A 144179-nucleotide genomic window follows, 5' to 3' on the forward strand; every position below is an offset into this window, starting at 1 on the left:
TATGTATAAGTTGATGATATTAATTTCAAATGTATTCATTATAAATCGTCTCAAACATCAATGCACTGGGTTGCACTACAAAGGGCTCTGGAAACGGAGAGAAACAAAGTTAGATTACTGTTAAAACAACTTCATGTAACTAAGCAATCGCAGAAAATTAATTTTCCGGATTCGTAAACTCAAGACACTGACGAAATTGCAACATCAGCCCTTGTCTTTATGGCTGTGGCTATCAATGGAAAGTCCCCATAGGATACTTCCTTGTCTTGTAAATATAAGATTAAGAGAAATCAGGTGGTATATCAATGATAGTCAAAAGGAAGAAGCAGTTCGAAGAAAACTTACCACAGTAATCCTTTTCCAAGGACAATTTTGGATGCAATGCCAGTCTTTCACACTTTTTAGAACTTAATATATCAAAATTTAAACTAATTTATTAAAGAGAAATATCATAAACATATTCTTACGATTGATAGTTGTAATAAATCTTGAAATTAGAGGTAAATTTACCTTTTTTTCTCGAAATATCGACGTTCTTCCTTCCTTTGTTTACATTCTGCAATGACTGCTGGTTGACGCGTAAAGGGATTTTAGTTTCTTAGATGGCCGTTTGTGCCGCCACGTATTTTCTTCCCCATAACGCATAGCTCACGAAGGTGATAACACCGCGGAGCAAACCCTCAGATTTCATTGGGCCTCTACTTATTTTCTATCTCGATGGGCTGTCCGCTATTTCGTTGCCCGGGATTACGACGTTAGCCGGACACCAGAGCAAAGTTACGGAACTCAGATACTCATCTCATCGCAGAGGACACGGATTAATGTAACCATGGATGGGTAAGGGCACTTTTCGAATCAGAACAGATTCGTTCTTAGAGGTCTCGCGGCCCCGGGCGAAATGCATGGGCGAAACTAAGTGTAGCGGCACTCCGGCATATACATCCCTATGGTAAAATTTTAGCGGCCCTGGGTGACCGCCCTGCTCGCCACCCCCTAAGCACGACCCTGCGTTTAGATGGTTTGAAAGTGCCATTTGAATAGGGAACAACTCTATCCGGTTGATGGGGTGCCCGGAATCCACAAAAGACTTCGCCGCGCGCGACATTTAGAGCTGGAATAGAGAAGGCTGCACCCGCCACACCCGAATCCGGGGCAAGTGAGGCATCAGTATATAGATAATCACTAAGAAAAGTTTGGCAAAGTGCATTCGGATAGTGAGTCTCTTTTGGAGTAGAGAGCCAACGATGAACATTCGTCACTGTTGGTGGTTCTCATGGCCGAATCAACGTCAGAGTAATGTGCCACCTGGAGGTATGGAGAAGCCAGGTCAGATTGTGTATCTGGGCTAGACACCTCGCTGAGGCTGCCTACAAAAGGCTTAGACGCTTAATCGAGGAGGAAAGTGAAGTGGTTGATATTAGATTTCCATGAGAGAATATCGTCTATTATTCCCCAGAGGTACATGTAGGAAGGTACTGTAGTCAGGAGAACGCTACCAAGTTTGAGATTGATACCTGCCGGGATCGTTTTCGCTTTACTGGTATTTAAGTGACTAAAAGTTGAGGCCCCAAGTAACTTCGTAGGCGGAAATATTGTCCAGAGCGGTTCACATTTTCTCATACATAGTTTTAAGCCTCGACCGCAAGTTCAGGCTGCTATATCGGCCTCATGTGCTCCATGAACTACCACCCTAGAACATAGCTGGTGGATTCCGTTCAGCATGACGACCAAAAGAATGGGGCTGACAGAACTTCTTTGGGGGAACGCCTCTCGTAACAGGAAAAGGTGCCCAAAGCTCTCCATTAACGCGGACTTGAGACGTGCAGTCCACTAAGAAACTTTCCACACAACGGAGGAGGTTGCCTTCTAGGCCGTAGCTTAGTTACCTAAGACTATTTCCCTATAAACTGGTGTTTACACCGATGGCTCTCGTATTCTGTCTCCTGATGTTTCTGGGTTCGCGTTTCTTATTATGACTAATGACATGGCGAATTGGTTCAGTTACTACCTACGTAATTAGGTAGGTAGTGGTTCAGTTTATCAAAGATCATTAGCTGAGATACTCTAGCTATCAATCAGCATTTACACTTATTCAAAACGTTTCTCAGAATAAAACATTCCTCATGTAAACTAGGAGTTGCGATGAAAGATGTATAGGTGCTTAAATAAAACATCTTCAAGGAAATCGCCAAGAAGTAATATATCCGAGAGCCAGGACCTGAAAGTTACTGTTTATATAGTGCTTATGAAAATAATGGAAACTTTTCACCTGTAAACAAACGTCGTGTTTTTGCTAAGCCTTAATATGTCAAAAAAAGCTACCTGGTTAAATGGAAACACTTGTTGCACACGGTACAGGTGAAAAGTTTCCATTATTTTAACAAGCAGTATCTTGCAGGTCCTGGCTCTCGGAAATATTTCTTATTGGCGATTTCCTTGAAGATGTTTTATTGAAGCGTCTATTTGGCGTGGATCGAGTGTTTACCGAGCCAATTTCTTGTTTTACCTAAAAATGTTTGTCAATTGTACACGCTTGTACCATATTTTAAAACTTCTACCTTGACCATTCTGTATAAATGCCAGAGCCTTAGGTAGATTAGAACTACTTATAAAAAATAGCTGGTGAGGTAATCACAGGACCATTCTTTTACGTGTGATCGAGATCAGATAATTAGCTAGAAACTACTTTTAGACAATTCCATAATTTGTGTGCTCGTGTGAAATTGCGCTTTCTCAACTTATTTATTGATTTGTTTTATTCCTTGATTTATGTAAATCGCAAAATAAATAGCAAGTTAAAATTAACAGGAATTTCAACTATAATATGTTAGGCAACATTTGTGTGACACCTCCTCCTTCCTGTAACACTTTTACAAACTAATCTTCAGACTTACTGTAACTTAAGTGCGTGCGCGGGTAGGGGGAAGGAGCTTACTCTTTGAGCGTGAAGGAGATTGCAAGTAACGCTAAAAATGGTGCCAATATAGTCATTATACATAAGTATAAATAAATGTATTCGGGAATACAAGATTTCAAATAAAAACAGTGGGTCTCATTTACTAGAAATGAAAAACCAACCCAAACTTTCAGTCAAATCAAATAACAATTATGTATTTTCGTTAAAAGTAGATAATAAATTTGAAACTCGATTCACAACGATATTTCTAGTTTGATTAACGACATGTTTTAACAAAAATTGACGATCTGACCAGGTGCTGGTGCTATCGTTACAGATTTAAAGGCGTTGAACCGCGCGTGGGAGTTTGGCTTACTTACAGGAAAAACTAAGTAAAAGTGATGATATCGAACTCATTTTCCCGAAACGCGTAACTGTCCTTGGTCAAAAACTTTAAATATCACGTTAAGAAGGCTACTTTAATCGAATGACGTATTTTAAATGGACTTCAACCCCTCCACAGCTCTCCCTTGAAATATTGAATTAAGCAACTAGTATTCGTCAAAATGATTTGCTATTATTAGTCGGATTTAGTCCAGGGTAATTAGGCTTTGGAAGGGAACTAGTTATGACCAAGCTGAAAATTTCAGGATCGAAGAGGCTTATGGTCCTATATAACCTCCCAAAAGTCCCTAAGTGGTTCGCCGCCATCTTGGAAAATGGCCCCCGCACCGGATGTAACAATATCTCGAGATCTAATCGACCCCTTTTCGATGAAATTTGTGTCATACGATGTGTTTTGAAGACATAACACAAATTATCTACACCATATACTATAATTATACGGGGTAAAATATCTTTTAAGTAAGAAATAATCGAAAATATTTTAATTATATAAATTGTTTTTACAATATTATACATTTTTTATTCTTTTCAACACTACATCTATTTAGCGTAGCTCAGGACTAACCTAAAAATCTTTAGCGTTTTAAAATCGGTTTATTATTGGCCAAGCTACAACGAATGGTTTATAACCCCACACTTTTATCTTTCAAGTGTTTTTAATATTTTTTCGTCTAGGCCTATGGTTAGGAGTATATACTCACTCTACACATTGTATTTTTTATTATAATTATAATCTTAATCATTTTATAATTATAAAACATAATTATATATAATTAATTAAGAATTAATTATGTAATATAATATTTTTATATTATTAAATTATTATTATTATTCTCGCTCTTCGCACTATTAGATTTTTCTGGGATATCGAAAATATTTTCATTATACTAATATTTTTTAAATGTTATCCATATGTTAAAAAAATTATTCGTCGTCTTCGCGTGAAATATCTTCCACGTTGCTGCACGTATGTCCTCTGCAATGATAGCGGTACACAGGGCCGTCTTATCCATAAGGCAGACTAGGCAAAGTGCCTATAGGCCTACGAAAATTTTAGGAGACATTAGGGCCTACGATTCCACATAATAGGGCCTACGATTCCACATAATAGGGCCTACGATTCCACATAATAGGGCCTACGATTCCACATAATAGGGCCTACGATTCCACATAATAGGGCCTACGATTCCACATAATAGGGCCTACGATTCCACATAATAGGGCCTACGATTCCACATAATAGGGGCTACGATTCCACATAATAGGGGCTACGATTCCACATAATAGGGCCTACGATTCCACATAATAGGGCCTACGATTCTACATAATAGGGCCTACGATTCCACATAATAGGGCCTACGATTCCACATAATAGGGCCTACGAAGGTTCGAAAAGTCGGTAAATTAGAGATTTTTGCCTAAGGCCTACGGAAAGGTTAAAATGGCCCTGGCAATACAGGCCTGTAGTTTTACAAGAACATCTTCCTGTACATCCCGCTTTGCACTTGCAACTAATGATTTCCAAGAGGTCGTCAGGAGCGCATGGTTTCATCGCTAGATTTCTCCTACCTCCATTCTGTAGGCATTAAGTCTTTTCCAAGCCACTGTTGTACCTAAGAATAACTGACGATTAGCTTGGGGTTTTCGCGTGTTTATAAATGAACATCGATTCGCCTGCAAGTATACCCTCATGGAATGTTGTCTAGCACTGTCTGTAGTTGGTGGTAAGTCCGCGAGAGAAAACAACTACAATTCGGTTGTAGGAGTAGTATCTCGCTTGATCTAGCGATTCCATTTGATTTTGTCCGTACAGAGCCAATATAAAGGATTCTCCTGCTTCTGCGATTTGATCTTTTAAAGCCCCGTTGCTCGTTCTTCCTTAATTCTATTTCGTCCTGGACAATTTTTAGAGCCGATTTATTTCCTTTCTTAAGAAACGCAGGGGATATAGCGTGTAAAACCATTAAAGAATCCGCCATTTCACCTAAATTTTCTTTTATAGTTTTTGCATTTAATATTTTATGCGGTTTCCTTCCCACTCCTGTCATTTGAAGAAAAACGGAAGATTGACAGAGCTTCAGTGAAATGACAAGAATATCGGTGTCATTTGCAACAACTACAACGCTATTTGATTTTTTAGATAACTCGAGCGTGGTATAGGCGATTAATGTATCCGCATCCGAGGTGTCTTGACAAAACGTCGATAAATCTTGATTTGTTTTTCTTATTGGCTAAAAAGTCTTGTTGTTCAACGGTAGCGAATGCATTAGCTTGCACGATTATATCAGCTCAGAATTTTCTAATATTTATCCTGCTCTGTTCGACCTAAGACCATTTACACCTGAACTGCAATGAAGGTAGGCGTTGTTGTTAGGCTAGTGTCGCCGCTACCCCAACGCCACCATCGTTATTTAGAGGCAACTCTCGTCCACAAGAGAATTCGGGCTGAAAAAAACGCGTTCACTTCGCGCTGCTCTCCCGACATTTTACTCGGTCGCCCCGCGAGTCGTGACCAATTTTCGGCCCGTTATTTACGGCGTCAAGAGAAAAACAGCGGGAGAGAGTGCCAACCGTTCACCTCCTAAAGAAGGGGGGGGGTAAAAAAAGGGGGGATTGCTGCATGTTTGTGGATTACTATCGCGGATTTTCTCCACTTGGTGGTGTTTTGTAGCAGACACTCTGAAATTGGAGTTATAACGTTGGCATTGTAGTCCATTTGTAAATGGTCTTAGGTTCGACTACCTTTGTGCTTGACGCTGTGTCGTAACCATCAAAAACTACTATCGCATTACTACCAAAATGGCTGAAAACATATGAAAAGTAGGCGTCCCATATTTCCGCGTACGTTGCTGGTCTCTGCCATACCACTTTGTGTAACAAGTACCCACCATCAACAACGAACTCTGGGTTTAGTGGTAATGATTCTTTAGGCACTGACAGAGCTTCTGCTAGTTCTTGGTCTTGACGAATGGCCAAAAGACAGAAATACATGTATTTCTGCCAAAGATGATTCTTCGTGTTAAAAAAAATAAGTTTGCAAGGTCTGTGGTACTGGGCTTCAGCGGCCACTAAATAGACCACGGCATTCACAGGCGCGTGTACAATTTATCCTCGTTCATCTCAGCGTTCCTTTGCGCGTTTCTCTATCGCGTTGGTTATTTCTAATGTAGTGACTAACGAAACGGCCGTTTATACCCTTTCCGCAAAATAAACAATTAGATTTGAAATTGAATTTTTCAAGAGCTGATCTTAGTCTAATACCTCTATTAGGCGGCACTTCTAACGGGGTTTCATTTGAAATGGCTTTAAGGTGAGCCTGAATGCTCGATGGACGAGTATAGGTTTTCCGACAGGAAGAATGAACGATAATACTCGCGACATTTTTCATCTTGAGATATAGACCTATAGCAAAAATCGCCTAACTTGAATTATTTCCATTGCAAGGCAGCTCCAATTCAGACCTTTCGAACTACGTATTTAGCTTTTTCCGTTTTTGATTCCTTAGTGTCGAAAATTAATTTAAAAAAAACACAAAATTTCAGTATTTAAAAAAAGCCACTTATTTACGGTAACGAGCATCGTTTATCTTAAAGTAATTGTCGGCTCAACGTGTACTAGCTCTTTTTGTTCAACAGATGTCGCTATCGTTGACATAAAAATAAGATGCTTAAGCTACATTTTGACCCAAAAGTTGGGACATAAAAGTACCCTTCACGTTGATTGCCTCATTTGTAAACTTGACTATAACTTAAATTATTGTATTTTTTAACAATATATATTTTAGATGGGATATATAATTATGTTAAAGTCCACTAAGTAGAGTAGAAGTAGTCTAAATATAATATTCTACAATGCTTCTCTAAAATAAATAAATTTGTCAAATAAAAAAAGCAGGTTTATTGAAAAAAATAGTTGAAATTCAAGTTGAGCTTGGGGATCTACAAGGCTGGAGTCTTTGCAGATTCTTTTAAGCCTACGCCTAACTCTTCTAGGCTCGGTATGGGTGTTAATCACGCTGATGGAATATCCCACTTCGACGAATTGTTCCAGCATTTTCGGAAAGCTATCGCTGAACCGTATTGGTCATTTTCCCCAACCTTTTCGTTTTCTAAACTACTCATTTTTTAACTTCATCCGCACAAACCGAGCGAGTTTATAAATTTCAATAAAGCTACATTAGGCTGGCTAAAATTCCGACTCCAAAAATTCCTTCTCAATTATGATTACACGGGCGAGCTTCTTTATGGCCAAGTCAAGCCGAGCCAATAGGTATCGAGCCTTATTGGCTCACGAGCCGGCTCGCGAGCTTATTGTTTATAAGTGGGTATTACCTTACTTACACCAAGGATACACCCCCGCGTGAATAAAAAGGTCAGTCTGTAAACGGGAAACCAGCGCCTCTGTCGAGTGTGGGAGAAAGCTTATCCCCGCCCCAATACCGCGAGAGGTTATACCCCCCACTTTAAATCACTGTTTATTTTTGCTCCCTTCTCTCAGGTACTACTTTGCAATGGAAATTAAAAAATAATTCAAGTTAGGCGATTTTTACTATAACCTTGAAAGAGTATATCAGTTCAAAACCAGAACACAAACGTTTGAACGATATAGGAATGTACTATATTAAATATTTCAAAACGTTTGAAAATATTCACTGGTCTTATTTATGATCTGAGGCGGTGATATATGGTTCGGGTGGGTGCATTTGGTATATACAGAATAATGATAATAAAGTTTATTAAACAGGAAAAGAAAGTTTACACTTATTGCACCCTGCTTTAGTAGGGAATTGTTACGGATAAGAGTAACAAAACGTTTAAGGCTTATTATAGGGGTTAAAAATGTCTTATGAACCATGTTAAGATGATAAGATGATAAAAACATTATCGGATATCAAAAGATCATTAAGATTCGTGCAGAAGTATGCTCCGCCTGATTTTGGATTTATTAAATTCCAGCCTGAAAAAGTGAATCAATTGCCCAATTTCATCGTTTTACCCAACTGTTTTGCCAAAATTTTAATTTTTTAATTTTTTTTTAAAATGGTAAACCGTGATTTTTCCATGCTATTTTACGTAGATAAAGTTACCTAAACTTGAGTTGTGAAAAACAATTTTGGTTGTCATGGCAAAACGAATGGCCGTTGAAACTTTTCCGAATTGACATGCACTATCGCTTGAGCACTACAGAACTTTTTTCGCGCCAAAAAGTTGGCGCTGCCATTTGTGTTCGGAAAATAGGCTCGAAAAATCTCAGAATATGATTGGCCGAATCTTCGATCACGTGGTATGAAAAATGAGAACCTACTTGATTTTCACCAAGATATATTAAACGCCTTTTAAAATGGGGCCCACCTTTGATACTCAAAAGGAGGAAAACACTCTAATAGCTAGATAGATGTTTGTGACAATAATTCAAAAATAGTTCGTCTGAATAATCGATAAAAAATCACGAGAAATATTTCATTTATTTATTATTGACATTGAATTACCACAACGTTTCTCTTTTTAAGGTTATCAAAATCTTTTTAAACTTTCGATTATAATCAGTTTTGTTCGCCTCCTCGTGCATACGAAGAATGTAGAAATGTCTATATTAGGTAACGAAAAAGTTCGATTTAAAGGGGCCACACTGTCGTTAAAAGTTATGGCCGAGTCACGTGACGAAAGGGTAGGGCTACTTGAAATTCGTCTCGAATTTTTGAAAAGGTTCTGTGGACCTTTAACTCTAAATTTAGATCATTCAACTTTAATAAAAGATTAATTTAACGATTTAATTAAATCAATCATAAATAGCAAAATAACTGGTGTCAAAAATATTTTAAAACCAGCTCCGGTCAGATGGCGTTACTGATTCAATTAGATTAACGAATTTCAGTCTGCCTTAGATAGTACCTCTTCTTCCTTAAACGAGCCGACTTGTACTTTCTTAGTAACTGAAATACGTTCTTGTTAATCCGGTTGTACGAATAGAATATATACCGGTACTTCCGCCTATTATAATCCGAATTGGTCCTCAACGCGCACTTTCTAAAATTAACTGGCAAATTATTTATAGCATCTCTATCGCTCTTCCCAACAACCTTCAACTTCGCTAGGAAGTTACTCTTCCGTTTACAAGCGCGAACCGACGACAATTTTGCGATAATGATGAATATTAAACTGCCCGATATTGTCATTGAAACGAAATCTTCGGCTTTAAGTAAAATTAAAGATTTGACGAATTGGGTCAAGGGTAAGTATAGAAAACAAATGTCAAGTTGACACATTGATATTGTACCTTATTTCTACCTTATAGCTATACCAGATATCATAATAGAAACAAAAACATTGGTTTTACGTAAAATTAAAGAATTTACGAACGTGGTCAACGGTAAGTCAAGTTGACGTATCAATATTATAATCGTAAGGAACGTAACACCAATAAGTATGTCACGTTCTATTCTCGCGATACTATTGTTTTTAATGATTGTCTGTTTCGCCAATGACAACATAAATCATAACGCGGCTTGGGACTCACAATTATCCCTTTTAATTTCATAATTTTTAATTTAATTATTCTTTCTACTAGCTATTACTATAGCCATTAAAACTACCATTTAACGAGAAGCCAAGGCTTATTAAGAATGGCGGCTATAGTACGATGTTTCGTAAGAATACTTAACTTTTCAATTAAAACGTATATGTACTTAAACAATAATAATTTTATTAGTCAGGAAAAGAAAGTGAAATACTGTAGGTATAGTCATTTTATGTTTAAAAGAACAATCTTTGCGGAAGGTGATTATGAAAAATATCGGTGGTCACGTGATTTCTTTAAGTACTACCAAGTTGAAAGTATCAAAATTGCCCCTTTTTGTAAATTCGTCTGGCTAGTAAGTGTTGGGCAAGGGTTAGCGAGATTTCTATTATTTTATTGTTCAATCGAAAGGATTTTTCGTTTTTCGTTTTGAGAGAAGTTTGCAAAGTCGTTAAATTAAGGTAATTGATTTATTAAATTAAATATTTTTAAATTCTATCCAAATTGATTTTAATTCATTTTCAGGAATAATGGAAACATGTATGTAAATATAACCTTGTGTCTTCTATTAAAATTGGGCTTGTTTCTTTATCAATACTTGGTCTAGAACTATAAGAAATAAAAAATATATAATAAATTTGTTAACTTTATGTATTTTTAATAATTTTAGAAAAATACTAACTTTTCAAACAATCAATCCATGGTTGGTGCTTTTTACTAAACGCGGACGACCGTGGGCCTCGGTAGGTGCGGACGAATTTAAGCAGCCGACGCTTTGTCAAAAAATAACCAACTCCCGTGAGCCTCTGCGCGCAATTCTTTTTCATAATCACCTATTAAGCGTTTAACAAAATTTCAACGGTATTTACGTACTTAGGGGCATGACATATTACCTACATTTCTAACTTAAGAGCGCCATCTTGAATCAAAGATGACGGTTTTTCAAATTTCACACTACAGCTGAAATTAATTATTTTCATACTTACATTTTTTAAATCGAAAATCAAGTAAAGTTAATGTTAAAATAACATTGCAATTTCAAAATATGTTTTGGGTTTTTCACCATCCTGAATCCCATATTAAGCTTTGCTAAATCAAAAGGTGAAGTACTCTGTAACAAAGATAATTTAGAACTCCTGCCCCAAGGTTCGTATATACGTATGTTGCTACCCTAGATTCAAAATTACTGCTAAAAGTGGGTAATTGCTTCGTTACAAAACCGTCCATCGTAAATCTCCCCGTAAGAAATATTATCTTTGTCTGGAGGTATCCGCCCCACTATTTTGTCAAAAGACTATATCTTTAACCGATATCGTTCAGTGTCATACTTATCGATGTTGCTTTTGTTATAACTAAAATCATTTAAGTATTATTTCTAACTTACAGGTAAAATAAATGTGACGAAAACCGAAGATCAGAAATATTTAATAAATTCCGCTCTGGGTGTCATAATTATCGTCGGCGTTGCGATGTTAGTCCGGAAAAAGCTCAGGAAAAATAAGAAACGAGATCTCGAGCCGGATTTCGTGATGAAGGGGATTGTTGTCGTCAGCGACACGAACGAAAAATTGGTAAGCAAGAGGGAGGCAACCCAAAACGCTCTAGAGGTTTGACACACTTGATCATTTTTGATGGTTTTATTTCGATCAATGTTGCCGAATATGATTTTACTTGGGAATGGGAACTTCATCCGGTCTATCAGATTCTGGGATTTATCCAGCCCTATTTCCGGAGCTCTTGCGGTGGGTGTGGCCCAAAGAAAATAGTGAAGGGGAATAGCGACTCTAGATATGACAAGGCTTTAAAAAATAGTAAAAAGTTAATAATCACGTGATTCCGAAAAGCCAATCAACGCGAGAAGTTCCCAATTGGCCACACCTTTTAGGCTAGATTTTGATGCTTACTCAACTGGTTTTGACATCTAGCGCGAGCGAATGCAACTAGACAGGAGCCTCCACTTGCTTTAAATTGAATTGTAATATTCAGGAAATACACGTGTAAGTTTTGGTTTGGTTGAAAACTTGAATTTATAATTGCGCCAGGGAAAATATTTTAAAATGTATACCGCGGTGTTTCTTCTGGTTAATGTATTATGTCATGGCATAAGTGTATAATATTTTACATAAGTATGACACTTCCTATTCTTCACAAGCAAAAGTTTTACTGAGAGCTATTCATAAGACAGACTGCATTACGGGTTTCGTCGCCGTTTTGCGTGCGCTTTCTAACGCGTCACACGTACTTTCGACAGCGCCTCGCTAGGGGGAGATTTTGTTCTTGTGATGACGTCACTCCGTTAATAGCTCTCGGTAAAATATTCCCCAAAGTGACAAACTTATGGAACAATATTATAGACTTATGGTCATGGTTAATGTATTATGCATATTTGAATAGACAAGGCTGAAGTCATAACATCGCCGGACGTTATTAGGCCTATATAGACCACGCTGCTATTCCTCTTGTATATGTTCTTTGCGTGGAATTTTTTTTTAAGTAATCCCGACCTTTGCCTCGCTAATGATGTAAGCTAATGATATAAAAATGAAACATTTAATGTACGACGCATCGTTATTACGCATTTTGAAGGTACTTAAAATCGATAAGAAGTTAGTGAAACCGTCTAAATTGGAGAAGAACGAAGTGCTGATACGAGTCAAAGCTGTATCCGTCGACCCCGTAGATATCAGAATTCTACAGGGACACGGCAAAAGAATTCTAAGTCGCCTAGCGAAAACGACCAAGGTATGTACGGTTATGACAGATGTACGTAACAAAAGTGTATAACTTTTTAATTAATTTGTGTCTATTGAATTGAGTGAAGAGTTTGGACGACAATATCGTGGCGATCCCGGGGCGTGATTGCGCTGGTATTATCCAAACGGTGGGCGAGAACGTGTTGCAGTTCAAGACTGGCGATCAAGTATGACATTTCCACTCGAATTGTTATTTTAGGTCGCCTCTGGGGACCCCAGATTGTAGATAGTTTAAATCAACTACTTCCCATAGACGTAACGAGGATAAATTTTAGAATCCGGGTCGCTGTCCCATTGGTTAGCAATTGGTAATTTCGTCTTAAGTTAAAGGGACTTTCAAGAGACCCTCTAGTCAATTTAAAATACGTCATTCGGTCGCCGTTCGTTGTGAAGCCAAAGTTACGACCGAATAACGTATTTCAAATCGACTAGGTCTTTCTTGAAAGTCCCTTTAACTCATATCGAATGACCGAGGCTGAAAGCAAAAAGCGCGTAATTTCCCGGAGGGTATTTGGAAAAAAAAAAGAATTCATTTAAATATTTGAAAGAATATGGCACGTGCTTTATCAAAAAGTTTAAATCTTCGCGAATATTTGTGATTTTCTCCACTGGTAACATAGAATTCCAATAATTTTTAAAGCAAAACCACGTAATTCATGTTACGCGAGTTTTGAACCTATATTCACTTCACATCGTCAGTTTTGACTAAACATCAAATTTAACAAGTTGGCAAGCCAAAATATACCTCTCCTCGGAAGAGTTTTTAATTTTCAGTGTAGCGTAACTGTATCCGTGGTTATGCGGTAGAACGCTCACCTGTCGTTCAAGAGGGCTTGGGTTCGAATCCCGGCCGATTAAAAAATTATACTACACCCAATGGTGATTTTGGATAAACCTTTGCCCTGATTCTAAGAAACTGGGTACGCAGTGATTACGCTTTGCCCCGAAAGTGCGAACGCGTTCGCAGGACTGACAGACAGACCCACAGACACGGTGGTTGTATAACCCCTCCTAGGGTACAAAGTCCCCTCGGAGAGTTAAAAATGCATTTGGATGAATTTAAGTGGATCATCAACCCTCTAGCGAGAAAGGTAAGCGAAAAACGAACTAAGCTATGTCATTGGCCTTTTCATTCTTGGCTCACTTTTCACGAAGGCTCGCATTTTCTCACCAGCAGAGGGCTGCAAAAGTAGAGCCGAACCGTCTCGTTAGTAATTACTTCAAGTTTCTTGGTATGCCAAAAATTGAAATCTATTGACGTTAAATATTTTGAGGTTTTAAATTTGGTAACAAACCGGTTCCCTTTACTCGAATATTATTTCGATTATCTGAGATTTTCATAGACTAATTAGACGTGAGCTTTGACCTCAAATAGATCTGACCACAATTCGGGCTTTGTCGCCACGTTACAATTGGCCTGTTTTTGAGATTCCCGAAAGGTCATTCAATTTAATATTTTTTGTTTCCGCGAACAAGAACCAAAACGCTCCGCTTCAAAAAAGAAAATAGAACATACTCTAGAAGAATGTGGGCTGACAAAAAAAATGAGGGTCGAAATCGATTATTTTTTCCAGAATGATGGCGTTAAAGAAAAAGCACCTACAATAAAATATGAAACTTTGAGCCGGTTTCTTGTCAGCCCCATTTACCATAGGCAGACAATATGAGTACGACTTCAGAGCTTTCATAAGAACGAAAGATTCAATATTCAATTTGTTTAGGTGTGGGCGTATTCGGCGCCATGGCACAGTGGTTTGATGACCGAATTTTGTAAAGTTTCCGAAGACAACGTCGCCTTCAAACCAGCGAACGTCAGTTTTGAAAACGCCTGTAGCGTCGCGTACGCCGGTCTCATTACGTGGGACACTTTGGTCCAGCAGGTCGGCTTGACCGCCGAAACCGCCCAAAATAAGAGGGTCCTCGTACACCTGGGTAGTTGCGCCACCGGAGCTCTGGCTATTCAAATGGTCAAGCTTTGGGGTGCTCACGTCACTACCACGGTGCCGACGATTGGCTTACCACTGGTTCGATTTTTGGGTGCGGATGATGTCGTAGTCTATTCGGTTTCTAATTTCGAAGAAGAACTTCGGAGTCGAAAAAAGTGAGGCTAACGTCAAATAAATTGCAGCGGGAAATTATATACGTATACACTTGTAATGCCATAAGGAAGACTGACTGGTTCCGATGACCATCCATTGAATTGGGCCGGGTTTTCGCTCACGCCGTTTAAGTTCAAATACCCCACTAGACTTTTTAAACCATAGACGGGAATATTTTCGTTTCCAAATACGTCTTTATTTTTCGCGCTGGTGGCCAGCCAATAAATTTGAAAATACGAGCGATGTCTTTATATAGGAGCTTTAGACTTAGTCTTCAAAGACGAACAACTATAATTCTATAACTAGTGACGACAACCTAGTAATTTATTGATAAATTGACTATCAAGGTTCAAAACATGTATCTTCAGAAACGGAGCGAGTGTTATATTATGTTCCAATTTAATAATTTGTCATTATTTCGCCCAAGTAGGCCTTATTTTTACTTTTGAAAGCGCTTTAATTTTAGACTTAGACTGAAGCGCAAATAATCTGAGATTACTCTTCGTCGTCGTTTCCCGGAAGTTACGCGCAGCAAAAACATCGTTTGTGGCGGATATTTGAACTGAAAATACAAGTCTATAAGTTTTTTTTTTTTCTTTTTTGTGGTTACGTTTTATTTCCCCTTTAAGTCACGCCCGTTTCAACAGGTAATAGAGCCTTATACAATCCTAGTGTCTACATATATAATTTCCAAATTAAAGCTATAGTTTATTTGATTAATATCGCATTTCCGGCAGATTTGACGTCGTTTTCAACACAGCAGGCTCAATTTTGCACGAATTATCCAGGTCAATTTGCGCCACGGACGGTTGCGTAGTTTCGGCGGTGCCTCCATTCCCGTCGTGTTCCGAAAACCAAAGTTTTTTTTCCAAACTTATCAGAAGTACTTGTCTTAAAACGAAAACCGCGACTAAAAACGAATTTTCAAAGGTTTGGGCCAAGAACGCGTATAGTGTACTAAGAACGTGCGAGTCTAGCCGTTTACCGAATTGAATACAGTAACGCCATCTTGTTTTAAAATGTTTATATTTTGATGCAATAATTGAAAATCTATAAAATATTTGGATACTCGCGGTTAATTAAATCATTAGATTCAGTTTTTAAGGAGGTTTTCGAAATAAATTAAGAAATCCAACTTTTCCGTTTCTATTTATATGGATTTTATCGAAAGATAAAAGACAACGTTCCATACGATTGAGATTGAGGAACTCGGGTAGATGACTCTCGCGGACCCTAAAAGTAGATTCGTACGTTCTCAGCAAACTAAATACAATCTTGTTGAGACTTAGTTCTTCTCCAAATCGAAATTGAATGATTTATATTTGTAGGTTTTCGAGAATGGATTGCTTATTCAAAAATGGGAACGTTACAGTTTGGATAAAGCGATTTTAAATCAACTGAAAGATCTAATCGAGAGTGGAAAGGTAGCTACGATTTTGAATTATACAAGGCACTCCTAATACACTGCGGCTCTCACCTGCTTAGCCACTATTTGATAAAAGGGCTGAAGTTAGACGCGACTCGAAGCCACTGTCGAAAGACCGCCCAAATCAGTTCAACACTGAGTTTCAAACTAATTATTTCGATGCTAGTTTATTCAAAGTAGTTCACACGAGCCTTAAAGGGAATATAGCGGATTTTAGAGAAGATAAACCACTAAACAGCAGCCAATATTGGTACCCTTTGGGGCGGGGAGTTGAACGCCAACTGATCAGGTTATTCAGGTCGTAATTTTCAGATACCTAAGAATAATCGATTTGGGTACATTTGTTCGAATTTCATTCGTCCGAACGGTGGTACAAATGTCCGAATGCCGGAAAACAGGATCGTATGTCCGAAAACGTATTTCATTTGCCCGAAAAATTTATCACAACTTTTGTTGGTGATTTAGTCGTTCAATTTATGTTAACTTTACTGGCGAATTTCATTTGTTCGAATAATCGTTTATTTGTTTTACGAACATTAGGAATTGGTTGTTTTTTTAAAATATTGTTAATATAAGAAAATAGTAACATTAACGTGAACCTAACCTAACCTAAAATATCCATAACATTCAATGCAATTCCCACTTACTATATCGGCCAAAAAAATCCGGACCGAAAAAAAAAATAAGAAATACAGCGACAGAATTCGGACAAATGAAACTAACAAGTTGTCCAATTCGAACCATTGAATTTGTTATTTCGGCGGTTCAGACGATTTCAATTCGAACAAATGTACCTACCCCGAATAATCAGTTAGTCAGACCCGGTTAATATTTTTTATTCCACACATCCAGCAGTGTGATTTCAAATTGTACGTGATTCATTATTTCTAATTCCCGATCTGAACTGATCCGCTACTATTAAACTCATCATATTCAGTTAGTTGAACAATTATCTAACTTCCGCGTTTAGTATACATATAATTTTCTGGAAATAACATCAAAGTAAACAAATTAAAATTTCGGGAACCCTTACCCTTTGGGAAGTTCCGGGGTCTTAGGCTTAAGACGTAGGGACCCTCTTGCCTACACTGACACTTGTGAGCCCTACAAAAGCAAAGCTGTTAAAACAGTTCTATGATATTAATAATAATTTACAGATCCAACCTATTGTCGAGGAGGTTTTTAAATTCGAAAACGCTCTACACGCTTTTGAAAGGGTCGCTAGTGGAGATACTGTTGGACGAACGGTTATAAGTTTCGAATAACATCCAGAAGGAATTTCGTCATAATGCCAGAAGTATATAATCGGTCAAGTTTGGGCACAACTGACAGTCGAGCTCCTCCCATTGGCAGGCTCAAAAAGAAGAACACTCCGTCGTTTCCGTTGCTGTGTCGAGTTATATACTTCTGATAATAGCAATTACCGATGTTCACCCTTTTTAATCTAGAGATTCTTCGACCGTAGCCATTTCCGAATGAGTTTTCCAATGCTTCATTGTTGTACAACAATAAGAGTGATAAAAATTAGACGCTACCATAGACCAATAAAATAATCTTTTATTTGTCTATGATGCTGCCACGAATTAATTTATTTATACTTATCCACCATGGTAGAATTTTAAACCCGGCACGAGGGTGGGGGGAGGGAAAACGTCATCGGCAATGGCTGATTTAATTTTACTTAAGAGGAATAACAAGGCTAGTTGACGCCTAGGCCCCCAAATTTTTTACTGGCCCCCCCGGGGGGGGGGTGCAGAGCTTACCATTGTATTATTCAATATTCGGTCTACAGGGGGTACAAAACCGGCACCATGGTCACATTATGCTTATAGGGGCCTCAATAGGCGAAACTATAAAGTAAATTGGGTCTTAACCAACTTGTTAAAATGGGAAAACAAAATCACGTGACTACCTTTTCACAGTAAACTTCGATTCGGTAATTCGTGTTCATAGTTGGCCGTGTGACGTTAAAGGAAAAAAAAATCCTTCCAGATACTGCAGACAGATAATTAACTTTCACTTTTCTAATACAAAATGTTTTAAATAATAATAATAAATTGATAATTTAGACGAATCGATAAAAATTTAAAACACCATTAGCAAAATAAAATGAATAATAGTTCGTATTTCTTAGGATAGATGGCGCAAAGTCACGGTACTACCATCTTTTCAGCCCCCCTGGACTTTATAGTTTCGCCTAAAGCGCCCAAGGGGAAGGAGCTAGCTCTTCGTGCACGATGAGCATTGGCAGCAAAAATCGTCTCAACATAATCAACTGAACGACGAGCCGCGGCTCGAAACGTCTCTCAATTTTTTTAAATAAATTATTTTAACAATAATTTACGTTTATTCTTTTTTCACGGTTGCCCTTCTTCGCAAACAATTTACAAACTACTATATACCTTATCACCGTGATACGTAAAATTTGCTATGGATTTATTTGATAATCATTTTCCCTAATTAGTAGAATTAAGTACCCTAAATTAAACGGTGGGGTGAAGAAGTACTCCCGCCTCGCAGCAAGAGGAGCCTGGTTCGATCCCAGCTTGTGGCACTAGGTGAAATCTTCGGTTTCCCTTTCCATAAAAAAAACTTGCTGAGGTTGACGGTAATAGTAAGTGTCGGTAGCTGTTGGCTTTCCACCACCCTCCTACGAAATTACACCCGGCCACCGGTAATTCGTTTCGCAAGTCACTAGTTGACTCGCCTGTGTGGTTCCTAATATTAGCATAGCTGATTATTACATTAAATAGTGATTTTACACGAACTTACCTAGCGAAGTATGTTACACCCGTAAAGAACCATAGCTGTCGCGCGTTAAATTGTTTCTGAATGTTATTTTTAGAATGACCGCAAGTTTGTAAAAAAAAGTGTGCCAAAAATGGTAAGTTTTATTTAATATTTAATAAAATAATTCTATAACAATCAGTGCCGTAACTAGCCTTTTATGCGCCCGCTGCGAGCTTCTACAACTGCGCCCTTGTCCGGGTCTGGTCTTTCGGCGCCCCTCCAGGGTCTGCGCCCTGTGCCTGGGCACCGCTGGCACCGCCCTAGTTACGGCACTGATAGCAATAGATGAGTCCCAACGCTAGACTCTCTAATCATCATATAACTAGAGCATTTTTATTTGGGTCGGCGGCGGTGTTTCGCAAAAATAATTCGGCGCCAATTTTTCTAAAATCCTCGGTGGCGTTGAATTTTTTCGGCGGCGGCGGCTGTAAAGGGGCAAACGTTTCTCTCCCCTTTTTTAAAAATTTGGAAGGAAAATAAATAAAGTTACGGAGTAAATCTCAAAAACAAATCAGCGGCGGAATCAATATTTATCGGTGGCGCTCTGAAAAGTTAATGACTCGGCGGTGGAGGTTTATGCGCAGTAGCCCCGCCAAGTAGGCATTGCAAAATTTCGGGCCTACTTTATGGGTCTTCAAATTTTGAAATATGCCTATATGAGCTTCTAATATTTGAACCAACTACATGCAAATTAATGTACTAAACGGTTTTTGTATTTGCAAAGATGATAAATCTTTAAATTTGTATTATTTATTTGTTCAAAATTATCCCTCATTTTATTTAAGTTCTGGATTTGTTACACCTTAAAATCGTTTGAAAAATGGACACTTCTTAGGAGCGCCAACGTATCTTCAACTTTCAAAGCAATTCTGTTAATAGATGTGAATGTTTTAAAGAGTAAAAACACGCAAAAATTTTCTCCGATCTCGAAATCGGCAGATCGGTTTTGGGCGATCTTGGAGCATCAGTGAGCGGGAAATGAAACACGCGAAACTTGATCGGAGCAGATCCAAGCACGCAAATGGAGAGCAGTCAAATGGAAAACGCTTCAAGTTTAACAACATTTGGGGGAGACAAGCCCCAATTAGTAGTTGATGAATTTGGGTAAAGAGCTAATCGAAGGGTGGAATTCTTCGATTAAAAGTAAAGTCGGTAATATATAGTTATAATTAATTTATTTAATAATTAATTTTTTATTAATTTATTTAATAATTAATTTTTTATTAATTTATTTAATAATTAATTTTTTATTAATTTAATAATAATTAAATTGTTTAAATAATTAAATACAATAATTTTGTCAGTTAAATATCAACAAAAATTACAAAGAAGTTCTTGATGGGGGGCCTCTTAATCACGCCGTGCCTATTGTACAACCAAAAAAATTCTGGCGGGGCTATTTTGCACCAGATAAATTATCGGCGACGGCGGCGATATGTTCTACCATAAGCCTATCATAAGGTCAACATAAGTAAAAGTCTAGGCCAAATTTTTACGATCACCCGTTATTAAGAGGTAAGTATTGAAAATCTGCACCACATCCTCAACTAGGCATTTCCCCAAATGAACCAGGCCCGTACATGGGGGGGCGCCAGGGGATGCTCAGCGCCCCTAAATGAGTACTTGAGCATCCCCAATTTACTAATTTCATAGGTGGGGAGATAAAAATGACTCAAGGCATTGGCACCCCCAAAAAGAATTTGAGCGCCCCCGAGTTTTGGCGGCTGTGTACGGGCCTGAAATGAACTTAGCGCGTTGCATGATGAATGCGCAGAAGACGTGCGCGAACGTTTTTAAACTTAAAACCTCGCGGGATAAATCTTAAAATCTCCGGCGCGAGCCCTTGGCACCGTAGCCAAGGCTTATTTACAATTTTATCACTTTCAAACTTAAAATTAACACTTATCTTTGCAAAATGATTCATCAGAACCTAAAACTGGCTTTTAGAAATAAGATAATTTGTTTCTGAAGGTATTTATTTTTCAAATTTGAGATTTAGTAAATAGCGCCCCCGCAGACCCCGCGGCGCGGCGTGGGGGGGGGGCGAGAACTAGGGGGCCCCCAAACGTTTATGATTAAAATCGGTGCTATTTAAAAGGGTCCCGAGTCGTTTTTCGCGGGGGGGGGGCGGAGTTCCTAGTTACGCCACTGATTTAGACGCGTTTTGTGGCATTTATCAACCCGAGCGTGGCTGCTCTACCAACTTACCAAGTAAGAGAATATTTTAGATGTAGAAATTTTGAAAACGAAGATGGCGCTACTACCCTATCGTCGTACGTTAATTTTCTTATCTCCAGGACAACGCAGTTAACATGGGCCCCTATGGTAGACCTATGGGGACCTTATGATAGGCTTATGGCTCTACATGTAACACACAATGAAGGAATGAATGGTTTTATTTGGTTTTCGTATTAAAACGAACCCTTTTACAACAGGGTGGCTCCGCTAGGGGGAGCTCAACCAGCATTTAAAAAAAAATCAAATATATATGGAAATTACAGAGATTAAGATATTAAAATAGTAAATATTAAATAGCTACATTCAAATTGAGAAAATTATTTATCTTTTAATATTCATTGCTTCTGCCAGTACCACTTACCTCATAGGATATCACCTTTTTTGATTTTTGTCGGGGCGACTTGAATCGGGTGCCTATCGGATTGAAGTCAGACCATTTGATTTACAAAAATCAGGGATGCCAGATTGGGCTGTAAAGCAGCCAATTGGGCTTCTTTTCAAGAACATTGGCTGGAAATAGAAGGGTTGGCTGTTGGCGGAAAATTGGGCTTTTCGTGTTTTTATTTTGCGCTTTTAAAAAGAACAAAGAAACCGTATGGGACTGGAATGATTAGAAAGCCTTTTGTACTTGAGATTTGGTCTGGCAATTAAAAACATAAGAAGTTCGAAGTTACAGCCACCATTAAACTTGATTGAAAGCTACAACTCGTCAATTTACGATTAAGACATCTATGTATTATATGTCTCCCCACTTGTTCTGGACGCTTTGCATGCTCAGTACCGAGCGGCTCGTAATGCCTTTACCAACCATGTTCGTAAAGCCAGACGGCGATATGAGGCTGACCTAACTGCTCGGATCCGTGACAGCCCTAAATCGTTTTGGGGTCACATTAATAGGTTCCGTTTGGCCCGTGGGCCTATTTCTAAGCTTAATAAACCTGATGGTTCTCTTACTGGCACCTTATCCGAGGCGGCAATGGTTTTAAATGACTTCTTTGTCTCCCCTGTTAGAGCCAGCGGGGCTCCCTTAGTTTCTTCAGTTCCCTTAGTTTCTCCTACTACCTTGGCGTCTCCAGTTGCCTTACACTCTTAAAAGAAATTGTTCAAAGTTGAACAATTTAGTGTGCAAAGGCTCACCACACCAGTAGCACGTATTATTGTTCAAGTTTGAACGCGATTTGTTGCGTGCTACATCGCACACTAAGACGATGTTCAATGGTGATCACTTTTTGTGGAATGTAACACGTTTAAATGTTCAATAGTGAACGGTTAGCTTGACTCAAATAACCGATTTGGTTGGAAGATTTGGTCACCAGGTGTGCAAGAACAAACGAAATGGTTGGCATTATTAAACGTATTAGTTACCTAAATCAAACGCATTAGTTGGCATTATTAAACGTATTAGTTACCAAAATCAAACGCACTAATTGGCATTATTAAACGTATTAGTTACCAAAATCAAAAGCAGTAGTTGGCATTATTAAACGTACTAGTTACCAAAATCAAACGCATTAGTTTTCAAAATGACACGTATTAGTTGGCAGAATTACGCGCATTAGTTGGCAGTATTAAACGTATTAGTTACCAAAATCAAACGCATTAGTTGGCAGAATTATACGCATTAGTTGGCATTATTAAACGTATTAGTTCGCAGAATCGCACGCATTAGTTGGCAGAATCCAACGCATTAGTTAGCAGAATCCAACGCATTAGTTAGCAGAATCCAACGCATTAGTTAGCAGAATCATGCGATAAAATTGGCACAATAAAACGTTCTAACTGGCGCAATCGTACATTTTGTTTGCTGAAATAGGACGCTTATTTAGCAAAACCACACGTTGTGGTTAGCAAAACCAAACGTTGCTGTTAACATAATCGCACGCTGTGCTTAGCAAAATTAATTTTCATTGTTGACCAAATAGAACGCAATAGTTGGCGAAATAAAAATTTCAAGACATTTTAACCAATTCGTGAAAAAAACGAAAGTGCCTTTGACAGCCGAAGTCAGTTTCGTTATTTAACAAAAATTTTAAAATGTCTCTTGAACATGCCCGTAGATTGTAAAATTGTCTTGTTAATTTGAAATATGTTATTCGGACGCCGTTAGTTGTGAAGCCAAGTTACGACTGAATGACGTATTTCAAATCGACTAGGCCTCTCTTGAAAGTCCCTTTAAGTAATTTTAACGATAGGTTCCTTAGATTGAACTTTAGGGTAATAATTTATTTTGAATCTAAAATATTATAAATACATGATTAATTGATATTTTAATGTTTTGATATCGATTTACAAATTAAACAATATTTACTTATTCAATTTTAAGAAAGTTTGTTTATCGTATTTATGATAGGCGTTGACACATTTTTACAATGAATTTTAAATACAACTTTTTGCAAATATTCCATTGTCTTCGATAGTTTCTTTGAGTACTGCAATTGGAAGGTGTAGAACCCAGAAAAAAATGGAGGCTACTGCGCTTTCTATAGTAGTAACTTCACAGCTGGCCTTCTTAATTAAAATTTCAAATGATGATGAAAATAAATCGTGAATGCTTTCGCCATTTTGAGACCGTGTGACGTTTTACCACTTCAGTGCAAATAGTACAAGAACAAACCTTGTTAAATATGACCACTCTCTCCGTATTGTAATATATTTCTGAAAGTAAAGTAATTTCCTAGTCATCTGACAGTTATAAAAAAGAAAGTAATCGAGACTCGTGTTTTTTTCAGTTACTTATCTTTTCAAGTAACATCTAGAACTAATCGAAAGTTTTAAATAAAAAATAGACAATCAAACAAATTATATTAAGCTCCGATTGGGTGTTGGCGAAAGCCTTAATTAAAAAGGGGTGGAAACCTACGTTGCATATTTGAATTTCTAGGTCCTTAAATTATTAGCTAATGATTCCCTCTGCGTAGCTTCGCGCCTACTTCGTATTCCCACTATACCCAACTTTTCACAAATTTCTGCAATACAAGTTGTGGATAACTTTAATAAATTTAACTTTGTTAATAATCTACCTTACTATTTAATACTTTTTACTTTTAACAAAATAACAAATGCAATAAATGACTGTAGTTTACATCTGACCCAATACCAGTTTTGGGTGACGTAGGGTACGCGACGATTGTATTAATAGTTTTAGACTAAACTAAGATTTTAGTTTCTTATTATCTTAAAAAATGTTTTCTATTTGTCATTGTTAAGTTAGGTTAGGTTAGGTTAGGTTAGGTAAGTTTTAAGTTAGGTTAAGGTTAGGATAGGTTAAGTTAGGTTAGGTTAGCAATTTCTGGTTCTTTTGTAGCTGATTCGTAATTAATTACATTGTTATCCATTGAAACCAGTCATCTTTGGCTCTTTGTAGCTTCTCCGAATGTACATTCCCTGTTTTTCATTGAAATAAGAAATTTCTGTTTCTTTTGTAGTTATTCCGTATTTAATTACTCTGTTTTCTATTGAAACAAGCCATTTCTCGCTCTTTGGTAGCTGATCCGTATTTAAATACCCTGTTTCCTAATGAAACAAACATTAATTTAATCTACAACTATTAATACAATCGTCGCGTACCCTACGTTACCCAAAACTAGTATTGGGGCAGATGTAAACCAAGGTTGGTAAAAATACTGTGATGTTAACTATTTCCCAATAAATTACCTTCGATTTTAACTGGGTCTCCTAAAGTTAAATCGAGTTGTCTCTTGGACCGTAGATTTTTCTTTAAATCCCTTGCGTGGCTTTGCCGAAATTGCCGTTGACCGTCTCTTCGCGGAATTTTCCGAACATTCTGAATAAACCTTTAGACCCCGTAGAATATTTCGGGATGGGTGCCCAAAGAACCAGTATTAAAAATAATAATTAATAATTTAGTAATATCAATCTTTGAATAAATTAATTTTATATACATTACCTGTAGTTATATGACAAGGCCTAAAAACACAATTATCACCAGTTTCACCACGACTTACGGTACGAACCATAGATATAGGCAACGTATATAAAGATCTAGATAAAATATTTCAAATGGAGTGAATACGGAGGTGACAGCTAGCAGAAACGCGTAATTTCTGCAGGCTATCCTTATAAGGCGCTATCTATCGGTAAGAAAGCTCGTGCTATCGTCGCGAGAGCCATTGTCTCCAGCTTAAAAATTATACTAAAAGTCACCAACAGATGGTGTCTAAAGACAACGGCCTGCGGAAAGGTCAAGCTCTTAGTACTAAAATGATAAGAGAGCTCGCGCTCTTGGTCACGTGCCTTCCTCGGTGTCTGCTAGGTCAGACTTGGAAATAGTGATATTTTTTACGGGGGCCCTGCGGGCTCCCGACCCCCCTTAAGTTTATTTTTATTGAGAGCCACTGGCCCAAGCGGGGGAGGTGAAATTAGGGGGAAAAATTTAAAATTAGGTAGGGAAAATAGGAAAATAAAAAATAATTACGTTACTTACATAACATTTATTAACTTTAAAACCAGCAAGTATATTATAATATCACACATAATCATTTGTAACGCTAGATCCCGCTCTCGTATAGGGTAGGAAAACAGAGTTTCATAAACGGCGTACAAATCATGTTCCAGAAATTTCTGTAGAATGTTTAATAATTTTAATTAAATTGAGAGCCCTGGTGGCTCGCAACCCCCGTTCGAATGATTTATTTTAAGAGCCCACTGATTTTTATTAAGAGCCATTGGCCCCAAGTCTGTGCTAGGTGTCAATTCCGTATTTTATGTTAGGCTTAGACGCCCCGAAATTTATCTAGACCATTATATACATTTCTTATATCTATGGTACGAACGCACCTTGGAGGGCGACTTTATTTTTCCCTTTTTTTGGAGCGGATAAATAAATTTTTCCGTTTTCGAAAACAGTTTTTCCCCATAGAAATCTTATACTACTACCTAGAATGCTCCCGTCTGCGGGAGAACCAGACGCCAAGACATTTTTAGCAACGACTAATGATTATATAGCAATCTCAATCAGGTTCCTAAATTTTCTGAACACCTAGCCCATGACCAAATTACTTCTTTTCTGCACAGTACTAATTTTTTCTCCCCCTCACAACACGGTTTTCTTTCCAAGCGGTCTTACCTGACAAATATGCTACATGCCACTAATACTTGGTCTCGTTGGCTTGATGAGGGCTATAGTGTAGACATTATTTTCCTAGATTTTTCCAAGGCCTTCGATTCGATTCCGCAGAACATTCTACTCAAGGCACTTCAGGTGGCAGGTATTGAGGGGGCCGCCTTGTGTTGGTTAAAGAATTACCTCGTAGACCGTAAGCAAAGGGTTGTCCTGCAAGGTCAGGCTTCCGCTTGGAGTTCTGTGAACCAGGGTGTCCCTCAAGGGTCGGTCTTGGGTCCCCTGCTCCTTAACATTTTAATTAATTATCTGCCTGCTGTTGTGTGTGTTGCCTTGGTTTTACTATTCACTGATGACACAAAACTGTCTCACAAAATTAAACTACACTCCGACAATTTGGCACTCTAGGCTTAAAAACTCAAACTACTAATATTATGCAAATTAGAAATTTCTGTAAAAACAACCTTAACAATTTTGCTCTGAAAATCACTGAAATAGACTGGTCTCATTTATATAAAGAAGATAACATAAATGACGCGTATAATCTCTTTGAGTCTAAAATTAAAGAAGAATACGAAAAGTGTTTTAAATTTAAAAACTTCTTAAAAAAATCTGAGGTTTGAATAACCAAAGATATAAAACTATTGCTTAAAAAGAAACACAAACTACAGAAGAAAGCTATACGACAGCCATCGGATACTAACGTTAGTAATTATATAGCTTTTAGAAATGTAACTAATAACATACTTAGAAATACTAGAAATAATTATTTTTCCGAAAAGTTAAATAACTGTAAGAGCTCTAAAGAAAAATGGAATACGTTAAACAACCTAATGAACAGAAAGATTAAATCTCAGATAGAAATACCTATATCTCCCAACGAACTTAACAACTACTTTACTGAAGAAATTCCTAACAACGTAGCCAACGACAATAGCAATAACTCTAATAACTCAAATACAATGGCTCTCTACCCTATCTCCGACGATGAACTGTTAAATATAGCCAAGAATATTCCTAACAATTCTGCAGCGGGAATAGTCGATCTCCACTCCAGGCCTATGAAATTCATATTCCCATATCTACTTCTCCCGATAGCATTTCTAGTAAATCTTTCGTTTCATACTGGTAAATACCCCGACCAGCTAAAAAAAACCATTATCGTTCATATTCTTAAAAAAGGTGACCCAGACGATTGTAAAAATTATCCCATTCATGGCAAAAATTTTCGACAAAGCATTTAATGAAAGATTAAAATCGTTCTGTAAAAAATATAAACTCATATCACATTCACAATTCGGTTTCAGTGAAGGTTTGGGAACGATTAACGCGATCTGTGCTGCATACGATCGTATTATTAACTTTCTCGATAAAAGATAAATTTGTATCGGAGTTTTAATGGATTTACGAAAAGCGTTCGACTACATACCTCACAAAAATTTAATCAGGAAATTACGCACTATGGGTATCAGGGGAGTAGCGGGTGACTGGTTAGAGAGCTATATGACAAATCGTATTTGCGTCACAAGAGTAAACGGTGTTCTATCTGAAGAAAAATACCTACTCAATGGTGTAGCGCAAGGCTCCGTTATATCACCACTATTATTTAACCTATATATCAATGATATTACAAATATTATAAAAACAGGCCTTTTTTTTATACGCAGACGATACGCTATTAATATATGGAGGCAAAAGTATTGAATATGTTATGCAAAAAACTAATCAGATATTGGAAAAAATTAATCAATGGTTAAAAAATAATAACTTAAACTTAAACCTTAGTAAAACGGAATACGTAATTTTTAGTAACTTAGGAAAGGAAACCAACACCACTGTAAAGTTACATATCGAAAATTATAATTTGAAAAGGGCTCTTAAGGCTGTCGCACACTATAGAAAAAAAATCTTGAAATTGGTACTGGCATCAAAACTTCTTTTGGAGGGGAAATGTTTTCGTTATCGGCGTCGGGGAATTTTGCTGCCGATAGCGGTGAATTTGTTCATGCAGTCGCACACTAGGAGGAAGCACTGCTACAAAATACACGAGACCGGCAGTGCGCATCCGTTAGTTTTGGTTTCTATTATTACAATTTTGCTCTTTTCGTATTGTAGATATTACGTTTTAATTTGATTTTCTAGACGTATAACTGTTATATAATTTAGTGAAACATTTTTATTTGATTAAGCTGCGTAGCTAGAATTTACTAAGGTAAGAAAAAATACTTCATTATTTGCTATGGATATACGAATATTACGTCGAATCGGTCACATCACATCCCTACCTTCTTCTAATAAAATGGACATTATCATTTTCTGCCATGTTTTTATTGACTGAACAAATAAACCCTTTCGAAAGAAATATCCCAACACGCCGGTGTTTCAAAAGTTGTCTAATATTTTCTCGCTCCCAATTGGTTGAAGAGATAAGGAGTGCCGTGACGTCAGAGCGGTTCTCCGAGAGTAGCGACAAAAAGTTGAAGCTAGTTGAACTCGATACGGGTGACGGATTTCGTCCGAGCGCGTGATCGCCGGTATCAGCCTCATATTTTACTCGCATAGTGTGCGATATACATCGCCGATAGCAGCGCCGGTTTTGGTACCAGCAACTGTTGCCAGTACGGGAAACTACATAGTGTGCGACGGCCTTTAGCTATAAATATCTGGGAATATTCTTTGACCAGCATTTAAACGGGAACGTACAAGTTGACTACTTGTGTAACGCCTTAAGAAAAACCTGTGGTATGGTGTATACATGTAAAAACATCTTATCCCACAAAACGCTAATAGAGGTATATTACGCCCTTTTTTACTCGAAGATCAGTTACGGATTCTGTATTTGGGGCAATACATCAGAAAATAATTTATGCAGGTTAAATATTCTTCAAAAACGGATCATTCGCTCTATAAACAATGTCTCATTCTTAACTCATACAAGGGATTTATTCATTAATAATAAGATTTTAAACGTTTTTCAATTATACAACTTTTTAACAGTTATATTCTTATATAAAGATTTTCACGGTAGCAGCCAAATTTTAGTAAGAACGGAAAAATCTGTAAACACTAGATCAAAACAAATGTTTAAGCTTCCCAAATGTAACACCAGTAAAAAAATTACCTCCATAATGTATAATGGTATTAAATTGTTTAACTCCATAATTTTAAAAATCGATATTCACGAAAAAATTCATACTTTTAAAAAGAGACTTAAGTTACTTATGACGGAACAAACACGTACTGGATAGGAAATCTAACTTTAATTGTTAACTCTCTATTATAGTCTATATTAATAACTCAGCTGAATTGGTTATTTTTATTTTTATTTTTTTCTTTGTTTGTGTTCATACTGTACATTTATTTATTTTTTGTTTATATAGAGCAGCTATTGTCTTTTTTTTTCTTTCTTGGAATTTTTGTAATTTAAAATTGTCATAATTTAACAGGGCTTACAAGTCATTTATGACTTAGCCCACATACTTGTAGAATCCTCAATAAGAAAACGCAACCATAAAATTTGATTTGATTTGATTTGATTTGAGTTACCTGGGCTAACTCTCATGGCTTATCATTCCACACAGCGAAGTGTTCAGTGATCCACCTCGGTCGTAAAACCCAAACTATTTTTACACTATCATGGGCTTCGCTATTTCATCGACTCTTTCTGAACGTGACCTCGGTATCACAATGGATCCCAGTCTTAAATTTTCGACTCATACTCACAAAATTACTAAGCGCATATGCTCCATTGCTGGTCTTATTCGCCGCAACTTAAATTTTCGATCCCCACCCCTTATCAAACAATTATACAACTCCCTAGCTTTACCACTCATCGATTACTGTTCCCCAATTTGGACTCCACACCTAGTTACTGATCTCTCTTCTTTGCAAAAAGCTCAAAATAAATTTTCAAAATTAGTCACTTGTTTGGAAAAACCATCTGCCCCTTCCAGGTTGAAAACCCTAGGATTTCAGCCCATCTCCACAAGGCACAAATTATTGAATTTGTGCCTACTCCATAAAAGTGAAGAGAAGCACATTGTGAAAAACTAAATGAAAAGAGACTTAAAACGGTTAAACGTTGGATTTTTAAATAAATAAATTGTGAATTTTAAAACCGTTTTAAGTCTCTTTTCACCTACTCCATAAGTTTTTCTATAACGGCCTCGATCTCAATTTCTCTGACTTTTTCACCTTCAATTCTAATTCCACTACTCGAGGTCATACCATAAAGCTGTCCAAGCCTAGGGCCCGTGTAACAACCCGGCAAAACCATTTTTCCCACAGCATCATTAATGACTGGAATAGCCGGCCGGATTGCTGGAATGCACTCCCACAGTCCCACTCTGTTGTTAGTGACTGGAATGCTCTCCCACAATCTATTGTTTCGATTTCTGACTATAGAGTAGTAGCACTACGTAGCTTTCAGCCATGGCCGCCATTATGGGCGTTAATTTTTTATGAATAGGAAAAAGCATGGGTGACGTCGTGTGACGTCGTGTGACGTAGCACTGCCATTACTTTATTAGCAATTTGGTTCCTCTTTGTGTAACCATTTACAAACCTCTTCGTGACCCCCCCCCCCCCCTACCTTTTGACAATATTCGGTATTATTGTGTGTTTTTCTTTTCTTTTGTTCAATTTTTATTATTTCACTTGTTTTGTATCCTTATTTGTTAATTCAGTGTACTCAGTAAACATCCTTGTGCCTGCGTGTCTGTGCATATTAAGTCGTCACGGCTTGGCAGACCATGTCTTTCAAATAAATATATGAATAAACTAGGCACACAACTCCGAAAATATTAGCTCCATAATTACTAACAAAGATAATTTAAACTCGTACCCTAGATTCGAATACTGAGAGCTTTCCCAATTCCCATTGACGGTTTTGTTACGAAGCGTTTACCCTTTTCCGGCATGTGACCTCAGAAAAATCGGGCTCCATCGGTTGCGGTAAGGGGCAAACCATGGAGAGAATTTTTTCTGAGTTCCAGCGGGAAGTGGGTAAACGCTATCGGCAACGCGTGAGAGAGTGATTTCGAATCTAGGGCTACGTTCAGCGGGACTCAGCAGACTCAGCGCTGAGCTCAACGGTCAGTGGTTTTTTGCTGAACGGGTTTTTTGACTTCCGGTTTTGACGTCACGTTGATCATCGGAGACTCAGCGGAAACATCGGCTGGGCCGCGTCAAAATTCTGAGAAGGAATTCTTCTCTTGAGAAGAGTTCTTCGTGAGAATTTTTCTCCCCGTGAGAACTCACTAAAATGCGTCAAATGTAAAAAGCCTCTTCTAAAGATGGCGGCTTACGAAGTTACGATAATCCCACGAACGTAGTAAACTAAGCCTTTGACAATAAATATTATTTTTACACGATTTCACGACAATATATGAAGGAAGGAAAGATTTTATTTATAATTTAAAAGGAAAGGTTTCATAGGAAATTTAACTAACCATTCTATATTCTCTGAAATTAATTTTCGTCCACAAAAATATCATAATGTTTATTTTCTTCAGCATCAAGCAAACCAGGAACTCATACATCGAACTTGGAATGGTTATCTCGCCTGATTTCCGTCTCTATCTAGGGGACCGTTTTTTTCATCATTGTGACGTAGAGCATACGTGTTAATAAACAATCAGAGTGCCCTATTCGCCACCGAAAACTACAGCTGCGCCACCTAGTCACACTGCCTAGAACTATATTTGGGTGATACGGGTAATGGCGTTATGCGAAAATGCGCGTTTTATAACATCAATTAAAACATTTTACCAGAAATTTACTAACGATTTTAGCTTTTTTTTTAAAGCGTGTTCTAATGTTTTGTATTAACAAAGGTGTATATACGACATTTATTTATTAATTTTGTACTGTCAATAGGTATTGAATTCGTAAATATAAGTATAAATATTCGAGTTTAATAACACTATGAGTAGGCCTTGGAGAATTCATACAAGGGATCAGTTTGAAAGCTAGTTTTAAAGGTATGTAGGAAATTTATTATTATCTTCACATTAGAACAAGCCCAGATTGTTCTAATTTCATAGACTAGTAGCTTCAGCATTTTGTATAATGTATAATGTATTTTAAATAATTTTATTTGGTATATTAGTGAATCGCTCCATGCTTGAAATTTTTAAGTATATTGGAGAGTAGTCTACTCTTGATCCATAGAATAAGGTGTGCGGATGCTTAAAACAAAAGTTAAAATTTGAAGTTGGTGATGGAAAACACAGCATTGAAAGGTCCATTGTTCATGCAATAGTGGGTAAATATATTTTTTATTAAAACCCAATTCTTTAATGTAACCTGTTTTAATTATTATTCTAGAAATTCAGGCTTTTGCAAACATGCAGTAAATTGCTGGTCTATTTTATATATAAAGATACTGAGAGCTATCCCAACTTTCTGACTTTAGAAGTGGGGTAAAATGAAGGAAAAGAACTAACTGTGCCTTTGGTATTGTACGGTAATAAAATGGTTAGAGTTGCGAGGGTTAAATTTGCCTGGCTCAAAAAGGTTTATGTACTCTTATTTGGTCACTTAGTTAGTCTCAAAAATTTATTTCTAGCTTTTAGTCGGGATGAAATATTTGTGGAGAGTCCATTTGTAGCAAAGATAATATCAATTGAAGAGGCAGTGGCACAAAATAACTAAGTTGGAAAGGAAGGAATCTACTGGATAACGACTGTAGAGGCTACTATGGAAAAATTCAGCTAGGCCTTTTCATTTTTTTGTCTATTCTCTCAAGGGCTATTTTTAATTGATATTAAGAGAGACTGACAATATTTGAAGAAAACGTTGTCCAAATATATAATTTTTATTTTAGATTTTAGTTAAAGAAAAGTTATAATTAAATTTACACTTCTAGTCAAGGAAAGTTATATTTTTAATATGTTAAATTAGTTCCTATTTTAAATTTTGGCCAATTAGTATTTGTAGATAACAAATGAACTGAACTATTTATGTTATGAATTTTCTACTCAAAGCCATGTTAACTAAAATGGCAAAAACAAATGTATTATAGAATTAATTCAAAGTTAAAAGCAATTAAATTCATTGAAGAAACCACTTAATTAGAAATTACAATAGAAGTTAATAAAATGTTAAGATACGCAAAAAAGTATTAAAAATAAAAACCATTTGAATTTACAGTATTATTTTTAATCATATTGGGATCTGCGGCAATAGTTCGAAATGTTATTAATCAACTCGAAAACTCATACCGAACCATCAGGGTGGCAAAGATAGGAAAATTGGGGTCCAATACAAAATTGAAAAATATGCCCTTTTAACGCATAATTTTGTGGGCCTCAATGTAATATTTTCCAGCGATAATGACAATCGAACGGCTTGACCTAAAATTAATTTAATTCATTAGCATTTCCTTATTTTGCAGTATATAATAAAACAGATCACCTTTAAAACGATTCACAAAACATAGGGTCCTCTCTTTTCATTTAGTTACATTGGATTTGTAATAAGTCTACATGGTAAATTATTGCTTGGAATGGCACTGCATTTCATGCGTCTCTTGAATTATCTTCATCTAAATGACAGTTATTATCATATATATTTAATAATATTAACTTTAAAATCAGTAATAACAAGTAAAATTTGTGTCTCACCATCTCTTTCTAAAAAGTCTTTATCTTTAAAATGGGCGCTGCAAATCTGTGCCCACTAACTAGGCATCTTCCCTGATTTTATATTAGTTAACCACACATTAAAAAGATTTTTGCATTTCGGAAAATTGTGAAACGATAACTCCAACGTTCTTTTCTCACCATTTACTCGAATTGTAATATTTTTAAGGGCAGTATTACTACAGAAAGGTACTTCGTAATTTATGCCACCTCTGCGCCTACAATCCGCCATATTAATCGTTTGTTTTGATCAACAAAGTACGCAGACAAACCAAGCTGCAGGGGTAGCGACTGTGGCGCCGCCTATACCCGTTTCGCTAGCGAATATGATTTCCGAGGATAGCCAGAGATCCTACACAGTACTGATGAGCCCCAAAAGGGCGAAACCGGTCTACTGTTGGAATCTCTGGCTGTTATTTTGACTTTTGATATAGCATACGTGTTTTCTCATACGATTTTCAATGGTAGTTTCAGATAATTTCATCCACCTGTGTCGAAAAAGGGTTCAAACATCTTTTTGCTTTTCCCTTCGCTATCGCTCTATTGATAGCGACGGTCAACATTCGGACTTTGCGGTTCTCAAGGGCATTGTAACTGCTGCCAATTTGACAGCGCCGGACTTAATCCTTCCATATGGAGAGGTCGGGAGAGCGAGCTGACCCGTCGCTATCAATGGTGGGGTTTCAAACCCTAAATTTCGAAATGGCCGGGGAGTCGAACAACAAAAACTACAGTTGTAAAAACGGGAGGATGCGCGGGGTAGAAACTCCTAAAGAGGGGAGACGCGTGCGAGGGGGCGATTTTTATTTCATTGCCTCACATATATAGCACTGAAATATTAGAGAGGGTCACGCCTTCGCCGCTCCCAGCTTTAGAAACCGATTTTGGGACAGGAAGGGAAAAGGGTGACCAACAGGGTAGATCCCCTACCGGATTTAACCAGAAGAGGCAATTTATTAATATACCGCAGTCTCCGAGATTCGAACGCACGGCCCTCCGCTTCAAAAACCGACGCCTTTACGATCTACGCAATCCTTTAGCTCGTAAAACTTGATTTAAAACTTCTAGTCTTAAATTGTTATATGCCAAGATTGGAAGACATAATTGATGGGTGGCGCGAAATATCATCTTGACCGCGCGAAAATTTAAATACCATGTTATATTCTTAGTCTTGCGAAATACCATCCTGACCGCGAAATTTAAATACCATATAATATACTGCGTTATTTAACAAACTTCTAGTGTTAAATTGTTATAGATTGGAAGACCTAATTGATAGGTGGCGCGAAATGCCATCTTGACCGCGAAAATTTAAATACCATGAAATATTTCAAGTCTACGCATGGTCTACGTGATGCTTACAACGTATGACCTGAAGAAACAAATAAGTGTGACACTTATCGGAGTAATACGCGATGCTTACAACGTATGACCAAAGTAACAAAGAAGTGTCACACTTGACCGCGAAAATTTAAATACCATGAAATATTTTAAGTCTACGCGATGCTTACAACGTATGACCTGAAGTAACAAATAAGTGTGACACTTATCGGAGTAACACTTATCGGAGTAATACGCGATGCTTACAACGTATGACCTAAAGTAACATATAAGTGTGACACTTATCGGAATAAAACGCGCTGCTTACAACGTATGACCAAAAGTAACAAATAAGTGTGACACTTATCGGAGGCCGTTCTAATATGACCAAAAGTAACAAATAAGTGTGACACTTATCGGAGGCCGTTCTAATATGACCAAAAGTAACAAATAAGTGTGACACTTATCGGAGGCCGTTCTAATATGACCAAAAGTAACAAAGAAGTGTGATACTTATCGGAGTAAAACGCGATGCTTACAACGTATGACCTGAAGTAACAAATAAGTGTGACACTTATCGGAGTAATACGCAATGCTTACAACGTATGACCTGAAGTAACAAATAAGTGTGACAGTTGGATAGGTTAGGATTAAGTGGAACTATCCCATCGGTGCGATGCTTATAACGTATTACCTGAAGTAACGAATAAGTGTGTCACTTATCGGAGTAATACGCAATGCTTACAACGTAGGACCTGAAGTAACAAATAAGTGTGACAGTTGGATAGGTTAGGATTAAGGTGAACTATCCCTTCGGTGCGATCCTTACAACGTATGACCTGAAGTAACAAATAAGTGTGTCACTTAACGGAGGCCGTTCTAATATGACCGAAAGTAACAAATAAGTGTGAAACTTATCGGAGTAATAGGCGATGCTTACAACGTATGACCTGAAGTAACAAATAAGTGTGACACTTATCGGAGGCCGTTCTAGAATGACCAAAAGTAACTTATAAGTGTGTCACTTATCGGAGTAATAGGCGATGCTTACAACGTATGATCTGAAGTAACAAATAAGTGTGACAGTTGGATAGGTTAGGATTAAGTGGAACTATCCCTTCGGTGCGATGCTTACAACGTATGACCTGAAGTAACCAATAAGTGTGACATTTATCGGAGGTAGTGAATTTCTCTCTGACATTTTCCAAGGCCGTTCTAATATGACCTGAAGTTACAAATAAGTGTGACACTTATCGGAGTAATACGCGGTGCTTACAACGTTTGACCTGAAGTAACAAATAAGTATGACACTTATCGGAGTAGTAGGCGATGCTTACAACGTTTGACCTGAAGTAACAAATAAGTGTGACACTTATCGGAGTAATAGGCGATGCTAACAACGTACGACCTGAAGTTACAAATAAGTAAATAAGTGTGACACTTATCGGAGGCTGTGTAAACAAATAGTCATCCTCTTCTCTTTAAGTTTGTCTTAGATTTTTATAACGCACATCATCCTTTTGCCGATTGGAAATTCGTTAGTTTCAATGCGATCTAGGAGGATTTATACTCGATACAAGAGCAGGCCTTAGACTTCGCCATTATCCTCACCCCTTCTCTCCTTTAATGACATAATCAAATGGTTAAATAACCTACTCGCTATCGAAACGTAGATGAAAATTAAGTACAAAAATTATATTTACATTATTTTATTGATTAAAACCAATTTTTAATTTCATAAAATCCTCGCGTTGAACTTGCCAAAAGCATACGAAATTTTTCCTCGCGGCTTGTGCGTGGGGATTACGCAGCGTGGGCTTCTGACATTCAGAAGGTCGCGGGCTTTAATTTAAAAACACTTTATAGTAAAAACGTTTGTACAATAGAGTGTTGTAAAATTAAATTTTAATGAAACTAATTTAACACTGTTAAACTTGATATCATAGGTCGGGGGGCTCTGGGCTTCAAAGATCGCCAATGTCCTAGGTTAGGCTGGGGCTCGCGAGCGCAGTCGCTCTCTTTTGTATATTAGAATGCCGATCTTTGCTTGATATATAACGGTTCGATTGAGACCCGGCAATGAAATAATATCATCGCCTTCTTGGCGAACTTGTTTTTTCTCATACACGTCACTGAAAACGGTCCCCGTGATCTTACCATAGGGAATACGGCCGGATAACCATCAGGCTCCCCGCCAGCAATAGGCACAAGTAGGCACGTGCCTACGTTGAAAAAGTGTAGGCCTACTTGGGGGCCTCCAAATTTTTAAAAAGGTGCCTATGATTGGGCCTCCAAAATTGAAATAAACTTTCAGTTCGTAAGATTTTTACATTTGGGCCTTCTAAAAATGCTTATTTAGAAAGCAGGTTTCTTTGCCAATTTCAAGAGGGTTAGAATGAATTACCGCGATTCCAGATTTTTCCCTTAAAAACTTGATCTTTTGAATCGACTGAAATACTACATGCTAGGCAGAAAGGTGCACCTGACGCCTGTTTGCCGTGGTGTCAGTGAGAAGCTACAACACACTGTGTTACACCGATAAGCAACAAACACAGCACCCCACAAAAGGATAACGCAACCCGTCAAAAGTCGCGCATTTCCTTTTTCAAGACTACTAAGCTATTACAAACAGTCTTTTCCAAGACACATTGGATTTTGAGGTGTTGAAGGATAAACCGGAATTTTTTGCCAAGATTCAACTTTAGAGAGATCCTGTTGTAACTCGGCGTTAGATGTGTTTGTACTAAGAATTTTGATAAGTTTTTTGTCATCTGCAAAGAGACTGGGGAAAGAATGGTCGACAGCTGAAGGTAAACTATTGATGTATATTGCAAATAAGAATGGTTAAGATTAGGAGCGCACAGCTATGAAATTAGATATAAGAAAGGTATAAATCATTCTAACACCAGGGAATGGTGCAAACAAAGCGATTAGCCAGGAGCAAAGTTTGGTGGCCAGAATTGAACACCAACATTGAGGACAGAATTAGAGCACGTTCAAGTTGTCAGCAAAATGCAACCATGCCAAAGGCTGAATACTTGAAGTGGCCCGAGGAGATCCAACCGTGGACTCGTGTCCATATAGACTTTGCCGGACCGGTAAATCGGAAATATTTATTAATATTAGTGGACTCTACCTCGAAATGGATGGAAATCGGAGTCACTTCAACAACCAGTTCAGCCGAAGTCATCACATTCTTACGACAAAATTTGGCACGCTATGGAATTATGAAGACCCTGGTGAGTGATAATTCCACTTGTTTCACAAGTAACGAGTTCCAAATCTTCACGCAGAATAACGGCTTCAAGCATTTGACCATTGCACCGTATCACCCTGCTTCAAATGGTCAGGCTGAAAGGGTGGTGCGTACCGTGAAGACATCATTAAAAAAAAATAGATGGTACTTCTAACTCTGCCATTGATGTCATTGACGAAGGTTTAAAAAAATTCTCAAATGGATCTCTAGACGTAAGACTAGCAAGATTTCTCACAAACTATCGCCGCACTCCGCAAATTAGTGGTAAATCTCCAGCGGAAATAATTTTTGGAAGAGAAATCCGCACCAAACTTGACATGGTCCATCCAACAAAGAGGAGAGAGGTAATGAGAATATCAACATCGATAAACCTATAATTGAAATGCTAGAATTAAATAATAATAGCGATAAAACCATAAGTAAAAATTAGTGATGTTACCTATAAGTTTCATCCTAATCAAAAAGTCTTTGAAAAAAACTATGGTAAGGGAGAAAATTGGATAGAGGGAACTGTAAAAAATCTATCGGAAATATGATGTATGGGATTGATATTGGGAGAGGTATTATTAGAAAACATCAGAACCAATTGAGACTAAGGAGTGAGAAGTTATTAAAACCAACCGTGTCTGAGACATCAACAACTGGAGCCAGTAAAATGAATCCAAATCCAGATGCAGGGTACAGATCAGTATTACAACCACCGATCCAGAGTCATCAGCAACCACCAATCCTGAGTCCTGATAATGAATCTCCAAGCTGGAGTAGCAAATCATCACCAAGTCGATCACCGAGTCGCAATCCTATCTTATTACCACGACAGGACTCGAGACCAGAGCAACAGCCTACCACAAGCATCTCTATTCCTAGTGTAGCCACATCATCAGAAGGAGCCCGATCAGGGATACTTATTAGACAAGATTTCGACAAAGAGCCTCAGTCGAGTAGACACAGACCACACGTACGAAGATCCAGTCGAAGACGTAAATCAATTAAAAGACTTAATTTATGAACTGAAATGTTTAATCGTTAATGTAGTTAAAATACACTATAATCAGTCTATTTAAAAAAGGGGTGATGTTATGAACTATAATAGCCAGGGGGCGCCACTGGGTGGGGAAGCTGCGGGAGCTCTAGTTTTATGACCACCTAAACAGTGGTCTACCGGCTGCCGACATGTTCGGTACTCTTACTTCAAACTTCATATGTAAAAATCATCATCATCATGGAAATAAATCTTATAGCTTCAATATAGAGTGTTTAATTAACAAGAACAAACACATCAGATTGATTAAATCTAGATTAGATTTTTTAAGCTTGATTACCCTGATTTAATCTTGATTACCCTCATTTAATGACGATCACCCTGATTTAATCACGATTACCCTGATTTAATCATTTTACTATGATTAAGACGCAGCCAAAATGGAAGTGACCTGTCCCTCGGAAAAATCTAATCGACGAATGTCATTCCTTGATTAAAATGCCTTTAAAAAAATCCATTGCAGGGGAAACTTTTAGAAATCATGTCAAAATTTAAAAACAATCGTTAAAAGTCAGGAAATTTTTGAAATAAACATTATAGATGGGGCCTCTAAATCAGGCTGGGCCTATGTGCAGAAAATTCTTGGCGAGGCTACTGATAATCATTCCAAGTTCGAGGTATGAATTCCTGAGCAAACTTATTAGAATATTAGCTGCCATTTTTATTTGTAATTTGACCGAGTGAGAATGCTCGGAGGCATTCTCACTCTTCTCAAGAGAACTCGTGAAAAGAGATTACGTCATCTCCTGTGAGAAGGAAGAATTCTCAGAATTTTGACGCGCCACTGAGCGAGATGGTTTTTCCGTTGCTCATCGGTGTCGTGACGTCATTCGACAAAGTTAAAGGAGGGCTAGCAGACGATATTTTGTTCGTTAAGTCAGCGAACTATAAAATCGTACAACAACTTTAAATTTTTGTGACGTAGCGTTGAATAAAAGAACTCAACGATAACTCAGCGGTTTTTCTCCGTTGATAGTTGTTTAACGCAGCCCTAGACTATGTACGAGTTTAAATTATCTTTGTTACTACCATAGAAATCTCATAGGTAACTAGAATGCTGCCGCCTACAGCCGAGCTTGACGCCAGTTCGCCTTGAACCTTCAGCCAATGAGAGGCCGTAGAGTGGTTCCGCCAAGGAGGATAATAATCCTCCTTGGTTCCGCTACTATAGCGGGAGATAGGTGACGTCATTCTCTCCGGTGACATTAAATTCTTGGCAGAACCGCTCTTTGAGCTCTGATTGGCTGATATCTGGCTTCGTCTGCCACGGCGTTTGGGCCATTTGCCAGTTACACGGCAGCATTCTAGTTACCTATGAGATTTCTATGGTTACTACCACGGCCCCCTGCACGCGCTCAGTCCGCGTGCAATCTGCTCTATAGTCGCGAGCAGAGTGCACTCGGAGCGAGCGCGTGCAGGTGTTACTAAGGGCTACGTTCAGTGAAGCTTAACGGTCTTACGTTTGCGTTCAGTAGCGGCGCTAAGGGTGGGCTGAAGTGGGCTTTAGCCCCCCTGCATTTCTGAGAGGGGCCACATATTTATATTAAAAGGACCACATATTTATATTTAAGAGGCCACATATTTGAAATTTCTTTATGTTTTTATTGCCAAGTAAAGTTTTTCGGGGGGAAAAATCTTTAAAAATCAATTCGTTTACTCAAAAAGATAGTAGACCATAAACAGATAGATTCGGGAGGCGAAGGGAGCGGAAATGGAGAGAAAGTTTAATGAACAATTGAAAGAAAAGAAAGGGGCTTGAGGGAATTTCGGGAAATAACCCAGCGGGCATGCACGTCAATGCTCGGAATCCGACGCTCGGATACAAGCTCAGAAGGGGGTCCAGTAAACGCGACGATAGCCACAACAATAAAACGACCTTGCTCTTCTCGCTTCCTGGAAAATTCTGCGGTTTTTCGATTTCACCACTTTTGCGAAATATGGTCAATGCCAGGCTCGACCGCTAAGCTGCTTTTTTTTTTAAACATTTCTTTCTTGAGGTCCAGAACGAGTCAGGTCTATTTTGAAAGTCTTCCTCGAATTTTAAGTCTTTAGACTTACTGTTCTATTATTTTGGCAAGAGCGGACTTCTACCTCCTCGAGGTTTAAAGAAGCCCTAATGCGCTTGTTTAAAATATAAACACTTAGCTAAATGACTAGTTGATAGTTTAATTTTATTTCAAATTATTTCAACAGCCTTTTAAAGGCTAATTAACTATTAATAATTAATTTTTCCAAACAGCCTTTTTCAAGGCTAGCAAACTATTAGTAGATATATATTTTGAAAGTCTTTCTCGAATTATAAGTAGTTTAGTCTTTTCTGTTCTAATATTTTAGCAAGAGCGGACTTCTACCTCCTCGAGGTTTAAAGAAGCCCTAATGCGCTTGTTTAAAATATAAACACTTAGCTAAATGACTAGTTGATAGTTTGATTTTATTTCAAATTATTTCAACAGCCTTTTAAAGGCTAATTAACTATTAATAGTTAATTTTTCCAAAAAGCATTTTTCAGGGCTAGCTAACTATTAGTAGATATATATTTTCCAAACCGCCTTTGTCAAGGCAAATTACTATTATTAGTTATTTTTCTAATATCTTAGAAACGTAGTCTTACTATTTACTAAGATAAATATTCCTCGAGAATTAGAGGGATTTTAGAGATACATTTTAGATAATTATATCCGGTAAATTTAACTATTTAAGTATTGACAAATTAAAAAAAATTGTAGAAATGAGTGGGAGAAAATTTCCGTCCGGAAGCCAAAGTCGCGAAAAGCCAGTCAAGAATTTTTAAATTCTCAAAAAGGGGCTCTAAATAAGTACTTCAAAACATCAATTCCAGTCTTAGAACAAACTCAATTAAATGCAATTGCGAACAAACTTGACTTACCAACCACTACTGAATCTTTAAAAAATCAACTTTCCCACAACGAAAACAAATCGCTAGAATCCGAACCAAAACAAAATAGTACTGACAATAAAATAAGCTTATTGAAGGACGCTATAGGGGTTCATGTTGAAAGTAATCTTTCAACTAATAAATCGAACGATGTTATAAATAAACATTCTATGTTGCAAACGAGTCAAAATGTTTTCGATAAAGTTGTAGAAGGCATTGAAGAATCAGTTATTTATAATATCTTAATAGGAGCTCCTAGTGAAAGTGAATCAAACAATTCAAATGGCATTGCACTTTCATTTGTCGCTTCCAGGAATTCCCGAGAACTCCATGAGAATAGCAGTATCGTGCACCATTTAACTCCTGCTCTATCTGATTTAAATGCAACTCAAATTATTCCTGACATTAGTATCGACATGGATTCTCCACTCGCTCAACCAAGGCTCTTATCATTTCCCCAAACGATTATTAGGGGTCAAAAACGAAGTTTCAATAGTATTTATTATGTAAAATATCCCTTTTTGGAATATTCTGTAGAAAATGACATGGTATACTGTTTTTGCTGCCGTCATTTTCCAAGCAGTGGTAAAAAAACATATTTCACAACTGGTTTTAAAAATTGGAAAAATATGAATGAGAAATTTCACGAACATTTTACTTCCGAGAAATCGACCCACCAATTAGCGGAAACGAAGTACATACATTTTTTACAGTCTAAGAAACGAGGAGCTATAACTTCAAAAAATAAATAAGCAACACCGTTCAGATACTATTCGAAACAGAGAAGTTTTATCCGCCCATGTGCAAATTGTTTTAACATGCGCTCAACAGGATATCGCGTTAAGAGGGCATCGAGAGAACGACGATCAGCAAAATCGTGGAAATTTCATTGAAATCCTAGAATTGTTAAAGCGCATTTCACCTGACTTAAAGAAAAAAGTAGATAGCATGCCCAATGTAGCAAAATATACCCACGGATCAATACAAAACGAGCTTATTAACACTAGTGGTGCACTTGTTCAAAGAATGATTATTCAGGATATTAATGATTCAGGTGGTTTTTACGAAACTAGGGACAAAGGCGGTGTAGAACAACTAAGTGTTTGTGTTCGATTTACCACCACTAAGGGAGAGGTTCTTGAAAGGTTTTTGTCTTTTGTTGATTTACATAAATTTGACGCTGAATCTTTATCTTCCGCGATTATTAATATTCTTTTATCAAATGGGTTAAAAATATCAAACTGTGTTGCGCAAACATGTGACGGAGCGAGTGTAATGAGTGGAAGTAAGTCGGGAGTGAACATTAGGATTAAGGATGCTGTGGGTGGGATGTGTCCATATGTGCACTGTTACGCCCATCGCCTAAATTTAGTTTTGGTGGATACCTGTAAGAATGTACCAATAATTCGTGAAACACTTGGTTTGTTACAGGCAATTTATACATTTCAAAGTAATTCGTCACTTCGAAGTGAGTATTTTCAAGAGGCCCAAAAAGAGCTTGAATACGATGTAATATTAAAATTACCCCAGTGTTGTGACACTAGATGGTCCAGTAAAAAAAAATGTATACATTTTTTTAGAACTAGATATAATGCTGTAGTTTTAGCTTTAGAAAACGTAATTGTAAGTGGCAAATCTGAGGAAGCAGCCGAATGTAGAGGGTACCATTCCCAGCTTCAAAATTTCAGCATTTTATTAATGGTCGTAGCATTAGATGAGATTTTAGGCGTAACAAATGTGTTGTCTGAATATTTGCAAAATCCAAAAGTAGTTATAACTCAAGCCGTAGCAATTTGCGGTGCCACAATAAAAAAGTTAGAAACAGACCGAAATTCTGAAAGATTCGATCAAATTTGGGATGTTGCGAAACAATTAGCTCTCTCAGCCTCAATTCCAGTACCAAAAAAGAATAGTTCCGTCAAAGTACCCATGAAAAGAAAAATTATTCAAAACAAAAGGTTGAAAGGTACCATAATAACGGGTACTATAGGAAGTCGGGAAACGGAGTTCAAAACTATTGGCGACCAACTTAAAGCAACTTATTTTGAAATTTTAGATAGATTCGTATTAGAAATGAAAAAAAGATTGTTAGAAAATTGTTCTATTTATGAAGAACTTTGCGCATCAGACCCAAATGGACGCTTCAATAAAAGATACTCGGTTTCTACTCCCCTCTCCAAATTCTTCTGGGAAGGAGCTATTTCCGGTCGGTCGGTTAAACGGTTAGAATGGCTAGCCACAAAGTCATATTTAAGTCAATTGGAGACGCGTTTTTGCCCTCATGAGAATTTTGCGTCAGATAAGAAACGCGTCGGCTCACGTGTATAAGGAACATACTAATGTTTATTTTCGATAATATATTTTAAGGTAACATATATAATGTTTTTAAAACTAAGTATAAGAAGATAATATTATTATTATTATTATCATCCTCTTATGGTATAAATAATTAAAATTATATGTAATATTTTTATAATACCGGGCAATCTGCTTCTCATGGAGGCAGAGTTAATTCATTTCGTATAAAATTATCTTTTGGAAAAAGATGAAAACTCATTCCTTTAGAACTAAACATATTACTTTTGCGGTACGGTATGCAACAAGGGTTTCCTTTTAACTAGGTAACTTTTTTGGCATGTTAAGGCTTAGCATAAAACCGATGTTACGTTCGAGAAAGTTTCCAGCTTTCTAATATTTCACCAAGCACTATATAAATAATAACTTATGAGTCCTGGCTGTCGGAAATATTACTTCTTGGCAATTTCTGGGAAGATGTTTTATTTAAGCGCCTATTCGAGCGAGTTTTTGAACGTTGAAAAAATTACTGCGTTTTGTCAAAACTACGAATTATTTAATTTTGAAATGGAGTCTCTGAAAAATCAGGTCAACGTTGCTAAAATGTTATTTAGTACCAAAAGCGGTGAAAACATAAACACAGAAAGTTTGCAAACGCAGCTTGAAACCAATGAATATCTTGAACGTAGCCACGGTAAGCAACTAACGTGCCGGAAGTGGGTAATCGCTTCGTAACAAAACCCTTGAAACGGAAAATTATCTGTAGACTGAGTGTAGATGTCCACTCGGAGGATTGGTTAGGTCGTTAATATTTATTATTTAACTTATAAATTTAAAGTATTCTGTTTATTGTACAATATTATTCCAGTTGTAATTAAGGTATACTCAAAATTAATAATAAACACCTTAAAATATAGATAATTTTAGTTTTGAGTTTTCTTGCATTCCCGGGGCTAAGCCTTGTTAAAAAATGATATTAAATCAAAGAAAATCTATTAATATGCAAGAAAATGAGGGTTCTTACATTTCGCAGGCCCAAAGTCCTGCTGGTAAGCGAATTACGACCTGATTTATAAACGTTTTTGTTTTATATTCCATTTAGATTTAACCTTCGTGCCTGTTATTTTTTTTAACAAATGTCCGAATAAATAACTATAAAAAAATGCAACCTCAAAGACGAAGTAAACCTAGTAATACCCCTCCTCCACACCCACAACAAAATTACAATTACGGGGAGTCATATCCTTATAATTATGAACCAGGTTTTGCACCCCAAGCTAATCAACCTTATGGGATGGCCTACCCACAAGGTTAGTCTAGTCATTTTGCTTGTTTATTAGACTCACCATAATTTACATAACAATTAATAATAATCATGGCTCTACACAATCTAAAATATTTCTTAAATATAATACAGGTATGCCTCAATGGCCTCAACAGGGCCCTCCAGGGTACGCAGGTCCTCCAGTTGGACCTCAGGGTAATTTCATGGGTCAACAATTTGTAAACGAACAAATGGCCCAGATGGCCATGCAATATGGTCAAGTTTTAGCTGGTCAAGGCAAAGACATAGTTCAACAAAAAGTTAGCCCCTTGGTAGCATTTTTGTACCTTGTGGGTAATTTTTCTTAACTTTCATATGCATCTCTAGATGGAAAAATATGTATCATTTTTTGCAAGATTGAAATACTATTTTGCCGTGGATACAGCCTATGTTGCCAAAAAAATTGGGTTGCTTTTCTTTCCTTTTGCCCACAAAGTAAGTAAAAATTTAATCGACCCATGGCAACTTATGTGGGAGTGGTCCGAGAGCTGTTGGAAGGCTTGGATAAAATATTTATATTTTTATTGCCAAAATTTCAAAAATGATTTTCTGTTAAGGATTTTGCCGTTCATTTCAACCAAGATGAACCGATAGCACCTAGATATGAAATTAACGCCCCTGATCTTTACATACCAAGTATAAAACATAATTTATCACGCAAGTAGGGAGCAACTAAAAATATTATTTTCTTTTAGCTATGGCATTTGTTACCTACATACTAACGGCGGGGTATCTACTCGGACTACAAAATAAGTTGGGTTTCAAACTAAATTATATTAAAAACTTTGAAACTAAAAAACCATATCCTTTGAAAACAGATTCAGCCCTGAACAATTGGGAAAACAAGCTAGCACAGCCTTTGGTTGGGTAGCTTTAGAAATAATACTAGTTCTACTAACCCATTATCTATTGAGTGTTACCTCCTCTTCCTTGAAATTTTTGGACATCGTAGCATTTTGCAGCTATAAATTCACTTGGTATAAATCTTCAGCTCATGTTCTTTATATTTATTAATGAAAAAAAATTAACAAATATTTTTACCTTTTAGCATAATAGCGGCTTTGCTCACTAGTCTTCCGTTGGGTTCCTTGGGATATATTTGCGTTTTAGTCTATTCCGCCTGTTCACTGGGATTTTTCTTGGTAAAAAATAGCTTTATTATCGTTGTCCGATATTGTAATTTTATGATACCTTTTGTTTACTGATATGGCAAAGCAATACCAAAAGTGTTAGTTCCTATACTTTCAAATGCTATAGATTTACTGAATGGCCCCATCGAGACAGAGCACATAAAAGACTTGAATGTGATGGACAATTAAACAGCTGGTTTTTTCATTCGTTTCTTGAATTATAACTTGCATAGTTGGCGGGAACATAAAATACTTGAGTGCCAGGTGCAGCGTATGGCTAAAGGGAGATGCTTCTAATCTGCTGGATTTATTTGTTTTAGAAATAACAAATTGTCTGCTTAGCAGCCTAAAATCTAGCAATTTATGATCTTAAACACCTTGGCCGCTATGTGGCTCAATGCAAAATGAAAACCCATTAGCCTTCTGCAAAGCTTCTTAAGCTCTCGCTATTCTTTAACATTAATTTCAAAAATGAAAAAATTGACACACATTAATTAATGGTCACTTTGTTTAACATTTCACTGGTAATTGGTGGAAACTATTCGTAAGTCTGGAACTGTTCGATGAGTCCTTGCACAAACTATTTGCTGAAAAAAATTTATTGAACCATTCTAACGCCAACTATTCGCTCGTGGTAACTGGTTCTGGGACGTTTTGGAACTGTTCAAACAGTATTATCTGCTCGAGAGTCGGTACCAGCCAAAACCCAAGGCTGAGCTTTTAGTTTTTTAGACTAGTCAATACTGCATTTAAGATGGAATTTCAGACTATTCATACAAGTTCTGAACTATCTGGACGTTTTGGTCCCAGGTAGTTCAGGTAGGTTATTTGGTATCACACAAAAGCGCCATCTATCTCCCCTTTTTGAAAAAGTTTGCTTTTACATAATCGGTAAATAAATTGGAATCAATGGTTTCTCTGAATAATCAGTAATTTTAAAGCTGACTGATTAAACAAGAAATCATGACACTTATCTTTATTTATCAAGAAAACCTTTAATGTTCTACATTGCAGATGAGGACTTTGAGAGTGGCCATGTTGACGAAATCATCTGATTTTAGTGGGGGCAATAAACGAACTTTATATTTGGTTGGCTTAGTCTGTTTATGCCAGCCATTGATGATGTATTGGTTGAGCTATCATTTGGTATATTATGTAAAGGCCCAAGATTAAAAATTTACTATTCAGATGTTAAATATGAAATGGAAGTTTTATAAGATTTTCATACAGCATTGAGCATCAAAATATAATTTATTTTCAAAATTACAAAATATTTAACATCGCAATAAATCTTATTTTGCGTTTATATTTTTCATTCTGTGGGGGGGAATAGGAGGGCAATAGTATTTGTAATATAGCAGGAGAAAGTACACCAAACTTAGCTTTAAACAGCAATTAAATGTTGAAAATCTTCGCAAAAGTTACGCTACTTTCTATAAAATGGTTTTTTCCCCTGCACTTAGTAATCTTTATTTACATTTCCCATTTTCCCTTTGAAATGATTTAAATTAAACTTAGTGAGTTCTGGGCTTTTCCACAATACTAAAAAAGGAGTTTCTGAGAACACAAAGATCCAACTAAAAAGGGGGAAATTGACAGAAACCGTGCTTTGAAACATTAATGGGCTGTTCGACCTCTCCATTTTTCAACTGCATCTCTCCGTGCGTCTGGAACTAGTTGATTTCTGACTCCTCCCAAAACATTTGATGTAGCTTCAGTTGCAAGAATAATAGGTTTTACAACAATGGGTGGTATTTGTCTTAGCACACCACCAACTGCACCAGGCATTCCTTTGAGTTCGTGTTCTTCTGAAGCAACACGGACAATCGTACGTGCAGTATCTCCGATTCCCTACAAAAAATATAGAAATTTGACATCAATATAGGTACATTTATCGCAATTTTTTTAAGAAACCAAATTTTATCAGAGTAGGTTAAATGACACTTTTGTTGTAGCTAACCTTGAGCTTTGCCATAATTTCAGATAATAATAATAATCAACTAGGCTAATACCCAAGTTAGCTTGCAACTTTTAATGCCATTATTTCAGATGACTAGGTTAAACTGCGTAGGAGGGTGGTGGCAGGAGATTCATGCTACACAAGCCAATCAGAGCCCTACACTCACTATTACAATTAACCTCAGGTTTTTATGGAAAGGGGTAACCAAATAACTCAGGGGAAAACCCCTTAAACTAATGGGGTGAGAAATTAAAAATTAACGCAGGAGTTGTTCAAAGTGCTACAAGCTGGGATTTAACACTGCTCTTCTTAATACAAGGTAAAAGCAATAACCACTCTGCGTGGTTTCTTTTAGAAAAAAATCTGTAAAATATGGGAATCAGACATCAGTTGATTTCTGCAGCTGGTGTACCTGTGTAAAGGACATTGTCTGTGGACCATATCCTGGAGCTTCAGATCAGCGAACTTTGGGTTTACAAATCATTCATTGAAAACTTTGTATCGCCGCCCAAGGAGGATTTCCCGCCATTGGTAACATATATATCCCAAACTGATTTGGTTCATTTAAAACCCGACATGCACCTCTAACACTGAACTCAGTCACAACATCCTTGTGACAAGCGCTGCTAACCTCAGAAGGTTAACACTGAGAATAACCATATAAGACCAAGAACCAGCTCTAAATTACCTCTCTAACAACGTGGTAGGCGTAAGCAACCCCTTCTCTGATGTCTAAAGGCTCGGAACTCAAGTGCCATTTTTTCTGGACAGTCTGACTTCGGGATTTGACACTTGGGCCAGGGGATACCATATCATAAGCGAACTCAGCCGCTCCTTGTATTATTAAGACCATTCTGTTTGTCAATTCCAAAAAAGCCATAGCTGTTGAGGTTGTAAAAGAATTGGCCCCTCTTTGAATCCCTCTCATGATACGTCCATCTTTCCTATACTGCTCAATGGGCAGCCATATGAGGTCCCTGACTCCTTGAACTTGGGAAATTTAATAATCAGAAGTAATTTTTTACTGTACTATTTACACATAACACTTACAAAGTTGCACAAATGAATACATTGGACCTAGACCACCTAGTAGACTGGGCAATTGGTTTTTTTTAATGTCCTGCAACCACTCATTAATTACATAAGCCACAAGTCGATCAAAGCCTAAAAGACTACAGAAAACCAATTATAGATGGAAATCAGCAAAAAATCATTATAACATACCCATGTCTGAAAGATACTCTTTTGAGAATTATTTTGGATTTATTTAGTTGACCTAGGCCCATTAGAAGACCAGCTAAAGCGCCCTGATCCATGTCAAATCGTTTTCCGTGATAATCAAGTTGAATTGGCACATCTGGAGAAAACACGAAAGACCTTCAAGTAAAAAAATTACAAAATTAACCAAAAAAACAATAAAATAAACGAATGTACTAGGAAATAGTACTTGAAATATATTGGTGGAGCCATTCTACCACTAACAGAGGCATCAGATAAGTCGGTTTGAACTGAATTTGATAGTGGATCGATTTTGTTATGGCAGGATTGAATAATTGGGTCACAATCTGTAATTATATTAGTCTGAATGGGAACGGTTTCCTCGGATGGTTCTGGTAGATTTTCAGACCCATATAGTTTGCCAAAAAATCCACACAAAAAGAGAAGTGTGTCCTAAATAAATATAATTCAAATTAAACTTAATGAATGTTTAAGCTAGGAGCAACAAACACAGCACCACACACAAGGAGAACACAATCCGTCAAAAGTCGTGGATTTCCTTGTGTACAATTTTCATTGGTTAAACGCTTTAGCGCCTGCTGCTGTTGGAAGGGGAAAATTCTGAAATTGTCTTCCCCCGCCCCTAAAACGCTGAGCGTAAAGGTTCGTCCAATGAAATTTGTACACAACACAGCGTTAGCATGTTTAAAGGCTAGCTGCGTTCTCCTTGTGTTTATTGCTCCTAGGTTTAAGGTTATATTCACTTGGTCTATATTCAGCCTCAATGGTTTAAGTGAAATTTTTAAAGAACACTCTGATTTAGGAACATTTGGATCTGGTCTCTCATGTACAGCTTTGATTAGAAGCTACGAATAGTCATTTTTTAAACAAAATAAAACTATATTGCAATTATAATAAATTAACATTATACCATATTTGCATGTGTTTGCCTTGGTAGAGCCTCTGATGAAAATTGATAGAGAAATTTGTTAATTTCTGATGTTGCTAAACGATCTCTAATTTCCACATCTTGAATTAGCAGAACTTGCCGAGAATCGTAGTCACCTTTCTCCGGATAAACCTCATATTGAAATCTCATCTAATAAATGAAATTTTGAAAGTGACGCTAGCAAACTAAAATTATTTTTAATAATATTGTGCGGATTATACTTTGTTCATTTGTAGCTCCACAACAACGTCATATAAACGGCCAACTCCACCCAATCCAGGCTGTGGACTTCTACAGCGTGACTCTGGAGAAGAAGCACCATTTTGAATGGAGTTTATATTAGTCCAAATTGACTCGTGTGGTGAGAGCTTCTTATAACTAGTGCCTTGACTTTTTAGATTCAACGAAACCCCATATTTAGGAGAACTAGATGGACTATTTAAACTTCTAAAAAACAATTTTTTTTTAAGAAACACGCAAATAAACGTTATAAAATATTGTCATATATAACATAATCATAAGTATGAAGGTTGGGAAACTATTTTACTACATGCTTTCTTCACAGTGTAGGCAAAAAATTTCAAAATAGCGCCACTTTGTGAAATATGCTTCTCTGAATGTAATCATCTCAGCTCGCTTTTTAAATTGGAAGCCACAGCCTAACAAATCTAAAATGATTTTAAAATGAAAACTAATGCTTAATTTAGCAAATAATTAGGAATTATTCAAGTACCATACTTAATCTTAATATGTTACTTATGATACCATATATAGATATAAAAGCATACAAATCATCCCCATCGCCTGTAACTATCCTAGTCTTCTTTTGCACTTTTTCTTTTTCAGGTTTATTTTCTAAGGTTTGAAAATCACAGCCTCCGTAGAGATGCCACACAAGTGACATTTCCCTTAGTGTATATTTCTTTACAGGTTTTGGATACTGTGATGGAGCTTTAAGCTGATCCGAGCGGCCAATGGGTTTGGCAAAATGATTCTCAATGACACTAAATGGTTCGTGTGAGAGCAGCCTAACCTGAGGTTCCCCGCTTGGAGGCTGAAAAATGAATTTTTTTAAATAAAATATATTGCAAGCATTGCCTGCCCAAACTAAAAGTCTCTCTCCTCTGAGGCTGAAGAATTGTGTTTACATTCAAGGTTGAATACCAGACCCCTATGAGTGGTGGAAACCATAAACCAGACAGTCGTGGAAATAAGCTTTTAACTTTTTTAAGCTACCCCTTTTCTTCCACTTTTGTGATACTGAAAGATTCTAGAAAATAGTTTTGGTTTAAAGGGCCACAAAATCAATATAAAAGTTTGGCCCAAAATTCAGGTAGCTACTCCTCTTCTGTATCTCTTGATAGCAGATCCAGTTAATGACATTTTTCAAGCCCTATTTCCAAAATTTAAATGTTTCACTCACCCTTTAAAGGATTTTAAATAACTAAATCACTACTATATTACCAGTTCAATTTAGTTCACTACTACTATTGTAACTTTCAATAGAAAAATAAACCGGTCAATATTATCAGTGGACACCCATTTATCTAACTGGTCATGAACCAACAAGAACTTTATATTGACTGAAGAAACCAGACAGCTTCCAGAGGAGAGAGAAAACTGGAAACTAGATCTATAAGCGGAAGCCAGAGCCATAAGAGGGGAAAACTTACTATAATTCCAGTGCCTAAATCCTCTTCTAATATACAAAACTCATCTGAATCATTGCTGATATTTTGAGGAGAATCACCATCTGCAGCTAAATACGGAGGATTCGATTGCTTAATTACAGTTTCTTGCTCTTTACACTCTTCACTTTCTTCAACTTCAATTGAGCTTTCTGAAACAAAAGAAAAAAATTAGTGATAGATGTATAAATGTTTTTGATTTTAAAAACAGTACCTGAAATATTGTCAAGACTCTCTTGCATAGCTTCTTCCATTAATCGATTAACTAGAGTATCTGGTTCGGATTCATTTCCACTGTTATAAATTAGGGAATATGGCTCCTAAGTTAAAAAAGTTATTGTAAACTATTATAAAAAAAAAAAAAATTCTGTCCTACATCAGAGGCGTCAAAAAATGTATCATTAGTGTTCAGTAAGTCACCGTCTGAAGCAAAATAAGTTATCATTTCTTGCAAGGCACGACACGAATCTGAGCATGTATGAATGTGAACTGTATTGTTGGTGGCTCGAAGATCAGTTACAGGTTGCGCCTACAATTAAAAATAAATAATTAAAAATAAATAAATGTAGAAAATCTCAACTAACAGAATCTTTCCCATCAGACATCCTAAGTGAGATATCAAAAAGGCCAGTGTCCAAAACACAAACGTAATCTTCAAAAAAATGAACAAGTATTAATTTTCAATAATTAAAATTATGAAAGAAAAAAACTATACTTTTAAGATCAACCAATTCAGAATCAGTTTTATTTGAAATATATAGTAGCAACTCTTCAGATATTATTCTTTGGATAAAAATTAAAATGCTATTAACAGAAACGATCAAATTTATAAGATCTACAAATATCATTATACCGTAACAAAGAAGTGCTAGCTTGGGCAGCGAGATTACTAGAGATGCTAAAATTATCTACACATGCAAAAGCTCTAAGAGGTAAGTACAGTGGTCTGAAATAAAAGAAATATATTATTAATTGAAATTTTTAATTTCTTTATTTGATAGAGACACTCGTATGGGTGAGAGTCATATGACATGACACCAAATTATGGATTGTTAGAATAACCAGTGGTTGTCTTATCAAATCTAGAAAAACTTATTGGGAAGGATTTCAACACTTCATAAATAATATCACCTATAATCAACAGCGCAAGTATTCAGATGCAAATGTAATTCCGTAATAATCGGAGGCGGAGTATAACCCACAACTGGATGATTGCTCACGTCAAAAAAATTTATGAATTGACTGAGCCAGCTTTGAGACATTGTTGTCATCCGATGTCGGAGAGTGGCTTCTTGAAGACCAACAGCAACTTTAAAAGTCTTAAAAAAATGTATACTTCTTAGGTATTATTAAAATACCCAAACGCAACAAAAAAATTAATTCTTACTTTCAATCCCTGATTTGGATCAAGACCGGTTCTAATGACTAAAGATAGGAGATCGACTCGTTCACCAGGTGTATGAATGTTGCTTGCTTGAAGAACATTTGGATCGGACCTATATAATGTTTTCTTCAAATGTGCAGGTGAATAAAGAACTGCTGGTTTTAATTTTTTTAGTGAAGTTTTCAGTACAAAACCTAAATGAAAATATTATTAACCAAATTATAAAAAAAGGAAATCATGTTATTGAACTAACCATTATGAAAAAGCACCCCTTGATTCAAGTTAAGGCAAGAATAGTTAAGATTGGGATCTCCGTTATGAGAAGAAACAAAGAAAAATGATCCATTTTCAACATTAATTTGAAACTCTCCTTGATATTCATCAGAGTCACTTTCCTACAAATAGCATTTTATAAAGTTCGAGTCAAATAGTCTTCATTAGTTTTACTCACTTCCACTTGCGTACAAAAATTGAAAATTCCTTGTTCAATAGTAACATTTATGGCCATTTCACTTTGAGCTTTTACGTTGGGTGGAAAAACCTTTTTATTGGATTTGAAAACATTATGAGTAGTAGGGCCCATAACCGAGTAAAAATTACTTCCACCATCTTCGGAATCAGAGCTAGAATCTGAAAATAATAATCGAGGTGTCTAGGAAATTATTCAAAATAGGAAATTACCAATTTTATACATTACAAACCATATTGGGCACCGGATTTACAAAACGAAAAAGCTTCAAAAAACGTGCTTTCTTTTAGAAGATTGTTTTTCAAATTACGTCCATCAAAATAAATAGATTCGCTTGTTAAAACTGGTTTTGGCGCAGCTGGTTCCCACAATGCCAAGTCGTTAGATATTCTAGATGGCATTAAACACTTAAAAATAGTAACCGGCAAAAATAAGAAAAAAATTCACCTATTATACAAGATCTCGTAGAATTCTTTGCTCGGTAAAATAAGGTTTAGTGTTGGAAGACTTATGTCGAAAGTAATTTTACAATTTGTCATGGTTTTCTCAACAAATTCGGACATTCTTTCTTTATCAGCTGGCATCACAACCTATTATTTTTATGGGGAAAAAAATAGTGTTCTCTATATAGATGGGAAATATAAAAGTTTTTCATACCTGGTCCGTATCTCCAACTGTTGAAAACTTACTACCTTCAGGAGAAGACCTATCATAGACTATTTTTCGGGATGTGAAAGGTGATAGAGGATTCATGTGCATTTTATGTAAAAACATTGAATGCATGGAAGTGGCCATTTGGAAATCATCCAATTCATCCTCAATAATATTTGTTTCTAACACAGATGCCACTTTGGTCTGAGTAATTTTTAGCACCAGTCTAAGGCAATTACAGTACCGTTACTAATATACTTAAATAACTAACCAAAACAGAAAAAAAACACCAACCTAGGCCAATCAAATCCGTGTTCAGTGGAATTTTTATCAGCCCTGGGATCAACAGATATCCTAGCAAATGATATAGGAGTCTCAGAGGCATTCATTTGAAGGAGAGCTACAATTAAATATTTAAATATTTATGTTTAAAGTTTTTTCATTTTAATGATCCCACATCCTAACTTAAAATAACACATAATTTTAATTGGTTTAAAAACGAAAGTTTAGTTTTCAAACTGTGATTGAGATTATTCAACGTGTTTAGAGATAATTCACACGAGACACTTTGGCACTTCACTGTGAAAAATATATACGTATAGATAAAGAACATTTATACGTACCATGAGCATCTTTGCACTGTATCTCATATTTTGACTCTTTTGCTTCGTTATTCCATACATTGGAAAGAGTAAATTCTGTCATTTCAAGAATAAGAGTCTCATCCCTTAAATTTTTCTTCCACCAAGGCATTCTCTCCAGACTATGGAGAGGTCTTAAATCAGGAATAGGAAACTTAATGTTGAGCTCCACAAATGGACTAGAGATGTTTATATCCATTCTATTAACAGAGATACTCCTGTCCTCATCCAATAATTTATTGTGAAGAACAGATCGGCCTGAGTCCCATAAAGAATTAGTTGGCTTTGGTCTTAACAGGTAATGCAGTCTGTCTATTATAGTGACGTCTAATTCGCTTTGAAAAGGCCCCATTTGTAACGCAAGTGTCGATAAAGGTTCACGAAATGTCTGTTAGAAACTCAATTTAGATTAATACCAACTTACATGACATGAATTCAATACTTCTTACTTGGGCGGTATTGGTTCTTTGAATGTATTTCAACCTTAAAGATGGTTCGTTCCAAAATGGCAATGAACTGTCTTTCGAATAAGGCAAAGCACCAGAAAATTTCAAGAGCTCGGTATAAGTTGGCACTATAATATCGTCACTGACACTGCTGTTTAATTTATCCATTAAGCATTCAAACAACTCTAAATTGGCTATAGTTAAAGATGAAGAAAGAATGTTCCCAGAACTGGAACTTTTCCGGTTTCCTTCTAACACTATCGGGGCTGCCATTAACCTAGAAACATTAAAGATATTTTATTTAAAAACTATGAAACTTTTTCCAAAAGTAGCATAAACTACCGAATATGATTAGTTCCACATATTTTTGTGATTTTCTCTTTCATGTCTACAAAATCTTTCAGGGAATCTCCAGTTTCCAGCAACAAAGTAAGCTCATCAAAATACTTCTTGGACAATGAACTGACATTCGACCCTGAATTTTCCTGACTAGTTTTTAGAGATCCTTGAGTAGTAACTACTAGATCTTCATGTACTATAACCAAACAAAGACTGCTGCAGGTCACATGAAACTGCACTTCCCCAGTTGACGAATCATTTAACAATTCTTGCACTTTCGTTCGAACAGGGCGACTGCACAAACTAGATGGTTTTCCAGAAGAGGAAGCTTTTGGAAAAGATAATTGTAAATATGTTACATAAATGAATTTTGCATCAATAAGTTAGAAGTATACGCACCAGATTCATTCAAATCTTTGCTTTCAAATGAAGAATCTAAATCGCAACTGACAGATGTTTTACTAGCTGACATAGTTGTTCCTCGTGCTGGTTGAAATTCTTCTTCAGAATCATCTGGAAAACAATTATTTTTAAAACTCAAAGAGTGCCATAATTCTCAAATATTTACCTAAGGAATGGGAGGACCAGCCTTGGGGCTGTTGCAAAGACCTCCGACTAAAAACTGTTGGCTGTGTTAAATGTTTTTGAAGTTCTTGCTCAACTAAGGTAAAGTCAGCTAGACCCATTGGCTTATTTACACTTGGGTTTTGATATTTTTTACTCTGACCTTTTAAGAAAAACACAAACATTAAATTGTTTTTATTTATCGAAACTATTGGTCTTGGTTCCATGAGTGTATCAGTTAGTTGAAATAATTACTATTAGCTGGAACAATATAAATTTGGCATCATACCTAAAAAGATAAGCAAATCTAGCGAGAATTATCACTAAATGTTCCTACACATTAGCATGACTCTTTGCACATGATCACTATGATGATGTGGCAAAGACCACACATTGGGCCTAAAGACAGTTTGAAGTCACCCAAAATTGTGGGGCCATTCTAGAAATGACTTAGTAAAATTTTAACATGCAGAAGATGAAGAACTGACACACTTATGTGAAACATAATTAAAAACTTATGTTTATACTTGGTGAATGCAGGCTGTTGACAATTTCTAATATTAAATGTATTTGTTTTGGACAAAGGAATAGTGGAATTGGTCCAAAGTTTATTTCAACTTCAGCCTGAGGTCCAGGTATATTATCATCCTGTTTCAATTTTAGCCTTATTTCTTGGTTGTCAACAAGACGGGTAATTAAAACCAAGTCACCCAATTCATCGCTTTCCTCGTCAGAGGGGGGTTTCGAATCTTCTTTAGCGGAGGTACTAAATGATTCATTTTCCAAAATTCCCGGTGAAATGTCTCCACTTTTATCGGGGGTCTGTAAAAATTAAATCAATATTACAATTATGTTCTCACTGATCCTAGACAGATTTTGCCATATTTACTTTAGGATCTGAAGAAGACTGAGACCTCCACAAGTGATTTTTGCTAGAAAATTCATCTGTGTACAAAGAAACACCCTCCAAACGGAATTTCTTAGTAGCAAAAGCCACCGGATGGTAGACATGATCTTGAGACGATATTCCTTCTGGCACAGTTGTCTCTTCAATTCCAGCTTCATCAAAATATTCCAGGCTAAAATGGTGGAGATTATAAGATCAATTAGAAATTGAGTTTAATATTTATACCGTTTGATTCTAAATTCAATGGCTGTTCCTGTGTTGCCAGGTCTTGTAATATGATCCAAACGAATTACAGTGTCAGTAAAAGTCACTTTAATTCTACGAAAAACTTAAAATGGGAAGAAAAAAAATTACAACAGTTCTTAAGACATAAACAGTAGTTTATTATACTACCTGTGTCAATTGTCTGAGCAAATAACTCAAGTGCCTCAAATGGCTGCCCAGCATCTATCTCTTTTTCATCTTCTAATGGTCTTTCTTTCATAAAATCTTCAGCTAATTGAAGACTGCTCACCATACTACCCCATAATGAACCAGCAGATGATACTGAAAAAGGACAAAGGTAAATGCTAAACCGAAAAATAATTTTTGTAAAAATACCATTTTGCGATCTTGGTTTGGGTTGCAAAGTGAGCATCAAACCATTAACCTCTACAACACTGCTTTCACTGAGCAAACATGACCATGGAATAGAGACTGATATAGAAGCGATAAAACCATCAACAAATTCAAATGGTAACTGGAACTTTTCACCAGAGGTGTTTAAAGCCTGACAATGAAGAATATTTTATTCACAGTAATTATAAACCTCATATATCCATTTTTGTACCTGAACATCTAAATAGACATCGTTAATTTTACCAGTACCACTGTATAAATTAACACTAAGTTGATCTAGTGACAGTTTTTCTTGTAAAAAGTCTCCTAAATATCTTTGCAAAAGATAACGACATGCTCTTTTGTTCAAAGCGTCAGACCAAGGGAAATACCAAGGCATTATATTTGCAACATAAATTGCGTAATTCTTGGTATAAAATTATTTAACTGCTAATAACATTTGAATACGCAGTTACAACGGACTTTCAGGCAGTCCCAATTTAAATTTAACTTTAACAATTAAAACTTCATTTTTTTTAAGATAACTTATAGAATATCTTTGTTTGTAAACAAATTAAACCACGTTCTTGCAAAATCTCCGCAGTTCTTACAGCTGATATTCAAGCGGGAGCCAAAAAATTAGACAACCCATAAACACTTCACAAGTTATAAGCCATATTACAAAAAAAAAATAATAACAAGAACTCGATTCAATTTCAAAATACACTTTGAGCCCCCTGGATCTTGCTACTGTTAATCTTTTCGTCTTTCCTTAACTGGTCAGTTTTTTTTTTCTATTTGGCTTTGCTGGATTTTGTGTATATATTTTAATAGTTGTTAGTATTGTGTACTATTTCACTGCTCCTCATTTACCCCATATCAGTTACCTTTCATATTATTTTAGTAGCGGGGTCTCGCCTCCCTCTTTACAGTGTGTGTACATGTTTAATAAATATTGCTGTAATATTAGTTTTTTTTTGTTAGGGCACAGTAAAATCCCGTTTTTTACTACACTTTACTCCTTCACGCGCTGATTTTAAATTTTTTATAGATTCCAATACTTGGACTCGGACATTTCGTGAACGATATCGTACAACTTTATAGTCTGTGGCATGGTGCCTCCATAAGATTTCTATGGGTGCCTCATCAGTTCCGATTTGAAAGTCCCGTGGCTCTCTTCGCCATTGGATACAGGGGGTTTAAACGGGTACAGGGAGGTTTGGAACGATTGCGAGTTTGAGTTATTTTTGCGGGGAAAAGGGTACCACGGAAATTCTCGCGTTGGAAAGGGGGAGGGGAGTACTACGGAAATTTTCGCATGGAGAAAAGGGGGAGAGGGTACCACGGTAATTATCACATGGGAAAAGGGGGAGGAAGGGCCTTACTGGGGTGGTTTTACTATGGGGAAAAGAGTACCATGGTAATTATAACATGGGAAAAAAGGGGAGGAACGGTAATTATCACATGGAAAAAAGGGGAGGAAGGCCCTTACTGCGGTGGTCCGACTATGGGGAAAAGGGTGCCACGGAAATTATCCCATGGGAAAAAGGGGTTGGGGGGGCGTACTGGAGTGGAGCGCCTCGAAACACACAACTAGTTGAGGGCCCGCCTGTAAGGCGGGCTTCTCGGCTAGTAAAATAATAACCATGACTAGGCTTAATGACGAGTTTTCGTCGAATTAGGGTAGCGAGGTGCGAGAGTTTTTCCCGTGAGTTTTCCCGCTTTAAGACACGCCCGTTTCTACGAGCTTCATAACTATACACTTGTTCGTTATTAATTGGAAGAAGTATTCTACACGTAGAAATTAACAATAGTGACCAGGTCAATTGAAAGAAAGTTACTTTTTGATTTTCGTTTTTTTTCTTCAAATGCCATGAGTACAAATTTCACTGAATTACAAAAAATGTACAAAATTATCACCTGGGGCACACGAAAATCATTCTTGAACCCGTTCCATACTCTTTGATTCGAGGCGTGTTACGAATTCGCGACCAAAAACTATGATTGCGCTCCTTAACGGCGGCGGGCGGAACTACTCGTCGGAGGTCACATTTAATGCACAGTGGAAGCTAGCAAGTTTGAAACTTAAGCAAACGCTTGGCGTAATTACACCCCTTATACGGTTTGGCACCGTTGCGTCATCTAGACGCGTTTCGGTCGCTAATAGTTTCACAGCGATCAAAATTGCGTTGTCGTAGGTCGTCAATATTGCGGACTTCAGTCTTGTGTACCAATTTTTCAAGATGTCCCCAGAACTAAGAGTTGGATATGGGTAGAAATTCGTGTTCTTTGAGCAACAATAGGGGAGAAGGGCTAAAGATAGAGGTCGGCGTTTGGATAAGAATGAATCACTTTTTTTTTTATCCACAACCGACGATTATCCGAAAAATAAAATTATTTTTTGCGTGTTAAATCCCTTTCTATCCGTGGATAATATCTATAAATAACCGCAATTTTTATGGTTAATCAATATTTTGTCAGTTAATTTATCTGTTTTGCCCACCTCTAGCTAAAGATATGCCCATTCGCGCACTTCGGCCTGTGGTCCATTGTGCAACCCCTAACCTTATAACATAAAGATTCCGATATCAGACACAAAACGGATAATCCTTTTGGCCGGCATGTTATGGAAATCAGAGGTTTTCAACTGATGCATACCAAGATGCTCGAATCTTTGGGTCGCGTAATAATCGCACCTACAAAGCACGTGAGAGGCGGTTTCCTCCTCAACCTGACATGCCCTACAGATTGGATCATCATTGATTCCAATCAAGTAAAGATGTCTGTTAAGAAGGCAATGACCTGTTAGTAGGCTCACGACCAATCTAATATTAGATTTGGAGAGCGAGAGCAATTCCTTAGCTCTCTACCTAGAGGCGCCCGAGATAAACTCTTTAGCCTGCCTTTGGCCATCCATCTCAAGCCAAAGCTTGAGTTGACGGTCAGTCATAGAATTAGAGATAAGGCACTATGCCAGAGGGGATAGTAACGGCAGGTTCAGGACCAAAGAACCCAGCCTCTGCTCCCTTCTTGGCTAGGACATCGGCCTTCTCATTACCATAGAACCCCCGATGGCCAGGAACCCAATAGAGCTGAACTTTATTGTTGGTGCCTAGCTCCAAGAGGAGATTCAAACAGCTATAAACCATTTTTGAAAAGACCTGAAACTGGTTGAAAGCCTTGATGGCCGCTTGGCTATCCGAATAAATTTGGATAACCTTGCCATGAAGTTTCTTTTTAAAAGTCAACACAGAAGCAGATAGCGGCAATTTGAGCCTGAAAAACACTAGCATAAACACCAAGGCTTCCAAAGAAGCCGAGATTGCTAGTAAGACAATACATTCCCGAACCTGAGCCAGAGTGGGTCTTAGACCCATCGGTAAACCAGACAATTTATCCGTACGGCTTGGAAAATAGGTATTGAAAGGCTTACTAAAATGTAATTTAGTAGCCATAATATCAGAACCCATTAGGAAGACAGGTAACTGACTTGAAATTTCCCGGTAGATATTGGTGTGGCTATTATCCCAAATATTAGCCCTCCACCAACCATTCTGGTCGAGCCTATAGGCTCCCAAAGCAGCAGCTTCCTCTATGAAAAGATGAAGAGGAAGAATGTTCAGGAGAATTTCTAGAGAAGCACTTGGGGCGATTCTCACAGCTCCTGTGATGCTGACACAAGCCAGCCTTTGTAGAGTGCGCAGATCACTCTGCACAGTCTTAATTCGGACTCTAGGCCACTGCAGCATAAGAGAGAAATGGTCTAATGATCATGGTGTACAGCCAGTAAACCACTTTAGGGCTAAGCCCCCATGACCTACTGGCTGCACTTCTGGTTCTCCAAAGTAACATCTTAGCCTTCTTAACTATAGAGTCAAGGTGAGGCTTCCACGTTAGTTTGCTGTAGAGAATAACACCAACGTACTTCACCTCGGTGCTTTCGCTCAAGATACTCCCAAATAAAGAGATATCATTAAAGGTATTTTGAATCCATTTACGAGTAAAAGGAACAAGCACCGTCTTATTAGGATTATCCGTAAAATCGACTTCCCTGCACCAGCATTCCACTGATGCAAGAGCCCCTCTTACTAAATCACTAATAGTATTGAAGAGCTTTCCCGTGAAGATGATGGCGATATCGTCAAGTTTCGACAGTTTTTCTCTTTGCCTCTTATCCTCCTTGGTAAAATACTAGTAAATTTCCTAAAAACAGAGGGCTTTCTGCTCCATAGTAATAAATTTTCACGCTTAATCCTACACGAGCATATTTGTGATCAAAGAATGTGTCAATTATTTCAATTTCATCAACTAAATTCTCAGTTGGAATGATGTCTTGTAAAAGTTTGTGTTTGCTATTTAAAATCTGAATTATAACTACAAACAAAGTCACGATTCACAGCTTTTATCCACTTTGAAAGCGTTTCAAGTTTAGCGAAAGGAAACCTATAGAGTGTTGTCGTCTGAAACCCTGCGACGTCACCATTGTAATTTGCCTATTGATAAAAAAACGGTAACTGTCATGGCGGCCACTATTAACACTACAGCTGTGACGTTAGAAGTTATCAAAATCGTATCAGACGACAACACTCTATAGTTTAAAACAATTATAGGCCTACATTTAATATGAATAATTACAAACTGTTACAACCTATGGAAAGAAACATTTGTGCTCGGATTTGTGGTGGTTAATTTATAATTTTGGCAATCAATAAATGCACAACTTTTAACCATTTTGAAAAAAGAAATTAATTTCGCGTAAAAGTAACCATCAAACTTTTTGCGTCTAGTTAGGCTTAACTTGAACTTTGCCCTTGATATCAATTTTAGTAACCAATAGGTGGCGCAAAGCTCTTGATAATAATATTTTTTTCGACCGGCAGGTGGCGAATTTTCGGCCGTTTCCCCCGCGTCTGCTTTTTCTTACTGGCGTGTAAATAAAGGCTTGCCAACCCAAGGATTCTATATTTTTAGAGGTCTATTCTATTTATTATGTCTAAGAATAAAGTTGGGTCTTGTGACGTACGTAAGACCAACATTTTAACAAGTTGGGCAAGACCACTTTTTACTTTATAAAATCAACTAAAGAGACGTATATTATATATAATAATAACTAAGTAATATTACAACACACCTGACCAGTTATTTTCCCAATTTAATACTTCAACAACGGGTTTTAAATATCTAAGCCGCTTAGCCGTGGCAGTTCCAAGAAGATTGCTCATGGCGCTCGGCTCTTGGTCAGTTGGTCACTGAAAAACCAGGAATTCATACATCGAACTTGGAATGGTTATCTCGGCCGATTTCCGTCTCTATCTAGGGGACCGTTTTTTTTCATCATTTTGACGTCAGAGCATACGTGTTTTCTCATACGATTTTCAATGGTATTAAATCCTAGTTTCAGATAATTTCATTCCCCTGTGTCGAAAAAAGGTTCAAACATCTTTTTGCTTTTCCCTTCGCTATCGCTCTATTGATAGCGACGGTCACCTCGTCATTCGGACTTCGCGGTTCTCAAGGGCATTGTAACTGCTGCCAATTTGACAGCGCTATAACAATGCCGGACTTAATCCTTCCACATGGAGAGGTCGGGAGAGCGAGCTGACCCGTCGCTATCAATGGTGGGGTTTCAAACCCTAAATTTCGAAATGGCCGGGGAGTCGAACAACAAAAACTACAGTTGTAAAAACGGGAGGATGCGCGGGGTAAAAACTCCTAAAGAGGGGAGACGCGTGCGAGGGGACAATTTTTTTTTCTCAAACACGTCACTGAAAACGGTCCCCGAGATCTTACCATAGGGAATACGGCCAGATAACCATTCCAAGTTCGAGGTATGAATTCCTGGAAAAACTTAATTGTTGAAAAGTTATCTTTTTTTTTCGTGCTGCAGCAGTCTCTTGGAAGTTGGACCCATGTTGAAAGTTGGGGGGCCGAAAATTTACATTTTTACCTGGCAACTCAGCATTTGGACGGAACATCTGTTTCCTTACTTCCGCCTGTATATTTCAATGGCGGTCACGTGGTTCAAAACGTCACTTAAGCCTCGTCTGCGGCCCCTCTTTTGTTATGGGTCTATTCGATCACCGAAACCTCTAATGTCGGCCAGTTCAAATGCCTTTTGAGACAACATCTGTCAATATGAATTTAGTTCTTGTAATTGAAGGAGGCGATTTGCTGGCTTCTAACCGTTTTCCACTCTGTATCTTTCTTTTTTTTGCCGAATAAGACATTTGGAGCGGAAAAGCTTTAACTCCCTAGATTGACGGTGCTTGTTAAAATAATGGAAACTTTTCAGCTGTTAATAGAACGTCGTGTTTTTGCTAAACCTTAATAATATGTCATAAAAAGCTACCTGGTTAAAACAAAACTTGTTGCATACCGTACAAGCATATGTAACATAAGTATGCCACTAGCTCTATTTCATCACTAACGGTTTGTTTCACAGATATTGCGTCATCCGTACCCTACGTAATATTTGACGTCATATTTGATGTAATATTTGACGTCATCGAATATCAAATGCTGATTATGCCGTCGCTCATATAGCTCTACTTGTGATAAACCGACGGCTATTATTTTAGCAGGGTCTCTTAAGGAACAACCAAGGCTTAGGGGCTAAAATGAACTACAATATACTGTCAAGTGCTGTTAATACAATTAATGAAGTTTTCGAGTGGAACTTTTGCGCCTCTCGTTTTTAAAGAGAGACCGGGTTGTGGTAACCGTTTCCAGTTACTCTGATTTCCTTTGCCGGAAGTTTCTAGCTCAGCCAAAACACGCGGCCATAATATCAATCCTTCCATTCCTGGGGCATTATATTCTTTGATTGAGCTGACTAAAATTTCGACGCAAAAAATTCCTTCTCAATTTAGAGGTTTTCCTTTGGCTTAAATAAATATGTTAGTAGAGAATAGTGCGACTCTAAAAATTACGAGGATTAATAAAAAGGTTAAAATCTAACGTAGTCCACCTTTTTACTGGTTCGTGGTGAAACAAACCATTAGTGAAGGTTTTTGAATGGAATAAAGGTACAGTGGTATACTTATGAGTAATTATGTTAAATATGGTACAAGTAAAAAGTTTGTATTATTTCAGGTCCTGGCTCCGGAAATATTACTTCTTGGCGATGTTTTATTGAAGCGTCTATAGAATGTTGTACGTGGTGCTAAGGGCAGGCTAATTGAGTTTTAATTACCTCTCCGAGGGGACAAAGTCCCCTAGGAGGGGTTATACAACCACCGTGTCTGTCTGTGAGTCTGTGGGTCTGTCTGTCAGGCCTGCGAACGCATTTTCGGTGCAAAGTGGAATCACTGCGTACGCAGTTTCTCGAAGGGTTGGCAAAACCACCGTGTGACGGTGAGCGTTAACGCATTCATTTGCGGTTTGGTTTGGTGTATTACGTTTTTGTCATGTTTATGCGTAGGTTGTGAGTGTTGAATTTGTTGTGTTTGTGTTCTGATGGTTGTGCATGTTGAGTCTGTTGTGTTTATATGGGCGTTTTCTCTCCAACTTCTTCTTAATGACTTTGGGACGGACCGAGTGCAATGCTACCTCTCAACGTCCAATGGCAGGGTTTCCACCAGTTGTACACGGTATTCGTCTTAGTATCAATTTGCGATCGCATCGGGCGGGATTTGAACCCGAGACCTCCTGCTTGACAGGCGGACGTTCTACCACAGAACCACCGACACTTGTTACGCCTTATTGAAAATTAGACCTTCAGCTTTATCGGAAGCGTATTTAATAGAGTACGAAATTTTGGTTTAATTGAAATAGAATTGAAATTGAAATTATTGCATCGAAGAAATTCTAATTTAGCGTTTCTCTATTGATTAAAAACAAATGCGCCACCCAGGTTTCGAACCCAGACCATTCGGCTTGGCAGTCGAGCGCTCTACCACAGAACCACCGATAGCTGCTTAGGTTCACTGAAATTAAGACACGCATCGTAAGCATAATAGGTAATAAAGTCTTTTTTTATTAATGAATTTATGAAGGCCTAATCTGGTTTTTTTAAAGGTTAAAACTTGTTTTAGCGCAGTCAGCCGAGATAAGAGGGTTAAAGGGTAGACCCTGTGGGTGGTCCACTTTGTTAGTTTTTTGTTATTTATTTACGGGTATTATTAACGACCTATATATAGTTGTGTTAATTCAAAGACGATAATTTAACGTTTATTGCTTTAAGAGCTGGCGGTTAGTCAAGTGGCTCTCTGTGCTTTGTTGATGGTAAGGTTTTTGCTTCTTGTAAATATATTTGGTGTGGATATTTGGATATCTACGATTTCTAACGCAGTCAATGATTTCCTGGGTGTGCGAGTCATTATATGATATTGGAAATTGGACGGCATTGGTCTTTTTCATGCGGTATGTGTCACAACGTCAACTGGAAGTCTACGAGTGTTGAAATAAAATGAGCGTTAAAGATGCGGCAAGTATTTCGTAAGCGAGAAAAATACAATTACCATCTGTAGATATTCCTTTCATTAAAATTTGCTTAGTATTATATTCAACTGATAAACATGTACTGTAAAAAGGGTTAAATTCAATTGTGCATTGTTTTAGTAAAGGCCTTTTCACACGAGCCAACTTTTTGATCCAACTAGATGAGTCAACTTGAGTTGAGTAAACTAGTTGGTTCGTGTGAATAAAAGTTCGATGAGTTGATCCACCAAAAAAGTACGCCAGAAAAAAATGGATCACTGATCCATTTTTGCTGACTCAGCATTTTGATTTGAAAAGTTGGCTGGTGTGAAAAGACCTTAAGTCTAACTCGCTGTTGTAACTACTTAATTTATAATATTCTGGATAAATTAAACTCGATTGTTTCGTCTCAATTATTTAAATTAAAATTTTATACCGGGCAGGGTTTGAATAACTCTGAATTGCGGAGATATCTTTGGGGGTCGTGTCGAGAAATTAATACCACTAGGGACCATTCTTCCGAGGAGAGGTATATTTTGGCTTGCCAACTTGTTTTCCTTAGACCTTATACCGTTTTCCATTTGACTGCTCTCGAGCGCTCTAGATCGTTCTGATCAACATTTTATGTTCCATTTGCGTGCTCGGATCTGCTCCGACCAAGTTTCTCGTGTTTCATTTGCCGCTCTCTGGGGCTCCGAGATCGCCCAAAACCGATCTCCTGATTTCGACAGATCAACGGAACGAGATCAAGATCGGAGCAAATTTGTGCGTGTTCCTTTTAGATTTTTTTGGACAAATAGGCAGACCAAGACGCGAAAATTCAAATTACTATCAGACGAAATGTTCCATTTGCGGTTTTACTCTAGTCGATTGGGGCGAGATCTATGACGTCAGAGACAGATTTGGAGCGAATGTTGAGCAATCAAATGGAAAACGCTATTAGCCACGAGTAAAAATTGCCGTATTAAAAATTAACTAATGAATGAGATTCATCGCCATAGTTACTTGAAGTTTACCAAGGAGCCAAGTTCGCGTGCGGCGTATGTGTGAACATCGTAGTCCGTCGTCCGATCGATTAATTATTGCTATTCAATGAGGCTATAGCTCCTTTAAGGTGAATTTTACCTAAAAAAATCGCGCGTTTCTTGAATGATCGAATGGATGGTTTTATTTGGTTTTCGTATAAAAACGAACCCTTTTACAAGTTTACAACAGGGTGGCTCCGCTAGGGGCAGCTCAACCAGCATTTAAAATATCGTTTATATATATATGTATATATAGAGGGGGGGAGCATTGTTTTTTAATATCATTTGCATACAGTGTAATCAAAACACTCTTCTGACCATCGATAATTACCCATTAAACCAACTATATATACGTATACGTGTATACGTTGTTGGCTAATTTTAAGTATTGTTTTTTTTATATTTTAGTATATTATACTTGTAGCGGTTTGTCATAGCATAAGGGGATAATAAATGACACTTCCTATTCACCCCATGAAATTTATTTAATGATAGTCTGTTTCGCCAATGACCACGTAAACCATTACGTACCGACGGACTGACAATTATCCGCGAATTGCTCCTAGTGTTTAAGGAAGCCCGGAAAATCGCCGACGGTCCGCCGGCAGACTTTTCGACGGACCAGCCAAGGAATATTGAAAATTGAAATGCTTTCAAAAATGTAAATAACGGATTATAACGCTTACTTTTGGAAAATAATGATGAATTATTGAATCGGAAGATAAAACTAACTATTATAAGCACTTACTCCATTTCAGAAGTTAGTTTATTTTTTAATTTCAAGCCTAAATGCGTGTACGCTCGTATTTCTCGCCATCATGATCAAACTAACCAACTATTTTGCCAAGGGAAAGAGTAGGAAGGGACGAGCTTCCTGTTCCATACTTACGTTTATTATCCACTTATGGTCATAGTAAATGAATAAATACCAAGTTTTGAGTGAAATTGGTAGACTGGTTCACCCTAATAATACTATACAATAGAACCTCTTTGAAATTGGCATCTTCCTCCAAGCTCTGACCAGTAAAAAACATTAAAACTAATCAAAGATAATTTAAACTCGTACGAGTTTAAATTATCTTTGGACTAATTGACTTGTTTTATAGACATTTCCGTTTATGGGGTATGTCTAGGTACACACCAAAAACTATATAAGCTATACAGTCTTTGGTACACAGTCACCTTCCTTTCATTTTGAAGCTAACTAATACTAGCTAAGTGCGATTTCACAAGTCATCCCGGTTTCATGAAAATCGAGCGTTGCTTATGAACGGGCGTTGTCTTTTTATATAATTAGTAATATCGCAAATTTTGTTGTAACATCAGTTACAATAAATATGGAAAATAAAGAATTCGATCTTTGCATTTTTGGAGTGACAGGAGTAACAGGGAAGTACATTTTAAAAGAGTTACAGAAAACTGTTGGGGATGACAAGGCAATTAAATACGCAGTTTCTGGGAGGAGTGTGGAAAAAGTGAAAAACGTTTTAAGGGAATGCGGTAATTTGAGTTAGATACGCTAACAAAATCTTAATGACTCCTCCTAAATTAATTTATCCATTGTTATTTCTTGTGTCAGGGGATGAATATATTGATATTCCGATTATTGAGGCGGATGTAAAGGATGAAAAGTCTTTGGCAGATATGTGTAAAAGATGCAAAGTTATATTGAATGCTGTTGGACCTGTTAGTATATACACATTTATAAGGGGTAAAATTAGCCAAATACCTTACAGCCCATGAATTTACAGTACAGATTTTTTGGCGAGCAAGTGATAAAAGCGTGTGTTGAAAATGGCTCTCATCATTTAGATGTCAGTGGTGAACCCCAGGTATAAAAAATCTTAGGGGAGGGCTGTTATTTCATTAATTAATTAAACTGATGTGACCATTAGTTTTTGGAGACAATGCAAATAAAATACCATGATGCAGCTAAAAAGGCAGGTGTTTACATCGTGGGTGCTTGTGGCATGGACAGTATTCCTTGCGATATGGGTGTTCAGTTTCTAAAAGAGAAATTTCAGGGTAAAACTTGTGGGAAAATTAAAAAAATAGAACTCTTAAATATATTTAACAATTTTATAGGGGATTTGAACTCTGTTGAAACTTACATTTCATTGAAAACTGGACCTAAAGTATTACAACATTACCTTTTCTCTTATGATAAATGATTAAAAAATGTGTCTCAAAGGGATACAACGTAAACTTAGGAACATGGAATTCAGCTATTCATGGGGTGGCTCATTTCTCTGAGCTAAAAGATTTGCGTAAAGAATTAACCTCTAAAATCTACCCTAAAGGACTACTCAAGTTATCTCCAAAGCTAAAACACCGGTATGAAAGAAGTAGTATTTCCCACATATAGTAAACCAATGCCTCAATATTTTCCAATAATTTCCAGTGGTCTTATGTTTAAGAGCGAATCCGTCAATGCTTGGTGTTTTCCCTTTTTGGGCAGTGACAAGAGCATTTCTATAAGGTATGTTCTTGTTTACCTTCATGCCGAGTGAAACTGTGAATGCATTGCTATAGCTTCATCTTTTCCAGATCTCAGATGTCAAATTATGATATGTACAATGACAGACCAGTACAAAAACTTATATTAAATATAGCGTTGTCTGTTTATATTATAAAAAAATTTCCATTATAGGCGCAGATTCAAACTTACATGAAACTACCTTCATTTTTTGCTGGAATGGTCCTGGCTTTTATGGCTTCAATATTCGCACTCTTAACAAAGTTCAGTTTCGGGCGTTACCTCCTTGAAACTGTAAGTGTAATACATAGGGGGTTGTATGTTCATTGATAGCTTATTTAACTTAATTTTTAGTACCCTGGATTTTTCTCCTTGGGTTTATTCAAAGAAGGTGGACCCACTGAAGAACAAGTAAAAATGTTCTTTACATAATCTATTTTGGATATTTAGCTTGCTCCTTTTGTTAAACACAGATGAAGGATGCCAGATTTACATTAGAATTGTTTGCTGAAGGCTGGTCAGAGAAACTGGGCAATCCATCAGAAGAGCACACTGATAAACCAAATAAAAGTCTACGGGCTAAAGTTACAGGCCCTGGTAATGATGATTTTTGTAAAAATTAATTTGCCGAAAATATTTAATTTTTGTATTTCATTTAGATCCTGGCTATTTACTTACATCTATTGGCATTGTTCAAAGTGGGGTGACTGTTTTGAAGGAATCTGACAAAATGCCATTAACGTAAGAACTCTAATTTCCCAAGTTATCTGAAACTATAACTAAAGTTTTGATTCCAGGGGTGGGGTGTTTACTACAGCAACTGCTTTCAAAAATACCAACTTAATTTCGAACTTGCACAAATCAGGCATAGAGTTCAATATCCTTTCCAATTGATGCTGCGCAGGGATGATTGCTTAAGCTGCTAATGCATTCCTAACTTTTGGACCAATTTATAATAGAAATTTTGTTTAATTAAAAAAGTCTTACAAAAGCTTGATAAAAAAATATTTTTTGTATCTTATTTGTATAATCCTGAAGACATTATATAAATTTTACTAGTGTTTCTTTTATTAAAGAACTATACTATAATACCAATGCCATAACTCTTATTTACATTTTATTTCAAATAGCTTTGAAACACTTTTTTGATGGTGACAAAATTTTAATACCAGTTCCGTATTTATCTAAATGCTTCAGGTGGTATAACTCCTTGAGCCTAAAAACAGAAAAATTTATTAAAATCAGTGTGAAACCTTAATCAATTTCTGATTTATTTTATATTAACATATAATTGGTTAGTGTCTAAATTGTTTTTTTTTTATATCAACAAAATTTAAAGGAGGTTGAAAAATTCGTAATTTGTGAACACCCCAATTAGAGGTGAGCGGGCGCAACACTTTTAGCGGGCTCAAACACCCGTGGGCAGAGTTCCTATGGGCAAAATCCCTGTTAATGATGTTTGAAAAACGTGAAACGGGTCATATTTGACTACAGGCTCTTGCCCGTTTATAATATCAGGCTTCCTCCTGAAAGGAAGGTTTTTTTATCAAATGCAGGCGCCTGTAAGAATACATTTTGCAGGCAGATTGGCGTTATTGTGTTTGAAATGTTTTAAGTGAAACAACGGGCTAATTATGGGGAATTTTATTAAGTGCAGGCGGTTGTACAGTCATACATGTATAATTGTGTATATAAAATCAAATTTAAAAATTGAGGGCTGACGCCTGTGTTTCGTATTGCAGCATGGTTTGCATCCGCGATAATAAAATACTATTGCTGAAGCCCACGATTATAAAATACATATTACTGAGGCCCGCGATAGTAAAATACGCATTACCAAATACCGTTATACTAAAATACTATTACACAACCGCCAAAATTCATTACTTACACTGAAGATCTTTATAGTTAAATCGAAGTACTGAAGCCCCAGATAATTAAGTCATGTTACAGGAGCGCACAATAAACAACTATAATTTGCAAAACCTGTGATCTTGCAAGATAATGGCAAGACAAGTATAAAATTTGAACAGGTAATATTTGCAACGAAGCCCTCCTTAATGCGTAAAAGGTTGTAAACTGGTACAAAAACCGGTTTTGGCTCCTAATCCAAATATTTTAGGAGCCAGTTCTGCTGAGCACTAGTTTTTCAAGTCCAAAAACTTAAATTTTGAAGCCCCAATTTTGCCGCTAGGGGACGCAGCTTCAGAGTGGCGCACCCAGCCATTTTAAATGAAATAAATATGTAATTTTTAGTTTCATCTAACAATTATTTAATTTTAACGAAAAAATGTAATGCGCGTCATAACGTCGTCTGCATGGTCTGTCATCTTCCGTCCTCCCTCACCCGACGAAGGGAAAGTGAGTCTCCACTGACTTTCGAAATCGACGTATTCTAACTTTTATTCTCAAATGAAGTTAACAATAGGTGTTAAAGTGTAGCAATTTTCTTAACTTTTCATTTTTATAATTTTAAAGTGAGTATAACCCAAGCAAGGAAGGTCCGCTGATTTACAACTACTTCTACACTCGTGGGGAAAGATATAGTTTTACCCCCCAATTCCAAAAAAGGTTATACTCTCTTAAAGTTTGTAATTAAGTTATTTTCGGCAATAGTATCCTGCTAAGTAGGAAGATAAAAATTTCTCTCTAAAGACGTGTAGTTAATCTTTCACATCAACAAATCAAAATACTAGTTATTACATTACAGGTTAATTCTGGTATCTAGTCGCGTGACGCTGGAATCAAAACTCATTTAGAAATACCTAAAACAGAAATGTCTATAATGACAATTCAAGGATAGATATTAAATCTAAGTAAAATCGAGAAAAACCCGTGAAACTCCATAACTGCGGCGGACGGGTGCAATTGTTTACGCACTGTGCAAAAGTCTATTCGTAGCATATTCGTAGAACCAAGGTCATTACAGTATACCAACGCAACCCTTGTGGTTTTTTTTCGGTATTCATAGTATAGTAAAAATCAGTATAAATGCAATACAGAACAGACAGACTAATCGTTCAAGGTGAATTTGACTATAAGTATATGATAGCTGATGGGGCACAACATATTTTAACTTTCGTCTCAGACTAAAGACTTGCTAATTATTAATTTGAATGTCAATCAGTAAGAACCAACTTAGAAATTAACACCTCGGGGTGGCGCTAGAAACATCAGTTACATGTTTCTTATATACTTTAAGAGGTGAACTGGCCACGTGGGTAAGTGACGTGGACTGACGAAAAATGGTAAAACGTCCATCAAAAAAGGGGCAATACAGCTAAACCCTAACAAATGTGAAAACATTATAACACGATACTGGGACCAATAGGTGTTCCTGCTAAAAAGAAATACGCGACACTCGGACAACATAGACCTTGGAGTCAAAAATAAAAAATAAAACTTTAAATAGCCAGAAATTCCAACAGTATTTTTGACTCGAATGCTTATGTGGTTCAAAGTTAATGGAACGGCCTATTATATGCCAAACAAAGTCGGATTACAAGTTGTTTCTCTTCTCAAACTGGGTTCAATAAGCTCTACAATATGGTCGTCACCGTTACAATTACTTTTAGTCGGTTATGACATGAACATACCATTCACTCTATCAATTGAACTCACGGGACTAGTGGGTTCAGACCGTTCAGTGGGACAGAAAAGTTCACAAGAGACTAATCAGGGTCGAGAGATGTATAAAGATTTCACCCATCAGTGGGATACCAAAGGAAGTATGACCACCTCATGAGACCCTTGAATACCCTCCCTCCCTAAATGCATGGGATAAGTCGAGATTGCCTTCTACACAGTGCTCGCTACCTGATAGCAGGAATCAAGCATGTCGAGATACGTTACTTTTGAAAGAATTTCGAAATAAGAATCCTCAAATGATTTTACATTAGAATGACTCAATACGTCACTTTTAAAATCAATTTAAACCATCTTTTTGTTCAAATCCATTATTAGATTATCATTGTTATTATTCTAGATTTAAAACTCGTTTCTCTCAAAAAAAGGTATTTAGATTCGCTTGAGTCCCGCACTGCGTCTGCCTTTCCTATTACTATAGAAGACGGAACATCGACGTTAAAGTATTTAGTCAAATATTTCGAAAATTGCGCTGTTGCTAGTACAGCCAAGCCAGACTAGTATATTTGGACCGAGTAAATGACGTATAACAATATTATGAATTAATGTGTAATGGATATATATCGCGGGCAGTTACCGCCATGACAATGGAGGTTTCTGAACTGTTGTTATAATACTGTCTTGCAACTATTAAATTTGTACGTTACAAGCTCGCGCCCAACATATGTTGCTTATTCATAATCCACCCCGAAATAAGTGCGCGCGCCGTACCCAAAAACCTGCCCGTGGAGGTTTGTAAGGTTTTAGCCCACGCCTGAAATATCCCATATGCAAACATACGCTTGTTTCAATGAATTGGTGAACCTGCCCGTGACCGCTTTTATTTTGTGCGATAGGGAGTCCACCCGCCCGTTTTTTCAAAACGCAAGGCTTTTTAAATATCTGCCTGCGTAAGCAACGGGCCCACCTTATTCGACCCGCGGGCTTTGACGGATTTCGGGCGGCCCGCTCATCTCTAACCCCAATCAATTTACCATATCAGTAAAAAATTGGCATTAGTGTCATCACGATTTTGACCTACACTACTCGCATTGTTAAGAATAAATGACTTGCCTTTAAATCGCTGAAAATAGTAATTGCTTGTTGCAAATTCCAATCATTTTCTTCTAAACATCTGGTGGCATAAGGAAAATTCATCCCAGATGTTTGAACCATTTGTACAATCAGAGATTGTTTATCTTCATCAGAGCTTGTGGATGCTGAGGGAATGGCTGCCGGCGGAGCTGCAACTGTGTTTTTCTTGTGAGCCTTTTGAAATTAAAAAAAAAAAACAATTATGCATAAAAAAAAAAAGGGAAGAAATTATTAACTACCTTGAATTGCTCAAGAGTGGCTTGACCAATGGATAGCATATCATTGATTATTAGTATTCTGAAATGAAATTTAGAATTTAATATAAAAAACAAGGGTAAATGTAAAGTTTAACAACCTTTGGTCATTTGTAGGCACTACGATGAATGTTCTTGCAAAGTTTAACAACGATGGTTTTGACTGATTCAATTCTTGGAAAACCCCCATGACAGTGAAAGTCATTAAATTTCCCTAGTAAAATGGAAATTATTTTTATTAACTATATATATATTCAAGCAAAAACAGACTTACTGATGCATGTGATACGTCAACTGTCATTGAAACGGGATCATGCGCTGTTGGAGGCAAGTCATTTAAGGCGGCGACAATATTTACTTTGCCTTGTTTGATCAAAGTGTATTTGCTGTCAGGGTCCTTAGTCAATCGTAAGATATTTCTACTTTTGACCACATACTTTTGCAATGCGTTAGTATAAGAGTTTTGCCTGAAAAAAAGTTAAGTGAGATCGAAAAGTAATTACAGCTAAACCTTTTCAGACACCTTACTTCATAGTTTTAGTGACGCACATGGAGAAAAAGGCTTCATCATGATAGCCTGCCAACAAATTTTGTCGGTTGTTTGAATCGTAACACGAGTAGAAACTTTCTAAAAATGGTAATACAATAGCTTTCACATCCTCTGATGGAAAATAACTTGTCTACAGTAAAAAAATATACTTATTAGCATATATTAGAATCAGGTAATGTAATCTCCAATAAACTCACTTGAATTGGTGGGACAACTGCTGTCTGGCCTAAATCAAAAACTATCGGTGGTGGTAGATCATCTCCGTCCTAAAGAATTTATTACAATTAAAACAGAAATTATAATAATAGCCGAGCAACTTACCAGTTTCACAACATTGGGCATTAAGTCTCGAATTGCGCTGAAAATGATTTGTTTCAAAGAATGTACGTGAACTTTTAACTAGGTGAAGAAACTCTCAAAAAAAAGAAAGTTACACAAAAAATACACCTACTCCTACAAAACTATTCCAATGCAATAAAAGATATAGGAAAGAAAATGTTTCAAAACTACAAAAGAACACATGGAGATGATTTTTGAAGAGGGGCGAAAACCATTTTAATTAAGATATAACACGTGAAAACTGTTTAAAATGTCTAGCCATATTTAAATTTTAACTTGTTAACAGCATATAATTTTTAAAAAAGGGTCTAAGAAATGCTCAATGTAATTCCAATATCAAACTAGAGAACCCATTTTTGATTTAGTTTGTGTGAAATAGCAGAGTTTTCAAATTTCTTTTCAATCTTGGGTGGTCTTTTCAGTGATGACTGTGATAAAGTTTGGGGTGCAAATTTCCCTTTTTGAGGTTCCAAAAAAATCCATTTTCTCCTTAACATTCAAATAAAGGTGAACGCAGAAGTTGTTGTATAACCAACATCTGACCTGTATGGGCCTCTTAGTAACGACCCTCTGAGGGTTCAATTACCGTCAATGGCTACCAAAAACAGGTAAACAGATGGACAAACAACCCTGGGCTAAAGGTTGGCAAATGCAAGTGTTTGATCTTTGAGCCATAAATGTTATTTTGTATATCTTTCGCAGGTTTTACAATCTCTTCTTGTTTTGACTTCTTCAGGTAGCATTTTAGGTCCTTTTTTATGGAAATGAGTAGGATATGCAATTGTTTTCCAAAAGCAGGCATAGTTTGATGTGGAATTTTATAAACAATTTGACAAATATCAATATTTCAGGAAACTGAAAATTTAAATATGGCCAGCAATTTTTAAACATCTTTCAAGCATTATACATTAACAAATAAAAGCAGATCGAATTAGACAAGGGAAGAATCGAAATATGTTCTTACATTTTTGAAACTTTTAGTGGTATCAATAAAGTAATTTTTAACAATGATCTCTGATTTTACTTAAAAATTAAACCAAGTATAGTAAATATGAGAATTAATAAATTGTATCTTTCACATAACTTATGTGTATAAGAAAAATCCCTGATGAGGGAGTGTAGAGGTATCCGCATCTCGTCTGGCATACGCAATGTTTCGGTTTGAACAGCGAAGCCACGATCCAAAAGAAGCATCTCCCTCGAGAAGTTGTTACCCATTTACCTGATATAAGTCGCTTGATCTTTGAATTGGTCACACAGAGGATTGCCGTCTAATATCAATTCTACGATGCTGGAAAATCCTTTCAAAGAATCCAGTTCGGTAATATGTTTGAACTAAAAAACCATTAACTTTAAATATTTGATGTACTTCCCGTTAATAGAAAAAACGTACAGAGTTATTCTTCAAATTCAAAGATTTCAAAGCTTTACATTCAGTTTTCAAATCAGACAGAGCATTGATGTTATACAGACGATTGCTAGATAAGTCTAAGCCCTCAAGTTGAGGAATGTGTTCCCTGATGATTTTAACTGCCGTTTCAAAAACTCTGTGCCTATTTAATGGCAGAAAAAATCCACCACTCTTCAAATCTGAAGAAAAAAAAGGAAAATAACGTTAAGTAAATATTGTGGGATAATGGTTGTATCTTTCAATTCTGGGAAGTTATGTACATATACACCAATTTTGTGTGCATGATGAAAAAACTTCTTGTTCAGATATTAGATAGTTAATTTGATACAAATTGGAATTCTTATCTCATCAACCCAACACAAACTAAAGATATTTCTAACAAAAGTATTTATCACCATGTGCTGTTTTAAAAAAGAAAGAATTGGAGTACAAGAGAATCCAACTCACCAGGATCATTATGAAGGTTACTCAGATTCAACAGGTTCAATTCTACATTAAATCTTTTATCCATGCAAAGCTAAATTACAAAAAAAAAGGAAATTTAATGTGAGAATTAATATTTAATTATGTAAATAAAAATCCCTAAAAGTAATTGTTGAGAATATTCACCTTCATGTTTTCCACAGCTTCTCCGTCCAAAGCTAGAACGGGAGGTGGTGCATGAGATACAACAACCACCATTTTGGTTCCAGTTGGAGTGGTGATTCTTTTAGTTGCACCTTTAAGGGAATATTCGGCTTCTTTATTGTCGACGTAGAACGTAGCGCTATTTCCATCATATTGAAACTAAATGTAATGGGAGGAAAAAGATTTAATAACAACATAAAACTTCTAAGAAAAACAATTGAAAGCAGACTTACGTTAAATGGAATGAAAGGAACAGTAGAAATGGCTTGTAGGGAAGATAAAATGAAATCTTTCCCAATTTTCTTTCCAAATGGTATCTGAACTTTATACCATCTTCCGTCATTGAATCTTTCATTACGGTCATCTTTTCTATTGTTGTGTCCACCTTTGTTTTTTTGCCTATCATTTCTTCTTCTTACTCTGTTATCTCTGTTTCGAGCGCCTCTGTATGGATCACTAAAACATTTTAAGAAAGAAATGTCAAAATATAATGACCATTGATTATGTTATTAAATAAAATATATACACATACAATCTTCCGTGGCCCCTTGGTGATGGGGCTCTATTAGGAAAGTTACGAATACTGCCTCCACCACTACCTCCTCCGTAATTAACTTCCACTCTCCTTGAATTGCTATAAGAACTAAGAGCTTCATCTAAAATTTAACAATTTTTAATTTTAACAATACTGTAAAAATATCTTGCATATTGTGAAAGCATCCAGTTATACAGTAATATGGTAACACTAGCTTCCAAATTTAGGTATGTTGCTTCCAGGCCAAGCCAATACATATAAAAAGAGAAGTTAATCGCTTACTTACAAAGGGTTTTTTTTTGGTTACACCAAATTTTGGGGCAAATATTAACTAAATTGAGAGATTACTAATAATTTTGTGCCTCCACAACAAGAAAATGTACTGTAAGCAAAAACACAATTTTACCATAATCTGTAGGCGTGAAGTTACGAAAAGGTGGTACATAAAGATCTAAATGATAAAAGATTTTAAAGTTTATTGTAAAGAATATTTTGCAGTATTCATAATTACTTCTTGGATTTTTTCTATTGCCTAACATAAAAAAAAGGGAATTAGATTCTTAAACCACAAGGCTTACTAGAAACTTTCATGCAAAGGCTTAAGCGTATTTCACGCTTTAATTATCATCACAAATTTATCATACATTTCAGAAAAAGCTTACTTTTATTAAAACTAGCCATTATTGAATTGACTTCCTGGTATTTTTTAAGGAATCTCTCTTTGAAACAAGTATTTTTTTATATATATTGGAGAACTACAATGCAAATAATATCAACGTCGTAGAATTTTGTATTTTCCGAAAAGGCGAAAACAGGATGAAAAAGTAGCGGGCTACCTCCACGCGATTAAAATAAAATGCCTAAAAATAAATACACTGAGTGGTGCTAGGTGGTGCCAGGTGGTGCCTTTAGCAACTGGTAGCGCTAGACGCGGGAAAGGAACTATGTAAGTTGTAACTAGGAAGATGTATACATCCTCCTAGGTTGTATATAGTCTTTGGTTGTAAGTTCGTTAGGGGATTAACGAAGTTTACAGGAGAAACGCGGCTGAAAAAATAACTTCTGGGAGTCATCCTGGTCATATTTATTTATTTGAGCTAATAGGCGGTTAAATAAACCCCTCTCTGACTGTCTTGCCCCCTGTTGAAAAATGCTGCCAGATCTATGTATAGAAAATTCTCAGCTTTGGCAGTATAAAGAGAAACCATAGACAAACCTTTTATATGTCCAGTCGCAGCAGCACAAACTCTATAATCGGCTATGTATAATCTTTTATTTAAAGGACTATTACATACAGATCGCGAAGCCAGAGCCAGATGTGAATATTATATGGTAAAATAGATGCTTCTATAAAACATCTTCAAGGAAATTTGCCAAAAAGTAATATTTCCGAGAGTCAGGACCTGCAAGATACTTTTTATATAGTGCTTGTTGAAATAATGGAAACCTTTCACTTGTACGGCAGACTTGTAAATAGTGTAATGTCCCTTATATTTTATATAATATACGTTTGAATTACGCGCGCTCTTAAAAAATAACGCGAGATACCATGAGCGCGTGTTGAGAAATTATGTAGAGGTAGTCGTTATTAAATATTAAAACTAAACGGACGTTTTATTTCAAACCGCTAAAAATCTAATTAAGTTTAACCAGGAATCCATAACGCTACTTGGAATGAATAACGGCTTCGATTCCCCGCCGTTGTGGCGGAACATAGTAGGCTGAGCTTATAAGCCTTTGTTTGTCACTGAATTTGACGTCATTTAAGGCGGTGTAAGCGTTTTTAGCCCCTCCCACAATGTTCCGCCACAAAATACCACAGGCGATATGGGGAGATACTCATTCCAAGTAGCGTTATGGATTCCTGGTCTAGCGTATAGAAAACATTACAGTACCCCTCTAGCCCTCATGTGAAGCCATAGAAATCTCATAGGTAACTAGAATGCTGCCGTGTAACTGGCAAATGGACCAAACGCCGTGGGAGACGATAGCCATATCTCAGCCAATCAGAGCTCCAAGAATGGTTCTGCCAAGAATTTAGTGTCACCAGAGAGAATGACGTCACATAGCTCCCGCGATAGTAACGGAACCAAGTAGGATTATTATCCTCCTTGGCGGAACCACTCTACGGCCTCTCATTGGCTGAAGGTTCAAAACGAACTGGCGACAAGCTCGGCCGTAGGCGGCAGCATTCTAGTTACCTATGAGATTTCTATGTGTGAAGCGGTCTAAGCCAGCCTTGGAAATAAGGTTTTTTTTAAACTGGTCCTTATGACCAGTGACCCCCTAGCATATAAATTATTAAACTGGTCCTTATGACCAGTGACCCTTGGCTTATGAATTATTAAACTAGTCTTATATAAAATGTTCTAATGTCATTTATAAGCCTAAACAAACCTATACTACATCTTTAGAAGTTAGATTATGTTGGTAACATTAACTTTACACGTATTCAAAATAGTTAACTTTTATTTATGAGTACCACAAGAATAGTACTATCTCACGTAAGACTACTATCATAGCCTAGAAGACCCTCGTAATTTACCGGATTATCTCTCTTTCTCTAGGCCCCGTAACTCCAGAGTCCCCGGTTCGTTACCGCGTAGCCATGTAGCCTACCGTACCCGGGGGAAAGCGAGACTAGAGGATTGAGGGTTTGAGGCCAGAGGGGGGTTAGACAGTTCGACTCGTTCTAGGGATGCGAGTGAGGCTGGTCTAAGCCCGTCATGTTTTCGTTTAAGCAGACGACAAAGCTAGATTACTCCCTCTACACCTCCTTTCGAGGAGGAGTAAAAAGTGTAACCTTAGAGCTCTGGAACAAGCGAACAAAATTCGGGACAGGGTAAATCTTACCCCGAGAACAGGTGAATAAAACGTTTTAGGGTAAAAAGTTTACACTTTTTGTCCTCGGACAAGTGAAAAAAAAACACCTATTAGAGCATCGGTAACAATGACTGGGCAGGAACAGCTAGGTACATAAAGACATATAAAAAAATTATAGTAAATAGTAGGTGTACATGTCAATACTTCAAAAGAAACAATTTTGAACTACAGAAATAAAAATAAAAAATAAAATTCGAATTTAAACAGTGAACGTGGCATTTTGGTTTTTGTTTTTAACAACGGAGGTAACTAGCAACTTTATTGTGAAAAGTATTGTTATTAGATCCGGGGGCAACGAATTCCGGTCGTGGATAACATCATAGGCAAAATAGTTGAGATGGTGGGAAGTGAGAACACGCGGTTTATTTAATTTAAATGGAATATAACCTGCAAAGCAATCTTTATGGAAGACCCCTTCAATTTCTCAAATTTCGTTGTACAGTGGCGCCAAACATTTTTAAAGCGAAAGGCAAGAGCGGTCAGAGCTGCAAGCGTTGGTGTTCCACACCAAATACCTGAGGTTATATTCCCTTTAAGAGAATGGCCACGGCAGGGCCGTAGCCAGGCTTTAGATGTAGACCGGGTGAATTTAGGAGGGGCGAGTAGTATTCAGTGCCGTCTTTATAGATTTACTTCGAGGAACGCCAGATCGGGCGAAAAAAATCCCATTAAACAATAATGGACCAAGGACCGAACCTTGTGGTACACCACAATGCACATTAGACTAATCAGATGCCTCCCCATGCACTACCACACGTTGTTTACGGCCAGAGAGATAGTTAGCCAGACACGCAAGCGCATCTCCGGAAACGCCAGCATCGCGAAGGGCCGAAATGATGACAGCATGTGGAAGCCAGTCGAAGGCCTTAGCGAAGTCAAGAAAATGATAGAGGCTCGGATAGAGGTGTGCAAATACCATTTTTTGGGGATCAAATCGAATATAAAATATTTTTTTCCAAGCACGGCAAATACCAAATAGAATATTTATAACGTCAAATAATTTGGTCGAATATTTTTAGGGCAAAAATTTAGACCAGTTAACTGATCAAATACCAAATAGTATTTCGAATATCAAATTATTCGACGTATTCGTTTTCAAATAGCCAAATAGTTTGCATATTTGTCAAAAAAAGTAATTGAAATCACTGTTCGTTTTACTTGAAAATAGTAAAATATTAAACCAAATACAGTATAGCCTAGAACAAAGTTCCCTGGGCGAACTTGGTAAATCAGTGGTATATATAAACAAGAATTTTAAAGAGCTCCCAAAAATATCTATTCCAGAACAAAGCATATTTACATCTTCTAGAGTATGCCATGCAATTGATTGATTTTTGTAATTGTTATTTAGTTTCCCTATTTATCAGAGGTTATTTCAGAAAACTTACGGCAAAAGTGAACTACCGGAAACCACTCAATTTGACTTGACTAATACCAAAAGTAGCATAAGACCCAAAAGTGTGTCAGCTGTACCAAGGATTCTATATTGGCTGTACCTTCGCGCCTATTAAAATTTCTAGTGAGACCTAGTCACACTATAGCAGGGCCGTAACCAGGGGGGGGGGGGGCGGTCGGGCCGTACCCACCCTGGACCGTATGGTTGTATGTACAATTTTTTATTTTTTTTTATTTTTTCCATTGCGTGCCCACCCTGAAATCAAATCCTGGTTACGGTGCTGCACTATAGACTACATAATCTACTAGTTGGAATATACTAGCAACATTATATTTAGTCTGGCGCGATTATCTCTCTTCGATTTACTCGCCCCAAAGATAATATAACTACGTACCCTAGATTCGAAATTACGGCGTTTCTCGTGAGGCTTTTACTGAGCTCGCGCCGGAAGTCAGAAAAATCGGGCTCCATAGCAGGGTGAGAAATAAGGAATTTCAATAGATAACCCAAGATTATATTACTCACCTTTAGTTTTCTTTCGTTTAGAAAAATTTTTAGAGCTACAGGCAATGATCCATTATTGTTTTAAAACAATACAACGCAAAAATATCTGGTATCTTGAAAACCGCGAGTCAAAACCACGGCGCAATTTTCACTCCATGGAGGCAGTTTTTTCCGACTTCCGCCGGGAACTCAGTAAGAGCCTGCGTTTACGTGCAAGGAGATTGATTTCGAATCTAGGGTACGTAGTTATATTATCTTTGCTCGCCCGTAGACATACGTTCTAAAACGTCTCACTCGGCGGCGCTGGAGCACCTCGATTTTTATGACGTTTTTTCCGACCCCCTTCGTTTCCCTTTTTTACTTTGCGACAAACTCTCATTAACTACTATACCGTTCTGACACACTTTTGGGTCTTATGCTACTTTTGCTAATACTGATGATAGTTTAAAAGACCCTGAAACCAAGATTATGGAATCACACTGAAATAATTAAAATTTAGTTAAACTGTGATTATTTGTGGTATTTCAGACTTATAATGATTGCGCAAAGTTAACGTGTGACTTTAAGGGTGACACGGTAGATATAATAGATTCTTGAGATTTTTATGATGTCAGATAAATAAAAAAAAAGTTTTTAATTCGTTGCCTACGATCTGTTTTATGTTATTCCACGTGACCATATTTACTTATTTAGTTTAAATTGTTTCTATGAGATGGCGCGACTATCGCGATTCCACTCTGATGGCAGCCTTCTAGCTGGTACGTCCCCGCCCAATCCAATCGTGCTTCTAGTCTAATTTCTATTTCTATGGGCAGAGGCGGGCACAGTTAACCGTAAATTTCGCACTTTACTGACTACACACATTTTGCCACCGAACTTTGGTGGCAAAGTGTGTGTAAAGTCAGTAAAGTGCGAAATTTACGGTTGACTCTGCCCGCCTCTGCCAAGGCCGAGTGAGGGGTTGGGGGGGGGGGGGGGGGGGGAGAAAAGCATGCTCAATTTTCTTTTTTTTTGCCACCGAACTTTGGAGCCCCTTTAAGTTGCTCAGGGGATACAGTCCTTGGTTCTTTCGACTCAGGATTTCTCGTGGACGAAGCCCCAACAGGGCGGTTCAACGGGTCATACTCTAAGTCAGATATATATTCTTGTATACGCGCAATCATTGCTTGTTTCTCGTACAGTAGGACTCCATTTTTTCCACGAAAGCCCGTTTTCTTAGACGCCACAGAAGAAGCACTTTTCCGAAGCTTAGACAAATATTTCCAAAACTTTTTTCCCATTGATTTTCCCGACTTATCAAAATCGTTCTCGACGCGCTTATTGAATGTCTTTATTTTTCGAACAGCAACAACAAAACAAGAAAGCCAATGTTACTTTATAGCATGGTTTTCTCTTTAAACGGCGCCGCCACACATGCGCAACTGAATTTACTGATCTGAACACGTATCTTCTACACTCTGATGTAGTTTATATTAAGTGTATATTAGAACAAATAAGTGAAAAACTGAGCATGTTGGAACTCTTTCGATGTATATTCTCAAAATTATATATATTTCTAATTAATGCTTTTCGGTTTATCCAAGAATATATAACAAATGTAAGAGTTTAATAATACATTTTTATATCAAATACGTGGCTTTATGCAGGATGTTTTCGACATCTCTTCAACTTTTCAATATTATTAGAAGAGGTAATGTTCTTATTATAAATAGTTTTTTTTAAAGTACTATTTACTTTAATTTTAATATGTATTTCGTTTCAAAATATTTAGTGTTTATTTTGTGAAATTTAAACTCATTATGAAGATTTAAATCTACTATAGCCTTGGCATGTAATTAATATACGTAGCATTGACAGGACCAACCTTACATCTTAATTTTATAATATTATATTTAAAATATAACTTACGCCTATAGTATTAATCCATTGCTGGGTACTTGTTTTATTTCGATAATTAGTTTTTTTTCCATAAGTTACTTACACATAGTTTTAAAAGCTCTTCAATGATTGCACGAAGACGGAGAAGGAATGACTCAGTGACAGAAACTGTTGAAAATACAAATTCATACCACTCATCAAATCAATTTCAATTATCAAGTAACATTAAGCCAACCAATTATAAATCACCTAACCCAGCAACACAACTGGGCCAGGAAATGACTTGTCAAGATCGAACCAATGAATTTCTATCCACTGTCAAATTGATGCAAGGGCGTCAACTTGTAATATTTTAAATTTTGAGAAATATAACTGCTCAACTCTAGTATAAACACTAAATCACAAATTTCGTATTTAAAGGGTAACGGAGTTATACCACCTTCCAAAAATTCTAGAGGAAGGGATCTACAACAGTGGAACGAGTTTACCCATATTGCAAAGTAAACACACCATCAAGTTTTAATTATTATTTAAAAAATTTTGGTTTAACTAGATTAACCAAATTATTAATATGCTTTTAGAACTATTGGAAAGGACATCGCAAATACTTTTACCAAACTAGAAAAATTAACATACCTGGCCAAAAAGAAGGGTATATTTGACGATAAACCCATAGAGATTGAAGAACTAACCTACATAATTAAGCAAGACATCGGCAGCTTAAATAAACAAATTGCTCAGCTGCAACAGGTTAATAATGAACTTATTGAATGTTACAGTACACAAAAATATAAATAATACATTATTTCCAGTTAACTAGATCGAGAAGTTATCAGAATGGAAAGCATATGCAATCTCACTCAAATTCAGTTGTAGTGTCATTACAGGTACTGTAGTAATAAGTGTTTCAATAAAAACTCTAAATTTAGTACAGTCAATGCCATAACTGAAGGGGGACTAACCCAACCAGTCTACCTCACTGTAAAGCTGGTTAATTAGAGAAAAGATTTTCAGATGATCTGCATTCACTAGTCTTATAGACACCATTTTTTTCACAAGTCAGGTTGCCACTAGGCCAAAAACACTAATGGCGAGTAGAGTTGTAAAAATGTTTGTTAGGCTTAATACATCGCTGTTTTATGGTATTTTTGCCCTAGTGAACACCAGCCTTTATTTCTGGCACCGCTTTAATCTTGTATTATTACTTCCTTGAAAATTGCTAATTTATGCTCTTATTGGTGAATTTCCCATTACCATGTCTATATTTCTAATATGATGTTATTCTTACCTTCTAGTCTAAATTAGCATCCATCTCAAATGACTTTAAACAAGTATTAGAAGTCAGGACTGAAGTATGATTATTTTAGTAAAACTTTCTTTAGCAAATGCTCGATGCATAACTTAAACATGTGCTCCCTTAGAACTTAAAGCACCAAAAATGCAGACAAGAACAGTTCACACAAGGTAGTGTGTCGACAGCCCTTCCTCCTTCGGCCATGTCCGGAAGGCGAGCTGGTTCTGTCCTGCTAGCTGATGATAAAGCCAGTAGCAGTGCTGGATTTGGGGATTACGCTATTAACATGGATGAAATACACCAAGGACCAATGTATCAGCAACAACTTCAGTTAATCGACGAACAAGATAACTACATTCAAAGTCGCACTGATACAATGCAAAATATTGAAGCTACTATCGTAGAATTGGGCTCTATTTTCCAACAACTCGCTCACATGGTTAAAGAGCAAGAAGAAATGGTTCAAAGGTAACAAAATTTATCTCAGATGTCTCCAAAAAACATATTGAACCCAAATTGTATTTCCAGAATTGACAGTAATGTTGAGGATACACAGTTAAATGTTGAAGCCGCTCACAGCGAAATTCTGAAATACTTCCAATCCGTGACATCTAATCGATGGCTAATGATCAAGATATTTGGAATTCTGATAATATTCTTTATAGTGTTTGTCGTATTTGTAGCATAACTATTATACCTACATTATTTAAGAGGATGTATAAAGTTATTCTTGTTTCATACAAAGTTTAGTTGTTTTGTTTTGGCTTTTATTTATTCCAAAATACTGTTCTACCTAAAATACAACCATGCTGAATATTATACTTGGGTTAATGGTTATAGTTGCTTTCTACAGTAGAAAGTAACTTACAACCCAATTATAATAAGCTTGTATTTAAACTTTGTATAAAAACAAGTTTTATGTATTCAAAATTTACTATTTTTCCTAAAATAAGCAAAATTAAATGTATATAATATTTAATAGATGTAAATGACTAAATACATTTATGACTGTACAGAATTAAAAAAATGCTAAGGAATCTATTTTGGTTTTTCATCATCAGATGAATCGCTACTGCTGCTGCTACTTTGTTGTTTACTCTAAGAAATGAAATATATTAAAACCTTAAACCAACTGATATTTATGCTATTGAAAATCTAAGTTACGTTGGTCATTTTAGCAATTAAACCATAACATTATCTATCAAGAAGTTATTCAAAACATATTTATTCTTGACACAATCTTGCCATGTATGATTAAAGTTCAGCTTAATTTAATTTGTGCCAAATATTTGCGAAAAATTAAACATTCTAACAAGTGATACTAAATGGCGCTATACAATTTTGTTAAGGTAAGCCTAGAAGATAGACGCGTACATACTCTAACCTAAATAAGTTCTTGTTTACATACATACCTGTCTTAAATCTTGAGTTTTAAAAGGCACCATTTGACCTTCAATTTGTAAAGCTTGACTGAAATTCTCTAAAACTTTAGGGGGGAAATCAGAAACAGAAATAGAATGCTTTTCTCTAGCTTCCTTTAATGTTTCCAGAGCTGCATTGATTTCATTGGTTTTAACTATTTGATAAAATAGGATTTAATAAACGAACAAATCTTTCACCCAATTCAATAAAAGAAACTTACCTAATGCTTCTATTAGGCTACTATATACTAATCCTTTAGTGCCTGATGTAGTTTCGTTGTTACAGACTACGGAAACTAGTTTCTTAGCTAATGGCACTGAATTTTCTCCTTGTATTTGTTGCAAAACTGCTTTAAACATCAATTTACCTTCCAATTCAGGACAAGACTGAAATTTTAAATTAAATCCTATGAAAAAACTCAGCATAGCTTATAATTATCTTCAGGTTTCACAGACCTTGATCAGCTGATCAGCTTTATCATAATACCCTTTTATTAAATAATGTTGCCAAACCATGTTTATAAGGGCCACTTGGTTATTTTCTTTGTGACACCTTTCAGCAATTTTCAACACTGAAAGAATTTAATAGTTTTGAGATATAATAGTGATGAGCCGAAAGCAATGTTATAGTTTTAGCTTTATTTACTGATTAATCAGGAAACTATGTTTCAAATATAACATCAGAAATTTGTGAATAGGTAAGTGGAATTTTTAGCAATATCTTATTAAACTTTAAGTTGGTTTTCAGGATCTTTTTGCTGTTGCCCAAAGATAAAAGGTAAGTCATCTTGTAAGGCAATTTAAAAGTGCCACCATGATACCAGTGGGTGAAAGGGGGATGAAAAAAAAGTTGGTCAACACCCAGTCGTTTTACACATTAAGTGGCTTGATGAAGTCAAAGTCCCCTGCTTTTTTTGAGCCTCATACCAAGGCACAACCTAAGGCCGAGCTGGTATAACGCGGATTACTTGAAATTGCCTTATTACACAACTCCTTATATTTTCTCTCGACACCATACTCTTAAGCCTCTTCATTATTATGATACCCTATCTAGGCACCCTACAAATATGTACTTCATTATGAGTACCAAGTGCAGAAGGGATCCTCAGTGCACAACAGTGTTTCCACTCAAACGCCGGGAATTTCCCCTATTTTAGGCACAAAAATTTTAGTTTTCACCTCTCCAATCAACATTTTCCAAACAAAATTCCCCCATCCAAATATTATGTTTGTTAATATTTGTATCCATTTCCCCCAAACATCTACATGCCAAGAGCCCGTGAGAAAAATTAACAGCGACAAAGACTACCAATGCCACTGTTCAAAAATATATGGCCTAAATGAACATTCACCGTTTAAAAAAAAATTGGTCCAGAAACACTGGTGCACAATAAGACTATTATATTATTAGTTTTCTGGCACAGGTTTGATCTGTCTAATATTGGCCAAAACTTACTTCTAGGTTCCAGCTCTGGCCACTTGTTTAGAATGGCTAAAAATCCGCGTTTGGGAAATACATTCCTAAACTTTTCATCATTTTCCAATTGATTCATCAATGTTTCATGTTGACCACTAAAAAAACATTAAGAATTTTTTTTTATTTTAGTCAAATGAAATAAATTACGGGCAATAATTACCTGTTTATATTAGCATAGCATATATCATTCAATGATATCTTTCTCAAATCACTTTCAGACAATTTGCTGCATATTTTTTGTAATGATTCCACATCTCCTTTTTCACACAAATTTTTAACAAGGAGTTGTAAGAGAGAAAAATTTAGATTTTGACCTTGCAGCAGTAAATCTTCAGTTAATCGTACAGCCTCTGAAATTAGCAACAAATGCATAGGAGGATCACTGTATATTTTAATAAAACTTACCTCTATGCATGCCTTGTTGAATACTAATTTTTATTTTCCGCGATATTTCACTATTTTGTTTTACTGTGAGATCTTGCATACTAAATAAAAAGAAATTTTATGTCAGTTTCAATTTTACATAGATAGACAATCAAATTAATTACTTAAGATCATTATTCAAGTGATTAGTGATTGTTGTGTAAGCTGAATGAGTTAACTCTGGAACTTGAAATGGAATTGGCTCTTTGTTTTTCTTCAAAAATTCTGCCAAAAACACAAGTGTTCTCGGACTGGGCTGTATATCTTCTTCCTGCATCGACGTCCAAACACCAAGGGCTTTTTTAATGTTATTTTGTTTAGCTAAAAATTTTTAGAACAATAAAACAATTAATTATTTAAATTGAAGAAAATGAGGTTTGATGAAACACTTACCATATCCTCTAAGTAAATTGTAGTACATTCGGTCTCTATCAATATCATATAAGTCCCTCGTTATGAGAACAAATTGCTCTAATTCTTTAATTTTTTCTTTCTCGATGAAATTATCACAAATTTTTTCTAAACGGTTATTGTATGCACGGAGACCAGGAGTCTGTGAGAAAAATAAAATCAAATTAAGATATTCAAATAAATATATTCTGAATAAATTACTTCTAAAATCTTTTTAGCTTGTTTTATACGATCCAGATCAATAAAAGAACAAGCCAATTCGTAAAGAACATTTGCCTCTCCATGTATTTCGTTACTCAAGTCGACAACTATGAATTACACAAAGAATAAGTAATTACTTCTGAATTAAAATTGGATAAAATAATATTTACTTTTTTGAAGGTTATCAGTATCCTCAGTCAAAATCAGATGCTTGCAAAGCTCATTCCGCCAAGGTGTACATTTGTAATTTGAAGCACAAAATTCAAACTCTTTCAAAGCCATTGGTAAATCATTTCTGAAATTATGGTAAATTTTTAATTACTGCCAGAAATATATAGTATTAAGCGATAGACAAACAAATTGACATTCGCTTTTATTGATTAGTCAGTTTGTGTCTAAATAACAATTTTTATCAATAATTCAGGAACGGCTAGTGATAAAGGGCGATCAGAACAACAAGAGTTGGTAGATTGGAGTACATAGCTAAAAGCCTTCACACGATGCTCACAAAATAAATGTAAAAAATAACGAAATTTAAATGAGTACAAAAAAAACAAGTCACTAAGAGTCATGCGGGCATAGATTTTCCCAAAATGTCACTGGTGGACTACGTAACACAGTTTTCTCCAAGTGGTGGGAAAAGGCAAATGAACTTTAGCTAAAAAAACAAGAATATGGGGACACACTGCTTTGCCTCTAAAGAGAGAATTAATAAAATCAAGGGAAAATGCAGTTTATTTTAGACAAACTGGGTTGCTGCAGTCATTGCAATAGTTCAATGAAATTGTTAAAGCTTTTCTTGACTTGACTTCAAGAAGCTAACATATAGCAATAAGCATCAACTTTTTTGGCATTGTCAGGAAAAATCAGTTGGCATGAATGTAATCATTTCTACGATGTATATTGAATTATATTATTACTCATTTTAAAATCTAGGGCTAGGATGGAAGATGCCTTTCTGAATTTACCATAATCACTTAAGCTAATCACCGGGTGACCAGAGAATATTTTAAAATCCTTTAAAGGAATTATAGGAAATTTATCATTGAAATATAGGAAAATATAGAAGAAAATTAATACTTGATTTCGAAAAGAGCGATGGTCACATGATTTGGTTACTTTCTGTTGTAAAGTTAAAGTAATTAAGCACAAGATTATTTTTCCATTTTCAACGTGCATGCAAAATCGCGCGAGCCAATCTACTAATAGATCAAGAGCTCACGCCTAAAAAATTTAACTCTTTTGTACATGTATTTGTTGATATTATATTTCAGAATCACCTTTTATACAATAAGAGAAAATGGTTGTCCAAATTGTTTAAGGGGGGTATCAAGTATCAACTATTTTCATTTCTTCAGCCTTTTGAGTTAAAATATAGGGTATTATAGGAAAAAGGGAAGGACATTCAATCATAGGAAAAAAAAAGAAATATAGGAGCTGTGGTCACCCGGTAATCAGGAGACAGAGGTTTTCTAGTGTCATTGCCACCAGAGCAACTTCTTTGTTAGCGGCTGTTTGTCACCTTTTTCAAAGCAATTCTGTATTGGAAAAAAGTGCCATCCAGAGCGGAACACCTCCTATTCAACTAATCAGTGCAGATTTGCATTATCATTAAATTATGCTATAGGAAAACACTTATACTATCAGTAATCAATCATTCTACTTGGAATGATCATTTTCCCATATGCAACTTTTTAAATGAAAAAACCGTGTACAGTTAACTGATCAAACACCAAATAATTTCGCGTATTTGGTTAAGAGTTTTAGTTTTAGCTCGCTAGAAATTCCAAAATACGCCTAAACTCAATAATCCAGCCCATACTTAGCTATTTGATCAAGTAAATGCAATTTAAAGAATCCAATATTTTGTACACCACTAAAAATTCCGTGATGTCCAATCTCATAAGTTTTTATTGCCTCTTAAGAGAGTAGGAATTCATCCAGCACAGACTGCCCCCTCAGTACATACACAAGGCGAAAGGTTCCATGTAACTTAGGCTGTACTGATTTTTCACCACCTCTGAACTTTTAATTAATCTACCAACCCAGTAATTAATTTCTGGTTACACCAATGATCCCAAATCTCGCGATTTATTCCTGATACTATCAAAGAAAGAACTTACTTGTTTAAGCAAGCTTTGATCTTCGCACCAAGTAATATATTAGAAGGCTTTGCATACTCATATCGAACAACCACCAAATCGAATAGTTTATTAGTTAATTCGATATCTCCTTTATCAGCTGCACTTGACAATAGTCTGAAAACATTTCTGCTTAGAAAGTCATCATTCTTTTTTAAAGCTCCAAAATTTTCATGATGCTTATTAATTATGTCAATTGCCTCTGTAAAAATACAGTTATTAAGTTAACGACTGCAATTTTGTCCACAAAAACTAAAATTTCTATTACCATCAGCTTTTCCTTCTCTCACCATCAAGGCAGCTAAGTTTAAAATCTTAAAATCATCAAGGGCAAATTTTGGGTCAGCTTGTTCACTATGTATTACAAAAACTTATAAATTTTTTTCATAAACTCCAATAAAAATCCATTTTACATTAGTTTTTTGGACTCCAAAGCTTCATCTAGCTTTCCAGCATAAACAAAAAGGTCCATAAGTTGGCTGTGCATCGCAGGAGAGTAATTAAAATTATCATTATCCAATTCTTCCTTAATTTCCAGAGCTCTGCCTATGTCCTGGAGTGAAAATATTTACATAACCATTTAAATATCAAACCAATATAACTTATGAATTAAGCATTTACACGAAGTCGGCAGTGAAGAAGCAAAAGACGTCGTAGGACCCCCCGTACATTCATTCTTTTATTCTGAAATTATAATTATTTTAATCAAAATAAAAAAATTGTATATTTAGAATAAATACCCTTAGTTCGCGAAGATGATTCTCTAACTCTTCAATATTCATGTCATTCTGTAAAATTATTATTATTGTAAAAAACCAAAAGTTCAGAATGAGAAAGGTGTTACAAAACCAAGGGAAAAGAACTTACTGGATGTGTATAAGCCAAATTACTCTGATCTGGTAAAATATTAATCTTAGAGGAAGCTAGATTTTCCAGAGTCTTAAAAGGATCAATAAAATTTGATTAAAGAAAGCATCCCTACACTAAACACAAATGAAAAGGTTCTTACAGTTATAACTTCAGAGGGAGATTTATTTGTAGCAAATGAAATTTGAAGATCCTGTAAAGAATAAGATGTTGAAATATCATTACTTCAGGTATATATACAGACATTTAATCGGTACTAAAAGTCAGTCTTCTACCCCTTATATACTGATATCGTGTATTTTGCGTTTTTTTTTAAATACGAAAGTAGTTCCCAAATTGTAATTGACTTAACCAAGCGAAAGCTTTTAATTAGGGTGGTTGCTACCAAGTTGAGTAGAGTTAGAAAAACTTAGCAAGATTATGGGTTTTAAGTTAACCCTTTTTCTAAGCTTGTTTTCTTTAAATCAAATTTAAAATTTTCTTTTTATCTAATAATAACTATAAAATTATTAAGGAACTAAGAAATTTTAAATATTTATTAAGATGCCATATTGAAATAAAACGTCAACCTCCTTAGGCTTTTTGAAAAGTAAAAAAAAAAGAAGTCTTTAGTGTTTCTTTAAATATTCATATTTTAAGGACCAATGGAATAATTCTAGCAGTTTAAAATAGTCAGATGACTACAAAGGATCAATGGCATGAACAGAACCAAAGAGTAACGTAAAATATTTTTAAAGGCACTATTGACAGAAAATGGTGGTGTCCGATATTTTTTTAACAAATGAGACTGCCAACACCACTAGGTAGATACTTTTCGCTTGTTCTGGGATTTTTGAGGGTAAGAAGAGTAACCCTATGACGTTGTTTTACTCTCAATTTCGTATTGGTGAGTAGTTAAAATCAGGGGTACATTCACACGCTGAAATTTTTGGCGATGGAGTATTGAAGGATGGTCTAATTCAATCTCGTCATCATTACAAAGTTCATTTATAAGCAAAATATAAATTTTTCTTTTTGATTTTCAGCTTCCCCTATCTTATCTATTCGCAATCGGGGAAATAAAACTGTACAACAACCTATAGCGCGTCATGATGTGAATCGATAAAAAATTTATTTTTTAAATGTCATACAACAAGCCAAGCGCTGAAATTGGAATCACTTTTTTGATAAAGCATATTTTAGTTGTTAGGGTAAAAACGTTTTCCCAAAATGGCTGCCTAATAGCATTTTACCAGGTAAATTGTGGATAAGTAGACAAATTTATCAGAGTACTCTCTTTACTCTCACTTTTGAGGAAAAGTAGAAATTTTAGCCTGACGAATAATTCATGGCTCAGAGTAACTATCTCCACCAGAACAAGCGAAGATTAATTTGTGTAAAGGTGTACACCTTTTGTTCTAGAACAAGCTAAAATTATAATTTACCTACAATATGAGCTAATAAAGCAATTGGTAACCTGAAAAATGGATAACAAGTTCTTAGCAAGTTGAATTCGAATGCCTAACAACTTTCGAGCGTTAAGAGCACTCACTCGGTTTTAAAGTTAACTTTGTCAATCAATAACTATAATATATTTAAAATTTTCTAAACTTGAAATATTAAATTTATCTGAATTATTTTGTTCTTTAGCAAGAGCAATTTCAATAAACTAACTCCGAAAATTAATGACTTACCTTTTCATCCATAGCTTTCAACATGGCTATCAGATTCGTTTTATCAAAATTTCGGGTTTTTGCGTACTCTATAAGAAACTGATCACACCAGTCTCCAGTACTAGCTTTACCAGATGAAACTTCAGGATTATCTTTAAGGTGTATTAAAATCTAAAAAGAGACCCAAATTCAAAGATATTTAAAAACATACAATGCAGCTCCGCAGGAATTTGAAGGGTGGATAAAAAATACCTTGATAATTGGTTCTACATCTTGAAGTCCTTTAAAAGACAAAGCTGACAATCTCGTCATGAGTGATGGGTCAAGTCTAACTGGATATTCATCCACTAAAAACAATTCAAGTGTTAATAAAGCAAATGGAAAACTGAGAGAAACAAAAGACATTACATAGACTGGCAGCTTTTGCAGTTTCATTTTGAATCAAATAAAAACCCATTAATGGATTAACAATCATACCAGCTGTTTGGCCAAATTCCTAACAATAATAATAATAATAACTCTTATTAAGAAAACAATAATAATAAGAACATTGAGCGCTTTTGAAGCGCATTAAGAGTTGATTAAGTACCTTTAACTTCAGGACAACAATTTTAGGATCCAATGTATTAAGATGGGGTAAGACATAGTCCATGTATGTCTCATAGTTTGGTATGCATGGTAAATCACACATAAATTTTATAACATTGTACACGGCTTGTTCCCCTTCTTTTGCCTTCTGAACCAATACAGGCCAAAAATAATGATTTCTCATTTCAAAACCCTGTAAAAAAACCATTAACTTTTCAAGAAATAATATTTGTAAAATCAATATTACTTTAGCAGCCATTTCTTTGATAAAAAACAATGCGTGATCAGGTTTTTTAAAAACAAGCGCGGATTCAGTTGCTTTCAGCAAACCTTCATCATTAAGTTTCAATTCTTCCATCTCCTTGCAATATTGAACCACTAATTCAGCAGGCTAAATTTTAAAAAAATTAAAAAAAAAACCATCTATTTATGAAGGAAAAATTTAAACTCAACTCTTCCGATTCGAACCATCTGCTTAATCAGAAAATGACCCGCAGGCCCTAAACTCCCATCTTTCATCGGGATTCGTGGCATTGTCTTTAATATTACAAAGGCAGTTTCATCTTGACCATGATTGATCAAGTCTAAAATAACATTGACACTTTCTTGATTGTAACCGGTGTTTTTCTTTGCTCTGTTTAAAATGTCATCAACTTTATTCGCATGCCCGTTCACAGCCAAGGTAGAAACTATATTCAGGATATCTCTGTCCGTTAAAAAAATATCATTCCTCTCCGCTTCATTGATGGTATTATTTATTTCTTCAATATTTCCATGTAAAGCAAAACCTTTAGCTAATTGGAAATACGAGTCAGCACTCGGTTCTAGCTTGGCATTTTTCATCACTTCCAACATGTCTTTGGCTCCTTTGGTATCACTTTAAATGCAAAAGGTTAAAAAATTTCCCCGCAAGAAGCAAAACTCAGTTAGGTGATATTCTTAAGTTACATAAAAACCTTAAGCATGACACTTGGGATATCGAAAATATGTGAGAGCAGCACCTGGTAACAAATTCATTGTCTTCTTTAATTCTTTTTATCCCCTACCATTTAAGGCCAAAGCTAAGCAAAATTTAGTTTAAAAAAAAGAAAATTGACGTTTACATTGGAAAATAATTACGAATTATTGAATTGAAACATAATATTGGTTATTAGAAACACTAGGTTCATCCCAAGAGGTAATATTTTTTAATTTGAGATCTAAGAGAGTGAGCATTGGGAGTTTAATCAGTTTATCAACATCAACCTACATTTTTGAAATAGTAAAATTTGAATTCATGACAGACCAATATAAAAAAACTCAATAAATTTCCTTATACTATTTTGTCAGTAGTGAAAATAGGTTATAGTAAAAAACATACCACCAGTGTCATACTTATTATTGATATGCTACTTATGTTGTTATTAAACTGACTTTGCTTTAGCATGGCCAAATATTAGCTCGTTAAAAACAAATTCATTGACAGCTATTTCCTTTTCTTTCATGAATTCTAAGATTTTTCTAGAAATAAACTATTTTAAGTACAAACTGAATAATGTTAAATTAGTAAGTTACGAAAACTGTTACCCAGCTCCATCTAGATCTCCTTTTTGACAATAGCCAGCAATAAGACGTTGATATGTTACCTACATTTAAGAAAAACATAAGTTATTCATTTTCATTATGAAATTATGGCCCTTATGAAATACCCGATTAGGAACTATTCCATTTTGGTCCATCTTTGCCAAAAAGTCAATGGGCAAAAAAGGCTGTTCATTATCTATGTAAACCTTCAACAAAGCATTATAATGGCTAACATCCAATGGACAACCTATAACAAACACAGCCATAATTTAGAACACAGAATAGTCTATAGAGTAATATCAATCCAATGTCACGTATCATCACCCATGCTTTGTTCATAGAAAAAAAAGTGCCCAACAATAATGGACATGGCCAAAGCTACCAGGTGATGTTTTTCTATTGAGTTTTCTTGCTACTACAATTTTGACATATTAAATCAAACAAGAAAAATCCATAACTAATGGTGTGATGACATTTCATGATATAGCAGTAACAAGGATTCTATTAAAAAAACTCCTGAATACCAATATCTTCCAATGTTTTCCACAATCTAGTTGCGAGTTCTGTTCTTGCAGATAAATTTTCTTCAGCTAACAAGGACCCACAGCATCTAATAATTAGGAGTCCTTGCATACTAGTTGCTTTCCCTTTAGTAGCATTAATTTCCACTGTAATAAGCAACATAGCCAACAAGAAAACTTAAAATTTCTAACCTAATGATTTGATTTGTCTTAGAATATTTTCCACATCATCCTTCGATAAACGACCAGTTCTTCTAACATCTACGTCCAATTTAAACATTGCTTTATCCAAATCATTGTCATTTGATATATTTTGACTTCTAAATGGTTGTCTTCTACGAGTACTTTGCTCAGCAACAACTGGTACCGCTTGTTGAATATGGCGGATTCTAAAACTAAATCTAAAAAGCAAACTTTTTAAAATTTTCCCAAGAAATGGATTGTAAATCATGGGATCTCACTCATTGAATTTCTTTCCTAAGATACTCTTTTTGTTATAAATAACATGCGTGTGCAGCCCATTGGCAACTTTTAATTCTTTTACTGCAGATGGCAGAGGCTTAGCAGATATTGAATTTCGACAAAGAATTTGTCTTAATAATGAATTTGTCCTTAATAGTGAAGACATTAGTAATAATTCGCTTAAATTGTTTTGTTTATCAACACCGTATTATAAGTTAATAATAATTTTATTAAGTCTAAAGTTACAAACTCTGCGAACCTATACCGGCGTGCTTTCTTTTGAAGCCAACTTAAGCCAAAGGACTTATACCAACCAGAGTTACCAGACCATGAACCAGACTACCCAGCGTTGCCAGATTTTTCGGGTGGGGTTCATTTCCCCAACTTCTCAAATCTCCAACCGTCCATTTCACCAATTTTTCATTTCCCCAACTACTCATTTCCCCAACTAAGCATTTCCCCAACCGGTCATTTCCCCAACCGAGCATTTCACCAACCAATTTTTTTACGGAGTTGGCGTAATGAGCAGCTGGGGAAATGAGTCGCCCATTTCCCCAACTCGCAAACCCTAAGCATTTCCCCAACCGAGCATTTCGCCAACCAATTTTTTTATGAAGTTGGCGTAATGAACAGTTGGGGAAATGGGTCGCCCATTTCCCCAACTCCCCATTTCTCAATTCTAGTAGGAAGTGGCAGAGGTAAAACGGCTACAGGGTTAATCGATAACGTATCATTTTCGCATGGTGTTTTCGGAAACATCTTATAGTAATAATAATAATAATAATAAATGAGCTTTCTTTGATATTCCTACTAACGAGGAGACTACCCGAAGTGATTATCACCGATTTAGTGGAAACTAGGTGGGTACGTAGACCTTATGGTAACATTAAATTTCAAAACGAAAAGTTGCAATGGGCATTAGTTTTGCCATGGCAACCGAAAATGATTTTGACAACACAGTATGTATAAAACGATCCACTACAGGGTTAATTTCATAGAAATCTTATAAAGTAGAATCATCGAGAATAATTACACGAAAATGAAAAATAGTGAAAATGATGTTGCCGACCAATCACTGTTTTAAGCGTTTAAAGTCCATTAGGATTTTCAAACTGAGAGTAGATAATATACAGTGTAGAATTTGTATGGGTATGATCAGGAAACTATATAGGTATATACTTGGAATGTCTAAGGTACCATTGGCATGGTGTTACATAATTTCAGGTATTTATATGGTTCAAAAAGAGAAAACCAGGTAAGATAACATATAATAATCGGGACTAGGCTTAATGATAAGTTTTCGTCGAATTAGGATAGCGAAGCACGTTATTTTATCTCGTGAGTTCTCCGGCTTTAAAGGGATACTGAAATCGGTAAATAACTTGATTTCTATCGATTTCTACGTTAAAAAATAAGTCTGAAAATTGGTGAACTTTGGTAAAAAAAAGTTTTATTTGCCAACTAATCACCAAATCAACGAAAATAAATGAATTTGATCAAAATTAATAAAATGGAATTTAGTTGTTTGAATTTTATCAAAATTAATAATTCTAATCAAAATTGGTAAAAATTAATTAAACATGATTAATTGCCTAAAATCGGGTATAACTTGATAAAACCTATATGGTTTATCAAATTCTTGATAACACTTGATCAATTTGATCAATATTATTAAAAATTGATCAGAATCGATAAAATGGAGAAAGGCGAAAGATAACGTTTAAAAAAATGTAACCAAATTGATTTTAATAAATTAGTTTTATCAAAATTGATAAAAATTAATTAATTTGATCAAAATTACTAAAATTTATTCGAACTTGATTAATTGCCTAAAATCGGATATATATTGACAAAACCGATATAATTTAACAAATCTATAAAATCTGATGTTTGTATATTGGTTTGTTGTTCTTCATGCACGTTCTTTAGTTCTTTAGTTCTTTTATTGCTCAACAAGAGGTCTAAGATAGCTGTCCGATTCGCCCGAAATTTGGCCTGCGGCATTGTGGCGCCTGCCATCAGGTTTTAAAGGTGTCTTGAGTTTGCTAGAGGGAGCTGTTGCGTTCAGCGAAATGGGCCGTGTGTGGTGTTGCACCCGATGGACGTTTTCACGTTGAGTCGAATGAGACCAACCGCAAGTCCATAGGATGAATCGTTTCCAGTTAAACTATATATGTGAGGAACATAATTGTTGCATTAGACCGGTGTTCAACTGCATTCTCGCAGAGCCACCAGTACAAGAAAACCAAGACAACCTTCCTCGTCTAAGAGAGTTCTGCACGAAATGATGTCGTGATAAGACATAACTTTATAACTTTGTTATCGTGACGAAAAATAAATCGTAATACTTTTAAAAATGTTTGGTGCTGTAAATATAAATGGCCGTTTCATTTTCATTATTAATAACCTTTTGGGGCCCCCTATTTCTCACCCCCTCCCCCGGCACCGCGGGGTCTGCGGGGGCAAGGTTAGTAAAAAATGTTAGAAACAGGACTGCGGACAGGTTGTCTCGTTTGGGTAGTTTTGGTTTACGCGTCGTTGATTCTGGGTCTGTTCCCAGCCTTCTACTCTAGTATGTGACGTCAGTCGATTCCATAAAAGCTAGCCTTCCCAAAGTTGCAGGGACGTCACTCGGTTCTAGCCAATAATATCTTTATTCGGACATTAGACCCCCTCAGGGCCGTCGAGAGCGGTTCCGGGCCCCGGTAACATCTTACCTCCGAGCCCCAAAAGAGAGCGTATTTCTTAAAATATCGATGTTTCACGGAAGAAGCACAGGCAAAAAGTTTAAACCCGGGCCCCTAAGACTGTACGGGCCCCGGTAATTTGTATCGGCTTCCCCCTCTCTTGTCGGGCCTGGACCACCTTGTGCGGGGGCGCTATTTACGCCACTGAATATATGCATTGGAGCCTTCAAGTTATAAACACTAAACATAAAAATTAAAGTTATCTAAATAAATCTTTGTTCTAACGTTGACCAACCTAAGTAGGCACGAAGTCATCATCTCTTATTGATTTTTGAAAATATATAATTAATAGACAGTTTCAGCAAACCCATTTCTAGACGTTCGCGTAAACGCCTAGAAATATGTTTGCTGAAACTGTCGATTATGTGGTTTCCGCTATAATTCCGAGATGCTTATAATCTCTTTCTCTTTTTGTACCCGTATTGTCTAAATTGGAAATAGAGTCAATCAACGTTTCAAAACGATTAGGACTCTTTAGGAGCAAATAACATAAAGACAGTTTTTGTAAAATTTACTAACATATTCGCCTAAGAGAATTGAACTCATTTTCCATGTTAGTAATTAACTCATCTATATCCAAGTCTGAATATAGAAAAAACTTTAGGTTTTTACTAGACATATAATTATTACTAACATAAAGATTGAACATCAAAGGGCCTAAGAAGGATACTCCCTCGCGGGACCCCGGACAAAATTTTCCTCCGCCCTAAAAACCTGCTGAATTGTGTAGGATACTTTTTAACGCTGCTTTGAGCGGGGGATTTCGCGACACGTCAACTTAGCGTGGGCACGGATTCTAGGATTGAAAATCTAACGGCAGTCATATTTTTGGGCGGTATGCCGGTGATTTTAAATTTAACCACTCGTCCGATTTGAATTTTTAAAACAGATTTGGATTCTTTGCACCGGGTACGACATATGCCTTAGTCACATATGACTTATACAATTCCTATATAAAAATGTTTATTTAATGAAGTGTCCCTTGGATATCCTGCCCGGGGAGGGGTGGCAAAGGGCCGCAAAGCTTGTCGTTACGCCACTGCATTTGGTCCACAAAGGCATCCATATTTATTTTCATCCCTACAGATCTTACATTTAATTTTTTTTTAATTTATAATTATTGTAGGCCTATAGGCTTCTGGTACTATTTATTTATTGCAATTAATTAAATTTAATTAAGCTTTTTTACAGATTGAACACAGTTGACTAGTACAAAACGGATTGTAAAATTTTATAGCGCTCACCCGGAATAAATAAATAATAATTACGCGACGGCACAATTTCCGTTTCCTGATGACGTAATAACACCAAAATGACGCAATCGCTGTGAAACAGACCTTCATTAAATAATTTTATCCAGTGGCATACTGTTAAATATATTGTGTAATTTTTATAATTATTGTAGTTTTGTATGTAATTGTTAATTTTAATATGTTGAAGTGTATTCATTTTTGTAAAATCTTGTAGGCTATCTTGTTTAAAATATCAAGTATTCATTTTTGTAAAATCTTGTAGGCTATCTTGTTTAAAATATAAAGTATTCGTTTTTGTAAAATCTTGTAGGCTATCTTGTTTAAAATATAAAGTATTCATTTTTGTAAAATCTTGTAGGCTAAAATGTCAAATGTTGCCAATATGCGTTGGAAAATTTCATCTTTCTAAAAATGGTCCTTTTTACCTCTCCGAGGGGACATAGGGTTATACAATCATCGTGTCTGTCTGTCTGTCTGTCTTTTGGCTGCGAACGCGTTACCGGGGCAAAGTTCAAAACGCGTTACCGGTGAAATCGTGTTTAAAGGTTGGCAAAACCACCGTCTGCATAGGGTGCGGTTTGGTTGTTTTTTCGTTAACGCTCATCGTCGCGACCGTTTCAGCTCAGTTGTAATGGGAATTTTGTTGCAATGTTTATGTGTAGTGTAGGAATGGTAAGTTTGTTTGTTACGGTGGTTGTGTGTGTTGAATTTGTATTATGGCGGTTGTGAGTGTTGAGTTTGCATTGACTTTTGGGACGGACTGAGTGCTGAGGGTTACGATAAACGTCTCAACGTCCAAATGGCAGGGTTTCCACCACTTGTTTACGGTATTCATCTTAGTATCATTTTGCGATCGTATCAGGCGGGATTTGAACCCGAGACCTCCTGTTTGACAGGCGGACGTTCTACCACAGAACCACCGACGCTTTATCGAAAATTAGACCTTCAGCTTTATCGGAAGCGTTTATTACAAATTAACAGAGTATTAAATTTTGGTTGTTATTAAACAGAACGCATTTTCGGGTTCCATTTAAATTATTGCATTGAAGTAATTCTAATGTAGCGTATTCTCTGATGATTAAAAGCGAAAGCGACGCCCACGTTTCGAACCCGGGCCGTTCGCCACGACAGGCGAATGTTCTACCACAGATCCACCGATAGATGTTATGCTTGTTTGAAAATTATAAACTCAGCTTAGCGGAAGAGTATATTAATGGTTTTTAAAGTCTAAATTTATTACGTATGCAATTTTAAAGGTCAAATCTTGTTTTAGCGCAGTCAGCCGAGATAAGAGGGTTAAAGGGTAGACCCTGTGGGTGGTCCACTTTGTTAGTTTTTTGTTATTTATTTACAGGTATTATTAACGACCTATATATAGTTGTGTTAATGCAAAGGCGATAATTTAACGTTTATTGCTTTAAGAGCTGGCAGTTAGTCAAGTGGCTCTCTGCGCTTTGTTGATGGTAAGGTTTTTGCTTCTTGTAAATATATTTGTGTGGATATTTGGATATCTACGATTTCTAACGCAGTCAATGATTTCCTGGGTGTGCGAGTCATTATAAGATATTGGAAATTGGATGGTATTGGTCTTTTTCATGCGGTATGTGTCACAACGTCAACTGGAAGTCTACGAGTGTTGAAATAAAATGAGCGTTAAAGATGCGGCAAGTATTTCGTAAGCGAGAAAAATAAAAATACCATCTGTAGATATTTCTTTCATTGAAATTTGCTTCGTATTATATTCAACTGATAAACTTGTACTGTAAAAAGGGTTAAATTCAATTGTGCATTGTTTTAGTACGTCTGACTCACTGTTGTAACTACTTAATTTATAATATTTTGAATAAATTAAAATCGGTTGTTTCGTCTCATTTATTTTAATTTTAATTAAAATTTTATACCGGGCGGGATGGAACCGGGATTACGTTTTTAGTAAATAACCTTGAATTGCGGAGATATATCTTTAAGGTTCATCTCGAGAAATTAATACCACTAGGGACAATTCTTCCGAGGAGAGGTATATTTTGGCAAACTTGCCAACTTGTTAACAATACAACAATGTAAAACGCGAGAGTGCCCTTCTGGGGGTTTTTCCGAGGCGATAGCGTTGGGCCATCCCTGCCTTGAAAACCCATAAAGAACGGATATTGAAGGCAGGGGACATGGAGTCCTGGTGTGTAGGGGAAGCACCGCAAATTGAGGAAGGCTGAACGACCTAAAACGTCGTAAAACAGCCAGGAAAAAAATCACTCGGGCTCTAAGAATCAACCCTCTTACCCTCCTAAAGGAGATATAGTAAAAATAAAACTTATCATTAAAACTAAAAAATTAGGTATCGAATTAATAAAAACAATAATAATATGCTCGCTAGTAGAAAACAGTTAAAATATCGCTTTAGGTAATTTCGCCCAATTTAAAACTCTCAACACATGGTAAAAAGGCTATACCGTCAGTCACCAATGATTTTCCTATAGACCGATTCTCAAATTGCTGCCAGGGCAACAAACATATGAAACGACGCCATTAGAGGTTCGATTTTAATGATTTTATTTACACTAGTTGGCGCCATTTAGAAGAAATAATTTCTGATTTACTACAAAAAAATCAACTATTAACACAATTTTAAGCGAGTTATTATAGTAAAAAAAATTAACGCGTAAAAGATGTCTGCTGAATAGCGACCGCCATGCAATAATTGGTGAAGAATTTCACTATAAATTGCACTGGACTGCTCACATATAGGGCACTCTGATTGTTTATCATATTTCGCGGTTTTAAAATTTGTTTTAAACTGGTAGGGCCATCTCTTCAGACTTATAATATTTAAAAATAGACCTCTAAAGACGTCACATCCGTAAAAGGATCTTCTCACTTATCAAAAAAACGTAGTTTCGTGGTGCACGTATTGTTCAATCTGTTCTCGTGGAGTTATTTCTATACATATGGTCGTTAAAACAGTAACGACAAAAAACCTTTTTTTTTATTTGTTATGAAGCAGTAGTACAATTCGTCACGTAACCCACTTTACAAGTTCTCTGAAAATGTTGGGGATACGTTCCGAGCGGTACATTTGTCCTTTATTAATACGTTTTCAAATTTTTTGTACGGAAATACGTTTTGGATTTAATTAATCATATTTAGTACGTTTGGAAAAATTTATGATTCGAAAATACGTTTTGATATTTTTTGTCAAATATTTAGTACGATTGAACTTTTTGGGGTTCGTTGAAAGTTTTAGAAATAATCAGGTCTAATTTCACCACCAAAGCCAGCTGGCTTTCTCCGAATCCCTCTTGTATGGCCCTCTATTGAAAGCGACATTCACGCTGTTTTCAAGGGCACTGTAATTGTTGACAGCAGTTACAATGCCGGATTCAATGTTATTGACGTTTGAAAACGGAAGAAAATTTGTTTCATAGATTAAGTGGAAAATCGAAAAGTACGTTTTTCCTCAAAAAATTCCATGCCCCCCCCCTCATGCTTTGGTTATATCAATGTTCTTATTAAAGTTAGAAATGTCGGCCTGATATATATTATAGACAAATGTTAACTGTGTTGATTGGTGATAGATTCGCTCATTTCTGACAACGACATCATTAATTTAAAATATTCAAAGAATAAAGCAGGAATTACTTAATAACTGCGCGAAATCGTAATTAATTAGACTTTTCAGTTTCAACCTAAATAGTTAGTGCCGGCCTTAGAGTTTGCGAGGTTCCGTTCAAAATCAGCTTGCGATTCCTGAATATGGAGAATTTGTTTTGTGATAAAATACACGAAATGCAGGGTTTTGAGGAAAATATTTTACGCTAAGTTCTTTTACAAATTTTAGGCTAAATGTGTTCAATCATGAAATTATTAATTCATTTGAAATGTCTTAGACAAAAGTGTCATTAACACTGTGTAACTTTCGTCGGTCAATTTCTTTTGGCATTTTTTATTCGCTCAACTAATAGTACAGTGCGAAAATTAAAAATTGTACCGCTTTTACACGGTTATTTGGGAAAATGAAGATTAAAGAAATTTGCCACAATAGTTGTAAAATGTGAACGAAACTTATGTATAGGCGTCAACACTAAAATTTCAAATAAAATTATAAACTTCTGCTGTAAACTGAAAATTTTTATTCCTTTAATTTCCCTAGACGCTAGTTTGAAAATGCGCTACAGATCTGATCTACGTAATTATCTTACGTAAGGCGAATCGAAACACCGACTCTTCTTACTTAATCTAATTCGAGAGTGTGAATCTGCACTCTTGGTTGATTAAATCTGATTAAATTTGATGTCTGTAGCTTCGGCTGTATTAAATTTAATCCGATTAAATTTAATATCTGTAGCTTTGGCTGTATTAAATTTAATCCGATAAAATTTTGAACCTTGATTACTTCTGCACTCTGCGAAGGAGTGAACTGCCCCTCGCATCAGATAACGTGACCAATACTTTTTCCCATTGAAACAGAATACAGTTATGGCGGTCATGCATAGTTATTGTTGTAATCTTGGAATCGACTGTTGCAGTCGATTTGAGGCGAGCGAAATGTACTTCCGCTGACAAAAGGGAAGATTGTAAAAAGCTTGACGTTGAGGTCAGCGCGAGGCCATGTGCACAGTGTCGCGTTTATACCACTTGAGGCCCAAAGCGCAGTGTGATTTTGGGGCCCCTGGTTCAACAATTAAATTTATTAAAAACTACCAGCCGATCTTAAATATTTTTCATATGAAAAAGAAGAAAATGGAGCTCATTTCAATGGCTCGAAATGAGGCCCCTAAAAATGGGGGGCCTTAGGCGCGCGTCTAATGGGTAAATCTCCACTGCACGTGCAGTTGCGTGTGTCCGATGTCGCACCAAAGAATTCTTTGGTCGCACGTGACTACATGTAAGTCTGGCACTTTAAATAGTGTCCATATGAAAATCCAGCAGTTAGTGAATTTCTCTATGTCAACTGAAAAGGCTATTTATAAAAAAAATAGTAATATTCCAATGTTATAATTGGCGTATAGTTCGCTTGTTGCCCTAAGATACCCCTTATTTTGCTTAATCTTTAACCCAGCCCTGATGAAAAGTAAGTAATTCAAAGGCAACACTAAAATAATACGCAGAACATAAAAATTCAAATTTCTACAATAGTTTTAAAATATTAAAATAAAAGAAAATTTCGAGAAAGGTTCTTCTATCTCTCATTGTACCCAAGACAGGAAACTGGTTGCAGGTGCGCCACTTGTACCCATGGGGGAGGGGGGGAGTCATAAAACCGCCAATGGTAATGGAGAAAGAGAAGGTTGACATGGGGATTTACCCCTGCCCGATAAGATGGTTAGGGAAGGGGGAGTATAAAAAGCTGATTCTTCGCTCACAGTTCACACGGCTTAACAGATTTATAATTTTGTTTGGTGCTATTAATTTAAATTTTTTATTGACTCTTGCTTGTTTTAAAGTTATGGATGTAATTACGGGTAAAAAAAAGGAAAGTAGGGTATTTAAACACCTTGGACATTTATACCTAAAAGACAACTCGAAGAATGGCAACGCATTTATGCGTTGCTATTATAGAGACGAGTTCCAATGCATGCAAAGAGCAGTTTTGCGGAATGGTGAAGACCGTTTGGTGTTAACCAATAACAAAGGGCACAATCATCCTTTACCCAGCTTGGACATTAAGGAAATGGAATTTAAATAAGATCTTCGAACGGAAATGGCGTCAAAAACAACTATTTCAAACCGAAATGCTTTTGATCGCATTCGAATGATGTAAGTTTATTTTTATAAAATTTTCGTAAATGCCAGAAGTTTAAAACCCCCTTTGGGGTAAGTATCAAAACGACACACTTTGCCGTCTTCAATAATTATATTGCAATAGCATTTTTGATGACCCAAAACGGCTTAAAAAAGTAAATTTTCCATCCCAGTAATTTAAAAGTAACAATATACGTAGTAAAAATTTATTCAATTTAAATTATCTGAATTCCCTCCCATACCACGCGACTGCCTGGAACGATAATTTTATTTAAAACGTGTGCCGTTATGAGTATATTTTAAACTACCGAAAATATCTAAATAATAATGTGACAAATAATAAAATGCTACGAAATTGTAGACACTAGCAGACTCCAGGGTAATAGCGAGGGTCGATTAAATTTAATATCTGTAGCTTTGATTGTATAATATTCAATCGTGTTTATTTTTCCGCTCTGTGAAGGAGTGATCTGTATGGAATATACATTTCAAATCTTTTTTTATTTAGCCATGACATTGACCATATCAGTTTTCCCAATGTGAGCTCAACGATGTCAAGGTCAAAACGGGCAACCTACCCTCCAAGTTCCGTTAGTGTTGACGCCTTCGCTGAAGCGCTACAGCCAGGAGGAATCGGCGAGCGCTTCTCAATCGATTCGTCGCAAAACCGGTTCTTTAGAGTGTTACTTCCGGTTTTTAAAACCGTCGGTTTTGTATCTCATTACATGGCCGAAAACTTATTCGGGCAAACGACATCGATTTTCGTTGATGGTACGTTTAAGGTACCATCAAAGTTCGAGCAGTTGCTCATGATTCATTTGGAAGGAAATGATTCGAAATGTGTAAGATATCTCATCTCTTTTATAAAGTAAAATGAGGATTAAATAGGGGGAGTAAACATTCGATTGATTTCTCGACGCGGTACTTCACGGAAATTTCGCGCCATTTCTAAAGGTTTAAATGGACTCCTTTTCTCGTAGAATTTAATTCAAACACTATTTAATTTTTTTTAAGGAGACTTCATTATTTTTGTTTTTTTAATTTTGATTCTACTAACCGAAGCTACTCCCTCTTTTTTCTCCTGGTAAAACGTGCTAGTTACACCGTTACAGTGATTCAGTGAATATAATTTCAAAAATAAATTTATATATTTTTAGGTTTTCGCTGGAGCTTATGCCCTTATGGGTTGTAAAAGATGAGCTGCCTATGACGGATTATTTGCTTATGTAACCAGAGAATTTCCCGCCCTTCGCCCAACGAAATTGATGACCGATTACGAAAGTGCCTTAAAAAACAGTTTAGTTCGACACTTTCCTGGAGCCACATTAACTGGATGCTGGTTCCATTACACTCAGGTAAAACGTGTTTAACATTATCTTAAATCAAAGCCGAACCAGTTATAGCATAGGTTACGTAGTACTCATAAGTATGCTAGCGCACGTCAAGCGGCGTAATATTGTGATTTTTTGCTGCGCCGAAATAATTATTATTTCTATAAATTCAGCTAGGCTTGCCGAACTTGTTTTTATGTTGCTCTTACGTCACGATGTCATAGCTTTATTATAATATTTTGACACGCGCAATTTGCACGCGCACGTGAAAATCCGAGGTGTATCTCGCTTTAAGCGCGCGCTCGTAATATTACCAAAGTTAAAGCAGTGACGTAGTAGCTACATTTAAACAAGAAAGCCACGTTAATTTATAGAAACATCTATTTCACGTGTTAAAAGAAGACACGCGCTGGCTAAGTATTATGTTACTTGTTGTTGTAGGGTTTTCTTTCCAAAGCTTTACCAAGAATGTATTTATTTATACGAATAAATTAATGCATTCAAGAAAGATTGGCTATATCAGGTGTTTTAAAATATTTTATAAATAATAAATATATTAATATAAACTCTAGGCAATATATAGAAGAATTCAGTTAACAAATCTAACTCCAGTCTACCGCGTAATGGGACCAGCGAGGGATGCCCTCAAAATGATTATGGTTCTGCCATTGTTACCACCTGAGAGCATCCAAGAGGGACTAACCATCATCCGACTAAGAATTGTGGGAATGGCCTATGTAAAATCAGAAGTGCGTGATGTACATAAATAATGCATATTAAAATTTATTTAGCTTGATCCAATGGATTTGGCCGCCCTTATTGGACTCGCTGATTACGTTCAACATTATTGGATCGGAACAGTAACCGCGAACGTGCTTTCCGTGTGGGGCCGATCTAAACGAACAAACAACGACAACGAATCCTTCAACGCCCAATTAAAAAAGATTTCACCAAACAATAACGCCATAAACGAATGGAAATACATAGGTTTATATTTTATATATCCCTATATACTAGGATATACTTTTATTAAAAGGTGGGTAGATGTTTTGATCCTTACTAAATTTATGTGAAGACCAATTTGCAGACGACGGAAATAGGTCTTCATATAAATTTAGAGAGTCGAAACTTCTACCCACCTTTTAATACAGGTATCTGGTTTTACGTGTTCCTAATGAACAATTGTTATATATTTAGAAAACTTTATAATAATCGAAGACGCACAGAGGAGAGATCATGTGTTAACTTTAAGAGGTCAAAGTATTCGATCTGGTCATAACAGACGATATCACCAAAACAACACGTAATATCTTTATTCGGAAATATCTATTTGAATCTTCTACCAATTCGTTTTCTTCAGAACTAAAATTTATAATAATTTTTATTTTTAGCCGAATCCGAAACCTTTCGGAGCAGTTTGAAAGGGGTGAGGTAAATGTGGAGCGCTTTCTGGAAATTGCAAAGCACTACACTAATCCTGGTGGTGCACCTGTAGATGGGAATTATGAAGAAGCAAATGGTAATATAAGTTTATATCGGGTTTTTTCTTATGAAAACGTGAAATACCTATATTCAATCGAATGTTCAACAGGCGAACCCCACCAGCAGGCTACGCAAAACCTGGTCAGGCCCCAACGACTTGGAAACGTACCCCAGATAGCTGCACCACCTAATGTGATTAGATTTCAACCTGCTGGAAATGGTAATAACTTTAACGCCCTCCCCCTTCAATGATAAACATGTAATAACTATTTCTAATCGAATGTTCAATAGGCGAACCCCACCAGCAGGCTGCACGAAACCTGGTCAGGCCCCAAGGACTTGCAAACGTACCCCAGAGACCTGCGCCGCCTAATGTGATTAGACTTCAACCTACGGCAAACGGTAATAACTTTAATGCCCCCTGCCCCCTTCATTGATAAACATATGATAACTATTTCCAATCGAATGTTCAATAGGTGGAGCAAACAATAGACGAATAGCGATAGCCATACGTCGGCGACCACCCCGCGGCAATCAAATGTCCTCTGCCATGCCATTCAGGTTAGTGAGGAACCGAAATGGTCACATCATTTTGGAACCTCACTATCCTGATAATGCACCTACAGTAGTAGTGGATCAAGATGTACCACCAGTAGCAGTGGTTGAACAAGAAAATGATGCCGAAGAGGTTGCTCACGATGAACCTGTGGTAAAAATTACATGAATATTGTACTATTCGCGACTGAAAACTATGGTTACGCTTCGATGCTCCCTAGCGGCGGCGGATGTAACTACTCGAATGGGACGAAATTTAATTGAATGTAATGTGGATACTCGGGATGCTGGTGTTTAGCAAACGCTTCACGCAGTTTTGCCACTTAAACGGTTCAGCGCCGCTGTGCGACCTAGACCCGTTTCGGTTGCGAATAAATGAATTAAGAAAAGCCTACTTATTACACAATAATATGTAATCAATCGGCTTAACTTAATGAGTTTTTAGTTAGTATGCAACGCGTACTTTATTCGGTTGAATATTCTAATTTCAATGACCATTATTTTTTTAGGAAAACAATGAATTAGCCGCTGATGCAGCTCTTCGGCCTCAAATTGAAGACGTCTGTCATATTTGCACTGTTAATAATCCAACCACTATTGTAATACCATGTTTGCATAACGCCTGCCGTGAGTGTCTCACAAGGAGGGAGCTACAAAACCGGTGCCCGTTTTGCAGGCAGCAAATTGAAAGTTTGCTAGATACGTAAAATAAAATAATAATTTTTGTAATTTTTAAATAAATCATGAAATGAAAACTTTAAAAAATGTTCCTAAACTTGTCATACCAGGAAACTAAATAGAGTAGTAGCCCTCCATAGCTTTGGCCATGGCCGCCATTGTGGGGGCGAATTTTTTATGAATAAGAAAAAGCATGGGTGACGTTTTGTTACGTAGCACTGCCATTACTCTATAGGTATAAACTTGGAATGTCTAAGGAAGATTTTGCTGGCCGTGATGATGACCGTAGAAACCGGCGTGGCTTAAAGGTATATTGAAATTGGAAAAATACTTGCTTTCTATCGATTTCTACATGAAAATTATTTTCTAAAATGTTTCCCGATTAAACTAAAAGTTTAATTAATTTAAAACTGGGTTTAGCAAACGTCGGGGGTTTTAACCATAGAAATCTCATAGGTAACTAGAATGCTGCCGTGTAACTGGCAAATGGCCCAAACGCCATGGCAGACGACGCCAGATCTCAGCCAATCAGAGCTCAAAGAGCGGTTCTGCCAAGAATTTAATGTCACCGGAGAGAATGACGTCACCTATCTCCCGCTATAGTAACGGAACCAAGGAGGATTATTATCCTCCTTGGCGGAACCACTCTACGGCCTCTCATTGGCTGAAAGTTCAAGGCGAACTGGCGTCAAGCTCGGCCGTAGGCGGCAGCATTCTAGTTACCTATGAGATTTCTATAGTTTTAACACGGAGATGAGAATTCTAACTTCCAATCAGAAATTATATTTTCCAAAGCACGTACTACTCGAAGGCTGAGGGCATGCGCCGTTTTACCTCTGCCACTTCCTACTAGAATTGAGAACTGGGGAGTTGGGGAAATGGGCGACCCATTTCCCCAACTGTTCATTACGCCAACTTCTTAAAAAATTAGTTGGCGAAATGCTCGGTTGGGGAAATGCATAGGGTTTGCGAGTTGGGGGAATGGGCAACTCATTTCCCCAACTGTTCATTACGCCAACTTCGTAAAAAAAATTGGTTGGCGAAATGCTCGGTTGGGGAAATGCATAGGGTTTGCGAGTTGGGGGAATGGGCAACTCATTTCCCCAACTGTTCATTACGCCAACTTCGTAAAAAAAATTGGTTGGCGAAATGCTCGGTTGGGGAAATGCATAGGGTTTGCGAGTTGGGGAAATGGGCGACTCATTTCCCCAACTGTTCATTTCGCCAACTTCGTAAAAAAATTAGTTGGCGAAATGCTCGGTTGGGGAAATGCATAGGGTTTGCGAGTTGGGGAAGTGGGCGACCCATTTCCCCAACTGTTCATTACGCCAACTTCGTAAAATAATTGGTTGGTGAAATGCTCGGTTGGGGAAATGACCGGTTGGGGAAATGCTTAGTTGGGGAAATGAACAGTTGGAGTTATGGCCATTTTTGGTTGGGGAAATGAGTAGTTGGGGAAATGCTCATTTCCCGATTTTTCTGACCGAATTGTGGTACAAAAAATTACAGTACAGCCATGGACACTGTATCTCTCATAGAAATCTCATAGGTAACTAGAATGCTGCCGCCTACGGCCGAGCTTGACGCCAGTTCGCCTTGAACCTTCAGCCAATGAGAGGCCGTAGAGTGGTTCCGCCAAGGAGGATAATAATCCTCCTTGGATCCGCTACTATAGCGGGAGATAGGTGACGTCATTCTCTCTGGGGACATTAAATTATCGGCAGAACCACTCTTTGAGCTCTGGCTATCGTCTGCCACGGCGTTTGGCCCATTTGCCAGTTACACGGCAGCATTCTAGTTACCTATGAGATTTCTATGGTATCTCTCATAGAAATCTTATACTCCTACCTAGAATGCTCCGGTCTACGGGAGAACCTACGCCAAGACATTTTGTAGCAACGACTAATGATTATATAGTCTTTGCTTAAGCTTCAGCCAATCAGCAGCCATTCATTAATTACGGCAAGCCGCTAGCGCCATAACATGGCGGTTAAAAATAGTAGAAGCTCAGACGATTTTTACAGGATCCATCCGATCCAAGCTCGCAGAATTCCCATAGGTTTTTGCTGGCATTTTTTCACATGAATCACTTCATCTCTGCTTCAACGTTTTTGGATTTTTATTTAATAATAGCAAGAACGTATATATGTATAAGAACGTTGAAAAAAAGGCATCGCTTGGGCCATGATTTAATCGGTTTTAGAATAACTCCGCCCTAAAATCCGCGTTCAGCGCGCGCTTGAACTAGAAATGGTTTAAACCTTAAGCGCGCGCCGCACGGGGTTTTTAGGGTGGAGTTGTTCTGAAACCGATTAAATCATAGCACCAGGCGCCAATATGATCGTTCAACGTTCTTATTAGGGATGCACCGATATGGGTACAGCCGATATATCGGCTAATCGTGGCCGATATATCGGCCTAGGATAGCCGATATATCGGCCGATATTAACAAAGTTACCTATCACAATATTATGCTTTTTTGTTTACTCTCGTAACCACCTGTTAAATAGACTAAAGCCGAGTGTTGTGGAAGAACTGGCCTTTTTAAAAGGAAATGTAAGGTTGTGGCAATAAATGTTTTCCATTAATTAGTTAGTTGAGTATCGCCTTTTTTTAAATTTTAATGTTTTTCTAATACCAGAAGTATCGGCTAATATCGGCCTCGCTTAAGCCGATATTGGCCGATACCGATATTTGAAAAATTAGCCGATTAGTAATAACTCTTTCAATCGTGATTGGCTGATAATGACGAAACCTCCGAAAATGTAATTGGCCCATTTTGTATTTATACGGAATCATTCTATGTTATAAGATTTCTATGGTATCTCTAAGAGATACAGTGTCCATGGTACAACTATAGAAATCTTATAACATGCTCACGTGGCGCGTGCAGGGGGCCGTGACTCGATTGACGAGTTTATTGTAGTTTTTAAACATGGTAGACTGTTTTTTTACTAGCAAAGATTTTTCTCTTATATGCAAACGTTTTGGATAACTATTGCGTTGTTTGTTGTTATGGCTCTTCGATGTTTCATTTCCACATTACTGACTTTACACACATTTTGCCACCGAACTTTGGAGCCCCTTTAACATTGTAAATATCGGTCTTCGTTGAGTACTCTCTCTTATCATGGAGGAATAGTAAAGGAGGGGAAAGGGAAAAAGGCGCTAAATCCGACACCGTAGTGCCAGTTCGAGGCGGGGGAAAATCGAGGTAGACTTTTTAAAGAATTCAAACCCTAACCGGTAGATCGCACCATGATCGCGCTGCCTTTGTTGGAATGTATGAATAGATAAAAGTTTACCTCGACATCGCCCCCCCCCGTTTCTACATCCCCTTTTACGAGATTTCTGAAGAGGAATGTCAGTGTTTAGCCCAATCAGAACTATCAATACCACTCCAGGGCTATTCCTCTATGCTCTTATGATGTTTAACAGTGGAATATTGAATTTAAGCAGAGTGCGAGACATTTATCTTGGCTAAGCTTCTCAGAGAAAAAGCATATTATTAAATAGAAGGTAAAGTTTTGAAAAATAAGACAATTATAAGTATGATTGTTGCTGTTTAATTCAATGCAAACCTGTCGTCAATTCGTCAGAAGTGTCATTCTTTAGTGTAATGTATTTTTCTGGGATATAATTACTCTTTCATAAGCTTTTGTTTATCTAAGTTTCTACAAACATAATAATAAATATAATATTACTTACTTTAAATGTGAAATAACCTTTAAATGCAAAGGTTAATACTAAGGACGTTCAGTCACTGCTTCTCCCAAAACTGCCATTGACATTGTTTGCTATTTTAAAAGTTGGGCCTATGTCAGGCCCTAGGCTTAAATATTTTCAAAGCGAACCTAAACGAAATCTTATTTATCTTCCCCACAATGGCATTTAAATATTCCTTATAATAAGAAAATATGAAATCAAAACTAAAAGTTCAAAAAATCTTAAAACTATTATAGAGTGTTGTCGTCTGAAACCCTGCGACGTCACCATTGTAATTTTCCTATTGATAAAAAACGGTAACTGTCATGGCGGCCACTATTAACACTACAGCTGAGACGTTACATGTTTTCGAAATCGTATCAGACGACAACACTCTATTTAATAAAAATCCAAAAACGTTGAAGTGGTTCAGGTGAAAAACTGAAAAACTCCAGCAAAAACCTATGGGAATTCTGCAAGCTTGGATCGGATGGATCATGTAAAAATCGTCTGAGCTTCTACTATTTTTAACCGCCATGTTATGGCGCTAACGGCTTGCCGTAGTCAATGAATGGCCGCTGATTGGCTGAAGCTTAAGCAAAGACTATATAATCATTAGTCGTTGCTACAAAATGTCTTGGCATCAGGTTCTCCCGTAGACGGGAGCATTCTAGGTAGGAGTATAAGATTTCTATGGGTACAACAATAAAATTTATGGTACCAATATAAAATAGTATTAATTACTTTCAATTTAAAGTGTTTATTGCAAAACATGCAGATAACTGTTCTCGTGTGTCGTTTCTTTATGGGGAGTGGATGTTGTCAGTTTCGATCATAGAAATCGGAATAACCATGGAGATAGAAGCTCCATGGAATAACCATTGAGTTGGGAATAATACTATCTAGAGCCCCAGTTCAAATTTTCCCCATAGGCTTTAACACAGCATTAGTGAAGATAGGAACGAAAATCATGGGAGGGTTATCAACTACGACAAAAGCCACCTATGAGCGAAAAATTCAACTATTTAAATGAAAAATTCTTCGATGGCCCCTGCCGCCACCTATTAGCGACTTTGTGAACTATTATATTTTTAACTTTTAAATTATTTATTTATTTATATTCATTATTTATTTATTTATATTCATTATTTATTTATTTATATTCATTATTTATTTATTTATATTCATTATTATTTATTTATAATCATTATTTATTTATTTATATTCATTATTATTTATTTATAATCATTATTTATTTATATTCATTATTTATTTATAATCATTATTTATTTATTTATATTCATTATTATTTATTTGTATTCATTATTTATTTATTTATATTCATTATTATTTATTTGTATTCATTATTTATTTATTTGTATTCATTTTTTACATACTTTATTTTGTTTTAGTGCAATTTAATCTTTTAAAATGAAATATGATTTACCAAGAAACTTCGTTGTTTTGTTTTTTAGCTTTAAATTATAATAGTTCACAAAGTCGCTAATAGGTGGCGGCAGAGACCATCGAAGAATTTTTCATTTAAATAGTTGCATTTTTCGCTCATAGGTGGCTTTTGTCGTAGTTGATAACCCTCCCATGATTTTCGTTCCTATCTTCACTAATGCTGTGTTAAATCCTATGGGGAAAATTTGAACTGGGGCTCTAGATAGTATTATTCCCAACTCAATGGGAATAACTAACTTGAACGATTTTTGAAATTTTGCCGTGCGCCCATTAGAAATTCCGATTTCTATGGTATCGACCATAGAAATATCATAGGTTCCTAGAATGCTGCCGCGTAACTGAGAAATAGCCAAATAGCCGCGGCAGACGATCGACCAATAACAATCAATCAACAAAGAGCGACTACCGCCGGTAAAGTGTGACATCTAGCTTGAGTTCGTAATAATAATAAATTACTTTATACAACAGAGTTTTGCCGCTTTTTGGGAGACGGATGTGCCGTGGTTTTGTTTGTCTTTGTTTTCATAGTTTTTGTTTTACCGTTAATTTCTAGCTTCCCCCAGTTTTTATTTTTTTTTCTTTTCTCCCTTCTCGTCCCTATTTAGTTATCTTCCATTTTCCCCCTACCTTGGGGTTTTTTTTTTGTCTCTCCCTTTCTCCTTCTCTCGCGAAGCCTTGGCTTGTACCAGTTTTACCGTGGCTGAGGCCATGCCCCAGTCCCACGTGGATGCCGATGCCCCTATGACTTCGGCGGACGAGGGTGACGAGACGGGTTATCCGGCTCTAGGAGAATTCAAAGAAGTGAGAGGAAGAAAAAAGGCACGTGTGGGAGATCATCCTCGTCGCGGGGCCCATATTAAAGTGCAAACTACACGGGTAGGGCCATTTAGGCTTAAACCAAAGGAGGGCTCGAAGACTTTCTCTGACCTTACCACGAAAGAATTCCACAGGTTAGTGGAAACGACGTTTGGCCGTGGCTTGGAGGCCAAGGTGTTGCGAAGCGGGGACCTCTTGATCACGCTTGCTTCGGAGGAACAGCGGAAAACTATCCGCTCATTTTCGTCATTGGGAGATATCCAATACGATATCATATCTGGAGACTCCCCACGGCTATCTGTGTACAAAAAAATAATTGGCGTCCCTAATGATATCAGTAAAGAGGATATCTTGGGGGAGCTCCAAAATGCTGCTGTGGGTGTCACTAGCGTTCGTCGTTTGGGTGGTAGGAGCTCAGCGTACCTCCTGGGATTTTCTGGGTCGGTACCAGACAGAGTCATGTTCTTCAGCAGCTCCTATAGGCTCTTCGACTATGACTCTGGTCCGAGCCAATGTTTTCGATGTAGGAGATATGGCCATTTCGCTAAACATTGTAAGGCGACACTTCAGCATGAGATTTGTGCTCGCTGTGGTCAAGACCACATCTTTGACAAAAACAAAGAGTGTGAAAATCCCCAGTGGTGCATTAACTGCAAAAAAAATCACAATTGCAAGGATCGTCGCTGTCCAAAGTTCCAGCTGAAGAAATCAGTCATCACCATTCAAAGGTCCGAAAATGTGCCTTTTCAAGAGGCCAGAGAACTGGCAAAAAATAGGAGCTATGCAACTGTCACCCGTCCGCCACAGAGATCGGAGAGGTCACAGGCGCCTTCGTCATCTACACAGCCGTCTCAAGAATCAATGTTATCAGTCAAATCCCAGCATCACCAGCAGTCGTCCCCTACCCCTTCGGCCTTTTTGGGATTGGATGACTTCAAAAATCTCATCCGCGAACTCATCCAGGGCGTGGCCCAACTTTGTACAGGAGGTGCAGCAATTTCCCCCAAATTGGAGGTCGCTCTTAATACGCTACTGGACTCTGCTATCGCTAGGTTTGCCCCTTCCGAAGGCCTTGCCGTCCAGTCCACGAGAGGCCCTGTTCCTCCGCACAAAGGTGTGTCTCCTAAGAAGTCTACAGCTATACCGCAAGATGAAAGAACATAACTTCACTCTTATTCAGTGGAACATTCGAAGTGTGAAAAGGCGCATGGGAGAACTCACAGATGTTATCAGGACGTATAATCCCTCGGTCGTCGCCCTTCAGGAGACGTGGTTGAAACCTACGGATAGACTTAACCTCGATTTTGGTTTCTACACCGTTTTTCGTTGTGATCGCTCAGATCCAACTACTGCTGATGGTGGGGGATTAGCTTTCCTAATAGATAACAGGTTGAATGCAGTCAGGCTGAAACTCCGGAGCCATAAAGGTCCAGAAATCTGCATGGCTTCCATAACTGTCAATGGTAGGGCGGTGACATTAGTCAACATTTATGACCCGCAAAAAACTGCTGATAGGGCTTTCCTGGATGATCTGACGGAGAAAGTGGAAAAGCCTTTTATCATTACGGGTGACTTCAACGCCCATCATACTCTGTGGGGTTGTCTTACCAATAATCGCCAAGGGGACCTCCTCGTTAGCTGGCTCGAGGATACGGACCATATGGTCCTATTAAACACAGGGGAAATCACTAGACATTCTATCAACGCTATGGACAGTGCGCTGGATTTAACGTTTGCAAGTTCCTCTCTTGCACACCGGATATCGTGGAACACCTTGAGGGTAGGGTCCAGTGATCATTTCCCCATCCTCATCGAATCTGCGGATGGGGCCTATGGTCAGCGAAACGCACCTTCAAGGTGGCATTACCCCAATGCTGACTGGTTGGGTTTTCGCCGAACCATTGACGAAGGCTTACTCCATCCTGATTTCCCCTTGGCGGTGGGGTCCATTACAAATTTGATATCCAGGGCAGCAAACGTCCACATTCCAAAGAAAAGAAGTGGCGGTCCAACGCAACCCCGCACCCCACAATGGTGGGATGCCACTTGTCCAATAAAACTCAAACGAATGAATGCTCTACGAAGGCGTGCACGAACCACCAGGACAGTCGAAGATTACGTGCGGTACCGGAAAGCTGCGGCAAAATTCCGACGGTATGCAAAAGAGCTCAAAGGAAAAGGCTGGCAGGCTAATTGCAATGGCTTAAATACCCATACCTCCCTTACCCAAGTCTGGAATAGGGTCAAATGGTTCAGTCGAGGTGTCCCTTTTTCACACAACATCACAATAATCCACGATGACAGAGTCCTTTCTCAGCCTAATGACGTTGCCCGAATCCTGGCCGAAACATTCCAACAGCGGGTCCATCTCCCGCCAACAACTTATCTTCCATCCGGCAAGACGGCGACTGACAACGTTGCTTCATGGGATATTTACAACCTTGTTTTTACCAAACAGGAAATCGATCGGGTTTTATCCAGTCTGAAGAACTCAGCCCCTGGTGTCGATGACATCTCCAACCTGATGTTGAAGAATACTCCTACAACACTGCAAGCCAAATTATTAGACCTCTTTAATTACCTTTGGGTTCACGGTATTTACCCCAAGGAATGGAAACATGCCCTCTTACATCCTATCTATAAGCCTGGCAAAGATCCACACGACGTTCAGTCCTACCGTGAGATTTCCCTGCTGCCTAATCTAGGGAAATTGTATGATAGGTTGGGCCTCTTTCGTCTAAACTGGTTTTTGGAAGGTAGCGGGGCCATCCCAGACACCCAATCAGGCTTTCGGAGAGGTCGCAGGCCGACAGACAATATTCTGAGACTCACACAAGAGGCTCAGATAGCTATGGCTCGTGGCCACATATGCATAGTGGTTTTCCTTGACCTTAAAGACGCTTTTGGAAGTGTCCATCATCATGCATTATTAAAAAAATTGAAAACACTGGGGGTCACTGGCAACCTTTATGACTGGTTGACAAACTTTTTGACCGAGCGCACTGCGGCTGTCAAGGTTGGTGGTACAGTGTCAGACACATTCCCTATAACTTGTGGCCTCCCTCAGGGGAGTGTTCTCAGCCCTACTCTCTTTAATATAATGCTGGCAGACGCTTCAAAGGGATGTCCAGTGGGCGTACAACACGGTGAACACGCTGATGATCTGGCTATCTGGGCCTCCGGGCCCCATGCCGAGACCCTACAAGAACACATCCAAGTGGCTCTGAACAATATGGAAGTTTATAGTACAGACTGGGGCCTAACATTTCAACCCACCAAATGCAAATATATGGTGATACACAACAAGCGGAATACTGACTTTTATGATGATATTTTCTTCAGTGTGGGTCAGACACATTTGGATAGGGTAGAGACATACGTCTACCTTGGTGTCACTATTGACTCAAAATTAACTTGGCGAAATCACATTGATAGCCTGCACAAGTCCTCTATGAAGAGATTAAATTTACTGAGAGCTGTTTCATCTACATACTGGGGTGCCTCTAGACGAGCTCTGAGGGTTTTATACACTCACCTCATTCGTTCACGCTTGGATTACTCTTGTTTGGTATATAGTACGGCGGCGAAAACTCACTTAGATAAACTAGACAGAGTGCAAAATGCAGCGCTTAGGGCGATTCTTGGAGTTCCCAAATCTACTCGCATTGCTTTGATGGAGGCAGAAGCAGCCATCATGCCACTTTCTCACAGACGAGACTTGTTGGGAGTTCAATATCTAGCAATAGCGGCGGCATCAGATACTCCAGAATATTACAGGAGGCACGTTCAATCGAGTATTGCCGAATTGCGACCCTACGAAAATAAATGGCAATCACATAAAACCCCTCCCATGCTTAAGTATTGGAAGAAGCTGGAGTCACTTAACCTTGCTTGGTACCACGATCAGGAACAAAGGAACGAGACCATTCCTCCCCCGCCCCCTTGGGGGGCTGTTAATGCGGTGGTGAATTGTGACTGGCTACGGCTTTCTAAGGGTAATACATCTGATGTAGAACTATATCAGCTATTTTTCTCAGAACTGGACCGCATGCACCATAATCAGACCATTATTTATACTGATGGATCTGTAAGGGATGATATTGGCTGTGCAGGTGCCAGTTTTTGCATTCCGGACATGAGGGTAGACAACCAAACTTTGGTGGACCCGGGCCATTCCATTAGTACCGTGGAACTGTTTGCGATCAACCAAGCATTGCGGTATGCTCAGAGGAATTCCATTGGAGATATAATCATATGTTCCGATTCTAAATCAGCTCTCATCATGCTCTCTGGTTTTAATTCAGATCCCCAAGTTTTAACTTTTCGGGCCTTGAGTGCTACATACAAGGGCAAAATCTCATTGTTATGGTGTCCTTCACATATAGGAGTGCCGGGTAATGTTGCTGCGGACCGCTGTGCCGACATTTCTAACATCTCTTGTCCCCCTCTAATTTCAGTGTTTCTCCTAAATTCTAAATCTTGTCTGAAATTGCGTTGTACTAAATTGTTTAATGACATATGGACTTCTAAATGGAAAAAATTTGTGCAAAGTCGTGCTCAGGGTTTTTATAAATCTGATCCCACCAGTGACGTCATTTCTGCTTTGAGACTTCCACGTTGGAAGGACTCCCTCATTGCCAGGTTCATATGCGATCGTTTACCTACAAATGAAAGACTATATAATATAAATTTGCGATCTTCCAACATATGCTCAAGCTGTTCTTATGATAAGGTGCAGTCTGTGGATCATCTTCTTTTCACTTGTGAGAGTGGTCAAAAAATTCGACCTAGGCTCCTGGGTTCTCTAGTCACCGGCAAATATGATACAAATAGAAATGGTGTAAAAAAATCAGTTCAGCATGGAGACCTGGCGATTATTAACGATCTTTGTGACATTTTTAAAGTGGCGAAAATCAATTAATGTTAAGTTCCTACCTTTGTTTTGCCTAGTTTTTTAATTGGCTGTCATTAGATTTCGTCTGTTGTCAGTTTTTTCTATTTTCGTTTTTGTTTTTTAATTTTTCCTCTTCTTTGTTCTGGTGCTAAGTCTTTTTATGTAATTTTGGAGTGTGTGGTGCGAAGACCCCGCTGTCATAGGCACCAAATAAATATCTTTCTTATTTTGAAAAAAAGTGTCGGTGGTTCTGTGGTAGAACGTCCGCCTGTCAATCAGGAGGTCTCGGGTTCAAATCCCGCCCGATGCGATCGCAAATTGATACTAAGACGAATACCGTGTACAACTGGTGGAAACCCTGCCATTGGACGTTGAGAGGTAGCATTACACTCAGCACTCGGTCCGTCCCAAAGTCATTAAGAAGAAGTTGGAGAGAAAACGCCCATATAAACACAACAGACTCAACATGCACAACCATCAGAACACAAACACAACAAATTCAACACTCACAACCTACGCATAAACATTACAAAAACGTAATACACCAAACCGACACGACGGTGAGCGAAAAAACACCATCCAAACCAAGCCGCAAATGCATCCGTTAACGCTCACCGTCACACGGTGGTTTTGCCAACCCTTTGAGAAACTGCGTACGCAGTGATTACACTTTGCACCGAAAATGCGAACGCGTTCGCAGGCCTGACAGACCCACAGACCCACAGACAGACCCACCCACAGACCCACAGACAGACACGGTCGTTGTATAACCTCTCCTAGGGGACTTTGTCCCCTCGGAGTGGTAACAAATTGGCAAGCCAAAATATACCTCTCCTCGGAAGAATTGTCCCTAGTGGTATTAATTTCTCGAGATAACCCTTAAAGATATATCTCCGCAATTTAGAGTTATTTGTTAAAAATATTAACCCATTTCTATCCCGCCCGGTATAAAATTTTAATTATAATTAAAATAATTGAGACGAAACGACCAATTTTAATTTATTCAGAATATCATAAGTTAAGTAGTTACAACAGTAAGTTAGACGTACTATAACAATGCACAATTGAATTAAACCCTTTTACAGAACAAGTTTATCAGTTAAATATAATACGAAGCAAATTTTAATGAAATATCTACAGAGGCTTTTTGGAATTACTCGCTTACGAAATACTTGCCGCATCTTTAACGCTCATTTTATTTCAACACTCGCCCTTGATGAAGATACCATAGATATCTGGTAGTGGACGACTCGTTCACTTCCTGTTGACGTTGTGACGCATACCACATGAAAAAGACCAATGCCGTCCAATTTCCAATATCATATAATGACTCGCACACCCAAGAAATCATTGACTGCGTTAGAAATCGTAGATATCCAAATATCCACACCAAATGTATTTACAAGAAGCAAAAACCTTACCATCAACAAAGCACAGAGAGCCACTTGACTAACCGCCAGCTTTTAAAGCAATTAACGTTAAATTATCTCCTTTGAATTAACAGAACTATATATAGGTCGTTAAGAAAGTGGACCACCCACAGGGTCTACCCTTTAACCCTCTAATCTCGGCTGACTGCGCTAAAACAAGATTTAACCTTTAAACAATACCAGATTAGGCCTTCATAAATTCATTAATAAAAAAAGACTTTATTACCTATTATGCTTACGATGCCTGTCTTAATTTCAGTGAATCTAAGCAGCTATCGGTGGTTCTATGGTAGAGCGCTCGACTGCCAAGCCGAATGGTCTGGGTTCGAAACCTGGGTGGCGCATTTGTTTTTAATCAATAGAGAAACGCTAAATTAGAATTTCTTCGATGCAATAATTTCAATTTCAATTCTATTTCAATTAAACCAAAATTTCGTACTCTATTAAATACGCTTCCGATAAAGCTGAAGGTCTAATTTTCAATAAGGCGTAACAAGTGTCGGTGGTTCTGTGGTAGAACGTCCGCCTGTCAATCAGGAGGTCTCGGGTTCAAATCCCGCCCGATGCGATCGCAAATTGATACTAAGACGAATACCGTGTACAACTGGTGGAAACCCTGCCATTGGACGTTGAGAGGTAGCATTACACTCAGCACTCGGTCCGTCCCAAAGTCATTAAGAAGAAGTTGGAGAGAAAACGCCCATATAAACACAACAGACTCAACATGCACAACCATCAGAACACAAACACAACAAATTCAACACTCACAACCTACGCATAAACATTACAAAAACCGTAATACACCAAACCGTCACGACGGTGAGCGAAAAAACACCATCCAAACCAAACCGCAAATGCATCCGTTAACGCTCACCGTCACACGGTGGTTTTGCCAACCCTTTGAGAAACTGCGTACGCAGTGATTACACTTTGCACCGAAAATGCGAACGCGTTCGCAGTCCTGACAGACAGACATACCCACAGACCCACCCACAGACCCACAGACAGACACGGTCGTTGTATAACCCCTCCTAGGGGACTTTGTCCCCTCGGAGAGGTAAAAATCATCGGGCGCGAATGTTTCCTTGTACAGGTAATATAGATAAGTGGTATAACCCTCATGTTGGAAACGACGGGTGATTTGAAATGTTGGTTTATAACTTTATTTCGAGGGTTATCAAAGCAGCGGGCTATTTATACGGAGTTCAATTTAAGTGACGCAGAATTATTTATTTTTTTTTAATTTAATTACAAAATATATGCAAAATGCTGATATTGCTGAAAGAAAATTATCCTTATTATCGTTGTGATTTTGTTGCGTTGGAGAGAAGACTCAGTCTTGACTCAGTGAACCCAACTGGAATAGACTTAATAAATTTCTTTGGAATTTGATTGTAATTAAATTTATGGCTGTGTCTCTATCAAGCAGATGGGTGTTGTTAAACCATAAATACATTTTGAGAAATTTCCTAATTTTGTAAAACATAGCGTGGTGTTCAGGGCCGTAACCAGGGGGGGGGGGGCGGTCGGGCCGTGCCCACCCTGGACCGTATGGTTGTATGTACAATTTTTTTTTTATTTGTTTCCATTGCGTGCCCACCCTGAAATCAAATCCTGGTTACGGTGCTGGTGGTGTTAGGAACCTGACATCTTATGGGGTAATACAAGGGGTATTTTAGGGGATCCGAGCTGCTTAAAGTGAAGCAGACGATAGTATTATTTTTCTTTTTTCGCCAAGCGGGCAGAGGAGAGCCAAATTGAGGCGCCATCTACTAACAAGAAGGTGCGCTGTAAATATTTGTTCTACTAATCACGCTGCGGGAGGCATCCGGATAAAATTAAAAAATATGATAAGCCAGGGATATAAAGGGAGTTTCCTGGGCAGAAAGCAGGAGCCGGGTGTAGTGGCTCACTCCTGTAATCCCAGGCGTCCGGGAGGCAGAGTTTGTGGATGGCCGTGTGAGGACGACTACCAATCCCCCAACGAGTGGTCGGGATACTTCCGCCACGGGTGTCCCCACCCCTATCCCCACGTATCCCCCCGTTGGCGTGGCCGTTACACATATCTCACCCTGATTAATCAGTTATTGTCGTGAACAGCGAAATAAAAGACGCGAACTTTTCCGACATAAAAACCGGTAAACCTTTTTCCTCTTATCTCAAAACAGAACTGGCCGTTAATTTATTTTTACACGCGCAAAATAACACCTTTTTTAACAGCAACCAAAAACTCACTTTCACGCGCGCGTGCGCTATATAAACATTTGAAAACGAATATAGGTACATGTACTATACAAAATTACGATGTGTACAACCGAACATTCCGCCCGCCTTGAAATAACGAATTTCAAATGAGATAGTAAAAGTCCGAAAAGTTACATTTGCATACATAAATAACCCTTAGTAAACAGTTTGAATACAATTAAAATCAGTCTAGTGGTAACTGGCATAATTTAACTACGGGTCTTTTCAGTGATTTGTCAGAGGTTCTGACAGTTACGACGCGAACTTGATTGTCTTGTCCTGGATGAAGTTCAGTGATTCTTGCCATTCTCCACTTGGTTGGAGGTAAATCTTCATCTTTGAGCAAGACCAAGTCGCCGACTCGTAGATTCGGTTTTGGTGTAGTCCACTTTGGACGTTGTAGAAGGCGAGAGAGGAATTCATTTCGCCAACGGTTCCAAAAGTGCTGCAGTACTTGTTGGCCCAATTGCCAACGTGACATGCGGTTGACGTTTTCAGAAGTGAGATCGGGTTCGGGTATTGCGGTGAGTGCATCTCCGATTAGGAAATGTCCAGGTGTCAACGCATTGAAGTCGTTTGGATCCGAGCTTAACGCCGTTAAAGGACTTGAATTTAAGCAAGCTTCGATTTGGCAAAGAAGCGTTTGCATTTCTTCAAAGTTTAGAACCATGGTGCCAAGAACCCGTTTCAGATGATACTTGACGGACTTCATCCCGGCTTCCCAGAGGCCTCCAAAATGTGGCGCTGCAGGCGGGTTGAAGTGCCAATTAATTCCTTCGTCTGCGAGCCATCGTGATACTTGATCGTTGTTGTTTGTAGAGACTATGAATTTGATGAATGTTTTCATCTCTCGATCGGCTCCTGTAAAGTTGGTTCCACAGTCGCTGTAAATGTCGGCGCATTTTCCTCGTCGAGCAACAAAGCGTTTCAATGCTGCCAGAAATGCTTCGGTGGTCATGTCAATGACAAGTTCAAGATGAATTGATCTTGTGGTAAAGCAAGCGAAGACGGCAATGTATCCCTTAAACCTGAAGTGACTTCGTCCCTTCATCAGTTTAAGGGTAAATGGTCCTGCGTAGTCGACTCCACACTTCAAAAATGGCCGAGCAGGATTTACTCTCGCTGGTGGTAAATCGCCCATAAGTTGCTTTACAGTGACTGCCTGCTGTCGTACACATGAAACACATCTTCTGATATGGAACTCTAAGAATCCCATCTTGATCGATGTACGGACGCATCGAAAGGATTTTACTTTTCCGTGGTAATTCTTTGTTTTGTTTAAGGCAAACTATCTCTTCGTTAAAACTGTTGCTTTGGACGACCCGAATCCAATGGGATAGCGCCTTTTCGTTCTCTTCCTTCGATAAAGGTCCAGTAATCCTCAATTCTGTCGCATTTCGCGAATTGTTGACAAAACGTAGAATGTAGGCGGTGATATGAATGAGTTTTTTAAGCGCTGAAAATTTGGAAAGGAGCGTGAAATCCATTTGATGATGTGTTACTAAAGAAATAATTCGTCTTTCCTCGGATAAACATTCATTTGGCTCTGAGAGTTCATGTAGTTCTTGCGTTGTTGCGGCGAAAATAAGGCACTGCGGTCCATGCCACCAGAGACCATGATTTCCCAGTTCGCTAGCGGATATTCCTCGAGAAGCGCAATCTGCAGGGTTGCTGTCTCCTGAAATGTGATGCCATTGCGCTCTCGGTAGTTTCTCGTGGATTTCTGACACTCGATTGGCTACGAACGTTTTCCAACGTTGCGGTGGAGCTTTCAACCAAGCTAGGACGATTGTTGAGTCCGACCAGCAATGAGCATCAGCTATATCCAATCTCAATGACTCCCTGATCAGTTGAATCAGAGAAGCCAAAAGTAATGCACCAGATAATTCCAGTCTCGGAAGTGTGATTTGTTTGAGCGGAGCGACTCTTGTTTTCGCAGCGATCAGTTGTATTTTGATTTGTCCGTTGTTATTCACCGTCTTCAGGTATACGGCAGCTGCGTACGCTTTCTCCGATGCGTCACAAAATCCATGCAGGCTAATGTCTGTAGCATTAGCTTGCGAAATGTGCCGTTGAACCGTAATGTTTTCAATTTCTGGTAAATCGGTTCGAAACGACCTCCATTTAGCTTCAAGTGGTTGGGGAAGTTGCTCATCCCAATTCAATTTTAGCTGCCACATTTCCTGTAACATCAGTTTCGCTCGAACGGTTACTGGTGCCAACAGTCCCAGAGGATCGAATATCCTTGCTGTATCCGAAAGAATCGTACGTTTAGTGATTGAACTTCTTGACGCTGGAGAAGTAACCATAAACGAGAAATTATCAGCCGAAGGAGTCCAATATAGGCCGAGAGTCTTGACTGATTCGTCGTTCTCGATGCATAGTGGCTTTTGTAAATCCTTCATGTTGGCTGGTAGTGTATCCAATAATGCAGCTTCATTCGACGCCCATTTCCTTAATTCAAATCCTGCTTGAGATGTAGCTTGAATGATTTCTGACTGAAGTCTTAAAACGTTCTCAATCGATTCGTCTCCTGTCATTAGATCGTCCATGTAGAAGTCATTTTGTAAAGCCGAAGATGCCAACGGAAGTGTCTCTTTCACGTCATGGCCGAGTTGCTTCAAGACTTTAGTTGCTAGGTATGGCGCTGATGCGGTTCCATATGTAACCGTTAGCAAACGGTATTCGAGCAAGGGTTCGTGTGAGTTGTTTCGCCAAACAATTCTTTGAAGATCGGAGTCGTCTGGATGTACTCTAATTTGACGAAACATTTTGGCAAGGTCTGCTTTCATTACAATGCGATGTTGACGAAAGCGAATAAGGAGGTTGACCAAATCATCTTGAAGTTTTGGCCCCACTAGCAGATGATTGTTTAGGGAAACTCCAGTTGTAGATTTGGCAGAGGCGTCGAACACTACACGAACTCTCGTGGTGGTACTGTCTTCTTTGAATACCGCATGATGAGGCACGTAGTAAGATGGATTGGTTTCGATTTTTATTTCATTCGAGGGAATGAGTTCCATTTGTCCAAGGGCAATGTATTCCCCCATGAACTTGCGGTACTCCTCATAGAGATTCGGGTTAACACGTAGACGTCGTTCTAAGTGAGAGAATCGACGGATTGCCATTTGTTTAGAATCTCCAAGTTTTGGTGCATCGTTTATCTTTGGTAATCGTACAGTGCATCTTCCTGTAGAGTCACGTGTATGTGATTCTTCAAAGTTCTTTTCACATTGAATTTCTGTTGGAGATAGTATTCTTCGAGGCTGGATGTCTTCTAGCTCCCAAAGATGTTTCAAATCTGCTTCCAATGTACAATGGTGGACCTTTATTTTCGAACTTCTTCCGGCCATCAGCAATGGACCGGAAACTGCCCATCCGAAAAGAGTATTAAAGGCACCTGGAAGACCTTCTTTCCCCTTGCAAATGCCATCTTGTAAGAGCTCTAGATACACGTCAGCACCTAGTAAAATATCCACTTGTCCAGGGCTATGAAAAGTTGGATCAGCAAGTGTTAAGCCTTTCAAGTGTAGACAATTTCCAGGATCGAACGGACTGTTAGGTAAATAATCCGTGACCTTTTTCAGGACGATTGCCTCGACGATGACCTCCGACGTGTTAATGATATTTGACTGAATATTCACCATGACACTGCCTTGAGAGGTGTTCATTCCGGTTGCTCCAATTCCGTCAACCGAGACGTTGAAACGTGTTCGCTTCAATCTTAGTTTCCTCGTGAATTGTTCCGTGATGAAACTGGCTTGAGAACCCGAGTCCAGAAGCGCTCGGGCTGGATAAAGTTGCTCGTCAAGTCCCTTGACTTGGACCATTGCGGTTGCCAAGATAACTTGGGTTGATCCAATTATTTCACGAGATGGGCATGAAACTACACCGGAGGTTGCCTTCGTCTTCGTTAATTCCTTCTCTTGATGTAGAAGTGTGTTATGTCGTGCGTTGCATTTCCTACAATGACCAGATTTGCAGTCATTGCTTTGATGACCGGTTCGTAAGCAATTGAAACACATGGCACTCCTCTTGACCATGTTCCAACGCTCATCCGAAGATGCATTCAGAAAATTGGTACATTTGTATACAGAGTGTGTTTCGTTGCAAAAGTGACACGTCTCGCTCAGAGCACCATGATGAGCCTTTGTACTCGGTCTCTGATGTAATGGAGGCTTCGACTTGATTGCAGTAGTTGTAGGCGGAGCTGCTGCTAAGGCTCTGGCCCGTTGTTCAAGAAATGTAACGAGATCCTCGAAAGTTGGTCTTTCGGTCCCCCTCAGGGAAAGTTCCCATTGTCGGCGAGATTCTGAATCCAGTTTTTCCTTTACAAGATGAAGTAGTATGGAGTCCCAATGTTGTACTGGTTCTTTGAGAACCTTGAGCGCCCTTATGCATTCGGCGGTGGTATAGATGAGCGTTCGTAAAGCGGATGAAGATTCTTGGATGACGTTAGTTTGACTGAAGAGACGTTTTACGTGTGCATCGATGATTTCCCGGGTATTGTTGAACCGATTGTTTAAGATATCCCAAGCTTCCAGATAATTAGCGTCAGTTACCGGAATAGATTGAACTAGGAGCGCTGCTTCGTTTCGTAATGATGACTTCAAATACTGAAACTTCTGAGCTCCGGTGAGCGATTCGTTGTTGTGTACGGTGGCCGTGAAGAGATCATGAAATGGAGGCCAATCGACGTAACCACCGCTGAATGATGGAAGTTCCAGCTTAGGTAAACGTACATCACTAGCTGGTCTGACTTGTCTCACTGGAATGTTTGCTGCTCTTTCATTTGATTCAGTGACGAGTAGGATTGTCAGATCTTCGAGTCGAGTGACTAGAGGGTTGTATTCATCTTCGTGATCCGCGAAGTCGTCGTCGTCGGGATCGATATTTGCAACTACGGCATCGTGAACCTCATCCAAGTCTTTCGATAGTTTTTCCACCTTGTCTACATACAGCTTCAAGGCGACGTCAGATAGATTCGTTGTTGTTTGACCCACCGCATTTTCAATCCTGGTGATCTGTCCCTTGATAGCTGCTCTTCTTCTCACCAGAACATCCATGATGACTTATGTTGATTCGTTTACGATCGGGATATGATCGATGGTTTAAACGGTTTCCAACGGAGAATCCACGCTAATTTTCACTGTCTCTCACGGAAAGATAGCCGATTCGATGATTAGTTGAGGAACATAATCAAGTTGACGAATGTATCCGGCTCGACGGACCAAAAAATGTCGTGAACAGCGAAATAAAAGACGCGAACTTTTCCGACATAAAAACCGGTAAACCTTTTTCCTCTTATCTCAAAACAGAACTGGCCGTTAATTTATTTTTACACGCGCAAAATAACACCTTTTTTAACAGCAACCAAAAACTCACTTTCACGCGCGCGTGCGCTATATAAACATTTGAAAACGAATATAGGTACATGTACTATACAAAATTACGATGTGTACAACCGAACAGTTATTGTGTGTGTGCTGGTGTCTAAGGCCTCGGGTCGACACCGATGTTCGTGTATCTCAAAAAAAAAAAAAAGGCAGAAAGCAGGCAGAGTGAACTGTAGCGCAGAGTCGAATGTGGAGGAACGTGGGCGTCAAGAGTGGGCGTCAAGAGTGGGCGTCAAGAGTGGGCGTCAAGAGTGGGCGTCAAGAGTGGGCGTCAAGAGTGGGCAAAATGATTGTGGTAATGTACTCGATCTTTGTATCTCAGATATCAATGCTGTAAATATATTTCCGTTAAAAGAACCCTTTATAAATGGAGTTTCCTGGGCAGAAAGCAGGCAGAGTGAACTGTAGCGCAGAGTCGAATGTGGAGGAACGTGGGCGTCAAGAGTGGGCGTCAAGAGTGGGCGTCAAGAGTGGGCAAAATGATTGTGGTAATGTACTCGATCTTCTCTCAGATATCAATGCTGTAAATATCTTTCCGTTAAAAGAACCCTTTATTGAAATTTGCAAACGACACCCGCCCTTTTATGTAGAGTATTTTACGAACTTCGATAATACTATTTCCCATTCTACGCAATCTTTTAATTATCCTAAAGGAATTATCTCCAATTGTACACATTCCTACGCGACCATGATTGGTCAGATTTTTACAACCAAAATTACGTCGACATCTGCGTTGACATTCTAACCAAGGCAACACAAACTGCTATGAATAATTCAAAGAGATAAGTGAGTGTGTATGCCGATAGGGGGCCCCTGCGGGCGGGGGAAACGGGGGTGAAACGGGCCCCTGTGGGGGTAAGCATTCCCCCCATTTTGCGTACATTTTCGGTGGGTCAAAAGGTTAGGTCAATAGGTTAGATGATTTACGATGTTATACCACCTCATAAAACCTAGGTGGTAACCCCCCATTGTGGGTCAATAGGTTATCTGCCCCTATTCGACAGGAGGTGTGGACAACGATGTTATGCAAACAGCTATAAACCGTTAAATAGGGTGAAACGGGCCCCTGTAGGAGCCCCCATTTTGCGTACATTTTCGGCAGGTCAAAAGGTTAGATGATTTACGAGGTTAGATGATTTACGATGTTATAACCCATAAAACCCAGGTGTAAACACATTATAGGTCAATAGGTTATCTGCCCCTATGGCGGGTGTGGACTGACACGATGTTATGCAAACAGCCTACCCGTCATAGTGAATGTCAGGTTAAGTTAGAAGAAACCACCTATGGACTGTGAGAAGGATGATAAAATACGCGTATTTTATCATAGTGAATGTCAGGCCTAGGGCACAATTCGAGTTGGTTGGTTTTCGCCGACAAACACTTTCGGGCCCCTAAGGGTTGTAAAAGGGTACCGTAAAATAGCGGGCGGTCATCGGTAAAAGTGTTTTGGAAAAAAAGAGCAGAGTGTATACAAATTATAAGGTTTTATTTATACATTCAAAGTTACAGTACATTAAGCGGATGAAAAAAAAAACGTTTAAAGATAAAACAATTTCGTTTTAATATATTTATGGTTTGTAGACACCATAGCGAACAAATTGTACAAGTTAAATACACAAAACATATTTTGGTTGGCAACTGTTTCTTTAAAATCTTCAATAATTTTAAATGCTGTTACGTAATTGGACGCATAGCGTACAATGGTATCATACCTTTCATGTTCATCCGATAGAAATAAATTGTTGGGTGCACATGGTTCTTTATACAATATTTCGTAAATTTTACGATAATTATCGGTTATAACGTAACCCATTTATTCAAAGAGTTTTTGGTTCACTTTAAGGAGTTGAATGTGCGAATTAATGAAATATTTGAGTCTGTCCAATACATAGTTTGCACCGAAGGGAGGGGCCTATGGTCTCCAAGGAAACTGGGAGGGCGATCAAAAATTCAAACCATTTCGCGCGTAGCTACTAAATAGGTAGCCATTTTGTTGGTAATCTCGTCAAAGCTACAAAACGTATTAGATTTATGCCTTAAAATTTTAAATGGGCCCTAAACAAAGCCAGGTAAGATTCTAAGGCCGGCTTATTTAAATAAAATATCAAATTACGACAGAAATATCTACGAAAAGAAGTTAACAAAGCTTATCAAAGTTAGGCCTTTGCGGTCATCCTTTTTACAATTACCTTCGCTATCGAATAAAATAAAAAATTTTCGCTCTTCCTTGGTAATTGAATTACTCGAACAATTTTTAACCAGGCAGATAACCATTTTTAACGTGAAAATAATTTCTTAATCATTTGAAAATAATTAAAATCCGCAAACAGACGATTGAAACTGTTAACCCTCCCGTTTTACTAAGAAATCTACACCTTCAAAATGGCGGCAAAGAACCGTTCATTCTTGCTCAAATTAAATATTTATTCTTGGTTCTTATATCTATACTTGGAACTGCGTCATTGATGACGTAGGGATGCATGTATTCTCGAGTTTCAGGCGCTTTGATTACGACCGACGCTTCGGATATCGTACTTTGCAAAGTTAATTATTTTTGGTCAGACATGGCGGCGGTCACTAGCGCATCAGATAGCGGGAACGGTGATCGAAAGGGCAGCCTTTGTGGATCATTTATTTGTTCCCAGTGGCCGTATAAATCATCCCAGGCGCGCAAAGACATTTCAAAGACCTGGTGTGTGATTTTATTGCATAGAGCTACAGATATATCGAGTTCAGACGTGAACCCCGTAGTAACGAAAAGCTCGGATGAAAGTGAATACCGAGGGTTAACTTTCCGCTGAGTCGGATCAAATTTAGACATTTTAGTAGGCCCTGGAACGTTATCTACACAGCTTCGTTTAGACATGATGCTCGAGAAACGGTTTGTAGTGTACTGCCGATGGATGACGGGGGTGAATGCCTTATATATAGACCCCCCATTTGCGTTCATTTTCGGTAGGTCAATAGGGTCATATGATTTATCGATAGTTGGAGGATCTCCCCTTTAGCGTCCCTATTCGGTAGGGATGGTGGAATCATCTGACATGATGTTATGCAAACAGCCAGTAGCTATAAACCCTAGTAATGGGCCTATTTACCCATAGGTCAATAGGTCCATAATTATTTCTCAACCACTTGTCAAAAACCTATCCGTCTTAGGGAATGTCCCCCCATACGGCATCTGTCAAACACTTTTCTCCACGTGCGAGTGGTGTTATGTAATAAATCCAAATAGTTCAATGGGTCGATCCTTTTGTGTTTTCGCCGACAAACACTTTCCCCGTGTAACATTATTTTCAAACACTTTCACGATGCGTAAAGCTATCCGTCTTACGGAATATCGGCCCTAAGGGGTAAAGGGTAGCTAGAGAATGACCCTTACCCCCAGCGCGTAAAATAGACACAGCGGGTGTCCCCTCTCGCTAACTAAAAGTGTCGTTTTGGTACACAAGAGCCGAGTGTATTATAAAAACGGTTTATTTTTCTACGACATTCTATGATTTGTAGAGACCATGGCGAATAAATTGAAAAAGTGGCCCCCAACTTTTTACATCAGGCGTGGATTCTTAGCGCTAAAATGGTTATAACAAACGAGTGTTCCCACCAAAAATGTTTTTTTGCGCAGTTAATTTTAAACATATCTTAAAACAAGCTTCTCTAAGTCTGACTAGCTTTGTAGGGTAATAATAAAATAGCTAAATATTTTTTGGGTTTAATAATTGTGCTTCTTAGTGAAAATTTTGCATATATTACAGTATTAGGTTGGCTAATTATTTTTTTCACCTGCTACCATTCTCAACGGGTGAACATAGAATAACAAAGATAATTTTCCACTATATGCGATAACTTTATTACACGCAATTTGTTCCACCCCAGAATTGCATTTATTGAATCGAAAAAAATATGTAACCCCCCTTAGAATTAACCCACACAGGTATTCAGAAGAGATGGTGTTCAATTTAAAAAAATTAGGTTTTTTTTTAGATCCACCCCTATATCAGTTATATAAAACCTGAAATTATTTTTTTTTTAATTCTAATTTAAACATAACTTTAAAAACCTTATGCAAGTCAGAATAGTTGTGTAGAGTACTAATAACGTAGATAAATATTTATTGGTTCAGTTATTTGTGGGGAAGCTTGTTTGAAGATAAGTTTAAAATTAATTTGGAAAAAAAACTTGAGCTTTTTAAATATATGATACAGGGGTGGATACCAAAATTTCAAAATAAAATTTAATAAAAAGCTTGCTAAATGAAATTTTTTCACTTCCTAACAAATTCAATAGGTGAACACAGACTTAAAAAGATAATTTTCAACTATAGTTAACGGTAACTTCCCTTAAATTTCACCTTGAAAACACTAAAGTTTCATGCAATCCAATAACTTTGACTTTTGAAGATTTTTCACTCAGAACCATCACATTAAATGTGATCCACTCTGTATCGTAAATTTAAAAGCTCAAGCAATTTTTTTTCCAAATTCATTTTTAACTTAGCTTAAAACAAGCTTCTCTAAGTCTGACTAGCTCTGTAGGTTAATAATAAAATAGCTAAATATTTTTTGGATTCAATGATTTTGATTCTGAGTGAAATATTTGCATATATTACAGTATTAGTTGAAAAAATTTCATTTATGTCCATTTTAATTTTTTTTGTTGTATCGCATTATAATATTTTTTGGCTCGTAAAAGAAAAATAATTTTTGTAATATATCATCTTATAAAATTTTTTGTAAAAAAATAAATATTTTTATTATCTTATAGATCAGACTCGTTATTTCTCCTTGCTCGCGTCATTTTTGTTTTTGGATTACGTAATTAATAGTTCATGGGGTCCATAATAACGTAGAAAATGTTTTTGGGTTCAATTGACCTGATGAAAAATTTCCATAGGGCAAAGTTACTGGACTGATGGAAGCTTCAGTGCGAAGTCTTAATTACATGTTCTAAGTTTTTTTTTAAACAAGTTTATTTCTAGAAATGAAAAGGACATGTTTTATCGAGGCAAACTTTTTCCGTGTGAATGGAGAAATGATAATTAAAGAGTTTGCTATTTACGATGCGGAAACGGAGAAGCATAACGTCTGGACCTTTAAACCACCATATCCATATTCCAGTCTTACGGAAGAAGATAAATGGCAGTGTAGATGGTTGTATTGGAACATTTGCGATCTCCGTTGGGACGACGGACGGGAAGACTACAACAGCCTAGGAGCCATCGCAAATTATATAAAAGAACAAGGGTTCACCTTTTTTTTTGTAAAGGTTTAGTAAAGGCCAAAGTTTTATCGGATTTCATAGGAGTTAACGTCAAGAACGTCGAGGATTTAGACTGTCCTAAATTATCTACCATTCTTTGTATAAGTGCGCCTAAACATTGTCATTTTCACCGTGACCCTAATAATTGCGCCGTTGTGAAATCTCACAAAATCGCTGTGTGGTACCGAAAAATCGTGTGCAAGAAAATAAAAGTCGTTTTAATATTATTTTTGTTTCATCACATTGTTTTTACGTTATGTCTGTTTTCTAAAATTACGTTTCTTAAATAGCGTAACGTATTAAAGTTGAATAAAGAGTTTTTCATTTAATTTTAATTTTAGTGTTTTTATAATATCTTTCTGACTATAAGTGTATTGTTTAACTTCTGTCATTTTTAAAAATGTAATTGCTTGACTTAAATAAAGCGTGAAAATTATTAGTTTCGAAATGATATTTACAAATCTTATCCACTCTAAAGTCCATCTTTCGGGTATTAGTAAGTATTTCATACAAACTAACTTAAGTAAGTATTTTTAGAAGTGAAGAGAAACACATTGCGAAAAACCAAATTAAAAGAGACTTTAAACGGTTTTATTTAACCATCACTTTAAAAACGGTAACTTCCCTTAAATTTCAAACTGAAAACACTAAAGTTTCATGCAATCCAATAACTTTGACTTTTGAAGATTTTTCACTCAGAACCATCACATTAAATGTGATCCACTCTGTATCGTAAATTTAAAAGCTCAAGCAATTTTTTTTTCCAAATTCATTTTTAACTTAGCTTAAAACAAGCTTCCCTAAGTCTGACTAGCTCTGTAGGTTAATAATAAAATAGCTAAATATTTTTTGGATTCAATGATTTTGATTCTGAGTGAAATATTTGCATATATTACAGTATTAGTTGAAAAAATTTCATTTATGTCCATTTTAATTTTTTTTTTGTGTCGCATTATAATATTTTTTGGCTCGTAAAAGAAAAATAATTTTTGTAATATATCATCTTATAAAATTTTTTGTAAAAAAATAAATATTTTTATTATCTTATAGATCAGACTCGTTATTTCTCCTTGCTCGCGTCATTTTTGTTTTTGGATTACGTAATTAATAGTTCATGGGGTCCATAATAACGTAGAAAATGTTTTTGGGTTCAATTGACCTGATGAAAAATTTCCATAGGGCAAAGTTACTGGACTGATGGAAGCTTCAGTGCGAAGTCTTAATTACATGTTCTAAGTTTTTTTTAAACAAGTTTATTTCTAGAAATGAAAAGGACATGTTTTATCGAGGCAAACTTTTTCCGTGTGAATGGAGAAATGATAATTAAAGAGTTAGCTATTTACGATGCGGAAACGGAGAAGCATAACGTCTGGACCTTTAAACCACCATATCCATATTCCCGTCTTACGGAAGAAGATAAATGGCAGTGTAGATGGTTGTATTGGAACATTTGCGATCTCCGTTGGGACGACGGACGGGAAGACTACAACAGCCTAGGAGCCATCGCAAATTATATAAAAGAACAAGGGTTCACCTTTTTTTTTGTAAAGGTTTAGTAAAGGCCAAAGTTTTATCGGATTTCATAGGAGTTAACGTCAAGAACGTCGAGGATTTAGACTGTCCTAAATTATCTACCATTCTTTGTATAAGTGCGCCTAAACATTGTCATTTTCACCGTGACCCTAATAATTGCGCCGTTGTGAAATCTCACAAAATCGCTGTGTGGTACCGAAAAATCGTGTGCAAGAAAATAAAAGTCGTTTTAATATTATTTTTGTTTCATCACATTGTTTTTACGTTATGTCTGTTTTCTAAAATTACGTTTCTTAAATAGCGTAACGTATTAAAGTTGAATAAAGAGTTTTTCATTTAATTTTAATTTTAGTGTTTTTATAATATCTTTCTGACTATAAGTGTATTGTTTAACTTCTGTCATTTTTAAAAATGTAATTGCTTGACTTAAATAAAGCGTGAAAATTATTAGTTTCGAAATGATATTTACAAATCTTATCCACTCTAAAGTCCATCTTTCGGGTATTAGTAAGTATTTCATACAAACTAACTTAAGTAAGTATTTTTAGAAGTGAAGAGAAACACATTGCGAAAAACCAAATTAAAAGAGACTTTAAACGGTTTTATTTAACCATCACTTTAAAAACGGTAACTTCCCTTAAATTTCAAACTGAAAACACTAAAGTTTCATGCAATCCAATAACTTTGACTTTTGAAGATTTTTCACTCAGAACCATCACATTAAATGTGATCCACTCTGTATCGTAAATTTAAAAGCTCAAGCAATTTTTTTTTCCAAATTCATTTTTAACTTAGCTTAAAACAAGCTTCCCTAAGTCTGACTAGCTCTGTAGGTTAATAATAAAATAGCTAAATATTTTTTGGATTCAATGATTTTGATTCTGAGTGAAATATTTGCATATATTACAGTATTAGTTGAAAAAATTTCATTTATGTCCATTTTAATTTTTTTTTTGTATCGCATTATAATATTTTTTGGCTCGTAAAAGAAAAATAATTTTTGTAATATATCATCTTATAAAATTTTTTGTAAAAAAATAAATATTTTTATTATCTTATAGATCAGACTCGTTATTTCTCCTTGCTCGCGTCATTTTTGTTTTTGGATTACGTAATTAATAGTTCATGGGGTCCATAATAACGTAGAAAATGTTTTTGGGTTCAATTGACCTGATGAAAAATTTCCATAGGGCAAAGTTACTGGACTGATGGAAGCTTCAGTGCGAAGTCTTAATTACATGTTCTAAGTTTTTTTTAAACAAGTTTATTTCTAGAAATGAAAAGGACATGTTTTATCGAGGCAAACTTTTTCCGTGTGAATGGAGAAATGATAATTAAAGAGTTAGCTATTTACGATGCGGAAACGGAGAAGCATAACGTCTGGACCTTTAAACCACCATATCCATATTCCAGTCTTACGGAAGAAGATAAATGGCAGTGTAGATGGTTGTATTGGAACATTTGCGATCTCCGTTGGGACGACGGACGGGAAGACTACAACAGCCTAGGAGCCATCGCAAATTATATAAAAGAACAAGGGTTCACCTTTTTTTTGTAAAGGTTTAGTAAAGGCCAAAGTTTTATCGGATTTCATAGGAGTTAACGTCAAGAACGTCGAGGATTTAGACTGTCCTAAATTATCTACCATTCTTTGTATAAGTGCGCCTAAACATTGTCATTTTCACCGTGACCCTAATAATTGCGCCGTTGTGAAATCTCACAAAATCGCTGTGTGGTACCGAAAAATCGTGTGCAAGAAAATAAAAGTCGTTTTAATATTATTTTTGTTTCATCACATTGTTTTTACGTTATGTCTGTTTTCTAAAATTACGTTTCTTAAATAGCGTAACGTATTAAAGTTGAATAAAGAGTTTTTCATTTTATTTTAATTTTAGTGTTTTTATAATATCTTTCTGACTATAAGTGTATTGTTTAACTTCTTTCATTTTTAAAAATGTAATTGCTTGACTTAAATAAAGCGTGAAAATTATTAGTTTCGAAATGATATTTACAAATCTTATCCACTCTAAAGTCCATCTTTCGGGTATTAGTAAGTATTTCATACAAACTAACTTAAGTAAGTATTTTTAGAAGTGAAGAGAAACACATTGCGAAAAACCAAATTAAAAGAGACTTTAAACGGTTTTATTTAACCATCACTTTAAAAACGGTAACTTCCCTTAAATTTCAAACTGAAAACACTAAAGTTTCATGCAATCCAATAACTTTGACTTTTGAAAATTTTTCACTCAGAACCATCACATTAAATGTGATCCACTCTGTATCGTAAATTTAAAAGCTCAAGCAATTTTTTTTAAATTCATTTTTAACTTAGCTTAAAACAAGCTTCCCTAAGTCTGACTAGCTCTGTAGGTTAATAATAAAATAGCTAAATATTTTTTGGATTCAATAATTTTGATTCTGAGTGAAATATTTGCATATATTACAGTATTAGTTTGGCTAATTAATTTTTTTTTTCATCTGCTACCATACTCAATGGGTGAACATAGAATAACAAAGGTAATTTTCCACTATATTTAAAGCCAACTTCCCTTACATTTCACTATGAAAACACTGAAGCTTCTTTCAATGCGATAGCTTAATTACAGGCAATTTTTCCCCAGAATTACAATAATTGAATCGAAAAATTATCCAACTCAGCTTATCAGACTTCGGCAAAGTGGTTTTTAAGTGAGGGTGTTAAATAATAAAATATACTTTAGCTTTTGAATTAAATTTACTGTTAATATAACGGTTAATCGACGAACAGGACTATAACTGTTGCGTACAGCAACTATCTAGTAACTCTAACGGTAAAAGTTGGTACTGGAATTTACCTGTTAAAATTTAACAGGAATTTAACAGGAAGCTACAGTAATTTTTCACAGTGTAGCATATGAAAGTATTAATTTTCAAAAAAAGTGCATTTAAATTGAAGTGAGTCCTATTTTTGGATTCTCCTTGTTCCTCCTTCTTTCATCCCAGCATGTATCCCCTTTTATCATGGTTTCTCTCCAAAAATCTTAAATCAGTAGGTCTCGCTCCTATTTATCTCCCACCATCCCAAATTGTCAGCTTTATTATGTAATAACAAAGAACCAACTACCCTCATCGACAAGGCCATCATTTATAAAATCTCCCGTGCTTGTGGTGATAATTACATTGGGCAATGCCGTAGCCCATTTCTTCAAAGGCGTAAAGAGCCCCAAAAATATAAACAACCCGTACAATAATTCTCCCCTTAACGAACACCTTCGTGTTTTTGGGGCCATAATGCTAGGTGGGACTCAATAGATATACTAGCTCGACCCAAAATTATATAAAACAAATTTTAATGTACGCGAATCCATCGAAATTTAAAAAAATAAATCTGCGCAATGTTTAAACCGTGACTATGGTCCCTTTAACTTATACACGTTTTCTCCACTTTTTAAATGTTTTTATGGGCCTCACCCTCTCACACAGACAACAAACCAATTCCTCCTCTCGCAGAATCCACCCATTCAGACCATAGTAGCCTCGAGCGCGAACGAAGATATCGAGCCCATATAACACTTCGACGGGGGTCGACTCGCCTTTGAGAAAAAACGCTCGCGGCTAAAGAACAGTGGCATCCACTATATGTATGCATAAATATTTTTTCGTCCCAAAGTTTTACCATCGTACTGTCAGACTTGTAAAAATTCCATGAAGAAGGAGGAACAGTTCCTCCGAAACGTTCGATTTTTTAAATAAATATATTGTGAATTTTAAAAACGGTTAAAGTCTCTTTTCACTAAGTATTTTTAAATATTTGAATATCGGAATTGTATTTCGTTGCGTTAAAAGTAGAGTTTAGATGTATAGTCGTTTTAAGTAATACTCGTGATATAGGGTCAAGTGCCAAGCATATTTAAGTACTACAATGATATTAAAATAAAGTTTAAAAATATTTCCATTCTACGTTACTTTAACAACGAATATTCTATGACGTCAAAACACTCAAATCCATGTTTCAAATTCAAATTAACCGCGCAAAACACTTAAATCTATGTTTTCATTTGATTTTTAAATTAACCGCGTCGCGCCCCCCGACCGCGTCCCCCCGAGAAATCCGCGCCCCAGACCGCCCCCCCCCAGGGGAATTCAGCGCACGCGCACCGCCTTGAAGTTACGTTAACTGTGTGAGTTGAAACATCTGTATAGCTTGTTGAGATAGCTATAGTCGACTGATATGTGTTCAGCATGTCTTATGGGAAACCAAAGTCATTTTAAAATTTGTTTCAGCTTCATTTTTAAATATATATAATTAAACAAAATAAAATAAAATAAAAGAAAGAAATAAAAAATATAAAAAAAATAGGTTGAAATTATGGTCGTTGTCGGAATTCGCGAACATATAGGGTCTTCTATCTAAGTCGATACCACCTTTGAGGTCGGGGATGGTTAACTTTTATTCACTAGATAAAGCTCTCAAAGTTATTCGTAAAAAGTTTTGATCAAGTAATTTATATTTCTGTATTATCCGATTACGCGCACCGCTCAGGTTATGACTTTTTACGCGTTCTATCTGTTTGTATTTGGATTTTTTAGCCATTTCTATCAGGGTTGAAAAGGAACGAGTGGGCTCGAAAAAGCTTCCCCAATATTCTTTTTAATAAAAGTGTATTTTAAACCATGAAGTATCTGTCTCTATAGTATATTACTTACTAT

The 144179-nt window shown here is 37.1% G+C and overlaps 8 protein-coding genes and 3 long non-coding RNA genes across 15 annotated transcripts; 6 read left to right on the forward strand and 5 right to left on the reverse strand.

The window, feature by feature from the left end:
* Positions 1-9373: 9373 nt before the first annotated feature.
* Positions 9374-17666, forward strand: LOC149936473 (NAD(P)H oxidoreductase RTN4IP1, mitochondrial-like). Its single transcript, XM_090181339.1, has 9 exons — positions 9374-9532; positions 9596-9670; positions 11204-11388; positions 12404-12559; positions 12639-12737; positions 14292-14671; positions 15407-15599; positions 15998-16093; positions 17253-17666. Exons 1-9 carry the CDS (start codon positions 9445-9447, stop codon positions 17358-17360), a joined length of 1380 nt encoding a protein of 459 aa, XP_090037465.1. The 5' UTR covers positions 9374-9444; the 3' UTR covers positions 17361-17666.
* Positions 17667-23745: 6079 nt separating this feature from the next.
* Positions 23746-25079, reverse strand: LOC149936474 (uncharacterized). Its single transcript, XR_016482329.1, has 3 exons — positions 25031-25079; positions 24778-24917; positions 23746-23778 (listed from the first exon to the last, which is right to left on the reverse strand). It is a non-coding gene; the product is annotated as an uncharacterized LOC149936474 (long non-coding RNA).
* Positions 25080-32043: 6964 nt separating this feature from the next.
* On the forward strand, positions 32044-33346 carry LOC149936475 (uncharacterized). The gene is made up of 3 exons (XR_016472213.1): positions 32044-32184; positions 32313-32468; positions 32531-33346. It is a non-coding gene; the product is annotated as an uncharacterized LOC149936475 (long non-coding RNA).
* Positions 33347-33381: 35 nt separating this feature from the next.
* Positions 33382-34066, reverse strand: LOC149936476 (uncharacterized). The gene is made up of 3 exons (XR_016472355.1): positions 33829-34066; positions 33620-33749; positions 33382-33558 (listed from the first exon to the last, which is right to left on the reverse strand). It is a non-coding gene; the product is annotated as an uncharacterized LOC149936476 (long non-coding RNA).
* Positions 34067-45367: 11301 nt separating this feature from the next.
* Yif1 (Yip1d-interacting factor 1) lies at positions 45368-48312 on the forward strand. Of its 3 annotated transcripts, none has more exons than XM_090154586.1 (9): positions 45368-45456; positions 45758-45965; positions 46073-46239; positions 46307-46414; positions 46537-46615; positions 46675-46732; positions 46798-46956; positions 47028-47121; positions 48124-48312. In XM_090154586.1, exons 2-9 carry the CDS (start codon positions 45818-45820, stop codon positions 48280-48282), a joined length of 972 nt encoding a protein of 323 aa, XP_090010712.1. In that variant the 5' UTR covers positions 45368-45456; positions 45758-45817; the 3' UTR covers positions 48283-48312. The 3 variants fall into 3 exon arrangements, with proteins under 3 accessions (XP_090010712.1, XP_090010711.1, XP_090010713.1); XM_090154585.1 differs by having other exon boundaries at positions 45411-45534; XM_090154587.1 differs by lacking the exons at positions 45368-45456; positions 45758-45965 and adding an exon at positions 45568-45704.
* A 29-nt stretch (positions 48313-48341) lies between these two features.
* Positions 48342-59560, reverse strand: Atg2 (Autophagy-related 2). The gene is made up of 34 exons (XM_090154584.1): positions 59155-59560; positions 58926-59094; positions 58719-58871; positions 58551-58653; positions 58308-58497; positions 57946-58240; positions 57423-57581; positions 57254-57367; positions 56858-57182; positions 56519-56792; positions 56052-56457; positions 55723-55828; positions 55435-55654; positions 55225-55367; positions 55010-55167; positions 54760-54938; positions 54562-54703; positions 54312-54502; positions 54056-54243; positions 53778-53870; positions 53640-53707; positions 53509-53576; positions 53301-53453; positions 53139-53244; positions 52910-53076; positions 52025-52290; positions 51458-51683; positions 51219-51386; positions 51052-51153; positions 50517-50740; positions 50294-50446; positions 50120-50241; positions 49758-50059; positions 48342-48960 (listed from the first exon to the last, which is right to left on the reverse strand). The coding sequence occupies exons 1-34, from the start codon at positions 59320-59322 to the stop codon at positions 48727-48729; spliced, it is 6135 nt and encodes a 2044-aa protein (XP_090010710.1). The 5' UTR covers positions 59323-59560; the 3' UTR covers positions 48342-48726.
* A 10003-nt stretch (positions 59561-69563) lies between these two features.
* LOC149936479 (saccharopine dehydrogenase-like oxidoreductase) lies at positions 69564-71944 on the forward strand. The gene is made up of 13 exons (XM_090180691.1): positions 69564-69865; positions 69945-70051; positions 70117-70197; positions 70261-70390; positions 70451-70500; positions 70557-70699; positions 70767-70844; positions 70913-70952; positions 71016-71135; positions 71196-71252; positions 71315-71438; positions 71501-71582; positions 71639-71944. The coding sequence occupies exons 1-13, from the start codon at positions 69703-69705 to the stop codon at positions 71733-71735; spliced, it is 1272 nt and encodes a 423-aa protein (XP_090036817.1). The 5' UTR covers positions 69564-69702; the 3' UTR covers positions 71736-71944.
* Positions 71854-80116, reverse strand: LOC149936480 (nuclear RNA export factor 1-like). 2 transcript variants are annotated; one of them, XM_090180689.1, is made up of 17 exons: positions 79939-80116; positions 79788-79808; positions 79683-79727; positions 79274-79397; positions 78975-79197; positions 78724-78900; positions 78562-78631; positions 78097-78293; positions 77926-78038; positions 76686-76722; positions 76562-76630; positions 76343-76494; positions 76089-76281; positions 75916-76028; positions 75800-75857; positions 75540-75734; positions 71854-72057 (listed from the first exon to the last, which is right to left on the reverse strand). In XM_090180689.1, the coding sequence occupies exons 1-17, from the start codon at positions 79955-79957 to the stop codon at positions 72022-72024; spliced, it is 1842 nt and encodes a 613-aa protein (XP_090036815.1). In that variant the 5' UTR covers positions 79958-80116; the 3' UTR covers positions 71854-72021. The 2 variants fall into 2 exon arrangements, with proteins under 2 accessions (XP_090036815.1, XP_090036816.1); XM_090180690.1 differs by lacking the exon at positions 79788-79808.
* A 5477-nt stretch (positions 80117-85593) lies between these two features.
* Positions 85594-88270, forward strand: Syx5 (syntaxin 5). 2 transcript variants are annotated; one of them, XM_090180584.1, is made up of 8 exons: positions 85594-85749; positions 86056-86281; positions 86358-86437; positions 86519-86687; positions 86750-86824; positions 87233-87289; positions 87359-87699; positions 87760-88270. In XM_090180584.1, exons 2-8 carry the CDS (start codon positions 86063-86065, stop codon positions 87917-87919), a joined length of 1101 nt encoding a protein of 366 aa, XP_090036710.1. In that variant the 5' UTR covers positions 85594-85749; positions 86056-86062; the 3' UTR covers positions 87920-88270. The 2 variants fall into 2 exon arrangements, with proteins under 2 accessions (XP_090036710.1, XP_090036711.1); XM_090180585.1 differs by having other exon boundaries at positions 85596-85749; positions 86033-86281.
* Positions 88160-99297, reverse strand: bsf (bicoid stability factor). Its single transcript, XM_090180583.1, has 30 exons — positions 98958-99297; positions 98689-98897; positions 98500-98622; positions 98101-98222; positions 97979-98037; positions 97826-97912; positions 96866-97289; positions 96660-96803; positions 96414-96605; positions 96233-96320; positions 96077-96171; positions 95846-95995; positions 94315-94365; positions 94173-94244; positions 94046-94093; positions 93927-93989; positions 93719-93858; positions 93574-93659; positions 93288-93507; positions 91335-91459; positions 91165-91271; positions 90946-91105; positions 90678-90873; positions 90535-90614; positions 90290-90479; positions 90109-90224; positions 89109-89224; positions 88874-89039; positions 88644-88807; positions 88160-88329 (listed from the first exon to the last, which is right to left on the reverse strand). The coding sequence occupies exons 1-30, from the start codon at positions 99122-99124 to the stop codon at positions 88270-88272; spliced, it is 4020 nt and encodes a 1339-aa protein (XP_090036709.1). The 5' UTR covers positions 99125-99297; the 3' UTR covers positions 88160-88269.
* Positions 99298-109938: 10641 nt separating this feature from the next.
* LOC149936483 (uncharacterized) lies at positions 109939-112769 on the forward strand. The gene is made up of 9 exons (XM_090153682.1): positions 109939-110049; positions 110598-110762; positions 110817-111012; positions 111223-111328; positions 111417-111544; positions 111617-111727; positions 111799-111909; positions 111984-112216; positions 112572-112769. Exons 1-9 carry the CDS (start codon positions 109960-109962, stop codon positions 112767-112769), a joined length of 1338 nt encoding a protein of 445 aa, XP_090009808.1. The 5' UTR covers positions 109939-109959.
* The last annotated feature ends 31410 nt before the right edge of the window (positions 112770-144179 follow it).

The sequence above is a fragment of the Leiobunum rupestre genome, chromosome 7, assembly GCF_980474605.1.
Source record: "Leiobunum rupestre chromosome 7, qqLeiRupe1.1.hap1, whole genome shotgun sequence".
In the NCBI taxonomy this organism is placed as follows: Eukaryota; Metazoa; Arthropoda; class Arachnida; order Opiliones; family Sclerosomatidae; genus Leiobunum; species Leiobunum rupestre.

Bases quoted from the DNA above. Each gene is read 5' to 3' on its own strand.
- LOC149936480 (XM_090180689.1), bottom strand. The intron at 79,728-79,787 runs GTAATTATGAAT...TTTATCATTTAG, and splicing joins CAATAGAAAAAATCCAAGAA to ATCTTTATGTACCACCTTTT. The intron at 78,901-78,974 runs GTAAGTCTGCTT...CATTACATTTAG, and splicing joins TTCCTTTCATTCCATTTAAC to TTTCAATATGATGGAAATAG.
- LOC149936483 (XM_090153682.1), top strand. From the start codon at position 109,960: ATGACCGATTACGAAAGTGCCTTAAAAAACAGTTTAGTTCGACACTTT. The intron at 111,728-111,798 runs GTAATAACTTTA...AATGTTCAATAG, and splicing joins ATTTCAACCTGCTGGAAATG to GCGAACCCCACCAGCAGGCT. The intron at 111,910-111,983 runs GTAATAACTTTA...AATGTTCAATAG, and splicing joins ACTTCAACCTACGGCAAACG to GTGGAGCAAACAATAGACGA.
- LOC149936479 (XM_090180691.1), top strand. From the start codon at position 69,703: ATGGAAAATAAAGAATTCGATCTTTGCATTTTTGGAGTGACAGGAGTA. The intron at 70,501-70,556 runs GTATTACAACAT...TGTGTCTCAAAG, and splicing joins CATTGAAAACTGGACCTAAA to GGATACAACGTAAACTTAGG. The intron at 70,700-70,766 runs GTATGAAAGAAG...AATAATTTCCAG, and splicing joins TCTCCAAAGCTAAAACACCG to TGGTCTTATGTTTAAGAGCG.
- Syx5 (XM_090180584.1), top strand. From the start codon at position 86,063: ATGATTGCACGAAGACGGAGAAGGAATGACTCAGTGACAGAAACTGTT. The intron at 86,438-86,518 runs GTAAACACACCA...ATATGCTTTTAG, and splicing joins GAGTTTACCCATATTGCAAA to AACTATTGGAAAGGACATCG. The intron at 87,700-87,759 runs GTAACAAAATTT...TTGTATTTCCAG, and splicing joins CAAGAAGAAATGGTTCAAAG to AATTGACAGTAATGTTGAGG.
- Yif1 (XM_090154586.1), top strand. From the start codon at position 45,818: ATGCAACCTCAAAGACGAAGTAAACCTAGTAATACCCCTCCTCCACAC. The intron at 46,616-46,674 runs GTATAAAACATA...ATTTTCTTTTAG, and splicing joins CCCTGATCTTTACATACCAA to CTATGGCATTTGTTACCTAC. The intron at 46,957-47,027 runs GTATAAATCTTC...TTTACCTTTTAG, and splicing joins TGCAGCTATAAATTCACTTG to CATAATAGCGGCTTTGCTCA.
- LOC149936473 (XM_090181339.1), top strand. From the start codon at position 9,445: ATGATGAATATTAAACTGCCCGATATTGTCATTGAAACGAAATCTTCG. The intron at 9,533-9,595 runs GTAAGTATAGAA...TCTACCTTATAG, and splicing joins TTTGACGAATTGGGTCAAGG to CTATACCAGATATCATAATA. The intron at 16,094-17,252 runs GTAGCTACGATT...AATAATTTACAG, and splicing joins ATCTAATCGAGAGTGGAAAG to ATCCAACCTATTGTCGAGGA.
- bsf (XM_090180583.1), bottom strand. From the start codon at position 99,124: ATGTCTTCACTATTAAGGACAAATTCATTATTAAGACAAATTCTTTGT. The intron at 95,996-96,076 runs GTATTTTTTATC...GTCTCTTTTTAG, and splicing joins ATGTAGAACCAATTATCAAG to ATTTTAATACACCTTAAAGA. The intron at 93,859-93,926 runs GTAAATGCTTAA...TTTTCACTCCAG, and splicing joins TTCTTCACTGCCGACTTCGT to GACATAGGCAGAGCTCTGGA.
- Atg2 (XM_090154584.1), bottom strand. From the start codon at position 59,322: ATGCCTTGGTATTTCCCTTGGTCTGACGCTTTGAACAAAAGAGCATGT. The intron at 56,793-56,857 runs GTAGTTTATGCT...TAATGTTTCTAG, and splicing joins TGTGGAACTAATCATATTCG to GTTAATGGCAGCCCCGATAG. The intron at 54,704-54,759 runs GTGAGTAAAACT...TGCTATTTGTAG, and splicing joins ATTTTTGTACGCAAGTGGAA to GAAAGTGACTCTGATGAATA.